Genomic DNA, 121896 nt, shown 5'->3' on the forward strand with positions numbered 1-121896 from the left:
ACTAACTATACCTGTAATCCTAACACTAACCATACCTGTAATCCTAACACTAACCATACATGTAATCCTAACACTAACCATACCTGTAACCCTAACACTAACCCTCCATGTAACCCTATCACTAACCATACCTGTAAACCTAATACTAACCATACATGTAATCCTAACACTAACCATACCTGTAACCCTAACACTAACCCTCCATGTAACCCTATCACTAACCATACCTGTAAACCTAATACTAACCATACATGTAATCCTAACACTAACCATACCTGTAACCCTAACACTAGTCATACCTGTAGCCCTAACACTAGTCATACATGTAATCCTAACACTATACATACCTGTAACCCTAACACTAGTCATACATGTAATCCTAACACTAGTCATACCTGTAACCCTAACACTAGTCATACCTGTATCCCTAACACTAGTCATACATGTAATCCTAACACTAGTCATACATGTAATCCTAACACTAATCATACCTGTAATCCTAACACTAATCATACCTATAATCCTAACACTAGTCATACCTATAATCCTAACCCCAGAAATCCCTATAACCCAATCTTCATCCTTACAACTTCAACACTAACCCTTTCTTTATCACTCACACTTAAACCCTCACACTAATAATTATTGTAATCCCAAGACTAAATCTCCCTGTAACCCTTATACTAATCATCCTTTTAATCCTAACACCAACCCTTCTTGTAACCCCAATACTAACATTAACTTTCCCTGTAACCCCAACAATAACCCCCCCCCCCCCACTTACATAAATTTTTTTCCAGTCTTAATGAATGTTAATGCTCGTTTTTGTTAATGTTAACCCTCATTTTATTCCTAACACTGAAGCTCCTTGTAACTCTCACACCAACTGTCCTTGTAGCATCAGCACTAATCTTCCTTACACCTCTCACACTAACCCTCCCTGTAACCCTAACACTAACCCTCCCTGTAACCAGGGCCGGACTGGGAATAAAAACCAGCCCTGGAAATAATTTAATACCAGCCCCATAGCATTATTGAGAAAATTCTGGTTATAAGTGGTAAAAGTGGAGCAATCATCAAGGGGGACCCCAGGAACTCTGGGAATGTGGGAGAGGGGGTTACTGATATAAGGGGGGCCTTTATATCAATGCCCTGTTACAACACTGTATTTATTCCCCCCTTACATCACTGACCCCCCCCCCCCCAGACTGGCCTGCGGGGCTGTCCCTGGCCTCCTCTCAGGTGTACTGTGCAGGGCTTAGTCAGTCGGCTCCAGCTTGGTGGCTCCGGTTTTATCCTATAGTCTCCTCTCCACAGTCCACATATGTCTGACTTCTCCTATGGCCCCCATCCTGGCGGCACTCCAACTCTTGACTCCTCTCCAGACTCCCCCTCAAAAAATGCAGACATTATTAAAGGCAAGAGATGGTCATAGACTGCAGACATGATCATAGACTGCAGACATGATACAAGAGAGGGTCATAGACTGCAGACCTGATACAAGAGATGGTCAGAGACTGCAGACATGATACAATAGATGGTCAGAGACTGCAGACATGATACAAGAGATGGACAGAGACTGTCTGCACACATGATACAAGAGATGGTCAGAGACTGCAGACATAATACAAGAGATGGTCAGAGACTGCAGACATGATACAAAGAGATGGTCAGAGACTGCAGACATGATACAAGAGATGGTCAGAGACCACAGACATACAGGAGATGGTCAGAGACTGCAGACATAAATACAAGAGATGGTCAGAGACTGCAGACATGATACAAGAGATGGTCAGAGACTGCAGACATGATACAAGAGATGGTCAGAGACTGCAGACATAAATACAAGCGATGGTCAGAGACTGCAGACATGATACAAGAGATGGTCAGAGACTGCGGACATAAATACAAGAGATGGTTAGAGACTCAGGACATGATAGAAGAGATGGTCAGAGACTGCAAACATGATACAAGAGATGGTCAGAGACTGCAGACATAAATACAAGAGAGGGTCAGAGACCAGTGCCCACCAAATGCAGCCTTATCAGTGTCCACCAAATGAAGCCTTACCAGTGCCTGGATCACACACATTAGCCATCTCCTGCAGGATCAGGGAGCTTGGATTTGAATTGCCTGGATCAGCCACTGTAACAAAGTCCTGCATCCTAGACCAGCCCCTATGATACACATTACACAGATTCAATTTCACAGCATTGGATCAGTAATCCATTTATCACAGGAGACGGTCTAGAAGGAGGGACTTTACAGTGGCCGCCGAACATTTTAGACCCAAGCCTTGTGTGCAGGGGCGGACTGACAGCTCATGGGGCCCCCTGGGCAATAGGAGATTGTGGGGCCCCTGTGTCTCTGCCCAAACTCAAGCCACACCCACACAAAGCCCCACCTACATATTGCAGCTCAGCTGCATAGAGGGGGCATTTAAATATCTACTGCTGCATAGCTTGCATTGAATATCCAGGCTAATATTCATAGAAGCTGCTGGGCACTTTCAGTTTAAAGATGGCTGCTGAAGAGAGGAGGGAGAGAGGGAGGAGAGATAGGAATAGGAGGGAGAGATGGGGGAGATAGGAAAGTAGGAGTATAATGGGGAAAGGGGAGAGAGGAAGATGGGAGTGAGAAACAAAGAGGGTGAGAGAGTAAATAAGGGGAGGCGGGGGAGAGAGAGGGGGTGAGAGAGAAGGGGGTAAGAGAGAGGTGGTGTGTGAAAGTTAGGGGGGTGAGAGAAAGAGGGGGTGGGGGGTATAGAGCGGGTGAGAGAGCGAGGGATAAGAGACAGAGAGAAAAGGGAAGGGGGAGAGAGAAGGGTGTAAGGGGGGGAGAGAGAGGGTGGTAAGAGAGAGAGGGAGATAGGGAGTGAGAGAAAAAGAGGGGGATAGAAGAGGGTGGGGAAGAAAGAGAGAGGGGTGTGTGGGAGAGAGGGGGGTTAAGAGAGGGGGATTAAGAGAGAGAAAAAGAGACCAGGGTGTGAGAGGGAGTGAGAGAAAAAGAGACCAGGGTGTGAGAGGGAGTGAGAGAAAAAGAGGGGGTAAGAGAGAGGGGGTGGGTGAGAGAGGGGGGAGGGAGAGAGGGGTGAGAGAGGGGGGTATGAGGAGGAGGTGGGAGAGAGGGTAGGTGAGAGAGAGAGGGTGGTAAAAGAGATGGTGGGGAAGATAGAGAGGGGTGAGAGAGAGGGTAGGTAAGAGAAAGATGGGGGGGGTGAGAGAGAGAGGGGGGATAAGAGGGGGGAGGTGAGAAAGAGAGAGGGGGTGAGAGAAAGGGAGGGAAATGAGAGAGTGGGGGGGTATGAGAGACAGTTGGTGAGAGAGAGAGGGGGGGGAGGTGAGAGAAAAATGGGGGTGAGAGAGAGAGGGGTGAGAGAGGGGGGGTAAGGGAGAGGTGGTGAGAGAAAGGGGGGTTGAGAAGAGAGGGGGTGTGAGAGAGAAAGGTCCACCCTCTGAAAACTTGGCTTTGTTCCAGAATTCCTTACAAATTCACCATCTGCCACAGTAATGCCTCTTACTGAATCAGGGACGTAAATAGAACTTACAGGGCCCTGGTGCAAGAAACATTGAAGGGCCCCCCTCCCCCATCAGTCCTTCCCACTGATCTGTTCTGCTGTGGGCCCCTTTCCTACTGTCTACGGTGGCAGAAAGCAAGTGATATGTCCCCAGCACACCAGGGAATTCCACATAAGGGTCCAGTGCAGTGGCAGAACTACCAAGATTGCAAAGGTGGCACTTGTGACCGGGACCTGGCGTTCCGCCACTGCCAGGTACCCAGCCTTCTCTTGCTGTTTGCCCCTGCTTTTGGCAATGCTGGTCTGGCTTCTGTCTCTACGCCAGTGGTGGCAGTCTATTAGGACCCAGGTGCTGGTTACATTATGGGGCTGATGGGTGCATGCGGGGGAGAGCTTGCACTATTGGTTGTAGACAACTGAGACCCCGCCTGTCATCTAGCAGCAGTAATGTTGCAAAGCCTTCTCTATTGACATGTCAATCGGGATGTGATCCAGGTGATTCTCCCAGTTGGATCTACTAAACACAGTATTTATTAGCATCAAGAGTACAATCACACATATCAACCATAAGTTCAGCAGCCATGTGTGCTGGCCCTCCTGCACATGCGCTCATCAGCCCCATAAAGTACCCAGCAGTGTGTCCAATTCTGCTGCTGCCGCAGCCATGGATTTAGAGACCAGCGCTGCTCAATAGCAGGGATAGGACAGCAAGAGGAGGCTGGGAACCCCAATGATAACGGAACACCAGTCGCATACGCGACTTTTGTTATCCTGGTAGTTCTGCCACTGGTCCACAGTGGGAGGATTCCCCCATCCACTTGGAATGTGTAGATGGGGGAATTTTTTATTTTCATTCAATCTAAGGCCCCCCTTTCAGATTGGGCAGACACCATCCAGCGGATCTGCCTGCTCAGCGGGGATCCCTCCACTGATCCTCACTGAGCAGGTGGATGACAGGTCCATGTCCACCCCACTATGCAGAGTGGACATAGACACAGCCTGCTATTCTCTGTGGGGCAGTCAGATGGAAATGGGCCGACTGTCCATTTCCATCTGTCTGACATCTGATCCGATCCGCTGGATGGATGGGGAATGGATCCCCATCCGTCTGTTTTTAGCAGATTGGACCAGATTGGATGCTGGTTGGTTTTAGCAGACACATTTCCACTGACATCTGCTGCTGGCTGCTGCATAAACAACAATGGATGGTACGGTCGGGTCTGCCTAGAAAAACTGACAGACAGACCGGATTTGTCATTATTGGCTGCCTAAGTGCTGAAAAGTGAAGTTTGGGAAGCTGCTGGAGGAACTGAGAAGGGGAGGGAGACAGATAGGGGAGAGAAGGGAGGGAGATAGGGACAGCTCACTTCAGTGATCACAGAGCAGAGATCGCTCACCTGGGAATCTGGTAGCTGATCATTGACACAGCTGGGAATGTGTAGCAGGCTATTTTTCATATTTCCCGCCCACACATCCTCCTTCCACACATCCTCCTTCTCTTTGGCAGGCACAGCTGCATGCCGACTGCCGAGCATAGGAGAGTGGGCGGGGCCGGCCAGGCTGAGACACGAGAAACAGGGGCGGGAGGAGGAGGAAGTTGTATTCCCCTCTGCTCTCCTGTCCCTAAAGGGGAGGAGGGAGTGTGCTCGCTGGGCTGTCACACACACTCAGCTCCAGCCTCCAGCCACCGGGCACTTTAGAGGAGGAGGTGGGAGGGGAGAACTTTGGCGTCCCTCCCCTCTGCCTCAGCTCGCGGCGCACCCACTGTGCACTCGCCCAGGATCGGTCTTGGGCACCGCTGCAGCCACAGCCCCAAGCGGCCCCAGGGCCGGCGGCCTAGCGGGAAATTTTCCGCTATCCCGCTAGGCCAGTCCGGCCCTGCCTGTAACCCTAACACTAACCCTCCCTGTAACCCTAACACTAACCCTCCCTGTAACCTCAACACTAACCCTCCCTGTAACCCCAACACTAACCCTCCCTGTAACCCCAACACTAACCCTCCCTGTAACCCCAACACTAACCCTCCCTGTAACCCCAACACTAACCCTCCCTGTAACCTCAACACTAACCCTCCCTGTAACCCCAACACTAACCCTCCCTGTAACCTCAACACTAACCCTCCCTGTAACCCCAACACTAACCCTCCCTGTAACCCCAACACTAACCCTCCCTGTAACCTCAACACTAACCCTCCCTGTAACCCCAACACTAACCCTCCCTGTAACCCCAACACTAACCCTCCCTGTAACCTCAACACTAACCCTCCCTGTAACCCCAACACTAACCCTCCCTGTAACCTCAACACTAACTCTCCCTGTAACCTCAACACTAACTCTCCCTGTAACCTCAACACTAACTCTCCCTGTAACCCTAACATTAATGATCCCTTTACCTCCCCTAAATCATCCTTGTAACTGTAACACTAACCCTCCCTTTAACCCCAACACCAACCCTCCCTGTAATCCTCACATTAACCCTCCCTGTACCCCAACATTAACCCTCCCTGTAATCCATACATTAACCCTCCCTGTAACCCCAATACCAATCATTCTTATCACTCTCACACTAATTATCCTTATAATCACAATACTAACTCTCCCTGTAACCCCAAAACTAACCTTCCTTATAACCCCAACAATAACCCCCCCCCCCTAAATAAACATTTTTCTAGTTTTTATGAAACTCCCTTTTGTAATGCTAACCCTCATTTTAATCCTAACACTGAATCTCCCTGTAACCCTCACACTAACCATCCCTGTAGCCCTAATTTTACCCCTCCCTATACATCTCACACTAACCATCCTTGTAGCCCTAATTTTACCCCTCCCTATACATCTCACAGTAACCATCCTTGTAGCCCTAATGTTACCCCTCCCTATACCTCTCACACTAACCATCCTTGTAGCCCTAATTTTACCCCTCCCTATACCTCTCACACTAACCATCCCTGTAGCCCTAATTTTACCACTCCCTATACCTCTCACACTAACCATCCTTGTAGCCCTAATTTTACCCCTCCCTATACCTCTCACACTAACCATCCTTGTAGCCCTAATTTTACCCCTCCCTATACCTCTCACACTAACCATCCCTGTAGCCCTAATTTTACCCCTCCCTATACCTCTCACACTAACCACCCCTGTAGCCCTAATTTTACCCCTCCCTATACCTCTCACACTAACCATCTCCATAGAAAGCGAGAAATATTGTTTTTTTTTTTCAGAATTGTCGCTCTTTTTTTGTTTATAACGCAAAAAATAAAAATGGCACACGTGATCAAATACCACCAAAAGAAAGCTCTATTTATGGGAAAAAAAGGATGTTAATTTTATTTGGGTACAGCGTCGCACGACCGCGCAATTGTCCCTCAAAATAACGCAGTGCCGTATTGCAAAAAATGACCTGGTCATTAAGGGGTTAAAATCTTCTGGTCCAAAAGCGGTTAAATAATCTTTGTGCTCTTCTAGGTAAACAACACAAAACAATGTTCTGCACCTACAGCTGTAACACAATGGGTTTTTAATGGGCAAAATAATAAAAATTCAGAGATTGTGATGTAAATTCTCAATAAATAAAAAAAAAAAAATACTGTATATATATATATATATATATATATATATATATATGTGTGTGTGTGTGTATATATATATATATATATATATATATATATATATTTTTTTTTTATTTTATTTATTTATTTATTGAGAATTTACATCACAATCCTTGAATTTTTATTATTTTGGCCATTAAAAAACCATTGTATATATATATATATATATATATATATATATATATATATATATATATATGTATGTGTGTGTGTGTGTGTGTGCGTGTGTAAATATATATATATATATAAACCCTGTGTCATGTGCTAAATGATCATTTTTCTGCTTGTACTGTTCCTAAAAACATTTTATGGGGAAAAAAAAATGAAGAATTAAACAAATGTTTGGGATAAAAGCTGAATTTTCAAGCACGATAAATCCAATTATTTGTAAACCATCTCACGGCTATTTGTCTTCTATCAACTGTTATTTTTCTTCTACATTAACAACAGTTATATCAGTTACCAAAGGAGAAAATCAGATACAGGAAAAGTGTGCAACAAATCACACGGGGATTAGTTCTACTCATTTACATACATCTAGGTGCGTTACAGCGTATTTGAGTCACGGATTAAATCAAAGCGTGTGTTTTTACAGATGCAATTTATGGTAATTTTTTTTCTTCAGTGAAATAGCACTTAACATTTTGATTAGAAGAAAAATATTCCACCTACCTGACATGCCACCAAATCCAAAGGAAAAAAAAAAAGCAAAAACAGCGTATAGATCTCAAGACAAAGCCAAAAAGCTACGAATGCAGAAAAAAAATAAAAATAGCTGGTAATATCAAAGCGATTCATGTAAAATCTGAAGAAAATAAATTAAAAAGGACATTATTAATTTAAAACATGAAATAAAATCAGCATTTTGCCCATTCTTGAACACAGTGGCTCCATTGTCTGGACTGTGGGGTTAAACTGTTTCTGCCGTATCAGGGATCAAACTAAATTTTTCAACTTCTCTTTTTTACATATATATGAAATATGTCTCATCTCAAAGCGGTGAAGGACCTGCTTAAAATCGCACAGCACAGCTGGGTGGCAACTCAAGAGAAAACTTGATTTCACGTCTCATATTTGTGGATCATGATTTAAATATTCTCTATAGTTCAGAATTCCTCTAAACGTGTGGACTTTTTTTTTTAGGACTTTAAAGTAGAGGATTACCATTGAGCTGAACACCTAAAATATTTTGATTTTTTTTTTTAATGTCTCCAAGAGTGATGATTTTTTTTTTTTTTTTTTTTTTTAGAAATACGAGAATTGAATATAAAAAAAAAAAAAAGCAAATCTGTTTTTTAAATGTTTCCTTATGTATAAATGTTAACCATTAGAGGTTAAACACAAGACACTGATCTAACAGAAAAAAAAAAATGTTTGCAGCGTGCGCAGTACATGCTGGTAAAATAAGTAATTTTGCTTAAGACTTTACATCTAAATCTGGTAAAATATTTAAATAGATAGCAATCTAAGTGCCGGCTCACACTATAGCAATGTCAGACATCGCATGTGATTCTCACCGCACTGCTCTGCAAATCACATGCAATGTCTGTGCGATCTGAATTTAGCCATATGGCCATATGGCTGCATTCGCATCTCATTCGGACCAAGGTCGTGCAGGACCCTTATTTTGGTCCGCACCAGAATCGGATCACATGGGTATGAACATAAATGCTATCTGATTCCTGTCCGAATTGACAGTTCGCACTGCAATATGTGAACTGATCTGGGGGTCTCATTAACTTTGTATTGACACCCCCAGCAGTTCGCGTATGGCAGTGTGAACTGCCTGCAAGTCGGGTGTGATGCGGGAACCCGCAGTGGATTCGCAGGGTTCCCGCATCGCACCAATGTGGGCCCTAAAAGCACTCATGAACAGGATTTATTAGATATAAAAAAAAAATAGAAAAGCTGCGCTAAATGTGACCAAAATACAAATAAATGTATCTATAAACTATATATAAAAACATAAGTGAAGTAATTAAGTGAATAATTCACTGTACCTCGAGCCACACCAGAGAGGCAGCGGGAGATTAGGGAAGTTAACGAGTGGCTGAGGAGCTGGTGTAGTAAGGAGGGTTTCGGGTTCCTGGAGAACTGGGCCGACTTCTCAGTCGGTCACCGGCTCTTTGGTAGGGACGGATTGCACCTAAATGGGGAGGGTGCAACCGTACTGGGTGAGAAGATGGCTGAAAAGTTAGAGGGGCTTTTAAACTAGGTGATGGGGGGGAGGGTACAGATGTAGAACTAGCCAGTGGAAAGCAAGATTCAGAGGGCAGAAATGGGGGCATTAGCGGTAGGGTGTTCGGAGCTCCTAAACCCAGGGTGGGTATGGGGAAAAATCAAGAGAGCAGCCTAAAAACATCAAATGAGGATATATGTAACCGGTCAAAATTAAGAGGTTTGTATACCAATGCCAGAAGCCTGGCCAACAAGATGGGAGAGCTGGAGCTGCTGATGTTTGAGGAGGACTTAGATTTTGTGGGGATAACAGAGACTTGGTTTGACAGCTCTCATGACTGGATGGCGACCATTCAGGGGTATTCCCTTTATCGCAGAGATAGAGAAGGTAAAAAAGGGGGAGGGGTATGTCTGTATATTAAGAACAGTGTACAGGTAAATATGAGGGATGACATTAATGGAGCTATGGACGAGGCAGAATCCCTATGGGTAGAGCTTCAAAGGGAAGGCATGGTGGGGAAGGTAATATTGGGCATATGCTATAGGCCCCCCAACCAGAGGGAGGAGGGGGAGGCGGACCTCATTTTACAGATAGGATTGGCAGCAAGGATGGGAAATGTCATTATAATGGGGGACTTTAATTATCCAGATATAGACTGGGCAGAAGGAACCGCACACTCAGCCAAGGCTCGGCAGTTCCTAAATGTTTTGCAGGACAATTTCATGGGTCAGATGGTGAATGCACCGACAAGAAACAATACGGTACTTGACCTACTGATTACCAACAATACAGACCTGCTCACGGATATAGAAATACGGAGCAACTTAGGAAACAGTGACCATAGGTCAATAAGTTTCAGTATTAATTACAGTAATAGGAAACACAAGGGTAATGTAAGGACACTGAATTTCAAAAGAGCCAATTTCCCAAAACTGCGCTCGCTGCTAGAAAATATCAAATGGGATAGAACCCTAGGAACAAAGAACACGGAGGAAAAATGGGAGTGCTTCAAGAGCATACTTAACAAGGGGATTAGCCAGTGCATTCCAAAGGGAAATACATTTAAAGAGCTAAACTAAACCCTGGGTGGCTAAACTTCAACATAAAAATGCATATTAGTGCTAAAGAAAAGGCCTTCAAAAAATACAAGACTGAGGGGTCATTGGCAGCATTCAAGCATTACAAAGAGTGCAATAAGAAATGTAAAGACGAAATCAGGGCAGCTAAAATAGAACACGAGAGACATATAGCGGAGGAGAGTAACAAGAACCCCAAGAAATTCTTTAAGTATATAAACAGTAAGAAAGCGGGGCCAGATCACATTGGCCCCATAAAAGATGACAAAGGAAATATGGCCACTGAGGACAGAGAAAAGGCGGTAGTGTTAAATAATTTCTTCTCTTCAGTCTTCACAAAAGAATCGGGGGGCTACACTAACCCAGCTTGTAAGGCCAAACTAAACAACACACCTCAGGAAATACCGCCATGGGTAACAGAAGATAGACTTAGAACTAAACTAGAGAAACTTAACATAAATAAATCACCGGGACCGGATGGCTTGCACCCGAGGGTTCTTAAAGAGCTCAGCCAGGTGATTGCCAGACCATTATTCTTGATCTTTAAGGATAGTTTACAGACGGGTATGGTGCCAGCTGATTGGAAAAAAGCCAATGTGGTACCAATATTTAAAAAGGGGCCGAGATATATCCCGGGTAACTATAGGCCGGTCAGCCTAACATCTGTAGTCTGCAAGATTTTGGAGGGGATGCTAAGGGACCACATACAAGACTTTAGTAATGAAAATGGTATTATTAGTAGTAATCAGCATGGATTCATGAAAAATCGTTCTTGCCAAACCAATCTATTAACCTTCTACGATGAAGTGAGCTGCCACCTAGATAAAGGTAAGCCTGTGGATGCGGTGTATCTGGACTTTGCAAAGGCCTTTGAAACCGTTCCCCACAAACGCTTACTGTACAAACTAAGGAAGGTAGGTATGGACCATAAGGCGAGTACCTGAATAGAGAACTGGCTCCAGGGGAGAGTCCAGAGGGTGGTGATTAATGGGGAGTACTCGGATTGGGCGGGTGTGGAAAGTGGGGTCCCCCAGGGTTCTGTCCTTGGACCAATCCTGTTTAATTTATTCATAAATGATCTAGAGGAGGGGATATCTCAGTATTTGCAGATGATACTAAACTAAGCATGCCAATATCTTCTATGCAGGATGTGGAAACCTTACAAGCTGACCTGAACAAAATAATGGGGTGGGCAACTACATGGCAGATGAGGTTTAATGTTGAAAAATGTAAAGTAATGCACTTGGGGGCCAGAAACCAGAAAGCAAGCTACTCACTAGGGGGGGAACCTCTGGGTGAGTCTAGGATGGAAAAGGACCTGGGGGTACTGGTAGACAACAGGCTTAACAGTGGCATGCAATGCCAAGCCGCTGCAAGCAAAGCCAACAGAATACTGGGATGCATAAAAAAGGGGATTCACTCCAGAAATAAAGAGATTATTCTCCCGCTCTACAAGACTCTGGTCCCGCCACATCTGGAGTATGCTGTCAAGTTCTGGGCACCGGTCCTCAGGAAGGATGTGCTGGAATTGGAAAGAGTCCAGAGAAGGGCAACAAAAATAATTAGGGGAATGGAGGACATCAGCTATGAGGAAAGACTACAAGCACTGAACCTATTCTCTCTGGAGAAGAGACGATTGAGGGGGGGATATGATATCAATGTACAAATACTGTACTGTGGCGACCCTAGCATAAGGAACAAACTATTCAGAGAAAGGAGATACAATAAGACACGTGGCCACTCACTAAAACTAGAGGAAAGGCGGTTTAACCTTAAAGTACGCAAGGGGTTCTTCACTGTAATAGCGGTAAGGATGTGGAATTCTCTTCCACAAGCAGTGGTATCAGCAGGGAGCATCAATAGTTTCAAAAAACTATTAGATGGGCACCTTAAAGACCACAACATACAGGGGTATACAATGTACGGTTAACAGCAAACACACACACATCATAGGTTGAACTGGATGGACTGATGTCTTTTTTCCATCTCACTAACTATGTAACTAATTCCAACTTAATAAATAGTCCCAAAGATAGTGATAAAAATATTCAGTGTATAAAAACTTATAATGATAGTCCCAAAGAATAAGTGACAAAAAATGATGAAAAATATATAATAAAAAATTCTGAAAGATATAAAGTGCAAAAGTGTCGTCCTCCACCACGGTGCATCGATCACCAAAGTATGCCAATATGCTTACCAGATGCTGGTAAGTAATGTGCCAACAAGCAACCACTACATATGGGACCGGATGGCGATTCCTGCAAAGGATCCAGGCAGCAGGGAGACACCAATAGGCAGGCACAGCACCACAGAGCAGCTAGCACACTCAAGGCACACTCAAAAGCACCGGTCCGGGATATCACCATAAAAGACATAAAGGTAGCTCCATAGTGAAATATGTTTTAAAATTGATTTATTAAATAAAAGAAAATAACTCACATGAAAGTAGAACAGTAACCGCTAAAATCACAAACAAAGCCGGCTGGCTTCCGTATTAGCCCGTCGCTCTGGGTTGGGTGGTGACGTAAGCACGCCGGTTCTGACGCGTTTCATAACAGCTGACGTCTTTCTGGGGGTACCAAAAAAAACTAAACTTTACAATCTCTTTAAGTTTTTGTATATCTTTTTTTACAGAAAATAGGTGCAGGTACTCCCCCTTTCTGAGTCACCCCTTGTCTCTGTCCCCTACCCATCTCTGAGCATCGTCCCTTGGTTCAACCCCCTACCCACCTCCCAGCGTTGTCCCTTGGTTCCACCCCCTACCCACCTCTGAGCATCATCCCTTGGTTCCTTTACCCTACCCACCTCCCAGTCTTTCCACTTTTAGAGAATACAGAACCAAGTATAATTTTGTGGTGCCAAATTTGTATAGAATTTAACCACTTCAAGCCCGCCCACTATCAAATGACAGTGGAGTGGTACAGCTTTCGTTCTGGGATGACGTCTTATGACGGCACCCCAGGACAGCCGCTCTTGCACGCCCGCGAGAGCAGGCAGCACGGTGATCGTGGCCACGTCATGTTCCTAGGACACCGTGCGACTCCGATCTCAATAAAGTGCCGATGACGCGGCTCTTTATCCATGTGATCGGCTGTGTCTAATCACAGCCGGTCACAAGTAAATGAGGAAGTGTCGTTTATTGGCGCTCCTCGCCTCACACTGTCAGAGTGTGTGGTGGGGAGAGCCGATCAGCGGCATCTTCTCGAAGGGATCATCAGTGCCCTGATTACAGTAAAGCTCCAGCAGTGCCCATCAGTGACACCAATCAGTGCCCATTAGTGATGCCAGTCAGTGTACATTAGTGATGCCAGTCAGTGCCCATCAGTGGATGCTCATCAGTGCTGCCCATCAGTGCTGCCCATCAGTGGTGCTCATCAGTGCCATCCACCAGTCCTGCTTATCAGTGCCCATCAGTGCCAACTATCAGTGCCACCTATCAGGGCTCATCAGTGCCGCATATTAGTGCTTCCTCATCAGTGCCACCTAAGCATTGCCCTTAAGTGCCGCCTCACCAGTGCCCATAAGTGCTGCCTCATCAGTGCCGCCAATCAGTGCCCAACAGTGCCACCTCATCAGTGCACATCAGTGAAGGAGAAAAAATCCTCCTGGGCAGGAGGGGGTTGAAAGTGCCTGGTAGACAAGTAGTTAATGATAATAGAAAAATAAGTAAAATATATCCCCTGCAGCCAGCAACAATAGCCCCACCCCCTCCCCCCAGAAACAACAGATCCCTATAAGCAAAAATAGATTCCCAAGCAACATTAGATGCTGCCAGCAACAATAGATCCCTCAGAAACAATAGACCACTGCTGCGGCAATAGACCTTGAGCATCAAAATACCCGCACAGTAACAATAGATCCACTACAGTAACAATAGATGCCCTCAGCTACAATAGACCCCCCTGCAACAATATGCAAAAAAATGCTCAAGGTCCATTGCTGCAGCAGTGGTCTATTGCTTCGGAGGGATCTATTGTTGCTGGCAGCATCTAATGTTGCTTGGGAATCTATTTTTGCTGATAGGGATCTGTTGTTGCTGGGGGGAGGGGGGGGGCTATTGTTGCTGGCTGCAGGGGATATATTTTACTTATTTTTCTATTAGACCCAGAGAAACAACCCCCCTGTAACAATAGACCCCCGCCAACAACAATAGATCTCCCAGGAGCCAGCATCAATAGACCCTTCACCTCTTTCCATTACATATACTCGGTGCTAGAGGTACCGGAACTGAGTACCCCCCGCGTTCCCGCCCTGTTTATGTATATGTCCTCTTTGTGACACATTTACAGTGCCATTTTTTTTCCTCTGTCTTATTGCCCATCTTTGGGATGGAAGAAACCTTTCTTGTTGTCAGTGATGGTGCACAAAGAGTGGGGATACACACTGATAGGAAGCTTCCACCACCATGTATTGTTTCGGAATGATTCATAAATTAGTTAAAGAAAACCTTTCACAATAGAGATATGGAGGACATCATTGTTGACCTCTTTCTAAAAATGCTTATTGCTTGGCTGCCTTACTGACCCATCCTCCAATTTTTTTCTGGCTCGTAGATGTAGAATAATTCTCACTTCAGACTTAATATTTACCAACATTCAGAACTGGGACTTTAAGAGCCCATTCACATTAGCGCGACTTGTCAGGCGACTTGTCACCCTGACAAGTCGCAGTATGTCGCGGTCCATTGAGTAGAACAGGACCGGTTCTAATAGGAGCGACACAAGTCGCTCCGACTTAGAAAAGGGTCCTGTACTACTTTGGGGTGACCTCGGAGCGACTTGCATAGACTTCCATTATGTGAAGTCTCTGCAAGTCGCGCCAAAGTCGCGGTGTACAGCGGTGCACCCGACTTCACAGGTCGCCCCCCAAATTCCTGTCGCCTCAATGTGAATGGGCTCTAATAATGCCTCCAAAGGTGGAAAATCTAAATCAACAAACAACTTTGTTAACAAAAAAAGTTCATATTATTTTATTACAACAACTCATATATAGAATGACCTAAAGGTATATATCCCCATCTTAGATAGTGGAATCTAGTGGTGTGGACTTTGATGGTACCGTACAAGACTTAATACGACAAAAATGTCATTAAAAAATAACAAACTTTATTCCTAATATACATATTAAAAACATGTCAGGACAGGCAGGACCCCCCCCCCCCTCACTCACCCTGCCTGGATGCAGCAGCAGGCAGGGGCAGCAGCTTCGGCTTCTTCCCCATCTTCTGCGTCTCCTCCCTCCTACTCCATGCCCAATGGCATGGCTTCTCCTTTCGTCCAATCGGGAAACGGGTCTCAAAACCCGCTTCCTGATTGGCCAGGAGGAGGATCCGTGTGATAATAGTGAATTTTCATTTGCTATTGTCACACAACTGGGTGGGCTCGGGGCGTGCCTCTGGCTCTAATCACATGGCTAAAAAAAAAAAAATCCCCATTGAACTCCATGCGTCCCGCGCCCCGCATGTAGATTAGGGGGCTGGACGCATGGATAGGGGGGTCGGCGCCCCTGCGCCCCGTATGACCAGCCACCACTGGTCAATAATAAGACATACATATATAATTACAGCAAGTCATTCTCTATTATGCTCAATAGGATTGATCATTCACAGATGGGGATAACTATATGAGTAATAGCTAGAATATCTCACACAAACCATCTGAACATGATGCTCAACATGTTTCGCGGAACTTAATGCCACTTCTTCAGGAGCTTGTTGCATCAAATAATGGAGCAGAGAAATTATTATTATTATTATTATTATTTCAAAGTCCACATATACCTCATCACTAGATTCCACTATCTTCAATGATTTGGACGTAGGTACTATTCCACGATTTTGTAACTGACATATCCATTTTCTTTAATATTCTCATCTTAAAATATAATACCGTGCAATGTATTTTCTCAGGAAATACAGAGAGGTCAACAGTTTACGTGTTTCCCAGAATTACTTGCTTCATCAGGACCTTTTCAGCCTCAAGGATGTTTTAGATGGTGAACCTTCTACTCCCCCATGGCATGAGCATGATTCAAAGGCCAGCCATTATGGGAGTAGTTTGTACACCTGCTTGCAGTTATGACCAGACTGATATCCTATTTTTGGGCTACTAGGATATAAGTGTTTTGTTTTTGTATTCCCAGTCTGATCATTGAGTTTTTGTGACACCTTTAAGGGTCCCCCCTATAGTACAGTGGAGGTTCACTCTTTGCTCCTCCCCCCCTTCCGATCATACTCATACAATAGGGGTGTAGAATGTTCACCATCTAAAACATCCTTGAGGCTGAAAAGGTCCTGATGAAATCATTCTGTGAAACATGTAGACCATTGACCTTTCTGTATTTCTGAGTATATACATTGCACTTGTGATCAACCGATATTGTTTTTTTTTATTGCCGATACCGATACGGATATTTTGGTCATTACATATCAATATCGGCCGATATTTTCGGACATTTAAAAAAAAATATTATTATTTTTTTTTTTTTTTACACAGGTACTCTTGAAGAGGGATCTGGGGGGTCTAAAAGTCCCCCAACCCATCCTCTGCACTTAAAAGCATTCAAAATGTCAAGTTTGGCAGTTTTGAATGCTGTAATTTTTTTGAATTTGGCGCCAAGTACCTGGAAGTGATGTCATGACATCACTTCCCGGTTTTTACATGGAGACCCGATCAGAGCTGAATGCGGCTTTGATCGGGTCTTCGGCAGCCGTGCAGGTAGGATGCCCGGGTCTCCCAGGGGAACGGGAGACCCGGGCGAGACGCGGAAGGCGGCGGGAGGGGGGGGCATCCCCTCCCGCTCCTTATAATGACAGCCGAGCTGCTTCTCAGCCACATCAGTTGTCATTACAAGACAGCCGACCGTCGGCTCTGGACGCCGGTACCGGGGTGCTACCTCTAGCTGCAGGCATCACTCCGATACAGCACTTTCCCAAAATATCGGCAATATTGGTAACCTTAGGAGCCGATTCCGATATATCGGGGAAAGTGCATATCGGCCCTCGATATATCGGATTTGCTGATATTCGGTTGATCCCTACATTGTACTGTATTGTATTTTAAGATAGGGATATTTATCTTTGGGGGATTTTATATATGAGTTTTTTTCAAAAAAATAATGTGAAGTTGTTGATTCAGATTTTTCACTCTTGGGTGTAATATTAGTTGACTCTCCACAAATTTATACCTTTTGAAACTAGCTTGTTGCATATTGAGTTCTCATTTCACTAGCTGCATACTTGATCCGGGTGAGTGACTCCCAGTGAGTCTAGGCAAGAGGATCTCAATAAAGCCTTCTTAAAGTGGATGTAAACTTTAACAATGAGGGTCTCCTATTTGCTAACTTTTAGCCTGCTAAATATACCATTGAAAGTGTTTTGTCATATATGGTAGATAAGGGAAAAAAAGACTTGTTGATTTTGCCAGAAGTCTTGTGAATCGATAACTTCCTGTGCTCTGCCTGTGCAGAAGGAGGGGTTATAGAGATCAGGAAGTAATTCATCATAAATGAAGTAGGCAGGGCTGACACCGCAAGCTTAGGAAATCAGAGCCAAAAACACACTGTGTTAACAAATTAAAAAGGAAGGTATGAGCGCACTACAGTGTACTTCTGGCACATCAATATTTTTTTGTTTTGTATGGGTCCTTTCACACGGGCTTTCCGCTGGCGGACTATGTTTTGCTCAGCGGGGATCGATCCGCTGATTCCTGCTGAGCCGGCGGATGACAGCTCCGTCTCCACTCTCAATGCAGAGATGGACCTGTCAGATCCCCGCTCTCCTCTATGGGAGATCGGATGAAGACGAACCACCTGTCCATTTTCATCTGATCCTATCCTATCCTCCAGATGGATGGAAAATTGGGCTTCCATCCGTCCGGATTTCACGGACAGGATCGGATCGGATAGCAGCGGGTGTCAGCGGACATGTCTGCTCTGACATCCGCTGCCCCATAGGGGAGCAATGAAGCATCCGATCAGATCCGCCTGAAAAACTTGACCAGAAAGCCGGTGTGAAAGGATCGTTAGTGCAGCATGTTTAACCGCTTCCGGGCGAACCGCCACAGGTTTACTGTGGCAGGGCGGCCCTCCCGCGCAAAACGATGTAGACCTGCAGCTAGGGGGCCCTCCCATTCCCACTCGGCAGCGGGGACCCCGATGCACAGGGCAGGCAGCTCTGATTGCCGCCTAACACCCGCAATGTTAACCCCTTCCCTGCTAGTGTCATTATTACAGTAACAGTGCATATTTTTAGCACTGATTACTGTAGTAATGTCACTGGTCCCCCCAAAAGTGTCAAAAATGTCAGTTAGGGGTCCGATCTGTCTGCCGCAATGTCGCACTCCCGCTAAAAATCGGAGATTGCCGCCATTGCTAGTAAAAAAAAAAACAATAAAATGATATAAATCTTTCCCGTAGTTAGTAAACGTGATAACTTTTGCGCAAACCAATCAAAATACGCTTATTGCGATTTTTTTTACCAAAAATATGTAGCAGAAAACAAATTGGCCAAAAATGTTAAAAAATTTTGATTCTTACAGTTTTTTTTGGGGAATGTTATATAGCAGAAAGTGAAAAATATTGGTTTCTTTTTTCAAAATTGAGGTGATCAAATCCCACCAAAAGAAAGCTCTATTTGTGGGAAAAAAAACCTTTAACTGCCCGTTAAAGTCACGCAGTGCCGAATCGCAAAATAGTGCCTGGTCAGGAAGGGGGTAAAATCTTCCAGGGCTGAAGTGCTTAATGTGGATAATGTAAAAGATGATATTACACCGAGAATCGTGATCTTTATTCTAAGCAAAAAAAAACGTGATTCTCATTTTATCCAGAATCGTGCAGCTCTATCCGAATGTACTCGGTTCATAATTCAACTCGTAGGTTGAATCGTGTTTTTTTGTTCTTTCTGATTTTTGTATTTTCGTTCTTTCGGGTTTTCGTTTTTTCAGATTTTCATTCTTTCTGACAATTCGTTTTCGTACGCATTCATCAAAAGAGTTGGTTATTCGGATGCTCCTGAAGGAACGAATATGCCGAATTTCATCCGAAAATGAATTCGGAACAAAACAAATTGCACATGTCTATTCCCTACCAATCACAGGCCAGGGCAGGGAGAAGACCTAGCTATGCTGCTTGACTGCTGCAGGGCTGGGACAAGGCGTGGGCAGGAGGGACGGTTGCCCTGGACGCAATGGTTTATTGCAGGGATGGGAGGCGGGGCCTAGACCCTAAACCTAAGGGAAGGGGGGGCGTAGTTTGGCATCCTTGCCCTGGGCGCTGGATGACCTTGTCCCGGCACTGGACTGCTGCATAGAAGACTCAGGTTATCTGTGTGGCCTGGCAGAGCTATCCAAATTTCAAAACTGGCTGGATGAAAACCCAAATCCTTTGGTATGTAAGCTGTTCTCATATATGCATTTAGCTATTTTCCTGGCGTTCAGCTTTGAACTAGGATATGTGTTGCGGCATGGTGTTCGCCTTACAACACAGCACATAAAAAAAGGTGCTCCGTTCCCCGCAAACTCTCAACTCCATGCCTCAAATCTCAAATTATTTTCCAGCGAGAGGAAATTTGACAAATTACCGCCCAGACAACCCTGTCAGTGCCCGTTTCCTTGGGAAAATGAATGAAAACACCTCTCCTCCAGCACCCCCCCCCTTTCCCCGTCCCAACGCTCTTTTTTTGCTTCGTTACATTTTTATTATGTATTATTTTTACTTAATGGCCCCTATCTAAGCTTTCCTAAACCTGGCAGTGTCTACCCCTTGCTACCCGAAGAGGGGAGGCGGGGAGAGGGCCAAGCCGAACTCCAACGTTAACCAGGGAGCCCTTAAACTAAACGGCGAGAAAAGAAACAAAATAAACATCTCGAGCCGACCACGAAACTAATCTGCAAACACTAAATAAATGTTAGCGTTGGGGGAATTTATTGTGCAAAAGTGCAGTCAAACAAAAAATATCTACATTTTATAGACTTGTAGCTTTTAGTGCTTCCAGATTCAGAAATGTTTCGGATGATTTTTTATTTTTTTTTTGGTGGGGGGGGGGGGGGGTCTACCGAATGTACATCCAAACACACATGAATCCGATTATATAGTCAAGTCTTAAAGTAACTGCGGTCTTCTGCTTTCCGACAGCAGACCGCATCCAACGCTAATTGAACATGTTAATCAAATGTTCGGTTATTAGATTTCATAAGTCTGACTTCAGGAGGTCACTGTAGGCCCAAGTCCTGTCTGTAGGAACACACGTGATGTATATGATTAGGTCCGTACAAACATATGGCGTTCGCATTCCACGGCTATCATCTGGATCCAAAGGAACAGGCTGGCTATATTTAAACACTTTCCCTCTGTAACTCTACACCGCGGCCTTGTATATGCATTCCAAATCTTTAATTTCATCAGTATAGGCTGTAATACAAACAAGACTGCCATTAAACATTTATTATGGACAGCAAATTAACGCAATGGGGCTGCCGAATAGGAAAACATGTGAGATGGGGCCACCTAGTGGCTTGGAGAAAACATGAAACATTGTTTCAAAGTGTATGGATGGACCTGACTTTTTTTAAATTTTGGATACACTAGAGAAGGGGACTATAAACTTTTTAAACAAAGGACTGGTTTACTGTCCTTCAGACTTAATGGGGGGCCAGCGGAAGTAAGTAGTGGAAGTAAAACAATGTTCCATCATTGCAAAAGTTGATTTTGGATAGGAGAGGGATATTAAAGGTGCTACATCAGTTAACCAGACATAAATAGCAGTGACGGCTGGTGGGGGGGGAGGCAGATGGACCACACCATACCCCCCCCCCCCCCCCGGACCACACCAGCTCCAGCCCGCACACCTAAACCACCCACCCCCCAGTGGCCGGCTCACTCAACCTGGGCAGGCAGCAGCGGCGGCAGCTTCCCCCTCAGTCTCCTCCGTGGGCTTCCCCTGCGTCTCCTCCCTCCTCCTCCTCCTCCTTGGCCAATAGCATGGCTTCTCATTTCGGCCAATCAGGAAACGGGTTTCAGGACCCGCTTCCTGATTGGCCAGGAGGAGAATCAGTGTGGCAATAGCAAATATTCCTTGTCACACAACTGTGTGGGCTCAGGGCGCAGTGCTCTGCGCCCCGAGCACATCCTTTTTTGAAGCCTATAAGAGCCTCTGGTTCTAATCACATGCTTAAAAAAAAACAAAAAAGCCCATTGGAATCCATGCGTCTGGTGCCCTGCATGTAGATTACGGGGCCGGACGCATGGATGGGGGGGGGGGGCGGCGCCCCTGCGCCCCCAATGGAAGATTCGTCACTGATGAATAGTTAAAATTCAATGACATTTATTGCAAATCCATGTTAAAATCCATAATGAGTTTCACAAAACTGTGTTTGTTAACATTCTCTGTAATTGTTGTGATGATATAAGGAAGATCTTCTATGCATTTTCTTCTACATGTTTCGCTGCATGGCTTCTTCAGGAAGTAGGCATATAGGATACTAACAAAAATACAAAGGTATGCATATAAGATAGAAAACATCATTACTTAGAGTAGATGCATCAAATGGAGATCGAAAACCCACCCACACATTGACCATCCACTCCACAACCTGATCCACACCAGAGGAGCGCCACTAGGATGGAATGTGCCTTCCCCATGAGACAGCCAGGAGTATGGGATAACTTGTGGACCATCGCAAAGGAGGTATATCAGCCAGGATAAAATCCTATAAACATAATTCACATTGATTTATTATTATCTATTCTAAAGACACAATTGAAACTGAAATGCCCCATCATTGTTTTCAGTGGGAGGAATGGTGCCCAATGGTTGGTATCAGTGGGAGGAATAGTGCCCCATCATTAGGGAGAAATAGTGTCCCAATGTTGATGTCTTTGGGGGAAATAATGCCCCATCATTGGTGTCTACCAGAGGAATAGTGCCCCATTATTGGTGTCCACCAGAGGAATAGTGCCCCATTATTGGTGTCAGTGGGAGGAATAGTGCCTCATCATTAGTATAGGTGGGAGAAATAGTGTTCCGATGGCGTCTTTGGGAGAAATAATGCCCCATCGTTGGCGTCGGTAGGAGGAGTAGTGCTCCATCATTGATGTCAGTGGGAGGAATAGTGCCGCATCATTGATGTCAGTGGGAGGAATGGTGTCCCGATGGTGTCTTTGGGAGAAATTGTGCTCCATCATTTGTGTCAGTGGGAGAAACAGTTCCCCATCATTGATGTCAGTGGGTGTAAAAGTGCCCCATCGTTGGTGTCAGTGGGAGAAATGGTGCCCCATCATTGATGTCAGTAGAAGGAATAGTGCCCCATCATTGGTGTCAGTGGGAAGAATAGTGCCCCATCATTGGTGTCAGTGGGAAGAATAGTGCCCCATCATTGGTGTCAGTGGGAAGAATAGTGCCCCATCATTGGTGTCAGTGGGAAGAATAGGGCCTTGTATCAGTGGCCGGATAAAGGCAATGCCTAGATAGAGGGAAAAAAAAGGGCCACATCTGGCACCAAAGGCCAAAGTTTGGAGGCCACTGCACTTGAAGATGTTTAGAATCCCTGTTGAATTTTTATTGTTGTCTTCACTCTGTCTGTCCTTTTGACCGTTGTCGCTGGGACCGAAAGTGATGGGAAATCCAAAATGTTACTGTTGTCACCAACACAGCCAAAGTGAAGGGAAACCTTCTAATGGGAACACTGGTTTCAATGACAACTGTAAAAGAGAGGATTTCCTTCACTTTGGAGAGATTTCCTCCCAACCCCAGTTGCATCTCCAGGACTGGACTAAACAGAAATCACCCCAGTGGTCAGGAGATACGGTCCTTTAGCATCCAAGGAAAAATAGCCAAAGTGTGCTCCTTCCCCTCCATGAACTCTACTATACTTTAGCAGCATAGGTTGCAGATCCAGCCCTGTTTTTGGCATGCAGGGAATCCAGGAAGTTGTGGAAAGAGAAGGCCAGCAGACAAGCCGAGATCACAACATGAAAGGAGATTTTCCAGTAAACTCACATTGGATTGTAAAGTCTAATTATTGTTTATATTGGTATTACAATGTTGATGTTATAAAATGAAAGTGTGTGCTGTGACCATACATTTCCTTTACTGCCCATTCACACTGAATGTGGCTTTAAAATCGTGCAACTTTAGCGCAATCTCAAAGCCCACCAGTCAGTGCGATTTCATGGGCAGCTTACTGAACTATGCACATCATGCACAGATGTCAATGCAAGTCGCACATGAAATCGCCAAAAATAGTGCAGGAACCTTTTTTTATAATCGGTGCTATTTAGAGTTGCATTGATTTGAGCGGTTCCATAGGCACAAATAGGGTGCAACTTGTCATGTGATTTTAAACTATCAAATCGCATGACAAGTTGCCCCGGTGTGAACAGGGGCTTAAAGCTGAACTTTAGGGAAAGTGAAAATCCTCCCATGCAGTGGGTTACCCCGGTACTGCAAGGATTAAATGCTTATTTCGTTCTTGTGGTCTTGGAAAAGCACTTTTACCTACCTGATCCTCCCTTTCTGCTTAGGCACTGATCCCCCACAGCCTCTTCTCCTCTATGCTGTAGAGTTGTGATGCCCTCTGTCACCATAAAGTACAATGCAGAGCCCATAGCCCTGCATTAGATGTGAAGATGCCAAGAAACAGACCACTGATGGTTAAAGAGGAAGTAAACCCTCCTCTGTAACTTGTACCTATAGGTAAGTCTATGATAAAGCTTACCTATAGGTACTGTAAATATCTCCTAAACATGTACCGTTTAGGAGATATTTACCTTACATGCAGCCAGTGACATCACTGGTGCATGCGCTCTGAAGGAATGGCCGCTGGTGCCGTTCCTTCAGAGTCCTGTGCCGTGACCGTCGGCTCCCGCGCGCGTGCGCGGGAGTGACGTCACTGCGGCTCCGGTCAATCAGATGGCCGGATGCCGCGATCCCGGAAGACGGGCGACTGAACATGTTGCCCGTCATAGAGGTAAGCGGACTGCGCGGCGGGGGCTCGTACTAAGGTAAGTATTGCATAATGAGCTAGTATGGGATGCATACTAGCTCATTATGTGTTTCTCTTTCAGGTCTAAAAAAAAAAAAAATGTTTGTATGGGTTTACAACCTCTTTAACCACTTTAGAACCGCTCACAGTAATACTACTGCGGCAGAGTGGTTCGTTATCGTCCAGCGACGTAGTATTAACGTCGTTGGACACTCCCCCTTCTGGGCGGCGCTTGCGCGCCGCCGGAGGCTCGCTCCCGCTGTTTTCATTCACCGCGGGAGTCGGGCCAGGGGAGGAGCAGCGGCGATCGCCGCTGCTCTTACCCGATCGTCGGGGATCGAGTCTGGAGATCCGCCCGCTGTGTGTAAACACAGCGGGCGGATCTCCATAGTGACAGGGAGTGACAGATCGGACTGTTCAGCATAGCTGGACATCCGATCTGTCCATGACTCACTCAGTCACCTCCCCCCCTACACGTCAGTAAGCACCAGGCATACATTAACCCCTCCCTCTCCAATAAAATTAACCCCTTCCCTGCCAGTGTCATTTTTACAGTAACAGTGCATATTTATAGCACTGATTACTGCAGTAATGTCACTGGTACCCCCAAAAGTGTCAAAAATGTCAGTCAAGGGTCCGATCTGTCTGCCGCAATGTCGCAGTCCCGCAAAAAAAATCGCAGATCGCCGCCATTACGCGTTAAAAAAAAAACACCAAAAATGACAGAAATCTTTCCCTTTGTTAGTAAACGCAATAACTTTTGCGCAAACCAATCAAAATACGCTTATTGCGATTTTTTTTACCAAACATAGGTAGCAGAAAACAAATTGGCCAAAAATTTTTTAAAAAATTGGTTTTTACATCTTTTTTGGGGGGAATTTCATATAAAAAAATGTTAAAAATATTGTTATTTTTTCAAAATAAACGCTCTTTTTTTGTTTATAGCGCAAAAAGTAAAAATCGCACAGGTGATCAAATACCACCAAAAGAAAGCTCTGTTTGTGGGAAAAAAAGGACGTAAATTTCGTTTGGGTACGGCGTCGCACGACCGCGCAATTGTCAGTTGAAGTCGCACAGCGCCGAATCGCAAAAAGTGGCCTGGACGGAAGACAGCAAAATCCTCCGGTGGTAAAGTGGTTAATGGTGGAGAAGAGGAGAGCGCCATCTGCTGGGGGATCGGGTAAGTAAGACTGCTTTTCCAGTCCTCTAGACCAGTGGTCCTCAACTCCGGTCCTCAGGGCCCACTAACAGGCCAGATTTTAAGTATTACCTTGGGGAGATGCAGACTAGAGTACTGCAATCACTGAGCAGCAAATGATATCACCTGGGACGTATTTCAGTTATCTTGCAAACCTGGCCTGTTAGTGTGCCCTGTAGGCCAGGGTTGAGGACCACTGCTCTAGACCTAAATGAGCATTTAATCCCTGCAGTACGGGGGGATTAGGGAACCCCATGGGGAGTTCTGCCAGCAGGGTGGCTGATAGAGGGGGGACCACCAGTCCTCCTGTAGGGGGCCCGGGCACACAGGGGTGCCCCGACAGCATTGTGAATTGGTGCGGTCAGGCGGCGGGGCAATTACAGAAGGTAGCTCTGTGCGGCTCTCTGCAGGCAGCAGCTGAAAGTCAGTTTCTCCCTCTCCTGCCAGCTTTCAGCTGCTGCAGAGAGAGACGCAGACACAGGGCATTGTTCTTGCAATTGCTTTTCTGACACTTCTCACTATTCCCGCTCCCTATTCTGCCTGCTTATGATTCCCCTCTCCGTGTTCCCCCTTTTCACTGTGCCCCCTCCCGCAGCACTGCAGGCTTCCCTGTCCTGTAAAAAATATAACAAATTGTAAACAAAAAAACAATAATAATAATAATTAAACTTTTGATTTTGAGACATATTCTGGACGTTGGTACCTCTTTTTTCTTTCTTCTGTACAACAGGCCTCCACAATTCAATAATTAAACATTGTAATAAATATTTTTTAAAAATTGTAAAATAAAATAAACGTAAACACTTTTAACTTTTAGGCTCGGTTCACATTTATGCAACGCGGGAAGGCTGCGAATCCGCAGCCTGTTCCCGCATCGCACACGCACCCCCGGCAGTTCACACTGCCATATGCGATACGCTGGGGGTGTCAATGTAATCTTAACGACACCCCCCAGTTTGATCGCATATCGCAGTGCGATCGTGCAGTTCGCACAGGAGCGGATCGCACAAGTGTGAACCGCTGTGCGATCCGATCCAGATGCGGCTTCCAAAAAGGGTCCTGTGCGTGTTTGCTGCGGCTGCGGTGCGAATTTAGCCATACAAACTGTATGGCTAAACTCGCACCGCACAGCCGATCGCATGTAATGAAGGAGCAGTGCGCTCCGACATTACATGCGAACCCGGCACACGCACAAGTGTGAACCGGGGCTTGAAAAAAATATAATTAAATGATTTATTTATTTCTCTTATTTTTGTGTCCGCTAATAATGATTTTAGTGGAAATATTGTCTTGATATATTTGGAGGAGCCCTGCCAAGTAGGCTGTATGGGGCCCCCCGTGATTTCTAACAGCAGCCCTGTCTGCAAGGGAAAATGTTTAAAGTAGGCTTGTTGTGAAATTATCATTGTTGTTGCCCCACGCTAGAAAATGCTAGTTGCCTGGCTTTTATGCAGGCCCTTCTGTTCAGTTCTCTGGGCCTGGATCTAGAACAAGTATGCAGATAAGGAGCTTTGATACCAACTTCCCGCAATACTTTTTTTTTTTTTTTTTTGGGTCATTGACTGTACCAAAGGCTTTAGTGTATTACAAATCATTTTATGTCACAAAAAAGTACTGGTTCTATATGTTTTATTTTCCATGTCAGAAGGCAAAGGATAAAAACTACAAGAATACAAGTGAACTAGAGAACTAGGGGGCCCCCTACTGGATTGTGGAGTGAAGTACAGTATTTATTCAAATGGAAAGATTTTAGAGCAGATTACAGCAAACATTGTATCTTTTCTTCTGAAAAATCTGTGAAAAAAAAAAAAGATTATGTAACTAAATGTATAAAATAACTAAACCAGAGCTAGGTTATTGTCGGTGTGTTTTAGGCAAGGTTCACAGCTTTGTTTCTGGAACGTGCACAAAATCGCACACTTTCCCGATTGGCACAAAACCGCACCGCCCTTTAGCTGATTTGCGGCAGTGCCACTAATTGTTAATTGTTAATGGCACCCCCATGCATCTTCTAACCATGCAGTTCAATGCGGTGCATTTTTGGAAAAGGATCAGGGACTTCTTTTCTTCACTTCCCCGTGTGTTCTCTACACCCGACATACAGGAATGCATGGAAAATACGCATGGCCTTGGTCAGACTTGTAGGTGTTAACCTAGCCTTAGGTAGGATTATTTTTTAACCACTTTACCACCGGAGGATTTTGCTGTCTTACGTCTGGGCCACTTTTTGCGATTCGGCACTGTGCGATTTTAATGGACGATTGCGCGGTCATGCAACTCTGTACCCAAACTAAATTTACGTCCTTTTTTCCCCACAAATAGAGCTTTCTTTTGGTGGTATTTGATCACCTGTGCGATTTTTACTTTTTGCAATATAAACAAAAAAAGAGCTACAATTTAGAAAAAATAATATTTTTCACATTTTTTTATATGAAATCCCCCCCAAAAAAATGTAAAAATCTAAATTTTTTATCATTTTAGGCCAATTTGTTTTCTGCTACATATTTTGGTAAAAAAAAAATTGCAATAACCGTATTTTGATTTGTTTGCGCAAAAGTTATTGCGTTTACTAACTAAGGGAAAGATTTCTGTCGTTTTTGGTGGGTTTTTTTTAACGAGTAATGGCGGCGATCTGCGATTTTTTCTGCGGGACTGCGACGTTGCGGCGGACAGATCGGACCCTTGACTGACATTTTTGACACTTTTGGGGGTACCAGTGACATTACTACAGTAATCAGTGCTATAAATATGCACTGTTACTGTAAAAATAACACTGGCAGGGAAGGGGTTAATTTTATTGGAGAGGGAGGGGTTAATGTATGCCTGGTGCTTACTGACGTGTGTGGGGGGAGGTGACTGAGTGACACAGGGACAGATCGCAGGTTCAGCTATGTTGAATCCTGTAATCTGTCCCTGCCTGTCACTTAGGAGATCCGCCCGCTCTGTTTACACAAGCGGGCGGATCTCCACACTCCATTCACTGAAGATTGGGAAAGAGCGGTGGTGATCACCACTGCTCCTCCCCCGGCCCGACTCCCGCTTTGACTGAATACAGCGGGAGTGAGCCTCCGGTGGCGCGCGCGCGCCGCCGAAAGAGGAGAGTGTCTGGCGACGTAGGTCTACGTCGCCAGACGTTATCGAGCCACTTTGCAGCAGTAGAGCTCTAGTGAGCAGTGCGGAAGTGGTTAAAGTTGTTTATTTAGTGTCAGCGCCCGTTGGGCCGGCCATAGACAGATCGAAATTTTGATCTGTCTACGGGGCAGGCTGGTTGTGCTGAAGTCGACCCATCGATTGACTTCAGTTCAACCAACCTTTTAGTTTTTTTTCACCCAGAGGGTCCTTTCATACAGGCTTTCCGATCAGGTCCACCTATGAAATAATAAAGACTGTGCTAACTCGGATGACGTCAGTTTTTCAGGGGGACCTGATTGGATGCCCCATGCTGGCTATCCGGGGCAAAAATATGGCAATATATATTCATTGTATGTGGTATGTGGCATTCATTAATTTAAGTTTTGCTATTGTTCTTTTAAAGTTTATGTAACGATCAACTAATTTTTATTTATGTGATATGTAGTAGATATCTTTGGCACCGATGTTTTGGAGTTGAGAAATATAAGGTATATGGTGCCTATGATCAGGGCCGCTGATAGGGGGGACCACCAGTCCTCCTGTAGGGGGCCCGGGCATACAGGGGGGCCCGAACAGCACAGAGAATAGGTGCGGTCGGGCGGAGGGGCAATTACAGAAGGAAACCCTGTGCAGCTCTCTGCAGGCAGCAGCTGAAAGCTAGCTTCTCCCCCTCCTGACAGCTTTCAGCTGCTGCAGGGGGAGTCACAGACATAGGGCATCTAGTTGTAATTGTTTCTCCAACACTGATCCCCCTCCCTATTCTGAAAGCTTCTGATCCCCGATCCCCCCCTCCCCGGGTGCACCCCTTTACACCGGCAGCGCTCTCCCGCCCCCGCTCGTCAGCGGGGAAGCCGATGCGTGTGTCAGGCAGCTCTGATTGCCACCTGACACCCGCGATCGTTCCCCACTGAGAGAGAAGGATGGTCGTCTTTTGTAAACACAGCTGACCGTTCTTCTCCCTGGAATGATCATAGAGCTCATGTGATCCTTCTATGTAGGAACACAGGTCTTTGTGATCATTTCACAAGCCATGCCCCCCAGTTAGAAACACGCCCCTAGGTACATATTTAACCCCTTGATCACTTACTGTGTTAACCCCTTCCCTGCCAGTGTCATTATTTCAGTAACAGTGTATATTTTTTAGCACCGATTACTGTAGTAATGTCACTGGTCCCCCCAAAAGTGTCAAAAATGTCAGTTAGGAGTCCGATCTGTCCGCTGCAATGTCGCAGTCCCGCAAAAAATCGCAGATCGCCGACATTACTAGTAAAAAAGCAAAAAAAAAAAACAATACAAATGACATAAATCTTTCCCGTAGTTAGTAGACGCAATAATTTTGGCGCAAACCAATCAAAATACGCTTATTGTGATTTTTTTTTTTTTTTACCAAAAAATATGTAGCAGAAAACAAATTGGCCTAAAGTGTTTACAAATTTTGATTATTAATTTTTTTTCTTTTTGGGGGGAACGTGATATAGCAGAAAGTGAAAAATATAGTTTTTTTTATTCAGAATTGTCGCTCTTTTTTTGTTTATAGTGCGCAAAAAATAAAAATCGCACAGGTGATCAAATACCACCAAAAGAAAGCTCTGTTATTGGGGAAAAAAAGGACTTTTAAAGAATTTTATTTAGGTACAGCGTCACACAACCGCGCAATTGTCCGTTAAAGTAACGCAAAATATGGCGTGGTCATTAAGGGGGCAAATCCTTCCGGTTCAGAAGTGGTTAAACATCGTAATAAATAATTTTTTAAAAATTATAAAATAAAATAATTGTAAACACGTTCAACATTTTATATATATATATATATATATTTTTTTTTTAATGTAAAAAACAATTAAAAGGGATAATTCGCGCAGGTTCTTTGTTATGTTTGTGGCCGCTAATAATGATTTTAGTGTATTTTTTGTAGAAATTTTGTCTTGATATATTCGGGGGAGGGGAGGGGGGGGGGTCCCTGCCAGGTAGGCTGTACGGCCCCGTGATTTCTAACAGCAGCCCTGCCTATAATCACCCATTGGTCTGATATACTACCAGCTGCATGTCTGTCACCATAATATTTAAGTAAAAGTCCTCAGGTTTATTTGCCCAAATCAAAGATGGTTGCCGTGCTCAGTGGTCACATGATGCTGACACACCCCCCCAGTATGGTAATGACAGGCAGACGGAATGTTAGAGAGCTGGGATCTGTCTGCTGGATAGGAAGGTGAGTAGACTATACAGATCACACTGGGGTGAGATGGGGGTGTTGTAGATTTTTGTGTTTTGTGGAACAACAATCACCAACATAACCTATTAACCTTGGGACTTCTGATTGCACTGCAGCTGCACAAACTTAAAGTGCACAGAATGAGAGCAATATGGGGGCGGCCACTGCTGATCCTCTGCCTTCCATTATATAGTTACATGCAGGGCTGGACTGGGAATAAAATTCAGCCCTGGAAATAATTCCATACCAGCCCCATAGCATTATTATACCGACCCAACAGCATAACCCATAACATCATTTATTTTCTTGTTCATAAAAGGGAAAACCATGCATTTTAAAGCACATTTGAAGAGTGTATTGTATATAGATAAGACAGATATGAAAGCACAGAGGGCTATATATATATATATATATATATATATATATATATATATATATATATATATATATATATATATATAGCAAATTCGGGTTAAAAGTGGTAAAAGTGCGGACTTGGTACTGGAGGTGGTCATAGGCTGTGCAGACATGGTACAGGAGCTGTGGGCATGGTGCAGGGACTGCAGACACAGTAGAGGAGATGCAGGGGCTGCGGGCATGGTGCAGGAGATGCAGGGGCTGCGGGCATGGTGCAGGAGATGCAGGGGCTGCGGGCATGGTGCAGGAGATGCAGGGGCTGTGGGCATGGTGCAGGAGATGCAGGGGCTGCGGGCATGGTGCAGGAGATGCAGGGGCTGTGGGCATGGTACAGGAGGTGCAGGGGCTGTGGGCATGGTACAGGAGATGCAGGGGCTGCGGGCATGGTGCAGGGGCTGCGGGTATGGTGCAGGCGATGCAGGGGCTGCGGACATGGTACAGGAGGTGCAGGGGCTGCGGGCATGGTGCAGGGGCTGCGGGTATGGTGCAGGCGATGCAGGGGCTGCGGACATGGTACAGGAGGTGCAGGGGCTGCGGGCATGGTACAGGAGATGCAGGGGCTGTGGGCATGGTACAGGAGGTGCAGGGGCTGCGGGCATGGTGCAGGGGCTGCGGGCATGGTGCAGGGGCTGCGGGTATGGTGCAGGAGATGCAGGGGCTGCGGACATGGTGCAGGGGCTGCGGATATGGTGCAGAAGATGCAGGGGCTGCAGGCATGGTGCAGGGGCTGCGGGCATGGTACAGGGGCTGCGGGCATGGTACATGAGATGCAGGGGCTGCAGACATGGTACAGGAGATGCAGGGCTGTGGGCATAGTACAGGAGATGCAGGGCTGTGGGCATAGTACAGGAGATGCAGGGCTGCAGGCATGGTACAGGAGATTATCCTGTACCATGCCCGCAGCACTGCATCTCCGGAGGAGAAGTTTTGCTTACCTTTTGAACCAAAGGAACCTTAAATTTAAACATGGTGACGCTCCCAGCGCCAACACGTCACCATGCATGCGCCGTCTGCACGGGAATAGCCGAACATGTACAGTGCGCATGTCGGGCCGGACGCGGCCATTTTTTTTTTTCAGGGGTTCGCAGCCCCAGGGCATGGGGGACTTGGCGGCCTACCGGGAAATTTCCAGCTAGGTGGTGGTAGCATCATGCTGTGAGGATGTTTTTTAGTGGCAGGAACTGGGAGACTAGTCAGGATTGAGGGAAAGATGAATACAGCAATGTACAGAGACATCCCTATTGAAAACCTGCTCCAGAGCATTCTGAACCTCCGACTGGGGTGAAGGTTCATCTTCCAACAGGACAACGACCCTAAGAACACAGCCAAGATAACAGAGGATTCGCTACGGAACAACTCTGTGAATGTCCTCAATAAACATCTCCTAGCACAATGTTCATGGCTATTTGTATGGTAGCACAACTGTATGAAGACTGATCATTTAGAGAATCATTTATGTTTATGGAGGATTGGTATTTATGTGCTAACAGTTGGACGTGGTTCACACAAGCATGGGCATGTTTTTCACATATCCCGTGTAGGGCAGCTCGTTCATTTTATTGGGCTGCCCTACACACAAGCAACTAGGAAAAGTCCTGAAAGTCCAGTTTCATATACACCTTTGCAGGTGCATGGGGGTTCCATTAACAATTAATAGAACTGTAAGAAAGAGGTAGGGGGTGGCGCTGTCTAATAGTCCAAGAAAAGGGGGTTATTTGTTAGTGCTATCACTAGTCACGTGTAACAGGTATAGACCCAATATATAAACGAGGTAGCTGTTGTGTCAAAGTGCCAAGTATGTGTAATTCACCCTTAAGGTGCCTAATGCTGTACATATAAAAATGGATGTAAATGACACTTGAATGTCAGGTAAAATATTGCACAAGTGTGATATAACCAATAAATAATCATAAACAATTATAACCGTGCATAAGTGATATATCTATATAAAGTGACAAGTGCTAAAGTGAATGCTGACAATAATAATACAGTATAAGTGTATAGAACTTAATACAACATAATACATATAGATCTATGTGCAATCGTGCTTGGAAAGTAACTCAAATAGTCCCCAATGATTAAAGTGACCTGTGTAAATTAAATAAAATAACGTGACTGGTAAATAAGGGGGAATAATTTAAATGGTGATAATAAAGTGACATGTGCTCAAGACACCCAACATGAGTATCCAATGTCCAAAAAAATAGATGAGTCTCTATTTAGTGAAGCAGTGATGGGTGCTCATATTCTAGGAAGCTGTAACAGATTTCTTCGTGTGTCTTGTGCACACCAATGGATAACCCCGTGGTGGGTAGTGAGGTGAACCGTGACCCCTATAGTAGGTAACACACTCACCAGAAATACCCACCCCACACAGGGGTATAAGGTGGGTATATGAGATGGATAATTCTCCCTCCTACTCCAGGTCCTGGGGGGGGGCAGCTGGGAAGGTCCCTGGTGGTCCAAGGGTTAAAGGATATCGACTGTGTACTGTATGGGTCTGGTGAAATTTCAGGGGTGTCCACTCCGGGGGTCCGCGGTGTGTATAAAGCAAGGGATCAAACGATAAAGAGGCACATAGTGTGAGACTGTAAATACAGTGCTTTATTCTGATAAGGCAGGGTAAAAGTACTCACAAACGTGGGTGATATATAGGCAGGGAAGTCGAGCGTCCGGAGCGCTATGCAATCCAAGCCTCGATGTGGGAACCGGAAGTGATGCGACTTGCCGTACCGGTTTCGTATTGGATACGTCCTCAGCAGCGTCGGGTCACTTCCGCTTGTCACTCCCATAAATACACTCATGGTGATTCCGGCAACATGTAATTGGCTAAACATCTAGTGGGCGGGGGGATCGGCCGGGGACTACAATAAAATGGAGATTTGGCTAATATTTTGGTATATTACAGCGGTAGCATCTTGCAAGGTTTGGCCGTCCTCTCATATATTCTTATGTGAATTTAAGGTGCTGGTATGAAGTTAGTTTTGAAAGCCAGCCAATTATGTGCCACATCTTGTAAGCTCCACATGATGCCATGTAAATCCCATGTGTGCACTTGTGAGAAGAGGGGATGTGCAATATAAATTAAAAACGTATCTGACCATAATATAATATACATAAAAAACATTAAAAACAATGAATAAAAACATTGGAGTAAATGATATTATAAGTTCGGTGTGGGACATCTAGTGGTGTTATATAGGAACTGCATATCCAGAAGAAGAAATATATATTGAATGAGAGAGGTGTTAAATATTGGACAAGGTGTGTAATAAAATCTACCAAAATACTAAAATTGATATAGTGGCGTATTCTCATGATATAATAAAATAAAAAAGGAGGATTTTAGTATAAAAAATAAAAAAATAGATAAAAATAGAAATAGATATCTTGGTGGTCTTCACAAATACGATCTGAATGGAGGTAGGTATATGTAAACTGTAATGACTAAAAATTAGATATAAAGCAGTTAAGATCAATGTCCAGGTTTAAACCCCTGGGTTGTATTGTGTTAAGCCTATATATCCAGGAGGTTTCGTTCTGGGAGATTTTTATCTTTTTATTTCCTCCTCTCCAGTGTCCAGATATTGAATCTATCCCGCAGAAAGTAAGGCCACTGGGGTCTTTGTTGTGTGCCTCCAGAAAATGTCTGGATAGGCTATGTTTGGGAAAGCCTTTTCTTATATTATTTATGTGTTCACGTATACGGACATGTAGTGGTCTGGTAGTCCTGCCCACGTATTGCAGTCGACAAGGGCATTCGATGAGGTAGGTGACGTGGGTGGTTTGGCAGGTGATCAGTCTGTTTATATTAAATTCCTTTCCACTCCATCTTGACTTTCTGTGTCTTCCTGGGTTGGCGTTTGTTAGTTTTGCAGGGAAGGCATCTATTGCACCTAATAAATCCCTTGATATCTTGAAACATTTTGACGGGTCTTGGGGGGTCTATTACATTATGTACCAGTCTATTACGTAGAGATGGTGCTTTTTTATATATGAATTTCGGCTTGTCAGGTATTAATTTGGACAGAGTTTTGTCAGATTTGAGTACTGGCCAATATTTTTTAATTATTTGTTCTGTCTGTTTGTAATTACGATGGAAGCCAGTGATAAAAGCTGTGTCATTTCGTTTGTTGTTGGTACGGTTCTTCTCTTGTAATAGATCATCTCTATTCATCTGTGCCACTGTGTGTCTGGTTTTAAGTAATATTTCTTTATTGTATCCCTTTTCTACAAATCTGTTAAGTAGTATGTCCGTTTGGTTTAAGAAATCTGATATGTTGTCGCAGTTTCTCCTGATTCTAATGAACTGTCCTTTTGGAATATTTCCCTTCCATACGGGGTGGTGGCAGCTTGTCGTAGGGATATAGCCGTTACGGTCTGTTGTCTTAAAGAAAGTTTTACTTTTAAGTTTATTTCCGTCTCTAAAGATTTGTAAATCTAGGTAATTAATGTTATCCTGATTCCAATCTCCTGTAAATTTAATACCGTATGGGTTATTATTCAATTTTTTAAAATATTCTTTTAAAGTGCTTTCAGTGCCTTCCCAAACGATAATGATATCATCTATGTATCGCCTGTAAAGTTTTAGCTGCGGGATGTTTTGTGTATAGATGGAGCCTTCTTCTAACATGTCCATAAGTAAATTCGCGACACTGGGCGCATAGCGGGCTCCCATGGCTACTCCTTTTGTTTGCAGATAGTAGTCATGGTTGTACCAGAAAAAATTACTGGACATGGCTAATTTTAAGCCTTCCATTATATATTGTATTTGAGCGTTTTTTAGTTCTGTTCTTTCATGTAATGCTTTATTAACTGCTTTGAGTCCATCCGGTTGGCTAATGCTAGTATAGAGTGAATTTGCGTCGATGGTGGCTAGTATGCAATGTTCCGGGATTTCTATAGTTTTTAAAATTTTTATTAGATCTGAACTGTCTTTGAGGTATGACTTTCCCTTTTTGACTATCGGTTGGAGGTACTTGTCCAGGTACTCCCCTAGTCTGGAGAATAATGAATCCACCCCGCTGACTATTGGGCGTCCCGGAGGTTTTTCCGGGTTTTTGTGGATTTTAGGGACATAATATATCACTGGTGTTTTGCTTGATTCCGGTATGAGGTATTGAGCCTCTTTTTTGTTCAGTATCCCTAATTCTTTGCCCTTTTTTACATATTCTTTCAGTTTTTTCTTATATGTTTTGGTAGGGTTACCCTTAAGTTTATCATAAGTATCTGGTATGTGTAAGACAGTTCAGATCTAATAAAAATTTTAAAAACTATAGAAATCCCGGAACATTGCATACTAGCCACCATCGACGCAAATTCACTCTATACTAGCATTAGCCAACCGGATGGACTCAAAGCAGTTAATAAGGCATTACATGAAAGAACAGAACTAAAAAACGCTCAAATACAATATATAATGGAAGGCTTAAAATTAGCCATGTCCAGTAATTTTTTCTGGTACAACCATGACTACTATCTGCAAACAAAAGGAGTAGCCATGGGAGCCCGCTATGCGCCCAGTGTCGCGAATTTACTTATGGACATGTTAGAAGAAGGCTCCATCTATACACAAAACATCCCGCAGCTAAAACTTTACAGGCGATACATAGATGATATCATTATCGTTTGGGAAGGCACTGAAAGCACTTTAAAAGAATATTTTAAAAAATTGAATAATAACCCATACGGTATTAAATTTACAGGAGATTGGAATCAGGATAACATTAATTACCTAGATTTACAAATCTTTAGAGACGGAAATAAACTTAAAAGTAAAACTTTCTTTAAGACAACAGACCGTAACGGCTATATCCCTACGACAAGCTGCCACCACCCCGTATGGAAGGGAAATATTCCAAAAGGACAGTTCATTAGAATCAGGAGAAACTGCGACAACATATCAGATTTCTTAAACCAAACGGACATACTACTTAACAGATTTGTAGAAAAGGGATACAATAAAGAAATATTACTTAAAACCAGACACACAGTGGCACAGATGAATAGAGATGATCTATTACAAGAGAAGAACCGTACCAACAACAAACGAAATGACACAGCTTTTATCACTGGCTTCCATCGTAATTACAAACAGACAGAACAAATAATTAAAAAATATTGGCCAGTACTCAAATCTGACAAAACTCTGTCCAAATTAATACCTGACAAGCCGAAATTCATATATAAAAAAGCACCATCTCTACGTAATAGACTGGTACATAATGTAATAGACCCCCCAAGACCCGTCAAAATGTTTCAAGATATCAAGGGATTTATTAGGTGCAATAGATGCCTTCCCTGCAAAACTAACAAACGCCAACCCAGGAAGACACAGAAAGTCAAGATGGAGTGGAAAGGAATTTAATATAAACAGACTGATCACCTGCCAAACCACCCACGTCACCTACCTCATCGAATGCCCTTGTCGACTGCAATACGTGGGCAGGACTACCAGACCACTACATGTCCGTATACGTGAACACATAAATAATATAAGAAAAGGCTTTCCCAAACATAGCCTATCCAGACATTTTCTGGAGGCACACAACAAAGACCCCAGTGGCCTTACTTTCTGCGGGATAGATTCAATATCTGGACACTGGAGAGGAGGAAATAAAAAGATAAAAATCTCCCAGAACGAAACCTCCTGGATATATAGGCTTAACACAATACAACCCAGGGGTTTAAACCTGGACATTGATCTTAACTGCTTTATATCTAATTTTTAGTCATTACAGTTTACATATACCTACCTCCATTCAGATCGTATTTGTGAAGACCACCAAGATATCTATTTCTATTTTTATCTATTTTTTTATTTTTTATACTAAAATCCTCCTTTTTTATTTTATTATATCATGAGAATACGCCACTATATCAATTTTAGTATTTTGGTAGATTTTATTACACACCTTGTCCAATATTTAACACCTCTCTCATTCAATATATATTTCTTCTTCTGGATATGCAGTTCCTATATAACACCACTAGATGTCCCACACCGAACTTATAATATCATTTACTCCAATGTTTTTATTCATTGTTTTTAATGTTTTTTATGTATATTATATTATGGTCAGATACGTTTTTAATTTATATTGCACATCCCCTCTTCTCACAAGTGCACACATGGGATTTACATGGCATCATGTGGAGCTTACAAGATGTGGCACATAATTGGCTGGCTTTCAAAACTAACTTCATACCAGCACCTTAAATTCACATAAGAATATATGAGAGGACGGCCAAACCTTGCAAGATGCTACCGCTGTAATATACCAAAATATTAGTCAAATCTCCATTTTATTGTAGTCCCCGGCCGATCCCCCCGCCCACTAGATGTTTAGCCAATTACATGTTGCCGGAATCACCATGAGTGTATTTATGGGAGTGACAAGCGGAAGTGACCCGACGCTGCTGAGGACGTATCCAATACGAAACCGGTACGGCAAGTCGCATCACTTCCGGTTCCCACATCGAGGCTTGGATTGCATAGCGCTCCGGACGCTCGACTTCCCTGCCTATATATCACCCACGTTTGTGAGTACTTTTACCCTGCCTTATCAGAATAAAGCACTGTATTTAGTCTCACACTATGTGCCTCTTTATCGTTTGATCCTTTGCTTTATACACACCGCGGACCCCCGGAGTGGACACCCCTGAAATTTCACCAGACCCATACAGTACACAGTCGATATCCTTTAACCCTTGGACCACCAGGGACCTTCCCAGCTGCCCCCCCCCAGGACCTGGAGTAGGAGGGAGAATTATCCATCTCATATACCCACCTTATACCCCTGTGTGGGGTGGGTATTTCTGGTGAGTGTGTTACCTACTATAGGGGTCACGGTTCACCTCACTACCCACCACGGGGTTATCCATTGGTGTGCACAAGACACACGAAGAAATCTGTTACAGCTTCCTAGAATATGAGCACCCATCACTGCTTCACTAAATAGAGACTCATCTATTTTTTTGGACATTGGATACTCATGTTGGGTGTCTTGAGCACATGTCACTTTATTATCACCATTTAAATTATTCCCCCTTATTTACCAGTCACGTTATTTTATTTAATTTACACAGGTCACTTTAATCATTGGGGACTATTTGAGTTACTTTCCAAGCACGATTGCACATAGATCTATATGTATTATGTTGTATTAAGTTCTATACACTTATACTGTATTATTATTGTCAGCATTCACTTTAGCACTTGTCACTTTATATAGATATATCACTTATGCACGGTTATAATTGTTTATGATTATTTATTGGTTATATCACACTTGTGCAATATTTTACCTGACATTCAAGTGTCATTTACATCCATTTTTATATGTACAGCATTAGGCACCTTAAGGGTGAATAACACATACTTGGCACTTTGACACAACAGCTACCTCGTTTATATATTGGGTCTATACCTGTTACACGTGACTAGTGATAGCACTAACAAATAACCCCCTTTTCTTGGACTATTAGACAGCGCCACCCCCTACCTCTTTCTTACACGCCATATAGTCTTCGGACTATATTATAGGGAGGCAGCAGTCTTTACTATATATCCAATTAAGCCCGAGGCGCGGAGTTTCCCAATTCAATTAATAGAACTGCTGTGCATCTGCTCATTTCTCTGTGCATGTTTGGAAAGCATACACTTTTTTTGAGTGTACAAAGTTTGGATAACACAGGGTTAAATAGAATGGTCATAAAATACCGTCATATTATCTGACTATACACAGAGTGTTTGGGGGTGGCATACTGCACTGTATTCATTCATAACTGAGCATAGTAAACTATTTTTACTATGCTTCAGTTTATAAACGGGCAGGAGCCTCTGTCTCCTGTTCATTCACCTTCAGTGCAACTGAGGCTGCAGAGAAAGGGACTGGGGAATCTGTCCTCAGTCCCTGTCTAATAAGTGAGACTTTGGGGGGGTCTGTTTAGACCTCTGATATCTCACCAAAGCCTCCCCCACCCCCCAACAGAGTTGTGAAAAAAAAAAAAACATTTAATAAAATAGAAAAAATAGAATAAAAAAAAGTGTAAAAAATTTAGACTTGCGTTTCTAATCAGACTAAAAAGCAAAACCCAATATCTGGCATTATTTAGCCACACCCACTGCGTACCGTGGCTAGACGTGTCACAGGTCACCTTCCTGGTAGGGGCCCCAGTGCATTAATTTCTCCAGGGGCCCATGGTGCTGTTAGGTGGCACTGCTAGAGAGGCTCCTGGTACCTTTTTTGGGTCGCCAGCTTTAAGTCTCCAGCCACTCTGCATGTCGCCAAGCAAGGTGCCCCTCCATGATGCCCTGCCACATTAATGTTGCATCAGAAATATGGCTGCTGTGTGGAGGCCAGGCTCGGACTGGCCATCGGGCAGACTGGGCATTTACCCGGTGAGTCAGGACCACCGGCTCCGTGGCCGATTGATGATCATGCCGCACAGCGGCAGGTGAACGGCGACCTCAGCCTGGACAGGGTTAACACCTACCGCTGTGCGGCCGCGCCTGTGTCTCCTCCGGCTGCAGGACTGAGCTGTGTATCTCTCACACAGCTAAGCCTCAGAGCCGCCGCTAACGGTTCCCTTTCCTCCTCCGCAGCCAGCTGGTAAGAGGCTATTGCCTTAGTCCATCCTCACTTTGGATGTCATCTGATATTGCACCTTTATTGCAGAATCTGTTAAAGACTGTTACAAAGTTTCATAAAGCCAGAGAGTCATTTTACAGGATCCATGTTATTTGTAGCAGTTTTTATTGACTTTAATGATTTTATCACATTCTACACCTTTGTGAATTCATGAATTGGTCCACGTTCATAGCTCTGTCAGGCCACTGTGGACTTTTTTTTATATATGCAGTGATTTTTGATAACATACAGAGAAGATGGCGCACTTTATTTATCTATATCACACTGTTCCCTGTACATTACAGTGTGGAGAACCAACTCTGAATATCCCGTCACCAGCTGCCCCCCACAAATCCTCCACTGCCCCCCCCCCCCCCCAGTCTTTGGAAAAATTGGCTGTTCAGTCCCGGGCCTATTTTTTGTCCCAGTCCGAGCCTGGTGGTGGCCATCTTTAAACCTGAGGGCCCCATGATCCCCTAGTGCCTGGGGGCCGCATGAGTTGTCAGTCCGCCCCTGGTCACCAGTAGGGTATTTGTACATTGATATCATATCCCCTCTCAAGCATCTCTTCTCCAGGGAGAATACGTTCAATGACTGTAGCCTTTCCTCCATAGCTGAGATTCTCCAGTCCCATTATTAGCTTTGTTGCCCTTCTCTGGACTCTCTCCAGTTCCAGTACCTCCTTCCTGAGGACCGGTGCTCAGAACTGGACGGCATTTTATTCCACCTGGAAGTATACAGATGAGGAAAGTAAGCCGCCCTTATCTCTGAGCATGTCTGGGTCAGTGACTCAGTGGTGAAGCCAGAGGATCAACATAACAGCCAGCTAAGTCCTCTTACCCCCCTACTCCACCTTTCCTAGAATCCTGATCTACATCATCTACTGTCAGTCAATGATCATTTATTTATTTATTTATTTATTTATTTTTGTGTTTCAGAGGGCGCCCGGCATGGCGTCAGCGGCAAGATTAATGCGCGCTATTCGGGTCCAGGAATTCGGGAAGCCAGAAGTCCTGAAACTTCTCAAGGATGTTCCTGTGCCTTCACCAAGCAAGGACCAGGTACACACATTGCCTCTGCATGTCCATGCATGCAGTCGGAAGTTTGACATGCGATTTGTGTCTGTAACAATGCTGCGTCCGCTTATATGGACTGCCTGCACAGAGCTGTGAGGTGGGTGCACACGTATCTGCCAGCAGTTCTACGTGAAGGATAGGCGTAATTGCCCATCGGAATGAGTCCTTATAAAATAGCAATTGGGGTCTCACAGTTTGAGAATTTTTTGAATTCCTTCAAGTTTAAAATTTTTTTCCATAAACATTGGAAATTGTGTAAAATCTACATAAAAACAGAATGCAACAATTAGAAAATTTCAAAATCCCATATTTAAAAAAATAAAAAAAATAAGGTCATTTTGAAATTGATGGCAGCAACACGTCTCCAAAAAGCTGGCAAAGTTATGCCTTGTACACACGATCAGATAATCAGACGACTTATTGTTAACATTTTGTTGCATGATCCTAGTATCCAATTCAACAATGCGTATGATTTTTTTATTTTTTTTCGTACGATCCTGGAAAAGCTTCCTGGTTGCGTAGCTACATATCGGATGGTGCAAAATAAAAACAATGGCAGCCAGGCTTTTTCTGGGTTATTTTCCTTTTCTGATCATACGGGATCTTTGTTTGTTGATTTTTTTTTTTTTTTTTTTAAGCGAACGCATACTGTACTGATTAAACGATTGTCGTTAGCTAGGCTATCGTATGACAAAAGTTTTTGTTTGTCCCTTCAGATTTTGTTGGATGAAATGTCGGGATCGGCTGTCGAAAGCTGTGTACTAACGGTCAGATTATCATGCAAAGATTCGAAAGCGTGTTTTTTTTCGTACAATTATCTGATCGTGTGTACGAGACATTAGCGGTAGGAAGAGCTGGAAGAACATTTTGCAACTAATTAGGTTAATTGGCAACAGGTCAGTAACCTGATTGGGTATAAAAAGAGCATCTTAGGCCCCTTTCACACAGGCGCACCACCCGATGGAGTCCATACTGCTCAGCGGGGGATCGATCCGCCGATCCCCGCTGAGCAGGCGGATGACCGCTCCGTCTCCACTCTGTGTGCAGAGACAGAGCTGGCAGATCCCCGCTCTCCTCTATGGGGAGATCGGATGAGAACGGACCGCCTGCCCGTTCTCATCCGATCCTCCAGACGGATGGAAAATAGGGTTTCCATCCGTCTGGATTTCATGGACCGGATCGGATAGCAGCGGGTGTTCCGCTGCCCCATAGGGTGCATGGAGCATCCGATCCGGTCCGCCTGAAAAACTGACAGGCAGATCGGATCGCTCCGTGTGAAAGGGGCCTTAGAGAGTCAGAGTGTCTCAGAAGTAAAGGTGGGCAGAGGTTCACCAATCTGTCAAACCATTATTGATCAATTTTAAAATAAAGTTGGAACAGGGCCGTGTTTACCACGGTGTAGCATCCCCTCTTCTTTCAACACTCTGAAATAATCCATGAAGGGCACCTCATCCATATAGTGAGTTCCCTTAAAGCGGAGTTCCAGCCATTTCACTCACCTGTCCAACGGTCCAGCGATGCGGCCGCCCGAAGCCTCGATCCTCTCCCTTGGCGCCGTCATCACTGCTGTGGGCACCCGGCTGTGACAGTTTGCGGCTTCACAGCCGGGTACCCACTGCGTATGCGCGAGTCGCGCTGCGTGTCTTGATTGGCCGGCAATCTTCTGGGACCTCTGACGTGTCCCAGAAGATTGCAGGGAGGGAGGGGGAGAGGAGAACTTCCGTTCAAGGCGCTGCGGCGCTCCGAGCGGAAGTGGGAGCGGGTACCTGTCAAAACTAGGTACCCGCTCCCCCCCCCCCCCCCAAAAAGAATGACATGCCAAATGTGGCATGTCAGGGGGTTAGAATACCTAAAGCGGAAGTTCCACTTTTGGGTGGAACTCCGCTTTAACTGCTGCCCCTTTAAGTGAAAAACACTAAAAACAAAAATAAACCATATAAAGCAGGCGCTATTAAGTGATGGCTCATGTAGATCTAATGGGTAATAACATACAAATGTGCCAATAGTGTGAACACAACAATACACTATTGCTATATAACCAACAGAAATGAATAAATGTGAAGCATTCACAGTCCATATACAAAGAAGTCTTCTTAAGTGGAATAAATTAGTGCTCAATAAATGCTGTCACCCACACCGTGCCTTCTTATTTTGATTCAAATGCTCCACCTCGTGATAAGACTCATAAATCTGCACACCAGAAGCCCCAGGTACCAGGGACCATACAATAAAACATCAAGAAATGGTGACTGCACACCGAAAGTTGAAATCAAATGCAGGAAAAATGTTATTCTTCATCACAGGCATCAATATAAGACTGGTAAGACATGGAACAGGTAAAAGGTTGATGCGTTTCACGACACAACAAGTCGCTTACTCATAACCATACATATTAGTATCAGAACACTTGGATGGGTCCGCACCTCCCTATTCTATCTCAGATGGCCGATGTTGATAATATGGAGGTAAAACAGAGACACCCATAATAGTGCAACACTGTTTTTATTATATAGGCAATTGAAATGCCACCACACACGCATCAATAGTTAGGATAACATAGAATGTGCCCTGACCATCACAAGCTCAGATGGCATATCAATTGCATCCTTTCCTCAACCATGTAATGGGCTCACCCCTCTCTAAACGCTCTGAGAAGCTGGCTGGCATGGTTGCCACATTATTAGGAACATTATTCTGAAATGTTCGACAATTTTTAGACACGGCTTTTCACATATTGGTGAACCTCTGTCCATTTTTACTTCTGAGACACTCTGACTCTCTAAGATGCTCTTTTTTTGTCTAGTAATGTTACTGAGCTGTTGCCAATTACCCTAATTAGTTGCAAAATGTTCTCCCAGCTCTTTCTTGTTCGCACTACTTATGCAGTCCATACGTCGGTCGAATTCCAAATGAAACTCGAAAATGTGTGCGTTTTGTAATCCAATGATGCCACCATAGATTTCAAAATTCATGTGGTGTTAAGGAAAAAAATATTTGTGGCGGGGGATCTTTTATTTCCAGGTCACAGCTCATGCTCATTTCTTTTTCAGTTAGATTTCTTGAACAATTCTCCCATCATTGATTAGAAATTAGTTAATTTTTCAAAAAAATTACCGATCACTCAAATTCAATTGCTGCACGAAAATCGGCCGTTGCTGCAGCCCCACTAATGGTCAAAAATCTAACGATTTTTCAAAGGTGTGATTTTTTTTTTTTTTTATCAAGAAATTATTTGGAATTCAACACGTGTATGGCTGGCCTTATTTTGCCAGCTTTTTGTTGCCCTATTCCAACTTCTTTGAGACACGCTGCCATCAATTTCAAAATTACCCTATTTTTTTTTCTTTAAAAAGTACATTTTCTCAGTTTAAAGTTGTCAGAAGGTTTTTTTTTTTTTTTGTCTTAATGCATGCATGCATTAAGATGAAAAACCTTCTGTGTGAAGCAGCCCCCCTAATACTTACCTGAGCCCAATCTCAATCCAGCGATGTTGCACAAGAGCTTCGGCTACCTTGGACTCTCCCTCTTGCTTGGCTGCGACACAGTAGTGGGTACCATTGGCTCCCACTACTGTCAAAGTCAGGGAGCCAACGAGGAGAGAGAGGGTGCTGGGCAGATTTACAGCTCAGTGTGTGAATGAACACACAGAGCAGTGGTTTAGCTCAAATGCCCCCATATTAAGCTGCTTGATGTGGGGGCACTCGGCAGGAGGGAGGGGCCAGGAGAGATGGCGGGGGGGTCCCGAGAAGAGGAGGATCTGGGCTGCTCTGTGCCAAACCTACTGCACAGAGCAGGTAAGTATAACATGTTTGTTATTTTTAAACAAAAAAAAAACTTTAATATCACTTTAAACATTTCATATTGTTTCTATTGTGAAAAAAAAATATGGGTGTATGAGATTGGAAAATTATTGCATTCTGTTTTTATGCCAATTGTACACAGTGTCCCCGCTTTTTTGGAATTGGTTGTTGTATTTTTTGTTTTGCTGTTATTTGTTCTTTTTTATCTTTCAAAGATTTTGATCCGTGTTCACGCATGTGGAATTAATCCCATTGAGACTTATATTCGAGCTGGCGTTCACTCCCTGAAACCGCAACTACCGTACACCCCGGGCACTGATACTGCTGGGGTGGTGGAAGACGTAGGAAAGAATGTAAACTCGTTTAAGGTAAGTGACTGATCTGAAAACCATGCATTCTTTACTAGCAATGGCTGATGGCATGATCGCAGGGGATTTGAGACATGAAGAATATGATTTACTGATATTGTCCATGCTGTCACGCCGTCCTTAAATGTGCTCTCAATTATTGATGTATGAGCAAGGCATAAGAGGGTGTTTGGTTTCCTCCCTAAAGTGGACTGGAACTCAAAGTGAAGATTTGCTGTTAGACAGAACATAGGGCGGAAAAAAATGGATTTTTGACTTGCCGTAAAGTTCATTGACAGACGCAGCTTCATGACCATTGGGTTATGCTTCTCCCTACAGGAGTAGGACACTAGGCAGGGGAAAAACGCTACCACGCCTATGGGGCAGTTCCTGCAGGCATACACACACACTCACACTCTGCTATAGCCTTTAGTTTTGTTGCAAGCAGTGTTTATAAGAAAAAAACCCCATCCCACTCATAATAGAGAGGCGGGTGCTGCGTCTGTCAATGAACTTCTGAGAAAAGGATTTTACGGTAAGTCAAAAATCCAGTTTTCTCTATCGTTCATTAACAGACGCAGCTCCATATTTTGTATTACTATTGGGACATCCCAAAGCCCTATTTGCATGAGGGGTGGGAAAAACGCAGAAAAGAACGTAATTCCCTAAAGGCTAAACTTAGCCAACTAGTGAACATGGAGCTCAACCAGGAACAACTGGAGCTCCCCTAGAAAACGTACACCCTCAAAGAGAATATCTTCTCTTTTAAACAGCAGCCTGCAAAACCTTGCAGGCCAAAAGAAGCATCCGAAGATGCCAACACATCTACTTTGTAGAATTTTGTGAACGCGTGCACAGACGACCGACTTGCCTCCTTGCAAACTTGCATCACTGATGCCTGATGGCGAAAAGCCCAAGAGGCACTCAGCGCCCTAGTAGAATGCACCTTCACAGGGAAAGGAGGAACCTGACCCTTCAGTGAATAAGCCTGTTCCACTGTCTGTCTGATCCACCTGGATATGGTCAGAGCAGACGCAGCCAATCCCTTTCGAGGTCCTTCGGTGAGGACAAAAAGAGTCTGATTTCCTGAAAGATTCAGTAGCCGCCAGGTAAACTCTAATTGTCCGAACCACATCGAAAGAATGCAAAGCAATTTCCTTCGGATGCTTGGGCCTAGGACAGTGTGAAGGCAGCACAATGTCTTCATTCAGATGGAAATCAGAAACCACCTTAGAAAGAAACGACTGGTTAGGTCGAAGAACCACTTTATCTCTGTGGACCATCGGATAAGTTGAGCAGCAGGACAGCGCCGCCAATTCAGATACTCTGCAGGCAGAATTAATAGCCACCAAAAAGGCAACGTTCTGAGATGGTGTAAGCAGAGGAATCTCCCTAATGTTCTCAAAAGGAGGTTTTTGAAGAACCAACAATACCAAATCAAGATCCCACGGAGGTAACGGGGATCGCCTTGGAGTCATATGGCGAATGCCTTGTATGAAAGTGCGAATCAAGGCATGCGTAGCCAAAGGCCGTTGGAAAAACACAGCCAAAGCTGACACTTGGCCTTTAATGGTGCCCAAAGCCAACCGCTGTTCTACTCCTTTTTGAAGAAAGGTTAAAATCCTAGCCACCGAAAAAGGCGAGGATGCACCTTCAGCAATTCGCACCATGAGATGTACGATTTTCATGTACATTAATATATCTTCCTAGAATTTGCTTTCTGGCCTTCAACAGTCAAAAAAACCTCTATCCTTCAACACCTGGCTTTAAACAGCCAAGCCTTTAAAGCCAGCGACTGTAAAGCAGGGTGGAAGATCGGCCCTTCAGACAGCAGATCTTCCCTGAGAGGAAGTCTTCAAGTAGCATCGGCAAACAACCTCACCAGATCTACGTACCAAGACTGGTGAAGCCTGTCTGGGGCCACCAGAATGACTGGAATCCCTTCCACCTCTATTCTGCGCAGGCTTTTCAGCAGAGGGAATGCATAGATCAGCCGATATTGACCCCAAGGAGCCACCAATGTGTCTGTGGCATCGGCCAGAGGATCTCTCGACCTGGCTACAAACCTCTGAACCTTCTTTTTGAGTTAAGAAGCTAACAGGTCGACGTTGGGAGTCCCCTACCAGACACACAGGAGGTGAAACGCCTCTGGGTGCAGAGACCATTCCCCCTGATTCAACACCTCAACGAATTTGCCTGCCAGTTTTCCACACCTGGGATGTACACTGCAGAAAGGGCTGGAACAAACTTTTCTGCCCATTTCAGGATCTCGGCCACCAAGACACTATTGGGTGAGCACCACTCTGGACAAACAGCCTCTCCACTCTGGGTGGGGGTGCTGACAGCCAAGGGGTACACTGAAACTCAGGCCGAACCGGGTCGTGTGCGTCCCCACGAGGTGTTTCACTCGCGGGCTAGCCCCCGTCCATTGGGGCTCTATCATAACGAGGCCTAGCGCTGGGCTATAACCGGCGCACCCTCGCTGGTCTGGTTGGGAAACCTTAAGGATCTAGGATATCCAGTCCGAAACCCAGGCCGGCTGTTGATTGCAGTTCTCTCAGGAACTTAACTAGCTAACAAAAAAAATTACATTTTTGAACAAAGGTTCCCTTTAAAAACAAAAGAACAAGCTAAGACCGAAGTCCCAGCCAGGAACTAGGTCCTACTCCTAAACTAGGCAGAAACAAACTGAAGGCTGTAGCAGAGTGTGTTGGTGTATGCCTGCAGGGACTGCCCCATAGGCGTGGTAAAAACACATACTCCTTTACCTTCAGCCTCATAACTATTTGCAGTGTGAGATCATCTAAGGCCCTGCTGCCTCTGAATGCTAGTCTCACCAGTTTTCGAGTGGAATATAGTAATGTAGCTACCGTGTGGCTCACTCTTCTCCTTGCTTGGAGTGGAAGTTGTACCTGAGAGCTTGTAGAGCAAGGATCTCCCTGCTCCCGCTTCATCCATTCTGTGGATCTGTGCTTTCTGCATCTTTCCTGCTGCTGCTTGATTATTCCATCAGTCATTTAAGATCACCAGTCGTTGGGGAAGGGGAACTCTGACATGAGGAAGCAATGCCCTGCCTCTACCAAGATGGTCACCTTCACACCGAGAGCTAGTTATGGTAACTTAGTCCTGGGGAACAGCTTTGCTGGCCTTTTTTTTATTTTATTTTTTTTTTTTTCGGTGTTGACTTAGGGTTGCAAAAGGGTGACTTTTTCAGCATGGAAGAAGCTCTGCCCTCTGATTGGTTGAAGCCATGTAGTAGATGCAGAATGCATGTTATACAAGGCTGGCAGTTGGGCTAAAGTGGTGCTAGTGTGCATAGCATTTGTTGAGCAGAGAACCATATACTGTATGAACTTGGGCCCCTAGGAGGAAGATCTCCATGGTGGTGGAGTGAGTTCGGACCCCAAAGCTGCAGTGCTTCATGAAAAACGAGGCTGTGGGAAACTGCAATCCTATCCTGTTTGTTCCAGGCTTTCCTCTTCAAAGAAAAGTGGAACTGGCATGTGTTTCTTATTTTCTTTGCATGTGGTTGGGTACTCTTTGCAAAGTGATACTTCACCTTATTCAATAAGCTCTGGAGAAAATTTCCTTGCACAATGTAACCTCTCTTGCAAAGTGAACAGCCTATTTGCCTTTAGTAAATCAACCGCTCTGATGTAGTGATCAGGCCTGAGCTGCCAATCAACAGGCTTGAACACTGGCATGTAATGGAGGAGCTGACCCTCATCAACCCTATGTAAGCTCCAACACAGAGCTTACACTCTGGACACTTCAGGACTGCTTAGGAACAGAGCTGCTGGGAAGGGGTGTAAGTGGGTTGGTGGGGGCTCTTTAAGTCTTTAACCACTTTAAGATCGGAAGGATTTTCTCCCTTAATGACCAGACCCTATTTTGCGACTTGGCACTGCGTTAGTTTAATGGACAATTGCGCGGTCGTGCGACGCTGTACCCAAATAAAATTGATGTCCTTTTTTTCCCACAAATAGAGCTTTCTTTTGGTGGTATTTGATCACCTGTGCGATTTTTGATTTTTTGTGCTATAAACGAAAAAAGAGCGACAATTTTGAAAAAAAAAAAATATTTTTCACATTCTGCTATATAACATTCTCAAAAAAAAAATTTAAAAATCAAACTTTAACATTTTAGGCCAATTTGTAATCTGCTACATACTTTTGGTAAAAAAAAATTGCAATAAGCTTATTTTGATTGGTTTGCGCAAACGTTAGCGCGTCTACAAACTACGGGAAAGATTCATGTCATTTTTATTTTTGTGGGACTGCGGCGGACAGATCGGACCCCCTAACTGACCTTTTTCACACTTTTGGGGGTGCCAGTGACATTACTACAGTAATCAGTGCTGGAAATATGCACTGTTACTGTAATAATGGCACTGGCAGGGAAGGGGGTTAACAGTATAGGTGATCAAGGGGTTAAATGTGACCCGGGGGAGTGATTCTAACTGGGGGGCGTGGCTTCTGAGATGACCATAGAGACATGTGATCCTATATAGAAGGATCACATGAGCTCTGTGATCATTCCAGGGAGAAGGACGGTCCGCTTTGGTTTACAACAGCCGACCGTCCTTCTCTCTGTGCGGGGAGCAATCACGGGTGTCAATCGGAGCCACCTGACACACGCATCGGCTTCCCCGCTGACGTGCTCGCCCCCTAGCTGTCACCAGGCAAGCAACGTACCGATACGTGCTTTGGCCTGTAGGAGCCACCTTGCCGCCGTATATATACAGTAAGCGGTCGGCAAGTGGTCATCAGTCTAGTAGACCACGGCAGAATAAAGTGAATAAACACCATGATTTGGTTTGCTTAGGGGGAGTCACGTTTGTGGGGGGCTGTCTTTCCATTACAAGTAAATTAACTCTTCAAAATTTGAAAATAAATGCTCATAATTATAGGTCTTTTTCTATACCTGAAACTTTTAATGAAAAAATTATACTTCCAAATAATTTTTATGATTGTTTGTATCCCATATTTTTTCAGAAAGGTGATCGTGTGTTTACCAGGGCCACCATTACTGGGGGTTATGCGGAGTACACACTGGCCTCTGAAGATACGGTTTATCCCCTTTCAGAAAAGCTTACCTTTAAGCAAGGAGCCGCCTTATCCATCCCCTACTTCACCGCCTACAGAGCACTCTTCAAGAAGTAAGGTGATAGGGACAGTATCATTTCTCCAGCTCTGGAATTTGTAATGCTTATTTTATATCTGTTCAGTAAAGTCTTTCTTGAGATAAAAAAATTTAATTTTTCCAAACCAGAAGTGTAACTACAACAAAGGTGTAGTCACACTTTAAATCTGCTGTACTTCAAGGCTTTCTTCGGGTTGACTGCCAGAGCATGCCATTTAATTCAGTGCTACTTGTTTTATTCAATGTCTTCAGTGACAGAAGCCATAAATGATGATTTTTATACAGAACTGCACTCATGTGGTCACTTGAGATCACAAACTGCTGGAAGAATAAGGCTCCTGTATATGTTTATCCAAACCCTGCCTATTCCTCCTATCCTATTTGATCCTAGGATCAAAACCAGGAACACATTACAGTCGGAATCAAACTATTGTCTAAATGTTTTTGTCAGCTCCTTGTATGGACCACAGCTTTTCAAGAGGGCTGATGGAGAGTTAAAATCAGGTTCTCGGGCATAAATTAAATAAATGTAAGGATTTTAAATACATATTTTAAACACCTGCCTGGATTCAGTAAAATGAAAGTATTTCAGTATTTTTTAATTATTTTTGTATAGAGCGCATGGCAAACCTGGAGAGCTGGTCCTCATACATGGTGCAAGTGGAGGGGTAAGTAGCACACACAGTGAATATGACTGTAACCATAAGAATACACATCATGATGGTGCTCCAGACAACATTTTTTGGTATAGGGGGGAAGGGTTAGATTTTTATTTTATTACTGTCCATAAAGCATCAGAACAGTAAAGATGCCAACGTCTCCTAATCTTTTTCTCAACGAACTAAAACTAAAATAAGCATTTGTATTGGAATGTCCCCAAAGAAAAAGGTTTCTCTTCACTCCTTGTCCCCATGACACCCAGGGCATCTATGTGACCTGAAGTGAGGGGAAATTGGGCCAATGGAACTGCCCACAGTCAATAAAATCTAGTGGAACTTTTGGAAGTTTTCCAATTTATTCCAAATCAAAGTTTTGGCTGGTAATCTACTTGCTATCCCAATTTCAGGTCTAGGAAAACTCATGGGCATACAACCTTAATGCTCTTGTTTCAATGAACAAACATACAATATAAGAGACCCTGTCCATTCAGGGCAAAGAGACAATAGGGTTGATTTAATAAAACTGGAGAGTGCAAAATCTGGTGTGGCTCTGCATAGAAACCAATCGGCTTCAAGTTTTTTTCGTCAAAGCCTAATTGAACAAACTGAAATTAATAGCAGCTGCACCAGATTTTGAACTCTCTAGTTTTAGAAAATCAACCCCCATGTCTTCTGATTAGAGATCGACTGATTATTGGCAACACCGATCTATCGGGGGCCGATATGCACTTTCCCCGATATATCGATATGCACTTTCCCCGATATATCGGAATCGGCCCCTGAGGTTGCCGATATTTAGGGAAAGTGCATGTCCTGGGGTGATGCCTGCAGCTAGAGGCATCACCCTTGTACCAGTGTCCATACCTGACGGTCAGCTGACTTGTAATGACAACCAATGCGGCTGAGAAGCCACCCCCCCCCCAACTCTCCCACCACCTTCCACTGCTCACCCGGGTCTCCCGTCCCACTGGGAGACCCGGGCATCCTACCTCCACCGCTGCCGAAGAGAAGACCCGGTGTAGCATGAAGATGTGTCCCCGTGAAAGCCGGTATCCCTGCCGCATGTGCCGGTCTCAATGTAAAAAACCCGGGAGTGATGTCATGACATCACTTCCGGGTACTAGGCGCCGAATTTAAAAAACTGACAGCATTCAAAACAGCCAAACTTGGCGTTGTGAATGCTTTTCGGTGCCGAGGAGGGGTTTGGGGTCTTCTAGACCACCAGATCCCTCCACAAGGAGTACCTTTTTAGAAAAAAAAATAAAACATTTTTTACATGTCCGAAAATCGGCCGATACCGATATCCGATGACCAAAATATCGGTATTAGCATTAAAAAAACTATATCGGTCGATCACTACTTCTGATAGCCCGCCTCCTCCCAACAAGGCATGCTTACCTATCCATGCACCCTTGCCAACTCCTAACTGTAGAAGTGCACCTGGAGTAAACTCCAGAACTTCATTGGTACTTGTTTATTCAGTGTCTTCAGTGACAGAAGTCATAAATGGTGATTTTTCATACTGCGCTGCACGCTAGTCGCTGGAGATCACAAACTGCTGGGAGAATACAGCCCAATGTCTAAGTTTACCTGCTTTAAGTCACTGCTCCCCCCATGTGACAGTGTTCGGGGCTGCCACTCCAGCCCAAGCACTGTCATACTGGGAAAGTCTCCTGCTCTTTCATACCCAGAGCCTCACTCCATCAGAGCAAGGTGGTGAAGGCTGTGATGGAGCAGGGAGTTTGGAGGGTTGAGGATACCTTGCAGGGAGTGGGGGGGTGAAGCTCTCAGCGACGCTATCACTTTGCCTTGAAAAGTAAGGTTCTCTAATTAAGCTAACGGAATGGCTGATTTACCATGTGCCTGTTGCAGGTGAAATTATTGGGTTTGTCTTCTGTATTTCATTCCCTAACAGACAGGGATAGCTTGTTGCCAAGTTGCCAGAGCCTACGGGTTTCGAGTTTTCGGAACTGCTGGAAGCCCAGAGGGATTGAACTTAGTTTTACAAAATGGTGCTCACCAAGTCTTCAACCATAGTGACAAGGATTATATAGAGAAGATTCAGGTAAGGATATGTGAAGTTTTGATTTGCTTTAAAATAAATCTATCTGATATTAATAGGGAGAATAGATAGTTGAAATGGGTTTGAAAGGAGAATTTACAGTCTGATCCAAAACAGTCAGCTATGATAAAGAGGTTGATGGACACCTAGCATGCTTGTTCGTTACATGGGTCCAATTACAGTCTTATGTCAGAAGAAAAATGGATAAAAAGTTAAAGAAACACCAAGTATGAATAAATGTAAGCATCATCAACAAACAGCCAACACACTTTATGGATAAAGTGCTTCCTTCCTTAGGCCTAGAAGAATAATAAAATCATATACACGTGTATTTCAAATAAAATTTATACATACTGCCCTATACAGGAATATGGGGCTATAGTCCCTATAAAGTAAAGACCCAGATTTATAGGGTCAAAAGACTGTTCCTACCCACTCTACCTGTTTTTCCATTCAGATTCCAATATTATGAAATTAAGAATACTCTGCTCAAAAAAAATGAAAGGAACACTTTGAAAATCCTTCAGATCTCAATGGGGAAAAATATCTTGCTGGATATCTATACTGGTACGGACTGGGTAATGTGTTAGGAAGGAAAGGATGACACATTGTTTGCTAGAAATGAAAATTATAAGAAGGACATAGGGAAAAAGGGGGAGGAAAGGGGATGTGGATTAAAGGGAAAGAAAGGGGAATTTGGGACTTTATATGAAACTCGTGCCATTGAGTCTCCATCCCTATGTATATGAAAAAAATTTGAGAACACATAGTGTTCAAGAAAAAATGTGGGACTTTGCATGAGGTGTAACCAGAATAGACATAATGATAACACTATCACATATACATCTGCTGGTAAGCATAGAGAAGCATAGGATTGGTCATTATGTGTTTATTAAACTGTACATGGCAGATAATATTAGGTACAATGGATACGAGACAAATAAAAGGGGACATACACAAAGTACATATTTATAAATAACATACTAAGACCATAACAAATGTTTGAAAATGATAACAGGATAAACCAAAACTTATGGAGTAGCAATGAATGTTGATGTTGGGATGCATGTTGAGTATGGTGAAAAAATTGGAATGGCCTCCATGGCTCGACGCGTTTCGTGAATTATTTTCACTTCCTCAGGAGCAGGCACATTTCTAATTTCTAAAAAATATAATATATATGTAAGGTGGAACCAATCACGCATCCAAAGCAGTATTTGGGAACGACTAAAGTATAAATAGCTTACAGTGGAATGGTGGTTGTCAATGAGATGGAGGATCTCCCAGAGAAACGTCCCCATTGGGAACTGAGGGGGCGCTGTCTCCGCACAAAGCCACACCGCATGTCCAGTAAAGTGATGTGAATGGCCAAGGGTAGGTCTTGGGCTGGATAATAGGTAACAATCTGATAAAAGGGTACCAAAGGAATATATATTGGAAATAGGACCATAAATATATAATTAGAGTCATTAAGCCCAAGACCGAAGTGAGCAAGGAAATATCTGTGTGGAAGTTGGGACCAGAAGGCACCAATAGGTCAAAAAAAGTGAAAGGTAATCAGTGAAAAGGATGAAATAACCATAGATAGGTGCATAAGTTATGATACCAAAAGTGATGCTAGAACAAATAGATGAAAGAGACACCTGGTGCATAAAGGTGAAAAGAGTAAAACCCCATTAACAAAATAGTGAGCCAATATAGAGATTAAAGTGCCAAAAGTGATAATAAAACAAAATAAAGGGAAAAGGCATCAGGTGCAAAGAAAATGGAACCCAAGTGGCAGAGATAGTGCACATAAGTTATGAAACAGGAGACAAAAGGTAGACCTGCATTGTGGCATCGGCAGGGATGGCTCCCAGCGTCACGAACTGTTCAACGAGAGGACAGCCACCGGGCAGACTGAGCTGGCCGGTTGGCGTCCCAGTAATGAACAGTGATGGAAATCACGTGCAGGGACGCCGACGCCAGGAAATGACGTCGTGCTCCGGACGGAAAATCGTGGCGCCGATTCGCCGTGGCCACACCTACATCCCTCACACCAGTCCCGCCTACCAGGCCGGGGCGGGGGAGGGGGAGCAGAAGCGGCCAGGGAGAATCGCAGTTCCCATGAAGGAACGGTCTGGGGATAACAACCAGCCCCGATAACAACAACCAACCATCGATTGAATGAGAAAGTAAAATACAAGGGTGACCACCTGGGGGTCATCCCAATATTAAAAGTAAGAAATATAACTAGCAATTGTTAATAATGAATAATAGGAAATGGGGGAATAAAAATGGGATATCTTGTATATAATTGGGTATATAAAGTTAAGGTATAATAGTTAGAAACACTGGTAAACACCTCCATCCCTAAATCAATATAATAAGAAGGACATAGGGAAAAAGGGGGAGGAAAGGGGATGTGGATTAAAGGGAAAGAAAGGGGAATTTGGGACTTTATATGAAACTCGTGCCATTGAGTCTCCATCCCTATGTATATGAAAAAAATTTGAGAACACATAGTGTTCAAGAAAAAATGTGGGACTTTGCATGAGGTGTAACCAGAATAGACATAATGATAACACTATCACATATACATCTGCTGGTAAGCATAGAGAAGCATAGGATTGGTCATTATGTGTTTATTAAACTGTACATGGCAGATAATATTAGGTACAATGGATACGAGACAAATAAAAGGGGACATACACAAAGTACATATTTATAAATAACATACTAAGACCATAACAAATGTTTGAAAATGATAACAGGATAAACCAAAACTTATGGAGTAGCAATGAATGTTGATGTTGGGATGCATGTTGAGTATGGTGAAAAAATTGGAATGGCCTCCATGGCTCGACGCGTTTCGTGAATTATTTTCACTTCCTCAGGAGCAGGCACATTTCTAATTTCTAAAAAATATAATATATATGTAAGGTGGAACCAATCACGCATCCAAAGCAGTATTTGGGAACGACTAAAGTATAAATAGCTTACAGTGGAATGGTGGTTGTCAATGAGATGGAGGATCTCCCAGAGAAACGTCCCCATTGGGAACTGAGGGGGCGCTGTCTCCGCACAAAGCCACACCGCATGTCCAGTAAAGTGATGTGAATGGCCAAGGGTAGGTCTTGGGCTGGATAATAGGTAACAATCTGATAAAAGGGTACCAAAGGAATATATATTGGAAATAGGACCATAAATATATAATTAGAGTCATTAAGCCCAAGACCGAAGTGAGCAAGGAAATATCTGTGTGGAAGTTGGGACCAGAAGGCTCCAATAGGTCAAAAAAAGTGAAAGGTAATCAGTTATATTATTAAAAAGTTAAAAGTTAAAATTATATACAAGATATCCCATTTTTATTCCCCCATTTCCTATTATTCATTATTAACAATTGCTAGTTATATTTCTTACTTTTAATATTGGGATGACCCCCAGGTGGTCACCCTTGTATTTTACTTTCTCATTCAATCGATGGTTGGTTGTTGTTATCGGGGCTGGTTGTTATCCCCAGACCGTTCCTTCATGGGAACTGCGATTCTCCCTGGCCGCTTCTGCTCCCCCTCCCCCGCCCCGGCCTGGTAGGCGGGACTGGTGTGAGGGATGTAGGTGTGGCCACGGCGAATCGGCGCCACGATTTTCCGTCCGGAGCGCGACGTCATTTCCTGGCGTCGGCGTCCCTGCACGTGATTTCCATCACTGGTCATTACTGGGACGCCAACCGGCCAGCTCAGTCTGCCCGGTGGCTGTCCTCTCGTTGAACAGTTCGTGACGCTGGGAGCCATCCCTGCCGATGCCACAATGCAGGTCTACCTTTTGTCTCCTGTTTCATAACTTATGTGCACTATCTCTGCCACTTGGGTTCCATTTTCTTTGCACCTGATGCCTTTTCCCTTTATTTTGTTTTATTATCACTTTTGGCACTTTAATCTCTATATTGGCTCACTATTTTGTTAATGGGGTTTTACTCTTTTCACCTTTATGCACCAGGTGTCTCTTTCATCTATTTGTTCTAGCATCACTTTTGGTATCATAACTTATGCACCTATCTATGGTTATTTCATCCTTTTCACTGATTACCTTTCACTTTTTTTGACCTATTGGTGCCTTCTGGTCCCAACTTCCACACAGATATTTCCTTGCTCACTTCGGTCTTGGGCTTAATGACTCTAATTATATATTTATGGTCCTATTTCCAATATATATTCCTTTGGTACCCTTTTATCAGATTGTTACCTATTATCCAGCCCAAGACCTACCCTTGGCCATTCACATCACTTTACTGGACATGCGGTGTGGCTTTGTGCGGAGACAGCGCCCCCTCAGTTCCCAATGGGGACGTTTCTCTGGGAGATCCTCCATCTCATTGACAACCACCATTCCACTGTAAGCTATTTATACTTTAGTCGTTCCCAAATACTGCTTTGGATGCGTGATTGGTTCCACCTTACATATATATTATATTTTTTAGAAATTAGAAATGTGCCTGCTCCTGAGGAAGTGAAAATAATTCACGAAACGCGTCGAGCCATGGAGGCCATTCCAATTTTTTCACCATACTCAACATGCATCCCAACATCAACATTCATTGCTACTCCATAAGTTTTGGTTTATCCTGTTATCATTTTCAAACATTTGTTATGGTCTTAGTATGTTATTTATAAATATGTACTTTGTGTATGTCCCCTTTTATTTGTCTCGTATCCATTGTACCTAATATTATCTGCCATGTACAGTTTAATAAACACATAATGACCAATCCTATGCTTCTCTATGCTTACCAGCAGATGTATATGTGATAGTGTTATCATTATGTCTATTCTGGTTACACCTCATGCAAAGTCCCACATTTTTTCTTGAACACTATGTGTTCTCAAATTTTTTTCATAGAAATGAAAATTATCAACCTACAGAGGGCTGAACTCAAAGACCCCCCCGAAATTCAAACTGAAAAAATGATGCAGCAGGCTAGTCTATTTTGCTGAAATTTAATTGCAGCTACTCAAAATGGTCCTCAGTAGTTTGTATGCCAGCCCCCCCCCCCCCCCCCCACGTGCTTGTATGCATGCCTGACAATGCCGGGGCATGCTCCTAATGAGATGACGGATGGTGTCCTGGGGTATTTCCTCCCAGATCTGGACCAGGGCATCACTGAGCTCCTGAACAGACTGAGGTGCAACCTGGCAGCGTCGGATGGAGCGAAACATAATGTCCCAGAGGTGTTCTGTTGGATTTAGGTCAGGAAAGTGTGGGGGCCATTTAATGGTATCAATTTCTTAATTCTCCAGGAACTGGCTGCATACTCTCTCCACAAGAGGCCGGGCATTGTTGTGTACCAGGAGGAACCCAGGACCCACTGCATCAGCGTAGGGTCTGACAATGGGTCCAAGGATTTTATCCAGATTCCTAATGGCTGTCAGTGTGCCATTGTCTAGCCTGTAGAGGTCTGTGCGTCCCTCCATGGATATACCTCCCCAGACCATCACTGACCCACCACCAAACTGGTCATGCTGAGCGATGTTACAGGCACCAAAACCTTCTCTGCGGCTTCTCCAGACCCTTTCCCTTCTCTCACATGTGCTCAGGGTGAACCTGCTCTCATCTGTGAAAAGCACAGGGCGCCAGTGGTGGACCTGCCAATTCTGGTGTTAAGTGGCAAATGCCAATCGACCTCCACGGTGCCGGGCAGTGAGCACAGGGCCCACTAGAGGACATTGGGCCCTCAGGCCACCCTCATGAAGACTATTTGGTCAGAGACATTCGCACCAGTGGCCTGCTGGAGGTCATTCTGTAGGGCTCTGGCAGTGCTCATCCTGTTCCTCCTTGCACAAAGGAGCAGATACTGCTGATGGGTTAAAGACCTTCTACAGCCCTGTCCAGCTCTCCTAGAGTAACTGCCTGTCTCCTGGAATCTCCTCAATGCTCTTGTGCTGGGAGACACAGCAAACCTTTCTGGCAATGGCACGTATTGATGTGCCATCCTGGAGGAGTTGGACTGCCTGTGCAACCTCTATAGGGTCCAGGTATCGCCTAATGCTACCAGTAGTGACACTGACCCTATCCAAATGCAAGACTAGTGAAAACCGTCAGGGAAAAAATGAGTAGGGGAAACAAAATTTCAGTGGCCTCCACCTGTAAAACCATTCCTGTTTTGGAGGTTGTCTCATCGTTGCCCATCCAGTGCACCTGTTAATACCAAAGCAGCTGAAACTGAATAACAACCCCCTCTGCCACTTAACTGACGAGATCAATATCCCAGGAGATTGACTTGATGCTGTACTCTGAATAAAAAGTGTTCTTTTTAATTTTTTTTTTTTAACAGTGTAAGTTGCCTATTAAAAAAAAAAAAAAAATTAAACAATTACATTTGTGGTATGCAATATATACAAATATAGAATTTCTGATAAAATAGTTCTATTTTATTGTATTCTACTGTATTTTCCTTTTTATATAAAACATGCTTGTCTAAAATATTCAAAATATAAATGATCCAACATTAATATACTCTGAAATAATCTTCGTATAATGTCCAGGGTTCTTGAACCAACTCATTTCAGATGAGCACTTATGGAAAAAAAAAAAAAAAATATATATATATATATATATATATATATATATATATATATATATATATATATATATATATATATATATAAAATCTCACACCATCTTATACTGTAAAGTCCTTCAATTATTTGTATGCATTGCATAGACACTTTTTTTTTTTTTTTTTTTTTTTGGGGGGGGGGGGGGGTCATTTTCTTTTTTTTTTTTTTAATAGCGGATATGGTATTCAAGAGTGTCGGATATTAATATAGGTTTACTGGGAGACAGGGAGGTTGACTTATTAAACACAAATATACTGTGCACAGTAAGTGCGTTATGTTCTAGATCTGAGGGGAAGCTGTAAAATGAGGGGAAGCTCTGCTGATCTCCATAATCCAATCCTCTTTTTTTTTTCTCTTGCACGTGATTGGGTATTCTTTGCAAAGTGAAGTATTTTTGCCTTTAGTAAATCAATCTCCATGTCTTATTAATCCATCCTGTTACATAGGAAGCAACTGGAGGAGAAGGAATTAATATCGTATTGGAAATGCTCGCCAACAAAAACCTGAGTAATGATCTTAAACTCCTGTCGGTTGGAGGAAGAGTAATAGTAAGTAATACAACTGCATCTCCCATGCTTTCTTCATTTTTTTTTTTTTTTTTTTTGGGGGGGGGGGACCCTAAACTTACTCCCCACAACTTAAAAACATGACCTAACTCCTAAAAAAAAAAAAAAAAAAAAAAAAATAATAAAAAAAAAAATGTACAAGTACACATATTGTATGGCCTTCAGCATGCCTCGCAGTTTGATATTCATCTGTCCTTGATTCACCCAGATATCTGTGGCTGGTCATTGCCATATAACTGCCAGAATTCTGCCACCTAGACCCCCCCATGCACTGTACATTCTCCAAGTTGGAATATTGTCACAATTCAAAAACAAACAAAAATCCAATACATTTCAAAGATAAAATGCCCTTTCAAAGAGCCTGAGATTAAAGTAGAACTAATGGCAAAACTTATTTTATTTTGGATGGAGTAAAACCCCTGACAGATTTTTATTTATTTTTATTTTTTTTGCCATCTGTGTCTCCTTGCAGTCATTTGACTTCCTGTCCTATAGCCAGACAGGAAGTGATAGAAAATCCCTGCAAATCAAGGAAATTCCCTGGGGACCAGAACTAGTGTCCCCATTGGGGGATTTCCCCTCTATTGCTTTTCTGGCAATAACCCAAAATTTGGGATTTTCTTTTTCTTTCACTTTTAATGATATGATGTGACTCTCCCTATTGGGGACACTGGCAGGTGCTTTAATCCCTCTCCACATCCAAAATTAAAACAAAAAAAAAAATGTTTCCTTTAGTTATACTTTAAAGTGGATCTTCACTCACCTAATCAATATTGGTTATTTTTAATTTTTCATGCTGCTAGCATTAGTAAATAGATAGTAAAGTATATTATTATAATTACTTGTTTTCAACTTTTTTTTTTTTTTTTTTACATTTCTTCAGTAACTTCCTGGTTTCCTGCCTAGGCAAATGATGTCACACATCCCAGGAGGCTTCATGAGGGGAGGGGAGGGGAGGGGAGGGGAGGGGAGGGGAGGAGGAGAGGTTTTCTCAGCTAAGCACACTCTCCTGTATGCATACTTGCGCTAAGGGCAGGAAGTAAATGCTACATGAATCGTTTTCCCTTACTCAAAGATGGCCACACTCAGAAATGCTAGGGGGTGATTTTCAAAGCGATTTCTCAGCAAAATAAAACATGGATGGATGGACGGGAGAGTTTACTTTGAATAATAAAAATGAATTAAAGTGTTTTTGGTTTGTGGTGCTCAGATGCAGTGAAGATCCTCTTTAACATAACCGCTTGCCGACCGCCCACCGTAATATTACTGCAGAGCAGGGCGGCTCGGCTGCGTCCAGTCACGTAGCGGAGCCGCGCTCCCGCTGTGTTTAGACACAGCGGGAGGCGGGCCATGGGAGGAGAGGCGGCGATCTCCGCCTTCCTCCCACGATCGTCCGGGAAACGGAGAGAAGATCCGCCTGTTATGTGAACAAAGCAGGCGGATCTTCTCTCAGACAGGCAGGGACAGATGAGCAGTTTCAGCTAAGCTGTCTGTGCCTGTCACAGAACCCCCTCCCCCACACAGTCAGTGAGCACACAGGCATACATTTAACCCCTTTGATCACCCCAGTATTAACCCCTTCCCTGCCAGTGTCATTTATACAGTAACAGGGCATATTATTTAGCGCTGATTACTGTATTAGTGTCACTGGTCCCCAAAAAATGTCTGTTAGGGGACTGATCTGTCTGGCAATGTCGCAGTCCCGCTAAAAATTGCAGATCGCAGCCATTGCTAATAAAAATAAATAAAGTCCAAAAATCTATCCCGTAGTTTGTAAACGCTCTAACGTTTACGCAAACCAGTGCTTTTTGGGATTTTTTTTTTTTTACCAAAAATATGTAGCAGAATACAAATTGGCCTAAACTAAAAATGTAATTTTTTTATATGTTTTATTGGGAATGTTTTATAGCAGAAAGTAAAAAATTTATTTATTTTTTTCAAAATTGTTGCTGTTTTTTTTATTTATAGCACACAATCTAAAAACCGCGAGGTGATCAAATACCACCAAAAGAAAGCTCTGTGGGGAAAAAAAGGACATCAATTTTGTTTGGGTACAGCGTCGCACGACCTCGCAATTTTCCTTTAAAGTAACGCAGTGCCGAATCACAAAATATGGCCTGGTCGTTAGGGGGGCAAATCCTTCCGGGACTGAAGTGGTTAAAGGAATGGGCATTCTAACCGTATTCTGTTCCTTCACAATAGGTTATTGGCTGCAGAGGACCTATTGAAATAAACCCCAGAGATACAATGTTCAAGGAGTCCAGCGTCACCGGGGTGTACGTCTTTAACGCATCCAAGGTAATTAACAACAAGGAAGGAGCATAAACCTGACCTTGTATGAAAATACAATATCTGAGCTCATCGTACAAATAGTTTGCAGTATGTGTGTATTTTTATTTGCTTTAACCTAGGCACTATTTCTATTTAAGAGCCGGTTCACACTGCCGCGACCTCTAAGTCGCCTCATAAGGGGCGACTTGTTAGCGCAACTTTGCGCGTATTCAGCGCGACTTGTATGATAGACGACTTTGTATTTGGCCAATCAAAATATGATGGTTCTGGGTCATGCTCAATCACACAAAAAAAAGTTCTTAAATTGTCGTTTTTGATAGAGAGCCAATTATTAAAAAAAAAAAAATTAGATTTCTTTGGATTTAGTATCTGGGGGGTCTAAAAAATGTACCTGTGAAGTTTCAGCTCTGTAGCATGTCCAGAACCAGAAAAAAAGATAAGTTTTCTTATAATTTTTAGTAGCACAGGGATGGGGCTCCTCTCCACCTGGGCGTTTTTGTTGCAGGCATTTATCGGGCATTTTTGGAGGCAGGCATGACTTTTTTTGGATTTAGTGTCTGGGGGGGTCTAAAAAGTGTACCTGTGAAGTTTCAGCTCTGTGGCATGCCCAGAACCAGAAAAAAAGATAATTTCTTATAATTTTTAGTAGCACAGGGATATGGCTCCGCTCCACCTGGGCGTTTTTTGTTGCAGGCATTTTTTGGGCGTCTTTGGAGTAAATGCCTGCAACAAAAACGCCCAGGTGGAGCGGAGCCATATCCCTGTGCTACTAAAAATTATAAGAAATTATCTTTTTTTCTGGTTCTGGGCATGCCACAGAGCTGAAACTTCACAGGTACACTTTTTAGACCCCCCAGACACTAAATCCAAAAAAAGTCATGCCTGCCTCCAAAAATGCCCGATAAATGCCTGCAACAAAAACGCCCAGGTGGAGAGGAGCCCCATCCCTGTGCTACTAAAAATTCTACGAAAAATTATCTTTTTTTCTGGTTCAGGAACATTTTAATGGAAAGTCGGATCACAAGTCGCTTCAAATAAGATAAGGAGGCGACTCCTATTGAAGTCTATGGGACAAGTCGGATACAAGTCACCTCAAAGTAGTACAGGACCCTTTTCTGAAGTCGGAGCGACTTCAGTAGTGCCAATTAAGACGGCACTCATTGATTAACATTGCTTTTGTTATGTCAAGCGACTTGGGGCGACTTGAGGGCACACAAGTCGCTGCAGTGTTTATGGACTCTGAATGTTCCAAAATTCTGTATCACAACACATTTTTAATACCATTAAATTTATTTTTTGGGTATTTAGGAAGAGTGGAAGGAGACTGGAGCAGCCCTTGTTGGAGGGATGGAAGCCGGCTGGGTGAAGCCCCTCATTGGACCTGAATACCCCCTGGAGAAAGCCCCTCAAGCTCACGAAGACCTCATACAGAGTGGCGGAGCCACCGGAAAGATGGTCTTTGTCATCTAAGTGGAACTTTCACCTTAAGAACAATAAATGGCAATCATTTTGTAAACCGATTTACCTCAAAAGTAATGCGAAGAAAGAAAATCAAGTGCTTATATTTTAAAAATCACAACAGTTAAATAACTTTGTTCTGCTTAATGGAAACTTTTATAAGTAAATGAAAATGGTAGAGCATGGACTTTTTTTGGAGGGATGTTAGTAAAGTAATTGTACAGCCAAGGTTCCATGGCAAAGGGCCCATTGTATGCACAGTCTGTAGATGAATGTTCTCAGGTGACAGTCTCCATGTTGGGTGAACTAGAATGGTTCCCTGATTGTGTTCACCATGACCGCAAATCCTGGTGATTACGGGAACCGGTGTCCTCTGTGCACATGCAATATCACGATCATTACAGTGTGTACAAAAAAAAAAGTGATTACAATGGTTAAGAATTAATTAAAATGCACTTATTTTATTGTCTCATAATATTAATAAAAAAACATGCAGAGAAAATCAGACTATTTGTGCTGGAAAAAGGACATTACAGTAATTAAAGAACAGAAAGGGTGCTCCTGCTCTAACCATCCTGCCTAGTTTTACTTATAGTGCTTTTCCTCTGCACGGTTCGGCTCGCTTTGGCGCTTTTCCACTGCATGGTACGTGTTTGAACAGTTCTGTACAGCGGCGCTTTTCCACTACATGGTACGGTTTGGTACGGCTCGCTTAAACAGTACCACCTCAGTTGTGGTTCCAAGCGGGCCGTACCTATACCATATCCCACAATCCTTCGGGTGCAGCCTTGATTGTTTGTCACTACTAGCCACTGATTGGTCAGAGAATCGTTGTAATCCCACCCACTTACTACTTTAGTGGAAAAGCAAACCGAGCCGAGTAGAGCCTATACAGTGCTGAAAGGTGCCGACTCTTACCACGCAGTGGAAAAGAAAACCGAGCCGAGCTGGGCCAAGCAGTGCCGAGTGGAGCCGAGCCGGTACTCGCAGTGGAAAATCGCCATTCGTGTCCTCAAGGTAAATGGACATCTTTTTAGGCTCAATTTGTAGTTTGGTTGAGCTCTATTCTCTGTTTTTGTTTGGTTTTTACTACATCCAGGCAGAGGTTATGGTTGCTTTTGGTTAACATTGAGTTTTAGCCTAGGGTCCAATGCTTCCAAAAGGCATTCATACAACCCATGGTTTATAAATGATATTAAAACAGAGGAGTTGGTTTTCTAAAACTGGAGAGTGTAAAATCTGGTGCAGCTGTGCATGGTAGCCAATCAGCTTTTAACTTTAGATTGTTCAATTAAGCTGGAAACTGGTTTCTACGGAGAGCTGCGCCAGATTTTGCACACTCCAATTTTAGTAAATCCACCCCCTCTGTGTCCGTCAATGGCCTCCAAGGCAGGGTTTTTACAGTAAGTTAAAGTGGAATTCCAGGCTCTAAGCTTAAAACTGCTTGCATCTCCTTCTAGCTCCTATACTAACTACCCTGTAGAACAGAGGTCTCCAAACTGCCACCAAAGATGGAGGAATATTCCTCCCACTGACACCAAAGGTGGAGAACTACTCCTCCCGCTGCCGTCAAAGATGGAGCACTATTCCTCCAACTAACACCAAAGGTGGAGAACTACTCTTCCAACTGACCTCAAAAGGTGAACTACTCCTCCGACTGAAACCAAAGGTGGATAACTACTCTTCCAACTGATATCAACGATTGGGCACCATTCCTCCCACTAACGCCAACGATGGAGAACTATTCTTCCCACTAATATCAATACAGGCGTCGCTGGGTTACAAACATCTCACTTACACATGGAGGGAGACAACAGAAGTGAGAGGAAATCTCCCCCTAGGAAGGGAAATTCTCTCCTGTAAGAGTTATCATGGGAAAAAGGTGTCTCCACTGAAGCTTTATCACCAATCCTTGTTTCCACAACAATCCACAATTTTCAAAATCCAATTGTCACAGGGACAGAAAGTGAGGTGAGATCTTCAGAACAGGGGCACAGACAGCAAAACAAAGGTTATGGGAGTGTTAACCCTTCCCTATGCTATCCAAAAAACTAAATATTTTTTGGCTGGAGCTATACACTTGAAAAAAAATGTACCTGTTCCAACTTGCAAACAAATTCAAATTCAGAACAAACCTTCAGAACCTATCTTGTTTGTAACCCGGGGACTGCCTGTACCTCCTAGTGCCCACAGGTGTTATGTAATTATTTTACCCTCACTGACCACCAAGTCTGGGGCATTTTCTACCTCCACTGGCCACAGGCTGAAGGACAGTAAACTGGCCCTTTGTTTAGGAAGTTTGAAGACCCCTGCTGTAGAAGGAAAATGTCTATACTTAGCTATCCTCGGAGCACTGTACTCCGGTCATGAGATCGCCCCAGCAACTGGCTTCAGGGGAGAGGAGAGATTGACAACAGCTGGAATGCCTGTGCAGTGATGTCACCCATAGGCTTACTGTGGTGCATCCACTTTTGGCTTTCCCTCCATTACACTGAAGCCGGCTGCTGGGAGCGGATCATGTGACCAGACCAGAGAGCCCTGAGAATAGGTATAAGCATCTTCTTTCTACAGGGTAGTTAGTATAGGAGTTAGGCGAGGGTGGGATTCGTTTTAAGCTTAGTTAGATCTAGCCTGGAATTCCACTTTAAAGGTAACAATCCAGGTTTTAGTACACTTTAACGCCGGTGCCAGGAGGTGGGGCGAGGTTTATGATCATGTGACCAACGTGATTGGCTACCACATGATCGGAAAGTTCCTGAACGCAAGTAGCGATTGGTAGCTTTCCGTTAGCCGCCAGTAACTGTTCCGGGGGCACGCGCTCTCAGCGGTTCTCGCAATATTGCATGCAAATATGCAGCTGCTCAGCGCCAAAGCCCACCAGCTGAGAGGCTGCATTTTTGCATGCTGCTGGCGCCAACAGGTTAAATAGTTAATTTGGGCCAAGAAGACAAAAGGCACCATAAACAGTCCTCCAACAGCCAAACCTTTTCTAACAGATCTATGAGTTAAAGATTGCACAAACCAGGAAAGAAATTTCGAAGATCATAGACACTCCCCTCAAACTACCGCAGGGATCCTGAAGATGTACAAAGAAAGGAAGATTCAGGAAAAGGTAAGAATATAATTATTAGTCTCAAGATTTATCCAGAGCCAAAACCTTCTGTATAAAACATCATTGATCAGTGTGTGTGGGATCAGAGGCATTAAAGAATATGCTGTACCATGCACTTGTATGAAAAAGTCTCCTGTTCTCTTTTTATTGCTTCCTTTGTGTGAAATCCCTGGTGTTCCTACTAGTCCCTTTGATTTCCAATAAAAACTGATCACACTAGGCATGAGAGCACAGCATGGCCAGTTTTATGGCTGTACTGGGAGCTAACCCAATGATTAGGCTTGTGCTGACACACTTTCCCCTGCACAGCCATTCACTGGGAAGATTAGCGTGCCGCTGTTTCTCCTCCTCCAGCTCCTGCTCCAGCTAAGAACAGTTCTAACACTTATTAAAAAAAAAAAAAGAGGGGGGGGGGGGGTGGAGGTATTTATAATGTTTTTTTATATGTATATACAAATGGTTTGCTTTTCATTTCTATTTTTTAAAGTGAATGAGTTGTTTTACAAGGTGAGGGTTTACATATACTTTACGGCAGCGGTCCCCAACCTTTTTGCTCCAGACTAGGGACCGGTTTCATGGCAGCCAATTTTCCCAGGTACTGGAGGATAGGATAGGATACTCAGAGTCTGTCCTCAGCCCCACTTCACACCGCAGTCCCCGCTCCCCTGCCTGCCTGGCGATGTCATCCTATCAGCAGGGCAGGGGGTGCGAGGAGCTCTCTATTCAGATCTGCAGCTCCACCCACCCCCTACTCCTCTAATGACTTAGTCGGTTGAGTAGGCAGAGGAGCCGGGAGAGGACACACGAGCCTGGTTGCACAGCAGGGGGTGAGTGGTGATCGCGGTTTGTGATAGCCCTGTGAGAACCACAGTCTCTCCTTGTGCGGCCCGATCATCAACAGTCCGCAGACCGGCACCGGTCAGCGGCCCGAGGGCTGGGGACCCCTGCTTTAAGGCACTTCTATCCTGTGATGGGGCTGTTGGAGCATCTGAAGCAGATGAGTTTGTCCATATAAGTATCTTAGGTACAGCAGCGCATATATCCATGGCTTACACATATCTATGTTTTTCTTTATCAGAAGTTTGTAAAAAAGTTTGGATGATTAGGTGAAATCTTTATTCAGAAATATTCTCCAGTAGTTGTCTCTCCAGTCCATTGCCTTAGTCTGTATCATGTAGGAAGGAAATGCAAGTCTCTGGGTCACCTGGGGATTCACAAGGACTGCCATCGGTTATCTCCGTCACCTCCTGCCTTCTCCTCCGCCGAGTGTACACCGAGCTGTCAGTCTTTTCCCTGTGGTCCCTCTCACTCTTTCCATCCCTTTTCTGTAGAGCCGTCTGGAGGCAGCTAAAGAATCTGCAGAAATAGAAAGAACAAACCAAAGTAAAAATATGGCCCTTAAAGTCAACATTTCAAACTGTTCAAAATAAACTCAGGAAATGTGGAAGGAAGTTGTCCTTGCAGTAAACCCCCACACTGCAAGAGTTAAATTATTTTTTGTCTAGGGCACCATTAAAAAACAGAGCCAGTGCTGCCCCATTCCGGAGAACTTACCTTATCCCTCGCTACCCTAGCAGCCAGCACTCTATTATAATTTCCTCCACAGCATTCTCATTTACAATGCAATGTGATCTCTAGCATTCTCGTGTAATTTGTCTCAAGTCTAGGACAAATTCCTGAACATGTCCCCAGTTTTCTGCTCAGTCTCCAACAAGTTCTTTACCTAGCATGTCTGCAGTCTCTGACCGTCTCCTGTTGCATGCCTGCAGTCTCTGACCTTCTTTTGCTGCATGCCTGCGGGCTCTGTCCGTCTCCTGCTGCATGCCTGCGGGCTCTGGCCGTCTCCTGCTGCATGCCTGCGGGCTCTGGCCGTCTCCTGCTGCATGCCTGCAGGCTCTGGCCGTCTCCTGTTGCATATCTGCAGTTTCTGATTGTCCCCCGTTGCATATCTGCAGTCTCTGATTGTCCCCCGTTGCATATCTGCAGTCTCAGATTGTCCCCCGTTGCATATCTGCAGTCTCTGATCGTCCCCCGTTGCATATCTGCAGTCTCTGACAGCTCTTTGTAGCACTACATTATTTCATGCCTGTGCCTGCAGTCTCTGACTGTCTCCTGCTGCATGCCTGCGGGCTCTGGCCGTCTCCTGCTGCATGCCTGCGGGCTCTGGCCGTCTCCTGCTGCATGCCTGCGGGCTCTGGCCGTCTCCTGCTGCATGCCTGCGGGCTCTGGCCGTCTCCTGCTGCATGCCTGCGGGCTCTGGCCGTCTCCTGCTGCATGCCTGCGGGCTCTGGCCGTCTCCTGCTGCATGCCTGCGGGCTCTGGCCGTCTCCTGCTGCATGCCTGCGGGCTCTGGCCGTCTCCTGCTGCATGCCTGCGGGCTCTGGCCGTCTCCTGCTGCATGCCTGCGGGCTCTGGCCGTCTCCTGCTGCATGCCTGCGGGCTCTGGCCGTCTCCTGCTGCATGCCTGCGGGCTCTGGCCGTCTCCTGCTGCATGCCTGCGGGCTCTGGCCGTCTCCTGCTGCATGCCTGCGGGCTCTGGCCGTCTCCTGCTGCAGGCTCTGGCCGTCTCCTGCTGCATGCCTGCAGGCTCTGGCCGTCTCCTGTTGCATATCTGCAGTCTCTGATTGTCCCCCGTTGCATATCTGCAGTCTCTGATTGTCCCCCGTTGCATATCTGCAGTCTCTGATTGTCCCCCGTTGCATATCTGCAGTCTCTGATTGTCCCCCGTTGCATATCTGCAGTCTCAGATTGTCCCCCGTTGCATATCTGCAGTCTCTGAGAGCTCTTTGTAGCACTACATTATTGAATATTGCGTGCGGTCCTTCAGGGACGTTGGGGCTGCAATTGAGGCCCCCTATATCAAGAAGTTGAACACCGATGCTCCAGACAAAAACAGCATTTAACTCTTGCAGTGCAGAAGGAGGCATGCTGCAGAGGTAACTTTGGACTTTCCCCAGAATTCAGTTTTAAATCTAAACACCTGAAGCTAAAATCATTCTAGATATCAATAAGAGGACTGTAAAATCTCTATGGGGTAAAAGTCACATTGCTTTCATGCTCATTATCAGATAAAATGTTGTTTCTCTGTCGCTCATTGACAGACGCAGGACTGATATCTTGATATCCGTAGGGTTATACTGCCCCCTACAGGAGTAGGACACTAGGCAGGAAAAAAGTTCTGGCCACACCCATGGGCAGTCCCAGGGGGTATATCCTCTCTCTCCCTGCATAGGAAGTCAGTTTTTTTTCTGCCTAGTCAGGAGTAAGGACCTAAGTTCCTTGCTGGGATCTCTGGTCCTGGCAAGCTTTTTTAGATAAATCTTTTTTTAGTTAGCTTTTTTCTCCAGTTGTTCCTGTGAGATCTTCAAGCAATTATGCCGAATCTGGGCGACGGGCTGGATGTTGAGATCCAGTGGTCACCCCAGCCGGCCTACGAGCGCGTGCAGGCCCTAGCTCCGCGCTGGGTCGGCCACAACATAGTCACGCTGGACGGGGACTGGTCCGCAGGTTAAACGTCCCGCCGAGTCGCATACGACCGGTCGACGGCCGAGTCGCATCGTCTCCTTTGACCGACACCCCCCCCCCCAAGGCTGAGAGCAGTCCTGTTGGACTCTGGTGCATCGTGTGGTGAGTCTTTTGGGGGTCTCTCTCTCATTGAGGGGCGCTGTAGCGCTAGGTGACATTTCTAAAAAAAAAAAAAAAAAAAATTTTTTTTTTTTTTTTCTATTTTGTCATACTTTGCTGACGGGTTCTCCTGGTGTTACCATGGACCCTGCTGCACATGTGTCCCCACCTGATCCCCTTCGAGGTGGCCGCAGGGCCCTCTGATTCTCCGCTCACCATTGATGCGCTTCGGCGTTCCTGGAGTCATTTGTGTCCCGGGTGGAGGTGGCCTGTCAGGGACGGGGGGCTAAAAAGTGACCCCCGCCTACCCCTGTCTTGTCTGATGCCTCAGATTCTGATCCTGAGCCAGTCGCTGCTGCTGCGGGTTCCTCCTCTGGGGCTGCTGTCTCGCGCCCCGTCTCCTCTGATAGTGAGGATGACCTCTCTGCCTCCGCCATAGCGCAAGACAAGGCACTAGTGGACGCACTGATTGTGTCTGTCCAGGAGACCCTAAAACTGGAGGTTGCACCTGCGGATGCAGCTCATACGGAAGTTGCCTTTGGCACTCGCAAGCCCTCCGGGGTGGCAAAGGTGTTACCCTTTCCCAAATGCTTTGACGATATCATTAAGAAGGAGTGAGTCCGTCCAAAACGACCCCCAGGGATGCCCAAACGTATTGCTTGGCGCTATCCGTTTGAAGAGTCCCTCCTTAAAAAATGGACGGTGCCACCTTCGGTTTATCCGCTGGTTTCCTACCATTGCTCTGGTTTCACAGACGTTGACGGAATGGGCCAAGCTGTTACGCCATGATCTGGAGGGGAGAAGTCTCCCCCCTGCCGTGGCGGAGTTGCTGGAGAAAATGGTGCAGGGGCTACAGTTTGTTTGTGACGCCGCACTGGACGCTGCTCCATTGCTGGGGCGTGTGTCGATCTCGACGGTGGTCCTCCAGCGCATGCTATGGTTGAAGTGCTGGTCGGAGGATCAGGCTTCCAAAAAAGCCTTGACTGATCTCCCTTTTCAGGGGGATCGCCTGTTTGGTGCTACCTTGGATGAGATTATCAAGGATCTCACTGGGGGCAATAGCACCTTTCTACCACAGGCTAATAAGGGTAAGGAACCTCGTCACAGACAGGGACCTTCCTTTTCAGCTCACAAGAAGTTTTTTCGCTCTTCCGGGGCCGGCGACAAGGCGAAGCCCTCCAAAGCCCCCCCGGGGGGTTTCAAGAGACCCTGGTCTGGTGAGCAAAAATATGGTCCTTCCAGACCTGAGAATAAGACCGCTTCAGCCTGAAGGTGCGCCCCCTCCCCTATCAGGGGTGGGGGGGGGGGGTGTCTTCGCCGGTTCCCAAACCCGTGGCTCTCCAGGATTCAAGACAAACGCGTTCACGAGGTCCTACGGTCGGGATACAAGATCGAGTTTCGATCACTTCCACCTGTGCGGTTCTTCCCTTCCAATATGCGACTGTCCCCGAATCGCCTAGCGGCTCTGTTGGGGGCAGTGCAGGACTTGATGCAATAAGGAGTGGAGGCCATTCGCACAGTGGTGGCCTCCCTGCATCAGGGGGATTTTCTGGCGTCCATAGACATCAAGGATGCCTATCTTCATGTTCCCATTTACGCAGGACACCAGCGGTTTCTGCGCTTTGCTGTGGGAGAGGACCATTATCAGTTTGTGGCATTACCCTTTGGTCTCGCTTCTGCTCCCCGGGTTTTCACAAAGGTTTTGGCCCCAGTTCTGGTGCTGTTGTGGCTGCAGGGCATATCGGTCCTGGGCTACCTGGACGACCTCCTCCTTGGTACGGAGTCTCCGCAGGCTCAGTTTCATACGCGGGCTCTCCAAATAGAGATTCTTCTCAAATGGAACCGGAATCCAGATTCCCTGGACAATCGGATCCGGCTGAGCGAGCGGACCAGGGAGTCTCTGGCTGCTCAGGGGCTCTGGTCCCTGGAAGAATCCAGGTGGCCGATAAACGTGTTGGAACTGAGAGCGATCAGGTTTTGCTTGGTTCACTGGATCGAGCATCTTCGGGGCTACCCGGTTCGGATTCAGTCAGATAATGCCACGGCCGTGGCTTATGTCCATCACCAGGGGGGCACCAAGAGTGTTCTGGCGGCCGTAGAAGTGGCCGGCATTCTTCATTGGGCGGAACGGTTTGTTCAGGCTCTTTCCGCAGTTCACATTCCGGGCATGGAAAATTGGCAGGCGGACTTTCTCAGCCGTCAGACCTTGGATCAAGGGGAATGGTCTCTTCATCCAGAGGCGTTTCACCAGTTGTGCCTTCATTGGGGCACCCCGGACGTGGATCTGTTGGCATCTCGGCTCAACAGGAAGGTGCAAAGGTTTGCAGCCCGCTCCCGCGATCCTCGGGCGGACGCCGCAGACGCGCTGGTTGCTCCGTGGAGGCAGTATCAGCTGTTGTATGCCTTTCCTCCTCTCAAGTTGCTGCCGAAACTTCTTCACAGGACAGAGGCGGAGGGAATTCCAGTCATCCTTGTAGCTCCGGACTGGCCTTGTTGGGCCTGGTACGCCGACTTGGTTAGGCTGGTCGTGGACGCTCCTTGGCGACTTCCTCTCAGGGAGGATCTGCTGTCTCAGAGACCGATCTTCCATCCTGCTTTACGATCGCTGGCTTTGACGGCTTGGCTGTTGAGAGCCAGGTGCTGAAGGATAGAGGTTTGTCTGCTTCAGTTATTCCTACTCTGATTAAAGAGAGGAAAGCGACTTCCAGAAAGATCTATCATCGCACATGGAAGTCTTATATCGCGTGGTGTGAGTCCCTTGGGGTTCCTCCACGTTCTTACTCGGTGGCTCGGATATTGGCCTTCCTGCAACGGGGGGTTGAGCAGAAGCTGGCCTTGAGCACTATCAAGGGTCAGGTCTCAGCATTGGCGATCTTCTTCCAGAGGCCACTGGCTACTCATTCTCTGGTGCGGAATTTCATCCAGGGGGTGCGGCACCTGGCTCCTCCGATGCGCGCGCCCTTGCCGCCCTGGGATCTTAATTTGGTGTTGTCGGTTCTCCAGAAACCTCCCTTTGAAAATATTAGGGAGATTCTCTTGCTCACCTTATCCCAGAAGGTGGCCTTTTTGGTGGCTATCACTTCTGCACGCAGGGTGACGGAACTGGCCGCGTTGTCCTGTCGTTCCCCATATCTGGTGGTTCATAGGGATAAGGTGGTTCTTCGTCCGAATCCATCCTTCCTTCCTTCCTAAGGTGGTTTCCGACTTTCACTTGAATGAGGATATTGTGTTACCTTCCCTGTGCCCTAAGCCCAGTCATCCTTCGGGAGTTTGCGTTACACTCCTTGGATGTGGTTCGGGCGATCAGGGTGTACTTGGTTACTACTGACTCTTTTCGTAAGGCTGATTCACTTTTTGTGATCACGGATGGCCTTAGAAAGGGGTTGCCTGCGTCTGCCGCGACTATCTCCAGATGGATCAGACAGACGGTGGTACAGGCTTATTCTATTAAGGGTCGGGTTCCTCCGTTCCCTGTTAAGGCGCACTCTACTCTGGCTCTTAGTGCTTCCTGGGCCTTCCGCCATCAGGCGTCGGTGCTTCAGGTTTGCAAGGCGGCTACCTGGTCGTCGGTTCATAGCTTTACAAAATTTTATAAGGTTGATGTGCTGGCATCGGCGGATGCCTCTTTCGGCTGCAAGGTTTTGCAGGCCGCTGTTTGAGGGGACCTTTGGTCTACCTTGGGGGTTTTGTTTTTTTCAGGTGGGTCTCATCTGCTTGGTTCAATGAGTCCTCTGTTCTTCTGGTTGGCTCTGTTTTGGCCTTCTGGATTGGATTTTATTTCTATTATCCCACCCCTCATTTATGGCACTGCTTTGGGACATCCCTACGGATATCAAGATATCAGTCCTGCGTCTGTCAATGAGCGACAGAGAAAACTGGATTTTTGACTTACCGTAAAATCCTTTTCTCTTAAGCTCATTGACTGACGCAGTACCCGCCCCTCTATTTTGAGTTGGGTTGGTATGAGTCTCTGACACTGCTTTGTTACATAACTGACATCCTATGCAGGGAGAGAGAGGATATACCCCCTGGGACTGCCCATGGGTGTGGCCAGAACTTTTTTCCTGCCTAGTGTCCTACTCCTGTAGGGGGCAGTATAACCCTACGGATATCAATATATCAGTCCTGCGTCTGTCAATGAGCTTAAGAGAAAAGGATTTTACGGTAAGTCAAAAATCCAGTTTTTGTCAGAAAGGTTTTTAATGTTTAATTTATAGCACTTGTAACAGTTTCTGGAGATCCAATAATTCTTCCTTCTAACAGTTGCAATACTAAAGACAGAGAAGTAACCAGTATGATCTGAGCTTGTGTGACCTACAAAAGAAAAAGCAGAATATTTCTATCTAAAATATGTCTTCCTGATCATGCACTAAAAGAGCCAGCGCTGCCCCCTTCAGGAGAACAAAGGCTGGTGCATGACAACCTAATTGGATAATTTTAAAAATCAAACATTCCTGAAGTGATTAGTGCGTCGGTTGAACACTAAATGTATGCGATACACAACAAATTTACTATGCTAGAAACATTAAAGGAACTGGCTTTTCCCCGTCCAGCATGGCAATATCCTACTAAAATCTGAAGTATGGGGATTTAACATACCGGGTGATTCTTGTCTTGTTCTCTTCCATTTTTCGGTTTGCCGTCTGTACCAAGTATTCAATATATTCATTGCTTACTAAACACTTCCCCTTGTGACTCAATGGCACCTCCAAACAATGAGTACTCCGTACCGCCTAGAAATACAGCAACACACTATCGGGTCATTATCATAGGGAGCACTTCAAACAAGTATATGTGACTAAGGAACAAAAGATCCAATGCCAACCTACAGTGATACTAAAGTCTCTTTTTTTTTCGTTAAAAATAACATACTTACCTGCTCTGTGTAATGGTTTTGCACAGAGCAGCCCTGATCCTCCTCTTCTTGGGTCCCTTTTGAAAATGCTAGCTGCCTGGCTCTTATGTTAATTCTTTGGCTTCAATACTCTGAGTTACTGACATGGTACAAGGACTTTAGATTAGGGTGAATAAGGGTCATCAACAGTTTCTCCCCTTTTTTCTCTTTTGGTAGGCTTACTGTTTAATAGGCGATTCTCTTATGGTAGGCTTAAAGCGGAGTTCCAGCCATTTACTCACCTGTCCAACGGTCCAGTGATGCGGCCGCCCGAAGCCTCGATCCTCTCCCTCGGCGCCGGCATCACTGCTGTGGGCACCCGGCTGTTACAGTTTGCGGCTTCACAGCCGGGTACCCACTGCGCATGCGCGAGTCGCGCTGCGCGCCGCGATTGGCCGGCAATCTTCTGGGACCTCTGACATGTCCCAGAAGATTGCAGGGAGGGAGGGGGAGAGGAGAACTTCCGCTCAGGGCGCCGCGGCGCTCCGAGCGGAAGTAGGAGCGGGTACCTGTCAAAACTAGGTACCCGCTCCCCCCCCCCCAAAAAATGACATGCCAAATGTGGCATGTTGGGGGGGTCAGGACTCCCTAAAGCGGAAGTTCCACTTTTGGGTGTAACTCCGCTTTAAGTGGGTTATGTCCTTTTTTACTGCTGTGAAGCAGTCTGAGGCAGTCTGGTAAATAAAAGCCAGACAAATTTCCTCATTGCTCCAGCTGAATCTTATTTCTCATGATAGATGCCTCTACAAACGCAACACAGTCTGAGGTCCATTGAAATTTAAGGTATTCATAAGGCCTCTGCATACCTTGCACATAGATGCAGTGCGGCCGGGGAAGCCTTCCTTCCGCAGTGCGGCCGGGGAAGCCTTCCCTCCGCAGTGCCCCCGGGGAAGCCTTCTTTCCGCAGTGCCCCCGGGGAAGCCTTCCCTCCGCAGTTAACCTCTGATTTACTCCACTCAAAGTACACGCTGCTTAGAAATGATCATTTTATGTGTCCTGGTACTGGAACAACCAGGTATGAAGAGCACCTCAAAGTAAAACTAAGGCCATTTTTTTTAAATTTTCAACCGAATATTAGGTACAGTTATAGCCTCTGTCCGTTTTTTTCTGCCATCTGTGTCCCACTGGGGTGATTTACCTTCACTTCCTGTCCCATAGCCACAACAGCAGGTCAGAGGAGATCCCTCCATAGTCACCAGAACTAGTGTCCCCATCAGAGGATTTCTCTTCTATTCCTGTTCTGGTGACAACCCAAAATTTGGGGTTTTCCCTTTCACTCTTAATAATAAAGGTCATGAGGACATATAAAAAGAGGGTGAACCTCCCTGACGGGGCACAGACAGCAATAAAAACCTGAAAGAAGTTCTAATCCTTCTCTCCTCTCTTCAAAATAAAAAAAACTGGCTTTAGTACTACTTTAATAATTTAATTGTATGTCAAAAGTACAATTATCTTTTTATTGACATGAATGTCTTAATTTATTACTCAAGCCAGGAAGACCTATATACGGGTACAAACAGATCAAACAAAGACATAAACCTACTTTTACATACAAATATGCACCTTTTTCCACAGCATAGAGAAATACTCACCATTATGATTTTCCCCTTCTTTCCTACCGTGATGCCAGAATTTCGGAATGCCGAGTTTATGGCGACACTATGCTTGAAGGAGACAGGAAACAAAGTGTTAAAGAGAACCTGTCAGACATTTTTAAGTTTAAAAGTAAAAGTCCTGCATAGTAGCACACACCACAAGATGTCCCCTGTCACCTTTGTTGGGGGCCTAACTTCTTCTCTACTAAACTAGTCAATGAAAAAGCAGCTTAGAAGGAGATCTGCTACAGGTCGGAAGGTAAACGCACCTTAATGAACTGTGAATCATCTCAGGAGCATCTAAAACTGATCTCATACAGTGCATCCGAAAAGTATTCACAGGGCTTCACTTTTTCCACATTTTGTTAAGTTATATTAAAAATAAAAAACAAAAAAAATCCCATGTACATAGGTATTTTCAGCCTTTGCTCAATACTTTGTTGAAGCCCCTTTGGCACCAATTACAGCCTCAAGTCTTTTTGAGTATGATGCTACAAGCTTGGCACACCTATTGTTGGGCAGTTTCTCCCATTCTTCTTTGCAGGACCTCTCAAGCTCCATCAGGTTGGATGGGGAGCGCCGGTGCACAGCCGTTTTCAGATCTCTCCAGAGATGTTCAAGTCCGGGCTCTGGCTGGGTCACTTAAGGACATTCAGAGTTGTCCCGTAGCCACTCCTTTGTTATCTTGGCTGTGTGCTTAGAGTTGTTGTCCTGTTGGAAGATGAACCTTCACCCCAGTCTGCGGTCCAGAGCGCTCTGGAGCAGGTTTTCAACAAGGATGTCTCTGTACATTGCTGGATTCATCTTTCCCTCAACCCTGACTAGTCTCCCAGTTCCTGCTGCTGAAAAACACCCCCACAGCATAATGCTGCCACCACCATGCTTCACTGTAGGGATGGTATTGGTCAGGTGATGAGCGGTGCCTGGTTTCCTCCAGACATGACGCTTGCCATTCAGACCAAAGAGTTCAATCTTTGTTTCATCAGACCAAATAATTTTGTTTCTCATGGTCTGAGAGACCTTCAGGTGCCTTTTGGTAAACTCCAGGCAGTCTGTCATGTGCCTTTTACTGAGGAGTGGCTTCCGTCTGGCCACTCTACCATACAAACGTGATTGGTGGAGTGCTGCAGAGATGGTTGTTCTCCTGGAAGGTTCTCTCTGCATAGAGAAAAGCTGGAGCTCTGTCAGAGTGACCATCAGGTTCTTAGTCACCTCCCTGACTAAGGCACTTCTCCCCCAAAAAATTCAAATACATTAGTCTAATGTGTTTTTAATGTACATTTAATCTAATCTATTTGTTGAAATTGTATACTCTGTACTGAACTTAGCTTACATTATATATGTTTCCACCCTTAGAATGTGCATACAGTAGAATCCTTCTGAGGAAGTGGATTTTAGAGGCGAAACATGTAGAGGAATAGATATCCCAATGGATTCAGCACATTCTATTTCAAGTGTATTGACCAATGCCTGGTCTAACTCAGCCTTTGTATCATCATGAATTCTATATGTCTGTAAATCTAAGTTTTGTATGTTTTTCTGAGTTTTCCATAAATTTTAACTACATTGTATGTTCAATAAATTTTGTATATTTTATCATTTTTTTTGATTTGTACATGTCTATTATACTTGAGGTACTGAGAAAGTCCTTACCATATACGGTTTCCTTCTCCCCTATTTTTGGAGTCCATGTCCTGGGGAACATGATCTCTATATTTCCATTTGATCTTGATTCCAATCTGGATGCTGGTACCTATTAATTTATTAAAGCGGTAGTATACAACTTTTTGTGAGTTTTAACTACAGGTAAGCCTATAATAAGGCCTATAATAAGGCTTACCTGTAGGTACAATTAATATCTCCTAAACCTGCACGGTTTAGGAGATATTTGCATTGAATGCAGCCGCTGACGCGAGTGGCGCATGCGCTCTAATGGTCCGGGGGGACCTTCAGAGTTCCTTGCTGGGAAGTGCTGGAAAATGACTCCCGCGCACATGCACGGGAGTGACGTAATCGCGGCTCCGGCCACTCACATCGCCGGAGCCGCCGAACCCGGAAGAGACGCCGAGGGATCATGTCAGCTCCCACAGCGGTGTCCGGGGGTCCGTGTCAGGGCTTCGTTCTAAGGTAAGTATTTCATAATGAGCTGCGATGCATACTAGCTCATTATGCCTTTGTCTTGCAGGGTTTTTTTTTTTTTTTTTTTAGTACACTACTGTTTTAACTTTATTCAGGCTGATTTTTTGAACTCCCTGGATGTGTGACGTTCGTATCCCAGGAGCCTGCGGGTGACTGGGACCTCATTCTCGCCTAAGACAAGATTTAACATTTTTAGAAAAAAAAAAATTTAATTCCTGATTGTGAGAGGAGGGGGCTAGGAGTGCAGTGAGGTTAAGTGGCTGGGTGGAAGTTTAAAAGTCCACTTGAAGCAATCTTTTACTAGGAAGCAGAACCAAAATGCCCACAAATGGGCAAAGAAAGGGGTCCTTTTAAAGAGGAACTTCACCCTACCGAGCTATAATCACAACCCTGCGTAAAAAAAAAAAAAAGAAAAAACTGATTCTAGTCCATGTGGCTCAGAGTTATCTTCTTGGCAGCCAGATGTGTTCTGTGCTGCTCTGCTCCTGCACTGCCATCTTCACACAATATCATATTCATGGGCAGACACACTGCGGGTCTGCGCATGCCCGAAATTCCACATGCACAAACACGTCATGTGTCTCTGCCAGATCCCACCAGATCCCATAGTCTGGCAGCAACTTGCTGCTTCCTTGGCATGTGCAGGGGCAACTCCAAGACATGCCATGGGTCTCTACTAAGTCCTACAAAACCATGGCGTATGCACAGATATTGTGCTAAAACTCTGGATAGGTCATCCTTTCCTAGGCGAGGATTCAGGAAGTAAAAAGGTTTGTCTTCAGCTGCAAAGATTTTATTTTGCGATCACATACAGTAGAGGAGCTTGACTATGTGATCTTACAATAAAAGAAGACAAGCCTGTGGGTGTGCTGGTGACATCTCTTATACACTATGGGAAGGTGTCGCGCTAATCCAAAATACACAAGAAATGCTAATAAACAAGAAAAAAGCAAGTCCCAAGTGTACTAGCAGAGTCCACATAAACTGTAGATATGGAGGGGTGCAAAACAGGAGAGTCCACCACCGAGCAGTGTAATAAGGTACTCTTACCAGCTTGATAGACCCCACAGTTTTCCTGCCACAAGATGGAGCCGCTTCCCAGTCTGGGCTCTATTGCTATTCTCATATGAATTTGGGGATAAGTTTATGTTATTTAGGGACCCGGTATTTGCTTTATCGCCTGTATCGAGTTCCGCTCATTTATCGTTCTTGTTTATCTGCTTTTGGAGTTGCCATCAATTGCAGATAGTTAAGAGCGACTTCCGGTGTTTGTAGCGCCTGTGATGGGCGTTCGCTTCCGGATTACGTCTAGTTGTTCCGCTTCCCTCCGCTATTTATTGGCCTGCGTCTAGGGCCAAGCCACACCCCTGACGATGTCACTCTGACGAAACGCGTCGGGATTGGCTGGCGCCTGGACGCATGCACAGACGAGGGACGCTGCGGCCATTTTGATGGTGGGATATCCACACAACTCTACAGCTGTTTGCTGATCTTGAACAACTCAAATGTAAGCTGCTTTTTGTTTGTGCCCTAATAAATTATTTGATATGCTACACCATGAGGGGATTCTCTCTTTATATTTCCCGAGTGTCTGAAGGAGAATTTGGGGGAACCCAATCTGGTCGCTAATGAGAGGAAGTGCTTGGATGTCATCAGTCTTTTCCTGCCTCTGTCTTCAATATACTTTGGGCAGTTTTTGAGCCTGTGGGGTCTATCAAGTTGGTAAGAGTACCTTATTACACTGCTCGGTGGTGGACTCTCCTGTTTTGCACCCCTCCATATCTACAGTTTATGTGGACTCTGCTAGTACACTTGGGGCTTTTTTTCTCGTTTATTAGCATTTCTTGTGTATTTTGGATTAGCGCGACACCTTCCCATACCAATTTACTGAAGATATAGTTCTCTTGTCTTTTTGTGTCAGCTGCTTTCCTTTAATAGAGTTACTGGTATTGATTATACTGGTTTTATATACGTTTTATGTCATTACCTATGATCATAGCGCAGCAAATTTACCATATTTCTTATACACTATGGCAAGTCTGGAGTCGATACAGCACCGTGTTAACCATAGCATTGATTCCAGCATAGCGTGCAAGAAGGGAATATACATCTCATGTTTTGTATATCCTTTTTATACACAGTTACTGGTCTTTTCCTAAAGCCTACAGGAGTGCATAAATAAGGTGATTGTAAACCTCTGAAATGAAAAATAAACATATCCTTGTATAGTGTGTATCTGCCTCTCTCTTTCCCCTGCATAAGTCACTTTTGACAGTCTATGCTGACACCAGACAACTCTGGAAGATGGCCGCACACCCTCCTCCAGCACACAGCAGGTGATTGACAGCCTCAGCGGTGCACGTTTCCCTATGAGTCTGTGTAGAGGGAGGTGTGTCCATTCCCTCCATTCAAGTCTCAGATAACAGTCAGCTCCCTGCTGTATGCTGTGCAGCATCAGATCCCTGCTCCCTGCCTTCTGAGGCTCATAAATTCTGTGTAAATTCTGCTGTTAGAATGGCTCTAAAGCAGAGCGGCTGCGCATAAAAAAGTACAACTATATGTAGGAGGATTGGTTTCATCTCTTTGTTTCAACTGAGGCCAGTCACTTCATGGGTAAATGTGAGGATTTACAACCACTTTAACCCCTTCCCACTGCCACCTCCAAGCCCTTTTCGAGGTTCTAAATGCCGGGAGGCAGGCATTCCGATCATGCGAGGATAACTGTGCCGGGTGCGCACACTCAGTACAGTAACATGTTTACATAGGGTCGCATATATGCGGCCTCCCAGCGTTAAAGAGCAAGAAAGAGGCGCAAATCAAAGCCCAAAGGCTGTCAGCTGAACAAAGGATCCAGAGTAGGCTGTGGTAATCCTGAATTACTGGGTGCTCGCCGAAGGACCGCAACCTTGAAAGTCCATGTGTAGAAAGAAAAGCGGCACTTCCAGTAATAGGAAAACGATTTATTGCAAAATCAAAGGTCCAACATCAAAGCATACAGGACAAACTGGATCAGCAGACGCGTTTCACATCATGTGCTTAATCATTGGTAATCAACTCATTGGTAACTGTGCCAGGTGCGCACACTCAGTACAGTAACAGGTTTACATAGGGTCGCATATATGCGGCCTCCCAGCGTTAAAGCCCATCCACTACTGAGTGGCCGCATATATGCATACGGCTGGCAAAAAGAGGTTAATATACTTATTTAGTGTGTGTATAATAACTTTCTCACTCTGGAAAATGAAACAAGGAATCTGATGGTCAATATGAGTTAAACAGGCCCTAAAAATCTTACCAGAAGTTGTGCGTCCTCTATGGTGCGACACTGGACGTGCATAACGAAGGGTTCGAATTTCAGTACTGCCTCTCCCGAAGCTTTCTGGACAGCTGTAACCTAGAGACATCAATGAACACAAAACAGTATTATAGGAAAGGATGATTGAGAAAGTTAGATTTGTTTCTTTGGACTAATCTTGGGGGTTTCAGTTTATTAACCAAATTAAATTATTTTCCTAAGATAAGGCCAAAGTCAAAGTGATAGATCTGTCTGGATTCATTTTCAGTCTGTGTGCCTGGTTAGATTTTCTCTCACATCCTAGCTTGTGGTCACTGGGGCAAAATAGGAATACAAACAGAACTAAAACAGGTTTATTAATAGAGTAGGAAAGGTCAGCTATCCTTAGCCAATGTTCCTTCAGAAATTGCTAGGGGTTCCTCAGAAATTAAGTAATGTAACATGGCATTCATTTCACGGACAACCAAGGTAAAGGAGCACATCTCCCACTGTGAACCAATCTAAAGGGGCACATCTTTGACTGACCACCAATGTATGGAGACATATCTTCAACTGGCCACCAATGCAAACGGCACACCTTCTACTGTCCGTCAATGTATGAAAGTATATAATCCATTAACCAGCAATGTATGGAGGCACATCTCCCAATGAGTCATAGAAAAAAAGATGACCGCACTCCGGTATAATTGAAATCAGAATTGGAGTATTTTTATTCCTCATCACAGACATCAATACAGGACTGGTAAGACATGGGACAGGTAATAGGTTGACGCGTTTCACGACAAATCCAGTCGCTTACTCATAACCATACAAATGGTGTCTGTAGGATGACCACAGATAAAGAGAGAGCAACAGCTTTGCAACAACCATTGGTTTTGGATATTCTTCATTATGTATTTGTATATGTGTATGCTCTGATTGTCCTTTGATGATTTTTTATTGGAAGTGTTTGTCTGGTTTTCCCCTCTTCCTTTCTATGCATAAAATTTGTGATAGATTGTTGTTTTTAAGTGTCTGAGTATGTATACCGCAGGTGATGGGACCGGCTTCTTTTATATTGCACAATCATCATGCATTCGCTTCAGCTGTTGCTCTCTCTTTATCTGTGGTCATCCTACAGACACCATTTGTATGGTTATGAGTAAGCCACTGGATTTGTCGTGAAACACGTCAACCTATTACCTGTCCCATGTCTTACCAGTCCTGTATTGATGTCTGTGATGAGGAATAAAAATATTCCAATTTTGATTTCAATTATACTGGAGTGCAGTCATGTCTTTTCTATGATTGATTGACTGTCTGGATGGCGGATCCGACCTGCACCTGAGTTCTACCTCACCTGAGTGGTCTACCTGCATTGGATTCCTGCACATCTCCCAATGGTCCACCAATGTATGGAGACACATCTTTCATTGACCATCAATGTATGGAGACACATCCTATATTGACCATCAATGTATGGAGACACATCCCCCACCGATTATCAATGTATGGAGACACATCTTAAATTGACCATCAATGTATGGAGACACATCCTATATTGACCATCAATGTATGGAGACACATCCCCCACCGATTATCAATGTATGGAGACACATCTTTCATTGACCATCAATGTATGTAGGCACATCCCCCACTGACCATCAATGTATTAGGACATCTTTCATTGATCATCATATGTATAAAGGCACATCTCTCAATCAGCATCAATGTATGGAGGCACATCTCTCAATGACCACCAATGAACATCTGAATTATTTAGAGAAGGATTGGGAGAAAGTGCTGTGGTCAGAGAAGACCAAATTTGAGCTCTTTGGCATTAACTCGACTAACTGTGTTTGGAGGAAGAAAAATGCTGACTATGACCCTAAGAACACATCCCTACAGTCAAGCATGGAGGTGGAAACATTATGCTTTGGGGCTGTTTCTCTGCTAAAACAGGCTGACTTTGCCGCATTGAGGGGCCAATGGACAGAGCCATGTATTGTAAAATCTTGGATGGGAACCTTCTTACCTCAGCCAGAACACTGAACATAGGTCATGGATGGGTCTTCCAGCATGACAATGACCCAAAACATACCGCCAAGGCAACAAAGGAGTGGCTGAAGAAGAAGCACATTAAGGTCATGGATTGGCCTAGTCAGTCTCCAGACTTTAATCCTATAGAAAATATATAGAGAGAGCTAAAACTTTGAGTTGTCAAGCGATAACCAAGAAACCCTAAGGATTTAGAGAAGATCTGTAAAGAAGAATAGACCAAAATCCCTCCTGAGATATGTGCAAACCTGGTCACCAGCTACAAGAAACGTCTGACTGCTGTGATGGCCAATAAGGGTTTCTCCACCAAGTACTAATTAATAATTTGCAACTCAATTTATAACATTTATATCATGTGTTTTTTCTGGATTTGTGGTTGATATTCTGTCTCTATCATGATGATGCAGATACAAACTATAGACCCTTAATTTCTTTGTAAGTGGGCCCCACTGTATGTCATGGACAGCCGCAGTCCGTTTTTCGGAAGAGCCTTGTACAATTATAGGTCCAATTCAAATGTCATACACCTAAATTTGCACCTGAATGGCACTTGAACTGGTAAACAAAACTGCACCGAACACCTTTGAAAAATCACACTGAAATCGTGCCCTGAAAAATGTGAACCAAGCCGTGGGGATATTCATTAGGCTGGCAGGTATCTGCCACAGCTGAGATGCCCAAACAAAACATGGATCTCAGCAGCGCTACCAGGTCAAGGACAGAGGACAACCTGCACATAATAACATGCCCGACCAGGAATTAGGACTGCTATTAGGACCTGGGAAACATTAGCTTTTAGCAATGTATGGAAACCATTAACCGCGACAGATATCAGACAACCTGAAAAGATCTTGAGGATCTACCAAGAACTAAAATATCAGTTTTGGACACGTTTATCTTTGCTCTGGTAAACTTGAAAATTAGGTCTAGAAAGCTTAGAAATTAATGTTTGTGTATCCAATCATCCATGCTGGTAAACCAGTCCCTGCGATGTATTCTCCCCCATGCTCTGGTGGTCTAAGGTTCTGATATTATCAAGACCAGTGCAGGTGTTAAGATGAGCCTTGAAATAAAGGACATCTACGCCAATCAGGTTTGCATTCGTCTCTATATGTTTACTTCAGAGTATAACACCATATAGCCATACAGCGGACCACATATCCTCCAACAGATATGTGACCCAGATTACATTGGCTACAGAGCTTTTATAGTACATAAACGGGCACAAGCCCAAGTTACCAGTCAATAGCCCTCCACTGGACGTAATACCCTGAGGAATAGTCCACTGTCGCAGCATAGGGAAATGCCATTTGCCAGTGGAGTGGAGGATCGGGTCAGTAAAATTATTTTTACTCTCCCCTAGAATAATCGAGCTGCTAACCCATGTAGTGCATGCGCACTACAAGGGATCATTTTCAGATTTCCTGGAATTGGGCTATATGCTGCATTTAAAGTGATACTAAAGTTAAAAACAATTTTTACCTTAATGCATTCCTTGCAGTCCAACCCCCCCCCCCCCCCCCTCCCATGTGAAGAAGAGAGGGCATGACTGCATCTATTCTCCCCTCTTTTCCTCCTTTGGCTCCTGCTGCTGTCAATAAAATGCAGTGAGGAGTAAGCGGGGGGGCAGGGCTATGTCCCGCTGTGTAAGTCTGAGGAGTGCGACTCCATAGACACACAGATTGGAAGCGCGCAGACACTGTGTGCCTCCATAGCAAGCTGTTTGATATGGGGACACACGAAGAGGAGGAGGAGTCAGGATCGCCACCAGGGGGCATGAGAAGAAGAGGGTCGGGGCCACTCTGTGCAATACCACTGCACAGAGCATGCGAGTATAACATGTTTGTTATTCTAAACATTTTTTTTTTTTTTACTTTAACACATTTTCTCTTCTGATCAGCAATAAATAGCCGTGCCTTACATGTACTCACCACATCATCTATGCTACAGAGGTCATGGGTCACAAAAAGCCAAGAGCAGTTCTCCTTCTGCACTATGGAGAGATCAGAATTCTGAGGAGAAAGAGAAGATAGATCTGTAAAAAACTTATTAAGAAAACAGAAATGTTAGGCAAACACAGGATCTGCAGACTGCCAAGGCACCATGAAAGTCTGACTGCCATTTTTATTCTAGAGTACATCTACAATTTCAATGGCAGCAGCAGAAAAATCAACATTCCCCATGAATAAGCTCCTTTATCCTGGACTTCACCTTTAACCTGGGTGGCACCTATATTTTGCGTTTGGGCATAACAAAAATCAATATCATGCGAAATTTAGACCATCTCACAAATTGGTCCTCTGTTGGCTTGGTCCTTGAGGACAACGTAATAAAGCATTATCAACAACTGAGTCTGATTAATTGTATAATTGTGAAGTACGATTTAATAAATGGAATATTATAGTATACGGAGCTGGTGTTTGCAAAATAAATAATTTGAAAGAGATGCACCCTGAGGGTCACCTGGGTAAGGATCTCTGGGTCTGGCAGATCAGAAAAGTAGTGGATTTCTGGGCCTATGGGTCACCAGATAGAGGTGATCTCTGGGTCCATAGCCTCAACAGAACAGGGATCTTTAGGTCTCTAAGGTATGGTAATGGTCTGGGTCCAGAGGTTCCCTGAGCTGTAGGATCTCTGAATCTAAGAATCTAGCAGACCACTAGAGTTTAGGATTCTTGGATCTACGGGTCACAAGACAGGGGTGTTGATTGGGTTTGTGAGTCACCAGGGAAAGGTCAAAGGGTCTTTGTTTTGGGTTTTCTAGGTTGTAGGATCTCTGGATCTGGCAGATCAAAAGAGTAGGTAGATTTCTGGGCCTATGGGTAACCAGAGGTGGCCTCTGGGTCCATTGCCTCACCAGAACAGGAATCTTTAGGTCTCTAAAGGTAAGGTAATGGTCTGGGTCTAGAGCAGGGATCCTCAAACTACGGCCCTCCAGCTGTTGCGGAACTTCACATCCCATGAGGCGTTGTAAAACTCTGACATTCACAGACATGACTAGGCATGATGGGAATTGTAGTTCCTGAACAGCTGGAGGGCCATAGTTTGAAGACCCCTGGTCTAGAGGTTCCTCAGGCTGTAGGCTCGGTAAATCTAAGGATGTAGCAGATCAGTAAAGTTGAGGATTTCTGGGTCTAAGGGTCACCAGACAGGGGTGTTTATTGGGTTTATGGGTCACCAGGGTAAGGTCAAAAAGTTCTCTGTTTAGGGTTTTATTAGGTTGTAGGATCTCTGGGTCTGCCAGATCAGTAGACTAGTAGATTTCTGGGCCTATGGGTCACCAGAGGTGGTCTCTGGGTTCATAGCCTCACTATAATGGGGATCTTTATGTCTGAAGATCTCTAGGGTAAGGTAACGGTCTGGGTCTAGAGGTTCCTCAGCCTGTAGGATCTCCATATGCAAAGAGATAATTTTGTTGTAAAGTTTCTTCTTGCAATGTCAATAGGGGCCTTCTAATTCTAATATCATAGCCTTCATATTTTTAAATGAATCCTAAAGTGATCCCATGTCGCCCATGCAGTTTTATACCAGCCCCAGTATCCGCTTACACTCGGTTTGCCGACGGAAGTGAAAATGTATCCTGTATAAGTTCCAAGTGAAGGGAGGAAGGGAGTGAGCCATATGCTCCCCCATACTTGGAGATGCCCCATAGGAATCTTTACTGCCCCATGGAAACAAAGGAAAGGTAAGGGTAAGAGCCTGGTCGGGCCAGCCAGGTTAAATCAAACCTGTGGCTTTACTCTGCAAGGGTAAAGCCATAGCTCCCAACTGTTCCTGATTTCAAGGGACTATCCCTCATTTGGAATGAAGTCCCTCTGTCGCTCCCTCCCTCCTCATTTGTCCCTAATTTTGGTCTAATAAAATGCATTATCAAAAAGTATTTTATGGGGCTAAACCTTTCACCCAATTTCTAAGTTGCTGCATTTGCAAAATTCAAGAGCCCAAAAAAAAAAAAAAAAAACAAAAAACACTTGTGGGTTTAACCAATATTTTTTTTTGTATAATTCTCCTTTAGCTACTTAAGCCCCGGAAGATTTTACCCCCTTCCTGACCAGGGCCTATTTTGTGATTCGGCACTGCGTGACTTTAACGGACAATTGCGCGGTCGTGCGACGCTGTACCTAAACGAATTTGACGTCCTTTTTTTCCCACAAACAGAGCTTTCTTTTGGTCGTATTTGATCACCTGTGCGATTTTTGATCATGCGCTATAAACAAAAAAAAGAGCGTAAATTTTGCAAAAATAACAATATTTTTCACATTTTTTATATGAAATTCCCCCCCAAAAAAATGTAAAAATCAAAATTTAACATTTTAGGCCAATTTGTTTTATGCTACCTATGTTTGGTAAAAAAAAAAAAAAAAAAAAAATCGCAACAAGCGTATTTTGATTGGTTTGCGCAAAAGGTATTGCGTTTACTAAGGGAAAGATTTTTGTCATTTTTGTTGTTGTTTTTTTTTTTTTTTAACGAGTAATAATGGCGGGGATCTGCGATTTTTTTTTACGTGACTGCGACATTGCGGCGGACAGATTGGACCCTTGACTGACATTTTTGACACTTTTGGGGTTACCAGTGACATTACTGCAGTAATCAGTGCTATACATATGCACGGTTACTGTAAAAATGACACTGGCAGTGAAGGAGTTAACTTTATTGGAGAGGGAGGGGTTAAGTGTGTCCTAGGGCTAACTGTGATTGGCTGTGGCTACTAGTGTAAGAACAGTGATCAACGGTCCTACATAGCAGAACCGTGTGATCGCCATTCTTACACAGGGAAGAATGACAGGCGGCTTTGTTTACATTACCGCCTGCCTTTCTTCTGGTGTAACGGACGATCGCAAGTGCCCGGTGGACATCGGGTCTGCCGGGCACACGCGGGGGGGGGGGGTCCATGACCGCACGGGAGCGCGCCTCCGGCGGCGCGTGCTCGCTCCCTAGAGCCTCACAGGCTAGCGACGTAGCCCTACATGGTTTTGCCTGTGAGGGGCTGACCGCAGCCGTAAATAGTCGTGCGGCGGTCGGCAAGCGGTAAAGGGGGTGTGGCGGGGGTGTGTCAATTGCCAACATACTTCTGCTAAAAGGTGTGCCTCATTCCCATTTTAGTACGTTTGGAGGTTTGGTAAAGCACAGGTTCATTTTAAAGAGAATGCACAGCATACGGAAATCTATTCAGGTATGTTTTACATGTAAACATAAAACAATATTCAAGCAAAAACAGAGGTGCATATATTGAGACGTATAGGAGGCTGCAGTAACTTTGTTGCATTGCATTTATGATAAACCGGAATTGATTCACCACAGATATCCCTCAAGGCCATGTCAATGAACCCTTACCTCATCGATGATAATAATCCTGCCTGAGCAGGAGCTGGTGGTGAAGTAACAGTCCTGGAGGTTAACATGCCACACAATCTCTTCAATGTCTTTGTCCACACTGCCTTTCTTACTGAGGTCCGTTTTGAGGGAAGCTTGGAGTTTCCAGTGGGAAAAAGGCCCAATGGAGGGCAGAGTTTGTTGTTTGTGTGAATCTGAAGGAGTCTTTTGGTTCACTAGGCTTCCGTGGCCATTCTGGCTCTGTTGACTGCTTGTAGAAGATTCTGTTTCCATGTTGCTGCAACCAAAGTGGATTTTCAGAAACTTAATTATGGACCTCCATGTATAAAACTTCTCCAAGTTGAAGACAGCTCCTGGGGTCGGGGTTCTCAAGACTTTGACTCTGCCAAAATGGAGTTCCCTCTGGGAGTTCACCAGGCTTAGGACACCTGGGTCTGAAGGGTTATTACAATAAATAAAGCCCCTCGAGTCAGGAGCTCCTCACATCTAAAAAAAGACCTACGTCTAAGGGGTCACCAGACTGAAAATTTTCTCAGGGTCCAGAGTTCACCAGAATCAAGAGGGATTCTGGTTCTGATTAAACCGCTATCTGAAGAGGGCCTCTGTCTGAGACATCACCAGATTAAGAGGGATCTGTAGATCTAACAGTCAACGGAGATGAATAGGGTTCCTAGAAGATTCAGCAAACTTCAATATCTCTGGGTCTGGCAGACCAGCAGAGTAGAGGCTCCATCGGTTTGTGGGTCACCACATGGGGTGGTCTCTGGGTGCGTAGTCTCAACAGAATGGGGATCCCTAGGTCTGAAGGTAACCAAGGTAAGGTATCGGTCTGGGTTTAGAGGTGGGCTGTAGGATCTCTGGATTTGGATCAATAGAGTAGAGTATTTCTGGATCTGCAGGTCACTAGACAGGGGTGGTCTCTGGGTCAGGGTAAGATCAAAGGGTCTCTGTTTTGGGTTTTCTAGGTTGTAGGATTCCTGGATCTAGCAGAGCAGTAGATCTCTGGGTCACCAGGGTAAGGTTGAGGGGGTCTCTGTTTCGGGTTTCCTAGGTTGAAGGATCCCTGGATCTAGCAGATCAGTAGAGCTGTGGATTTCTGTGTCACCAGGATGAGGTCAAAGGGTTTCAGGTTCCTTAGGTTGGAGGATTCCTGGGTCTGGTAGACCAGTGGATCCCTGGGTTACCAGAGTAAGGTCAAGGGGGCTCGGTTTCAGGTTTCCTAGGTTCTAGGATCTCTGCATTTAGCAGATCAGTTGAGTAATGAATCTATGGGTCACCAGGATAAGATCGAGGGGGTCTCTTTTTTGGGTTTCCTAGGTTGCAGGATCTCTGGATTTAGCAGATCAGTCGATCTCTGGGTCACCAGGTCTCTGTTTTGGGTTCTTTAGGCTGGATGATTGCTGGGTTCGGTAGATCACTAGATCACTGGATCCCTGGGTTACCAAGATAAGGACAAGGGGGCTCCGTTTTGGGTTTTCGTTCTAGGATCTCTGGATCTAGCAGATCAGTAGAGTAGTGAGTAGTGAATCTATGGGTCTGCAGATCACCAGGATAGGGTCAAGGGGTCTCGATTTCGGGTTTCCTAGGTTGAAGGATCCCTGGATCTAGCAGATCAGTAGAGTAGTGGATCCATGGGTCTGCGGGTCACCAGGATAAGGTTGAGGGATCTCTGTTTTGGGCTTCCTAGGTTGTAGGATTTCTGGATCTAGCAGAGGAGTAGGGTGGTTAATCCCTCGGTCACCAGGTTAAGGTTGAGGAGTCTCTATTTTAGGTTTCCTAGGTTGTAGGATCTCTGTATCTAGCAGATCAGTAGAGTAGTGGATCCATGGGTCTGCGGATCACCAGGATAAGGTTGAGGGATCTCTGCTTTGGGCTTCCTAGGTTGTAGGATCTCTGTATCTAGCAGATCAGTAGAGTAGTGGATCTACGGGTCTGCAGGTCACCAGGATAGGGTCAAGGGGTCTTGATTTCAGGTTTCCTAGGTTGAAGGATCTCTGTATCTAGCAGATCAGTAGAGTAGTGGATCCATGGGTCTGCAGATCACCAGGATAAGGTTGAGGGATCTCTGCTTTGGGCTTCCTAGGTTGTAGGATCTCTGTATCTAGCAGATCAGTAGAGTAGTGGATCTACGGGTCTGCAGGTCACCAGGATAGGGTCAAGGGGTCTCGATATCAGGTTTCCTAGGTTGAAGGATCTCTGTATCTAGCAGATCAGTAAAGTAGTGGATACATGGGTCTGCGGATCACCAGGATAAGGTTAAGGGATCTCTGCTTTGGGTTTCCTAGGTTGTAGGATCTCTGTATCTAGCAGATCAGTAGAGTAGTGAATCTATGGGTCTGCAGGTCACCAGGATAGGGTCAAGGGGTCTCGATTTTGGGTTTCCTAGGTTGAAGGATCCCTGGATCTAGCAGATCAGTAAAGTAGTGGATCCATGGGTCTGCGGATCACCAGGATAAGGTTGGGAAGTCTCTGTTTTAGGTTTCCTAGGTTGAAGGATCCCTGGATCTAGCAGATCAGTAGAGTAGTGGATCCATGGGTCTGCGGATCACCAGGATAAGGTTGAGGGATCTCTGCTTTGGGCTTCCTAGGTTGTAGGATTTCTGGATCTAGCAGAGGAGTAGAGTGGTTAATCCCTCAGTCACCAGGATAAGGTTGGGGAGTCTCTGTTTTAGGTTTCCTAGGTTGTAGGATCTCTGTATCTAGCAGATCAGTTATCAGGGTAAGGTAATGGTCAGGATCTGGAGGATCCTCAGGTTGTAGGATCTCTATGGCTCTGACAGTCCAGCAGAATAGAGGATCTCTGGGTCTCCAGCCTGTAGAGGAGATTGATATGGAAATATAGAATGCATTTATAAATGGTGTCCCTCAGCTGCTCTATGATCCATAATGGAAGCCCTGATCTCCTCCACCCTGTTGTACACACCTGTTCTCTCCCCTTCCTATCCCATGTATACAGACTCCTCTCTGCACGCTGTCAGGAAGCAGCCTTGCTTTGTACGGCGGAAGAAAAGGGACAAACATCCTCCTATCAGTTCACTAACCAGCCGCCATTTTTACTTCTGGCAAGCCCAGTGATACTCAAAGCATTATAAAGCGACCTTACAGTTGAGGGGTAACTACAAGTACCAGTATGCTCTATTAAGCGCCAGATACAGGTATCCTAACACAACTTCAAACTACATAATAGTCCCTTACGCTTTCCCACACTAAAGATGGCGGTTGCTGTATTTGTTGGGTAGTGACACGCCCCCCCGTGTGCAACAGGTGACGGGTCAGACAGAGCAGTGCTTCTGCTGGGACTGATCAGTGCTGAGTGTGGAGGTAAGAGAGAGATGTGTGAGTTCTCTGTATAGAAGATCTCTGAGCTGAATGTTCTACAGACATTACTGTTATAGAACTACAAGTCTCAGCATGGCTTCCTTGTCTGTGCTGGTTGTGGGATTGTAGAGATCCTGCCTGATAAATGTATTCTGTTCTATTATATTATTTATTGTATAATTATATTTTGCATTTAAATCACTGCAAAGCATGCATTACCATTGTACATGTATGATGTGTATTACATGTATGATGTGTATTACATGTATGATGTGTATTTTAGTGAGTTTTTAGCTATAGAGGTTTCTCTGGGATCTGCAATCTGCTGACTGCAGTGTTAGTGCCAGCTATAGGTCAGCGAGTTTACCCGACTCATACAGGGGGTGGATTAGAAGTGGGCGTCCCAGGGGCAGAACAAAGGTCATATGTACTAAATGCTGATCATTCCACATGCCAGGATAGAGGAGCTCCGAACATTCCATCTACACACCAGGTATAACAGACCGCCGATTATTTCACCTACACAGCCAGGTATAGAGGAGCTCCGATCCTTCTACACGCCAGGTATAGAGGAGCTCCGATCATTCTACACAGCCAGGTATAGAGGAGCTCCGATCATTCTACACAGCCAGGTATAGAGGAGCTCCGATCATTCTACACAGCCAGGTATAGAGGAGCTCCGATCATTCTACACAGCCAGGTATAGAGGAGCTCCGATCCTTCTACACAGCCAGGTATAGAGGAGCTCCGATCATTCTACACAACCAGGTATAGAGGAGCTCCGATCCTTCTACACAGCCAGGTATAGAGGAGCTCCGATCATTCTACACAGCCAGGTATAGAGGAGCTCCGATCATTCTACACAGCCAGGTATAGAGGAGCTCCCATCATTCAACACAACCAGGTATAGAGGAGCTCCGATCCTTCTACACAGCCAGGTATAGAGGAGCTCCGATCCTTCTACACGCCAGGTATAGAGGAGCTCCGATCATTCAACACAGCCAGGTATAGAGGAGCTCCCATCATTCAACACAGCCAGGTATAGAGGAGCTCCCATCGTTCAACACAGCCAGGCATAGAGGAGCTCCGATCCTTCTACAGAGCCAGGCATAGAGGAGCTCCGATCCTTCTACAGAGCCAGGCATAGAGGAGCTCCGATCCTTCTACAGAGCCAGGCATAGAGGAGCTCCGATCCTTCTACACAGCCAGGCATAGAGGAGCTCCGATCCTTCTACACAGCCAGGCATAGAGGAGCTCCGATCCTTCTACACAGCCAGGCATAGAGGAGCTCCGATCCTTCTACACAGCCAGGCATAGAGGAGCTCCGATCCTTCTACACAGCCAGGCATAGAGGAGCTCCGATCCTTCTACACAGCCAGGCATAGAGGAGCTCCGATCCTTCTACACAGCCAGGCATAGAGGAGCTCCGATCCTTCTACACAGCCAGGCATAGAGGAGCTCCGATCCTTCTACACAGCCAGGCATAGAGGAGCTCCGATCCTTCTACACGCCACATATAGAGGAGCTCCGATCGTTCTACATGCCAGGTATAGAGGAGCTCCCATCATTCTGCATGCCAGATATGGAGGCCACCCTAAGGACTAGTATTCTGCACTATACTGTATATATCAGTTCTCTTCTTGGGTTGATACAATTTAGGATTACATCTGTGTTTCTCTAGAAAGCATTTCTCCTATACTCCTATGGAGAGTGCACTAGGAGACTTATGGCACAAGCCGGTCCCAATACAAATGTGCATAAATTCAGTGCAGCGCTCACTAGTATTGAAACCATACAGTAATATATAATCAATAAACATATAATCTCCTTAGTCAAAAATATACATGTATGTTTTTCACTAAGATAATTCTTTTTTTATTGAGTATATATTATGTTTTCAATGCTAGTAAGTGCTGCACCTAATTATTTATGTGTTTGCTTAATTTATTTAATGTTAAATTAGTGCATAAAGTGCTGGCCCAGCTCACACTTATTAAGTTCATATATTTAGGTTTTTTAAAGCAGGAGAATATTTTTTTTATATAATTTTTATCTAATACAAGATGACTTTTTGTTATGACATTTAGGCCTCTTTCACACAGGGCGGATCGGTTCTGATGGACTCTGCTTGCTCAGCGGGGGATCGCTCCGTTGATCCCCATTGAGCAGGCGGATGACTGGTCCGTCTCCAATCACTGTGCAGCGATAGACCTGTCAGATTCCTGCATTCCTCTATGGGGAGATCAAATGAAAATGGACAGCCTATTCGTTTTCATCCGACCCCCTGGACGGATGGCGAACGTATCCCCATACGTCTGTTTTCAGTGGATCTTGTTGGATTACACTCCAGACGGGTGTCATCCGCCTCCCCCACAGAGGACAATGGGTGGCCTGATCGGGTCTGCCTGAAAAACGGATAGGCGGACCCGATCGGGCCGATCGTGTGAAAGGGGCCTTAGGAATTCTCATCCTTTCTTATGTCCGGATGGATCTCCATCATCCATGATGTCTCTCTGCAGGTTCTTTGAGCACACAGACACACGTCAACTCATGAATATTATTTATTTTTGTGTTTCAGAGAGAGCCCAGGATGGCGTCAGTGGGGAGATTAATGCGTGCTATTCGGGTCCATGAATTCGGGAAGCCAGAAGTACTAAAACTCCTAACAGATGCCGCTGTACCATCACCAGGCGAGGACCAGGTACACCCGCCCTGTATGTACAATCCCCTGCACCTCAAATACTTACAGGTTGGCCCCCTGCTGAGTATTCAGAGGCAACGCTGCCCCCAAACCTCCTTTGGCGCTCCCACACCCTCCCTGGTTATGGTGAAGTGCTGATAACGCAAATTGTGTTACTCCCTATCTGTGTCAATGTCAGCCTGATGTGCCTGATGTTTTGGTCTTGAGCACGATAAAGTGGATAGGTATAGAGGAGCTCCGATCGCTCTACACGCCAGGTATAGAGGAGCTCCGATCGCTCTACACGCCAGGTATAGAGGAGCTCCGATCGCTCTACACGCCAGGTATAGAGGAGCTCTGATCGCTCTACACGCCAGGTATAGAGGAGCTCCGATCGCTCTACACGCCAGGTATAGAGGAGCTCCGATCGCTCTACACGCCAGGTATAGAGGAGCTCCGATCGCTCTACACGCCAGGTATAGAGGAGCTCCGATCGCTCTACACGCCAGGTATAGAGGAGCTCCGATCGCTCTACACGCCAGGTATAGAGGAGCTCCGATCGCTCTACACGCCAGGTATAGAGGAGCTCCGATCGCTCTACACGCCAGGTATAGAGGAGCTCCGATCTCTCTACACGCCAGGTATAGAGGAGCTCCGATCGTTCTACACGCCAGGTATGGAGGAGCTCCGATCGCTCTACACGCCAGGTATAGAGGAGCTCCGATCGCTCTACACGCCAGGTATAGAGGAGCTCCGATCGCTCTACACGCCAGGTATAGAGGAGCTCCGATCGTTCTACACGCCAGGTATGGAGGAGCTCCGATCGTTCTAAACCCCAGGTATAGAGGAGCTCCTATCGTTCTACACACCAGGTATAGAGGAGCTCCGATCATTCTACACAGCCAGGTATAGAGGAGCTCCGATCCTTCTACACAGCCAGGTATAGAGGAGCTCCGATCATTCTACACGCCAGGTATAGAGGAGCTCCCATCATTCTACACAGCCAGGTATAGAGGAGCTCCAATCATTCTACACAGCCAGGTATAGAAGAGCTCCGATCATTCTACACAGCCAGGCATAGAGGAGCTCCGATCATTCTACACACCTAGGTATAGAGGAGCTCCGATCGCTCTACACGCCAGGTATAGAGGAGCTCCGATCATTCTACACAGCCAGGTATAGAGGAGCTCCGATCATTCTACACAGCCAGGTATAGAGGAGCTCCGATCATTCTACACAGCCAGGTATAGAGGAGCTCCGATCATTCTACACAGCCAGGTATAGAGGAGCTCCGATCATTCTACACAGCCAGGTATAGAGGAGCTCCAATCATTCTACACAGCCAGGTATAGAGGAGCTCCAATCATTCTACACAGCCAGGTATAGAGGAGCTCCGATCATTCTACACAGCCAGGTATAGAGGAGCTCCGATCCTTCTACACAGCCAGGTATAGAGGAGCTCCGATCATTCTACACGCCAGGTATAGAGGAGCTCCTATGTGCCTGATGTTTTGGTCTTGAGCACGATAAAGTGGATAGAATTGGAGTACGGATGTCTTCTATTGCTCTCCCACATACTTGGGGTGTCGGCTTCTCTTCTACATCTTGTAGTAAACCAATACCGGCACCGCATGCCGATCTAAGCTTAGTGGTCCTTTTATTAAAATACAATTGGAGAACACTTCCTGTCTGTGTCCATGGTGCTGACACATTTCACCACAATTCTGTGACTAAGCCCTGCTCAGGGTGAAACGCAGGGCTTAGGATCAGGTGCCCCCATAGCAAGCTGCTCGCTGTGGGGGCACTCAATAGGAGGGAGGGGCCAGGAGCAGTGAAGGACCTGAGAAGAGGAGGATCTTGGCTGCCCTGTGCAAAACCAACTGCACAGAGGAGGTAAGTATAACATGTTTGTTATTTAAAAAAAAAAAAAAACTTAAGACTTTACAATCACTTTTAAGATCATGGTAAAATAAATGGACTACTAAAACAAATATCGGTGTGCAGTGGCTGTATTTGTTTAACCCCCCCCCGCTGAGTGCTGTGGATTCATCTGCTGGCCTCCAGACACAGAAGTGTCCAATGTGTCCCACTGGCAGTGGTCACCAGGACAAATAGGGAGGGTGAGTCTCCCTTTCCTAGTCTGAGTGCTGCTGCACAGCGGTTTTACAGGAGGCCCATTCAGACAGTGTGTGTGTGTGTATGTAAGGGGTTCAAAACCTCATCCAGTCTCCATTGCTGAGCATCCAGCACTAAACATATATATACGTTTAGGTTTTTTTAAATTCTAGCTAGTGTCTGAATTGTCCTTCTATGATTTCCTATCGGCAGCAGACTGAGAACACGAGAGTCAGTGAAAAAACGACAAGTGTAGCACACATACATGCAAATGGTAAAAAAAAAAGAGCAGAATGATAATTCTTTAAAGTGCTTCAGTTTCTCTATTGTCCAATCAGCAGGCTGGGAGTCTGTTTTGGACCAATTTTTGCAGCTGCTGAAGTTGAGGTCAAGGATCTGGCAATGCTGTCTGGATCACAAGACTGGCTGCACAGAATAACACATATTTTGCAGGTAAAACACGAATACCATTTCTGTACCTTGCCTGTGTGTCTAGCTGGTTCTTTGGAGTTCAGCTTTATTGATTTTGCTATGCATTTGGAACCTTTTTGTACCCAACTGAGAAAAAAACTTCCTGTCAGTACCTCTTTGCTTGTATTTCAGAACATCTATACATAGACTAAAAGTTCCACAAAAAAAAAAAAAATCAGCTTTCAAATGTAAAAAAAGATTACATTTTTTTGCTAATGTTTGAAAAAAATTGTTGTATTTATTTTTCACTGTTGTCATTTATTATTTGCAGATTCTAATCCGAGTTCGTGCGTGTGGTATAAATCCGGTGGAGACTTATATCAGGGCTGGGGCTTACGCTCGGAAGCCAAATTTGCCGTACACCCCAGGCTCAGACGTTTCTGGAATAGTGGAAGAAGTAGGAAAAAGTGTAAGATTATTTAAGGTAAGAGTCATGGCACTACAGAAATTATACTTTTAATTTGATTTTATTGGATTTTAAGTTTAAGCAATTCCCTGAAATATTTACCTTCTGCCTTAAATTCCTTTTGAAATATACTGGTGTACCCTCTCGCTTAACCCCCCCCCCCCCATCTCTCTTCTGTGTCATGGAATCCTAGAGACATTAGGGGTTTATTATATGATGTTGCCTCGATAGTCCGAAAACTGTTCCCCACGTTTTTGGCATCGGCTTGTGCATATATGTTTCTACAGCCCTTGCAGTTTTACTTTCACAAATTCATATCCTAAGAGTTTTTAACCTCTTATATTTTATTTCAGTATCAGACTGTTGTCTCTTCCACTTAGCGCTTGGGTAGAAAACCAAGTACAACCTCTATTATACTAAATGCACTCATTGTTACTGTACTGCTCTGTTTTCTCTGTCATACTGGAAAATTGTAATAAAAATTCAGTAAAAGAAATATACCTGTGTACTTCCTGTGCCTTCAGGCATATACCTGTATATCTTACATAGTTACGTAGTCGGTGAGGTTGAATAAAGACAATAGTCCATCCAGTTCAACCTGTGTAGGTGTGTTTGGCTGTAATCATCTCACATAGCCCTGAATGTTCTGATCCTTGAGATGTACATCTAAGAGTCTTTTGAAAGCCACCATACTTCCCGCAGAAACCACCTCTTGTGGTAGAGAATTCCACAATCTGTTAGCTCTAACAGTAAAGAACCCCCCACGTTGCCTGAGGTTAAAACGCTTCTCCTCTAATCGCATTGTATGCCTTTGACTGAATAGCTTTTTTTCTATGCTGAGATCACCATTGAGATATTTATAAATTGCTATCGCGTCTCTTCTCCAGGGAGAATAAATCAAGCGATTGCAGACGCTCTTCATAATTAAGGTCCTCCAATCCCCTAATTAGTTTAGTTGCCCTTCTCTGGACTCTCTCCAGCTCCAACACATCCCTCCTGAGGACTGGCGACCAGAACTGGACAGAATACTCCAGATGCGGTCGGACCAGAGTTTTATAAAGTGGAAGGATTATAGTCTTATCTCTGGAATATCTGCAGGGCAAGACCATAAGGCCATTGCTGCCTCAGACTGCTAGTCTTAAATTTGGAGTGATATTTGGTGATGTCGCTGCTGTGCTGCTCACTGTTCTCCTTGCTGGAGAGAAAGCTGTACCTGAGGACCTGCAGTGCAAGGATCAACCTACTGCTGCTTCATCCATTCTGTGGAACAGTGCTTTCTCTACCTCTCTAGCTGCTTCTTGATTATTCCCCCATCAGTTGTCAAGTTACCAGTAGTGAGACATGAGGAAGCAGAGCTCTGCTTCTCTACCAATATGACCGCTTCTTCTAAGAGACACAATAATGTGCTGCTCACTGTTCCCTTTGCTGGAGAGGAAACTGTACCTGAGGACCTGCAGTGCAAGGATCTCCTTGCTTCTGCTTCTTTCATTCTGTAAAAATGTTATTGTTCTTCCTCTCGTATGGCTTCTTGATCATTACCCCACCAGTCATCAAGGCATCAGTCATAAGGGAACAGCTCTAACATGAGGAAGCAAAGCCCTACTTCTCTACCACTATGGTCATTTCCTCAAAGAGACACAATACTGTGCTTCTCCCTGTTCTCCTTGCTGGAGAGGAAGCTGTACCTTGAGGACCTGCAGTGCAATGATCTATCTACTGCTGCTTCATTCAATCTATGGAACTGTGCTTCCTCCACCTCTCATGCTTCTTCATGATTATTCCTCCAGCAGTCATCAAGTTACCATCCATGAGAGGGCAGCTCTAACATGAAGAAGCAAAGCCCTGCTTCTCTACCAATATGGCCACTTTTCCTAAGAGAGACAGCAATGTACTGCTCACTGTTCTCTTTGCTGGAGAGGAAGCTGTACCTGAGGACCCACAGTGCAAGGATCTTCTTGCTTCTGCTGCATTCATTCTGTGGAATAGTTCTTGTTCTTCCTCTCCTGTGGCTTCTTGATCATTACCCCACCATCAAGGTACCGGCCATAATGGAAAAACTAACACGAGGCAGCAAAGCCCTACTTCTTTACCACTATGGTCATTTCCTCATAGAGACACAATACTGTGCTGCTCCCTGTTCTCCTTGCTGTAAAGGAAACTGTACCTGAGAACCTGCAGTGCAAGCATAGCCATACATATCCTTCCTCCATTCTGTGAACTTGTTCTTCCTCCACCTCTCCAGCTGCTTCTCCACCAGTCATCAGGGAGCAGCTCTAACATGAGAAAGCAAAGCCCTGCTCCTCTACAAAGATGGCCACACTCCGATGCAGTGCAGATCCCAAGTCAGTCAGTGGGATCCACTGCCTATAGACCATACTGGTGACTCGTCTGCTGTCCTCTGCTTGACTTTTTTGAGACGCAGCTTCCACAGTTCCAATTCCAACCAAAATGTTTTCATTGCACCCTAGGAAGAAAATTAAATCTGGAAGGGAGAGCGTGTTAGTGGTAACATTTTCAAAGCATTATCATTCAGAATTTTTTACAGCAGCAACTGTTTGCGCAGTGCTTTACAATATGAAAGGGGACAGTACAATTATAATACATTTCAATACAGAAGGAATAGATGGGCCTTGCTCATGGATCTTACAATCTAAAGGGAGGGGGAGGTTATACAAAAGGTAATAGCTGCAGGGGATTATCTGATTGAGGTGACTCAAGTACAGTTTTTAGGTGGAGGTGGAGTAGGCTTCCCAGAATAAATGAGTTTTCAAGGATCGCCTAAAGGCAGACGGGGTGGGAGATGACTGGACATACTAATCTGAGCCATTCTTATAGTAAAACAAATGTATTCTTATATCCCTTGATTCAGAAAGGCGATCGTGTGTTCACCAGGTCAACCATTACAGGGGGTTACGCAGAGTACACACTGGCCTCTGAAGATACCGTCTACCACCTTCCAGAAAACCTCAACTTTAATCAAGGAGCCGCCATATCTGTCCCCTACTTCACCGCCTACAGAGCACTCTTCCAGAAGTAAGTAAGGTGAAAGGCACAGTCTAATGTATTCTGTGAGGGTTTGAATCCCTGATGCTCAAAGTGGAACTACACTGCATCTCCACCCTACAAACCAAAAAGGCTATTTAATTTGTTTTTAATGTTCAAAGCAAACTCGGCCATCCTTGTCTCCATGCTTTATATTGCTGAGAAACCACATGGAAAAACACCCCCTAGCATTTTTGACCGTGGCCATCTTGAGTAAGGGCAGATGATTCCTGTAGCATTTACTTCCTGGAATCCATCTGCCCTTAGTTCAGGCATGCAGGTGTTCTGTCAGAATAGCAAACCCGTCAGATTAGGTAACGGAAGTGATGTTTTGTCAGCTGCACATACGTTCCCCCACTAACGCCTTCAGTCAGAAGGCAGCAGCGGACATCTTACTACACCCAGCTACCTCTTGAATTTTAGAATAATTTTAGCAATAACGTGAGCGTATATAAATAAATATTGTATATTGACATCTGTGATGCTGTTTGGATGTTTACATTTGAAAGCCTAAAGGTTTAGCGCTGAGCAGTGCGGGGTGTACCAACATGGCCTCTGCCGCTTTCCTACTGCTGGCGTCCTGCTTCTTTCAAAATGTAACATCGAAACAGCATCTCAGATGTCAATATACTATATTTATTTATATCCGCTCACTTTTTTGCTAAAATTACTCTCAAATTCAAGACGTAGCTGGGTGTAGTAAGATGTCCGCTGCAGGTGTTCTGTCACATTAGCAAATCTGATAACGTCACTTCCGTTACCCAATCTGGTTTGATATTCTGACTGAACACTCAGTCACAGGATGGTTTGCTTAGCTGGGGAAAAAACCCTCCTCCCCCCTCCCTGAAGACTCCTGGGATGTATGACATAATTTACCTAGGCAAAATACCTGGAAGTAGGGGGGGAGAAATTGGCGCAATCAGAATGTCAGAACTGCTGCAGTAGTCTATATATTGGCAAGTGGGAAATGTTAGTTCCAAGTGACAAAGTCCGGTGGAGTTGCTAGATCACCTCGATGGCTGCTGGCGGTAAAGGGTGAAGTAACCCTGTATGAATCCAAGAAGAGAAGAGAAAACTGAGCGCCAATCTAAGTGTAGCAATACAAGTTCTTTAATAGCAATTAAAAGAGTGTTACTCACAAAGGTACGGTAAAAACAGGCATCACAAAGTAATGGAGAATCTGGGCGATGTTCATCCAGGGGGTCCTTCCAAATTCCTAGCTGAGCTGGCGCTGTGGAGGATGAGCAAACGGCCGTTTGATCCACAATGTGTCTCCAGGAAGTGATGTCATGACCCTCCTACCTGCGGACCCACGCTACCCAACCACCACCGAGTGATCAGCACATCCCCTGCCATTCCACAGGAGATCGCAGCTCATCCTCCACGGCGCCAGCTCCGCAAGGAATTTGGAAGGACCCCCTGGATGAACATCGCCCAGATTCTCCATTACTTTGTGATGCCTGTTTTTACCGCACCTTTGTGAGTAACACTCTTTTAATTGCTATTAAAGAACTTGTATTGCTACACTTAGATTGGCGCTCGGTTTTCTCTTCTCTCTTCTAAGATACCTGTAAGTAACTGAGGAAATGTAAAAAATAACTTTAAACCAAGTAAATACACTAAACTTGCCTTTCCATTAACTAATGTTATCAGCATGAGAATTAAAAATAGTCAATGTTGATTGAGAGACTGAAGTTCCGCTTAAACCTGTTGCCCGGGGTCCGCAAGTGGCCCTTGGGCACATATGTGGTCAGTGTTTTCCCTACCTAGGTGCTTGCATCAGTAAGGAGAATATTCTTTAGACTGCGTACTAGTAAATAAATTGTTTATTTTCTTTCATGTTATCTTACCTTTTCACTGCTGTCCATTCCCTTTACTCTTTTTATGTTTTTTTTCCCCTCTGATCTTTTAGAATGGATCCTGCTAAGAGTAATATGCAATAATAACACAAATAATTAAAGCTGAACTTAAAGTGATTGTAAAGTCTTGTTTAAAAAAATAAACATGTTATATTTCCCTCCTCTGTGCAGTTGATTTTGCACAGAGCAGCTCAGATCCTCTTCTTGGGTCCCTATTCGCAGCTCCTGGCCCCTCCCTTTTGTCGAGTGCCCCCACAACAAGCAGCTTGCTATGGGGGCACCTGAGCCAAGCTGCAGCTCTGTGTGTCTATTCAGACATGGAACTGCCGTTCAGCCCCGTCCCCTCTCTCTCCTGATTGACTAACTGACCTTGATTGTCAGCCGCGGGAGCCAATGGCAACATGGCTGTGTCTCAGCCAGTCAGGTGAGAGAGTCCCGGATGTGTGGACATCACTGGACAGAGCTGGGGTTCAGGTAAGTATTAGGGGGTGCTGGGGCAGCTGCTACACCCAGAAGGATTTTTATCTTAATGCATAGAATGCATTAAGATAAAATAAACCTTCTGACTTTACAACTCCTTTAGGGGTCAATACTCCCCTGTCAAACGGTATCCTGCTGATGCTGGTATTTTGAGCCTCTTCATTGGCCAGTGTGGGATGACATCACTCGAGTGCATGCACTGCAAGTAGTCATCCTGGCTCTCAGAGACTGGCCCAGCATTGTAAGCATGTGCAGCTCGATTTACAGCACCGGAGAAGACAGCAAGCACCCAGGTTGGACCACCTATTGTTCTCTATTGGGCTGCGGATGTCAGCGGACATATTTCCGCTGTCACCCACCGGCATTCTGATTCGATCTGGTCCACTAAAAACAGACAGATGTTGAATAGATACAGGCAGCCTTTTTCCATCCAACCACCCCATAGAGAACAGCAGGCTGTGTCCATGTCCACTCTGCATAGCGGAGCGGACACGGACCTGTCATCCGCCTGCTCAGTTGGGATTCCACGCTGAGCACGCGGATCTGCTTTGACGGATTCCACCCCGTATGAAAGGGGCCTGAGTCTACCTTCACCAGAGAAAAGGTGAACTAACACCCTACCTCCTCCCTTCCCCCTTCTCCTTGCTGTACTTACCTTTGTGGGTGATGAGCTGTCAGTGCCTGCGCAGCCAGTGTAGCGGTCCGGTGATGTGAAATATGCACTCTTCTCCCCCTTCTTTCTGCAGGGCTTCCGGGATTGATTAGAGCGATTCTGATTGGTCAGCACTGGCACAAAGCATCACTCTGATCTGTCCCAGAAGTCTCAGAAGTCCTGCAGAAAGAAGGGGTTAAAGAGCAGGGGTTTCTAATCCCCAGGTCAGTGCACCAACTCTATGGGCACTGACAACTCATCACCCAGGAAGGTAAGTACAGCGGGAACTGGGGGTCAGGGAGGGTGTTGGATCACCTTTTCTGAAAGGTGAACTAACCCTTTAAAGCGGAGTTCCACTCAAAAGAGGAGCCTCCACTTATCTGTTTCCTCCCCACCCTCCGGTGCCACATTTGGCACTTTTCAGGGGAGAGGGGGGAGTGGGTACCTGTTTTTGACAGGTACCCTATCCCCACTTCCGTCGGACCTTGCCGCGGTGAGGTACGTCAGAGGTTCGGCCCCCTACTCCTCACTCTGCTTCCAGGCCAATTATCGAGCGTAGCGCAATTCGTGCAGTAGGTACCCGGTGTTTTGCCGAAAACTCCAACTTGCCGAATTCTCCAACGACATTGCTTCCAGTGAATGTACACCAGGAATAATTGGAGATTTCGACCACTTAGTGTTTTCACACAACACCGGTAGCCTTTACACTCCGGTAGATGCCATTATAAGTGCAGATTGTTAGTCCGCCTGCTAGTTGTCGCCACCTTGGAGGCGGCCATGTTTTTGGTTACTAGCGGGCGGACTAACAATCTACACTAAATATAGCATCTACAGAGTGTAAAGGCTGTCGGTGTTCTGTGATAACACCAAGTGGTCAGAATCGCCAAATATTCCTGGTGTACACTCACTGGAAGTAACGTCGGAGTTTTCAGCAGAACACCGGCCGTGAAGCCGCAAGGCTTCACTGCCGGATTCCCTTACCTGCAATGTGGGTGGCAGCACCCGGCAGCCAATGGAAGCATCGGTCGCGTTTCCAACATCGCTGCATTCCAGGACAGGTAAGTGTCCTAATATTAAAAGTCAGCAGCTACAGTATGTGTAGCTGCTGACTTTTCATTTCTGGAGGGGGGGGGGCGGAACTCCGCTTTAAGTTAAAGCAAAACTGCTAAATACACAGAAGAAACACACATATAAGACCTGTTTTTAATCTGTCAAAAGGATCTGTATTTCTGTTACTCCAATCCTGAGATTTACTCAGCACTGCCAGACAGTAGTCAGCCTATGACTTGACTTTTCACCTTTGCAGTTAAGTAATACGATTGGGTCTTATCTTCACTCCCAGCTTGTGATTGGACAGTGAAGAAGAAGCTTTGGACTGATGAGCTCACCTGTCTGATTTTGATTTTGTAGTAGTTTTTTTTTTAAATCATCTGTTTTTCATTATGGTATTTTTTTCCCTGTAGAGCACATGGAAGATCTGGAGAGCTGGTTTTAGTACATGGTGCAAGTGGAGGGGTAAGTAGAAGAATGAATATATATATCATGGTAGCCATACACAATAATATCAATGCACCCTTCTTGGATTGGGTGACGTAAACCTGTCATGGCCTAAAATGTTTCTAAGAGAGCAACAGTGCTGAAGTTGAGGTAGCGTGTTGGGGTTTGCAAACATGATTATTTATTCAAACTGTTCTCAGTTTTCTGCATGGAACCCCCTTAGATAGTTGGCCCAGATTGTAGGGACCCTGACTTCTGCCCGAGTCAAGGTTATGCCTGCCCTGTCCTGGGACTAAGACCCACCCGTGGTCTCTAAACTTGTACTGCCCACTGATGATCTGGAATGTTAGTTAAATAAAAGGGGTGGGGCTAAATGTTAGGAAGGGGTGGGATTATTCTTGACTTTGGCAGAAGTCAAGGCCCCATGAACAGTCTAAACCAGCGATGGCGAACCTTGGCACCCCAGATGTTCTGGAACTACATTTCCCATGATGCTCATGCACTCTGCAGTGTAGCTGAGCATTATGGGCAATGTACTTCCAAAACTTCTGGGGTGCCAAGGTTCACCATCACTGGTCTAAACCTAGGACCCCAGAGGCTTTATAGGGACACAGGGAGTATGTACAGGAAGAGGCATAACTAGAACCTTCAGGGCCCCGGTGCAAGAAACCATGAAGGGCCCCCCAGACCCCTGGCCGGGTCCCTTCCTTTCAAGCCTGGGGCTCTTCCCACTGATCCTGGGGCCCTTTACTCTTGTTGTGTGGCCCCTTATTAAGGCCCCGCAGCAGGACCCCCTTCCGGCCATCTTGGGGCCTCCCCACAGTGGTGGAATGCCAGGACCCGGTCGCAAGTGTGACCTTTGCGATCCTGGAAGTTCATCCACTGGTGTCAGTAGTTTTTATTTTTTGATATTTTAATTGTATTATTTTTTATCATTTTTATTTTAATTTTTTTACAATGTCACTGACTATGACTCTGTCCATTCAGAAAAGGAAGAAGCTGATAAATTACATATTTACCGACCCCCTTCCTGGTTCTCTATTATGACACATCCCCTGCAGCAGCTGGCAGCAGAGGGAAGGGAGCACAGTAGGGGGGAGGGGAGCCAGGGGAGCACACACGGGATGAACTGGATAGTAGGAGTGGCGGGGCAGCATACAGAAGAACCAATGTCCTCCATTTTCCTCCTGCAGCTAAAAAGGAGGACAGTGATTTCTCTACATGCTGCCTCCGCCACCCCTCCCATCCAGGTGCACAGGGGAGATGCACAGGCCCCCTGGAGCATGGGGTCTGGTTGCAATTGCAACCCCTGTAGTTACGCCCCTGTGTACAGGCATCACAAGGTCCCTGTGCTGCACCACTGTTGTTGCTTTAGAAAAGTTTTGAGCCCAAAGTGGTTGTAAACCCTCACATATACGCCTGTGGAGTGACCTCAGGTGATACACAGAGATGAAACAAGTTTTCCTACCTAAGTTATACCTGTTTATCTGCTGCTTTCTTTCTCCACATCTGTTAAAAATGCTCAATTATAAAGGGGGTGGAGAGCTGGAGTTACTCTGCGGAGCTCAGTGAGGAGAGCTCTGAGAACTGATTAGAGGAAAGGGACCCCCCCCCCCCCTTTTACACAGCACATGGGGACAGAGCTGAGGCTGTCAATCAGCTGGAGTTCCCACCCGTCACTATTTTTCTCTTGGTGTCAGGAAAACTTGTCAGAAGTGATTCATGCTGATATCGGAGGAATAAAGCAGCAGGCAAAAGTGGAATTTAGTACTCTGAACTGAGGCAAGTACACACTATAGAGGAATAAGCGTTGTTCATATTTCATGTCTGAGATTTACAACCACTGTAAAGCGGAAGTAAACCTCTGGGCATTTTATTTTACCTATAGGTAAAAATTGGAGATGGGAGTTTACTCGCACTTTAAGTTTACCTTAGCAGGTTTGTCAGTATAAACATTATGGTCTGATATCTAATCTGCTCTTTATTGCTGAAGTAGATGTGTAAGTTGTTTAGCAATGTTTCTCACTGCTAGGCCATGCAAAGCTTCAGCTAACATTATGGCTGAATTTATTTTGTGCCACCAGCATTTGATCTTCAGAAAAATATTGGACTCATCGTGTGTATTCTATTATCTGACAGGTGGGAATAGCTGCTTGTCAGATTGCCAGAGCCTACGGGTTCCGGGTATTTGGGACAGCCGGCAGCCCGGAGGGATTAAATTTAGTCCTGCAAAATGGTGCTCACCAAGTCTTCAACCACAGAGACTCGGATTATATAGAGAAGATCCAGGTAAGGTCCTATAACACTTTTATTTGTATATTCATATACAGGAGTTGTCTTTTTCTTATGTCCTCGCGGCAGCATGTATTTAGGAACGTGTGCAGATCTCCGTTTTTGGCTTCCATATGTTAGTCTGTTATCTATCAAACCAAAATACAATGCCACTCTATTGGAGATAGAGTCCAGAGTAGTTCTTTATTATTGAAAGATCAACAAGATGATTAAAGTAACTTGTTTCGGGGATTCACTTAGTCCCCCTTCATCAGGGCTTGTATGTTTTGTCACTTTAGAAATACTTAGACTAGGAAAGGTTTGAAAGAGTTTGTAGACTCCACATGCAATATTAGCAGCAGCTGGTAATGCAACATGAGGATTCACACTGCATTACCTGCTGATGTTGGGTGTGAAGTTTACAAATTCTTTCCAACCTTACGGAGTCCAGTTATTCCTGATGTGATATGACATACAAGCCCTGATGAAGGGGGAGTTTGTGAACCCCAGTAATGTATTGTCTTGTTGATTTTCAGTATTACAAAAACTACTCTGGACTCTATCCTCATTGGAATGATGCCCCTGCTGCTATCTACTAGAATTCCCTCAGCATTTGCCCTTCATTTGGGGGTTCTTTGCTGCAGGGGAGCAGCCTCACCAAAGCGATTCAGTAAAACCACTTGCCAACTCCCTAATGTACACTTACTTCGTCAAAGTGGCTCTATTGCATGAAATTGCATACCTGTACATCATTTCGTGCAATAGCCGCTAGATGGCGCGCTGATTGGACAGAGGGGGAGCCAAACAGCAGGTCAAGCAGACCCGATATCCGCCGGCCACCCGCTATTGTTCCAGAGAGTGGCAGAAAGGCAGTCTGCCTATGTAAATAAGGCAGATCGCCAATCTGACAGGGGAGAAGATGGAGATCTTGTGTTCCTGTTGAGCAAAAACATGGATCTCTGTCTTCCCCCAGTCAGAGCAACCCCCACACAGTTAGCAAGCACCCCCTAGGGACACATTTAACCCTTTGATCGCCTCTGATGTTAACCCCTTTCCTGCCAGTGTCAGTACAGTAACAGTGCATATTTTTTAGCACTGATCACTGTATTAGTGTCACTGGTCCTCAAAAAAGTGTCAGGTGTCCGATTTGTCCACCACAATGTCGCAGTCCCACTAAAAATCGCTGATTGCCGCCGTTACTAGTAAAAAAATAACAGCAGATCGGCGTTCTCTCTCCACAGAGAGCGATCGCGACTGCCCAGGAGCAATCGCGGCCACCGGGCTCATAAATCAGCTTCACCGCTGGCGAATGGGGGTGCGCGCTCCCCCAGGGTCGCTCCCGCGGATCGCCATACAGGTACGGCGATTCGCACAGCGGAGCCAGCCTGCCGTAGTATATCTGCGGCGGGCGGTCGGCAAGTGCTTAAAGTGGTGCTGGGAGCCGATCATCTGACCAGACCTAAGCGCCTTCAGAATAGGTAAGTATACACATCTTTTCTTTACAGGGTAGTTAGAATAGGCTTCAAACGGGGGTGGGAGCAGGTTTTGGCTTAGTTAATATTTGACCGGACTTCTACTATTAAGATGGTCATACAAATTGGACATTAACCCTTTCGGTGCCAGGTCATACGTATATCGTACAGACCTGATTGGGGGGGGGGGTTCACTCACAATCTGTTGGTTGCAGCTACCAGGAGATTGTGAAAAACTGACAGGCAGACTCCTGAAAGCGTTTGGCGCGGCTGCGCTATCGCCCGATTGCTCACACACACCCCCCGGTACTGGCACCCCGCCATGTTTTCTGGTCTCCGCTTGCCCATCTGTAGGCCGGGGGACCAACATGGCTGGTGGGAGAAGGGAAGGGAGAAGAACAGACACACGTCCGCTCTCCTCCCCTTCTTACTGTGACCTGGAAAGCGACCTGTATGACATCACATCTGGGTCAGTCTCTCAGCGTACCATAGCCGGGAAGGGATGTGTTGCAAAGGGATCTGCATTGCAAAACATTCAGTAGAGCCCAGAGGAGACATGTACGGTCTTTTAGATCCTGCATGTCTCATTAAAGAGAACCTGTCACCTAAAAATCATCACATAGGGGACTTTGCAAAAAAAATAAATCCGATCCCCCAGTGCCAATTGTAACAGCCCCCCTGTGCAGTTGTAACTCCCCCCCCAGTGCCAGTTGTAACCCCCCCCGTGCCAGTTGTAGCCCCTCCCTCCCCAGTGCCAGGTGTAACTCCTCCCCCCAGTGCCAGTTGTAACTTCTCTTCCCCAGGCTGTACAGAAGGACTGCTGTGTGAAAGCAGTGATCTCCCTGAAGCAGTCTGTCCAACCCTCCGCTGAATGACGGGCAGTTTTGATTGGAGGGAAGTCTCCAGCAGACCGCAACAAGCTGGAAATGTCTTCATTTGTATTTAGTATCAGAAGACTTTAGAATTCCTTGAGTTGATATGCAATATGTTAGAAACCTGGCCATTAGCCTTATTTTCAGAGTCCACAAAAAAAAGCTAAAGATAGTTAGTTAGTTATAATTTGAAATAATAAGCATTTATTGATGGATGGTGCCTCTAATTATTCTGTGTTTTGTTACATAGGAAGCAGCTGGAGGAGAAGGAATTAATGTCATCCTGGAAATGCTCTCTAATGTAAATCTGAGTAATGACCTGAAACTTCTGTCTGTTGGAGGCAGAGTCATTGTAAGTACCTTCGCCCTTCACTCATTATAAATTTTGTTCTAAGGTAAGTTTAGATTATTATAAGTATACAAATACCATACCTGTGTGACTGTTTTAGAAGCAGAGGATCGCTACAGAAGTGGTTGCTATACAGTCATGGCTGCTGCAGCTGTCATGCTGCATAGTAACCGTAAGGGGTTGCTCACTTGGCACTGGCGCCATTAACATTTTTTTCAATGAATGCAAGGCATTTTCTGATTTCATGAGATGGAGACTGTGTCCAACTTATCCAACCTGAGAACACTGAGAGCATTCAATGAAAAAAATGCAAAGCGTTCTGTAAATTGCGCCTGGATGACAGGTGGTGATCACTGTAGCAGGGGCAAAGGGTCCCACGGGTATGGCATATACATACTTATTTTGGTCCAGGCTAGCCCAATGTAACTATGCAATACAATTCATACCTGGAGTTCAGCTTTAAATCAATTTTTTTCAGTATTTTTGTCAACATTGCTACAAATAATTTTTTTGAAAATCTTTTACAACAGGGGCACCCAACCGCTGGCCTGTGGCGCCCTCTGATGCAGTCCGCCATCTCCTGCTCTGAGATGGCGGGTCGGCAGGCCCAGATCATGGGTTCCTGACCCGCCATCCTAGAGCATTAGTGTTGAGAATGGAGCCAGCGGTAGGGGGAAGCATGCGGCTGCAGTGGAGAGCAGAGTCAATTCTTTCTGTATAGCGCCGGCTCCTGTCACAGGCGGATTGACACCAATCTGTTTTTAATACTTTGAAGTGCAGAGGAGGGGTTTGGTGTCTTTTAGACCCCAGATCCCTCCATAAAGAGTACCTGTCATTGCCTATTACTGTCACAAGGGATGTTTTAATTTCCTTGTAACAGCAAAAAATGGACAGTATAAAAAATAAATAATAAAAAAGTGGCCCCATCCCCATATGCTCGCGTGCCAAAGGAAACGCATATGTAAGTCGCGCCCTAAAATGTAAACTGTGTTCAAATCAGACGTGAGGTATCACCGCGATCATTAGAGTGAGAAGAATAATTCTAGCACTAGACCTCCTCTGTAACTCTAAACTGGTAACCGTTAAAATTGTTTAACCTTCCTAGCGGTATTTCCGAGTGTGGCTCGGGGTTAAATTTCAGTGCCAAAAGCGGTAACCCAGAGCCACACTCGGGGTACCGCTAGGAAGATCGCTGGATCCTGGTAGAGAGGGTACTCCCCTTGTCCCTGGGATCCATCTATTTATCCCGGCGGTGTGCGGCGGCGGATCTTCCTCCCGATGCTCTGTGTTTCCCCCGGCTTCCGTCTCCTGCGACGTGACGCTCGCAGGGGGGTGGAACCGGCGGAAAATTCAAAAGTAAAACACACCAAACACACTGATACATTACAAAATAAAATAAATTCACATTAGTTTGCCCCCCCAGTGCCCTTTCCTGCAATTTTACTGTACTTTTTATTTATGTATGTATATGTGTGTGTGTGTGTGTGTGTGTGTGTATGTGTATATGTATATATATATATATATATGTGTGTGTGTGTATATGTATACATACATACATACATACATACATACATACATACATACATACATACTTTAACTTATTTGTAGTCATTTATTATAATTCATCATTTTGTGTTTCAAACTTTATCATACCCGAGATGTTATAAAGAAGAACGCACAGTAAAAAAAATCATATGTAAATAGTTGGGCTGCTCGTTATGCAAAATAATGGTACCGCTTTCAGCACCTAAAATCGGAAAGAATCATACCGCCAGGGAGGTTAAAGCGTTGCCTATGGAGATTTTTAAGTACGTTAGTTTTTCGCCATTCCACAAGTGCGTGCATTTTTAAAGCGTAACATGATAGATATCTTTTTACTCAGCGTAACATCATCTTTCACAATATATAAAAAATTGGGCTAACTTTACTGTTTAGTTTTTTAAATTCAGTAAAGTGTATTTTTTTCCCCCAAAAATTGCGTTTGAAAGATCATTGCGCAAATATCGTGTGACATAAAATATTGCAAGGACCGCCATTTTATTCTCCAGAGTCTCTGCTAAAAAATAATATATATTTTATACATGTCAGAAATAGGGTTGGCCTTTAAGTGGTTAAGGTAACAAGTCTAAGGGTCACCATACATGTTACGAGATGCCCATACAATCTTTGTACAATATACCGTATTTATCGGCGTATAACACGCCCTGGCCTATAACACACACCTCAATTTTAGGAGGGAAATTTCAGGAAAAAGGCCTAAATTGGAAAAAAACAGCTTTTGAACTCAGAACATTTTTTTTTTAAATCAAATGCAGCCTTCCCGGTGCCCATGAATGCAGTTTCCATAAATGCAGCCGTGCAAGCGCAGTGTCCTGTATTGCAGCCTCGCCAGCGCCATTGATCCCCAGGATTAATCATGAGTGGTAAATCATCCATACAGCAGGGACACCCAGGGACAATTCAAGCAGGATTGTCCTGCATTTCTATTTATTCAGCAAGGCAGTAAATCAACATGGTTAAATGCAGAAGGGCTTCTTCTGTGCTGGAAGTCTAGAGAGAACTATACTATCCGGCATCAATTTAAAAAAAAAAGGCCAGGCAGCGCCGAGAGGCAGAGGGGGGGTGGGCCGGGCAGAGGAGAAAGAAGGACGAGCTGTCGCTGTCATCTGAAGTCCTGGTGACACCGGCGCCTATGATAGACGTCACACGTCACACCAGGCTGTCTATCATAGGAGGCGGGACTTCCTCTGACAGCGTCCGCTCGTCCTTCCTTCTGCTCGGCCCAGCCCACCCCCGCCTCTCGGCGCTGCCTGGCCTTTTTTTTTTTTTTTAATATATCGGCGTATAACACACACTGCGGTTTTGCCCTCCGCTTTTAGGAGAAAGTGCGTGTTATACGCCAAAAAATACGGTACTTTAGATTTTCCATAAACGGTGTAATCTAAGCAATTAATGTATTTTCTATCAGATAGGCCCTTGCACTACATAGTTGTTGGTGGATCTAAAGGAGATTGTGCAATTAGATTGTAATCTTTGTGGGGAGCTATTAGCAAGCCATAAATGATTGTTCAATTCCCTACCAACAAAGTCAGTGTTGATGGTGGAATCCCTCTTGTAGCGCTATTGTGTTCTACCAGCGGTGAGCCTTCCCTGCAGGCAGATCGCAATGATCACTGCTGGCAGCTAAAGCTGGCAGCAGTGATCGTAATAGAAAAAAATCTGATAGGCTGGTTGTACTTAAGTAGATCGATGGATCAACTTCAGTACAACCAGCCTGCCCATGGATGAATCACATCTTGCCCAGCCGAGATTCGATCCATCTATGGTTGACTTTAGTTAAAATCAATACAAGGAGTGTTGATACCCTACTATTAGAGTACTAGAATGGAATAATAAAACAATACACAGTATATATACATAAATGAGACTTATGCTGTACTATGTTCTTTCATACCAGATTATCGGCTGCAGAGGATCTATTGAAATAAACCCCAGAGACACCATGGCCAAGGAGTCCAGCATCATCGGAGTGTCACTCTTCAGCTCCACTAAGGTAACTGATTAAGATGGACACAATGGCTATGATTCTAAATATATCCAAAGGGAATGTAAAAAAACACTGCAAACTCAACTTATTGCTATGGATCCAACACAGCAGCATTCATAAGGGATGAAAGAAGACTGTAAAGTGGAACCTAGCTGTAAGAGTTTTGAAGAAGACATCGGCAAATTTAAGCGTGCCGCACTACAAAGATTTCAGGTGCATGGGAACACCTAAGTATGAGACTTGGAAGGGGTACCGGGGATGGCATTGGAGCATGAACTGGATAACTGTTTTAAATGACCGAAAAAGCTATTCAATACATTTTTAACATTAAGGTTTCAATACAACCAAGTACGGGTCCTGCAGTGGCACCACCTGCACAGATGTAAACCTAGCCATGGACTGACTCTGCGTGTAGATAAGAGGAGCAAGTTCTTCCAGTAAGGATAGGAGTGAACTGTTGTAGACAGAGATGGCCAGGTTAGGACAGGACAGGGGAGAAATTTTGGCATAGAGGTGGTCCGTAGCACAACAGGGAATTGAAGTGTTAAAGTGGCGAAGATTTCTACAACTAATCATTTGTTGCTTGGAAGGATAGGTGTTTAAGGACAGGGGTACTGTGAAAGTGATGAGGTTGTGATCAGAGAGAGGAAAGGGGTTGTTGATGAGGTTTTCAGGAGGGCAGAGATGGGAGAATACAAGGCCGAGGGTATTGCTATTGAAGTGAGTTCAAGCGTGTGTCCATTGTGTTAGGTCAAAAGATGAGATTAGGTTGAGAAGTAGCCAGACTGTTAACATTAACAGAGATGCTGAAGTTGCCAAGAATGAGAGAGGGTATTTCAGAGGAAAGAAGGTAGGAAAAACCAGGCAGAGAAGTCATCAAAAAAGTATGATACTGGTCAAGGAGACTGATAAAAACTGCAATCCTTTAGAGAAAACAGCAGAATAGAATGGGTCTCAAAAGATGAGAGATATAGAGAGGGAGGGGTAGGAAAGACTTGAAAGGTGTTCATGGGGAATAAAAGGAATCCAACTCCACCTCTCTTCTGTCCACTGGGTCTGGGTGAGGGAGGCCACTATGGGAGAGAGCAGCAGGAGAAGCAGAGTCAGAATCTTAAAGCCAGGTTGCAGTAATGGCGAGTATGGAAATGGAAAGTGAAGAAATTCAATGAAGCGCTGGTAAATGGCGGGAGTAACTATAACTCTCTTAAGGTAGCCTTATCTTTGTGGGGAGCTATTAGCAAGCCATAAATGATTGCTCAATTCCCTACCAACAAAGTCAGTGTTGATGACTTGACGCGCATGAATGGATGAACGAGATTCCCACTGTCCTTACCTACTATCTAGCAAACGGAAACGGGCTTGGCGAAATAGGTCATGTACCAATGTGAGCTTGTTACAGAGAGAGCAGTCATTCCAGAGGGCACATGAGATAAGGGGCTGGTTTTTGGAAGCAGGATGATAGAAATTAAGTGGATTGCGGCTGCTGCCAGAGAAGGAAGGGAGCCGGATGTGGGGTTTGCTGAAGATGGGTCGTGGATGGGTCTTTCTGCATTACAATGACCCAAAACATACTGCCAAGGCAACAAAGGAGTGGCTCAAGAAGAAGCACATGGAGTGGCCTAGCCAGTCTCCAGACCTTAATCCTATGGAAAATTTAGGGAGCTGAAACTTCAAGTTGCCAGGTGACAACCAAGCAACCTTAAGGATTTGGAGAAGATCTGTAAAAAAGAGTAACCAAAATCCCTCCTTAGATATGTGGAACCCTGGTCACCAACTACAAGAAATGTTTATTTACTTCTGTGCTTGCCAACAAGGGTTTCTCCACCATGTACTATGTCATGTTTTGCTTGGAGATCAAATATTTACAGTATTTTACTCACTGAACTGCAACACCATTTGTAATATTTGTATTGTGTTTTTTCAGGATTGATTTTTGGTTGATATTTTGTCTCGATCATTTAAAATACACCTATGATAAAAATTAAAGGCCCTTAATTTCTTTGTAAGAGGGCAAACATACAAAGTCTACAGGGGATCAAAAGATGATTTTCCCCACTGTATAAGCTGTGGGGTGGAGAGGAGAGGAGTAAAGGACAATCTGAGGACAGAAAACATTGAGTGAAGGAGAGTAGAGGGAGGATATTACAGGGAAGATGGCCTGGGAATCAGACTTCATAAGAAATGATTTACAAAATGTTGGTTTGCTTGCAGTCTTTCGAGAGTGGAGCAAAGTTCTTCTTGTATCTTCATACTGATTTAGTTAAACAGCGACACGATTCCTTACTACTTCGGGGGGCGACTTGTGCATTGCCATGCACCACGACTTCGGAGCGACTTGCATTGACTTCACATAATGGAAGTCTATGCAAGTCGCCTCCAGGTCGCCCCGAAGTAGTACAGGACCCTTTTTCTAAGTCGGAGCGACTTGTGTCGCTCCTATTGGAATGGGTCCTGTAGCGGTCAATGGACCGCGAGGGAGCGTGACTTGTCAGGCGACCTGACAAGTCGCCTGACAAGTCGCGCTAGTGTGGACCGGCTCTTATAGTTTTTCATAGAGAGAAGGAAACAATACAAAAAAAAAAAATCTCTGAGATTTTTTTGTTGTCTGTGTTCCATTGGTGAGATTTGCTGTCACTTCCTGTTTTGAAAACATAACAGGAATTAATGTGGAATAAGAGTTTTTTTTTTTTTTTTTTTTGTATGTGAATAAGGTTTTTTTATTGGCTTCCAACCTTCCTGTTTGCATCTTTCATAATTTTTGTGTACGCTATGCAGCGCATGTGCAACACTCTGTACAATCCAGCATCTGCTGTGATGAATGAACTCCTGTGGGGTTGCACGGGAACTCTGTCATCCCAGAATGGCTAATCAGGATCTGTCATTACTGGATGAAGCATCACTGGAGCAAAGGTGAGTATTCTTCTGGTTTTACCACTTGCTATAAAATTACTCAGAATCCCCAAACTACATATATATATATATATATATATATATATATATATATATATATATATATATATATATATATATATATATATATATATATATATAATATTTTTTTTTTTTTTAGCAAAAGACCATAGAGAATAAAATGGCAATCGTTGCATTATTTTATGTCACATTGTATTTACGCAGCAGTCCTTTAAATGCAATTTTTTTGTAAAAAAATACACTTTAATGAATTAAAAGATAAAAACAAAACTCAATATTTTCCACAATTTTTTTGTATAATGTGAAAGTTGATGTTACGGCAAGTAAATAGATACCTAACATGCAAAAAATTTGGGAGAGCATACCCATGTATTTCTAAAGCTGCTGCAGCTATGAACCAAAAGACATGTATATTAAAAAAGAATAGCGCGCAAATGCAAAAGAAATTACTACCAAATCTGAAGACAATCCATAAATAAAAATGGGGATTTGGTCCCACCATATGGCCATATCGTGCTCAAGCCCACTACTGCGTCAAAGTACCCCATTATCAGTGGGTCCTACACTATCCATGAAAAAGAGATGAATCCAGCCTTTCTAACCCTTGGAGATAATACTCCTTGCTGGGAAAGATGTGCAAATGCACTACAGGGGACTCCTCCTATATCCACTTGATGGTGGACACTGATTGAGTACAGGTGTGTGTGGGGGGAGGGGACGTTTGCTCAACCTCGATAGTCTGGTCAAACCGAATACATAATAAACAGGCAAAAAATTTGGGGGAGCATCTTTTTCATGGATAGTGTAGGACCCACTGATAATGGGGTACTTTGACGCAGTAGTGGGCTTGAGCACGATATGGCCATATGGTGGGACCAAATCCCCATTTTTATTTATGGATTGTCTTCAGATTTGGTAGTAATTTCTTTTGCATTTGCGCACTATTCTTTTTTATTATAGATACCTAACATGGCATGCTTTAAAATTGCTCGCGCTCGTGGATTGGGGACAAAGTACGGTACTTGAAAATCTCCAGAAGGCGCCGCTTTAAACATTTTTTACAGGTTACCTTTTTAGAGTTACATAGGAGTTCTAGCTCTGGAATTATTGCTCTTGCTGTAACGATAGCGGTGATACCTCACATGTGTGGTTTGAACACCGGTTACATATGCTTGTGCAACTTGCGTATGTGCTTGCTTCTGTGCGTGAGCAGGGAGGGATGGGGCACTTTAATTTTTTCTTTTCCTTATTTATTTTACTTTTTATTTTTACACTGTCCCTTTTTTTTTTTTTTTTTTTTTATCACTTTTATTGTAAGGGAATGTAAAAATCCCTTGTAATAGAAATAAGAATGAAAAGTCCTCTTCTTTTAAAGATCTGGGGTCAAAAAGACCCCAAATCTCATTTACCTTTTTAAAAGCAAAAGGTAAAAAAAAAAAAAAAACCTTTCAACTTTTCCTTTATAGAAAAAAAAAAAAAAGACGTCGCTCCGGTCTTCCAAGGGCATAGAGTGGGGGCCATCTTGCCCTCACTTGTCTCCATACCCAGCTAACAACCGTATTGTTCCCGGGCTTCACAAATCCGTTTGGTAAGCCCAGGAAGCAGCGAGGGGGTAAAAAAAAAAAAGTGATCCCGCGGCAAATCCGCCCTTACGACCACTTTTATGTGAAAGCGAATCGGCCTTGGAAAAGAAATAGAAAAGAAAAATACCAGGGTTATGGCAGCTAGCTGCCGCCATAAGCCCGGTGTTTAACGTCATTTGAAGTATTTTTATTAAAGGTTAGTCATCAAATGGGTAGATGTCATCATTACTGGATGTCATCACTGGAGCGAAGGTGAGTATTGTTCTGCTTTAAGTAGAAGTCCCTCCAGTTAGATTTTATAGTATTTATTTAAAAAATTTTCTTAACCAAAATGGACATTTCATAGAAGGCTTCCAAATTGGTTGCACAAAACCTTTATTTTATTTTTCTTAATTTTCGGGGGATTTAGGAAGACTGGAAGGAGGCTGGCGCAGCTCTCTTTGGAGGAATGGAGTCTGGTTGGGTGAAGCCCCTCATCGGACCTGAATACCCCCTGGAGAAAGCCGTCCAAGCTCATGAAGACATCATACAGAGCAGCGGAGCCACTGGAAAGATGGTCTTTGTCATCTAAGTGGAATTTTCACCCTCAGACCAAAGAACACCAATTATTTTGTAAATTGATTAATCTGTATCAAAATAAGGACAATGAGCACTTATGTATTAAAGTTAATCTTGTTTGAATATTTGAACATTTTGGGGATCATTTGTTCAATTGAAAAGATAGAAAGAAATAAATGGAATTTTGCTGTAAACCGAAGTGGCTTATTATACAGGTTCTCATTATAAGGAGTGTCGATACTGCAGGCACAGCGGAGATCAGGCTCTGCTCACATATATGCGAACTGGATTGTTTTGTGAACCGCATCTGATTCAGATAACATGTGAACCATCAGCCTTTTCTATAGAGCCGGTTCACATATGTGCGTTGCAGCAGGAGTGCAAATTCGCTGCAAATTTAAAGAGTCCTGTCAGTTTTTTGAGCACTGTGGGGCAGTCCAGATGCAAATTTCAGGATATTGCCTTCCAGTGGCGGCCCGTCCAGCCCCCCCATCCATGCGTTCGCCCCCCTAATCTACATGCAGGGCGCCGGACGCATGGATTCCATCTGGGTTTTTTTTTTTTTTAAGCACGTGATTAGAGCCAGAGGCTCTAATAGGCTCCAAAAAAGGGTGGGCTCGGGGCGCAGAACACTTCGCCCTGAGCCCACCCAGTTGAGTGACAATACCGAATTAATATTCGCTATTGTCACACGGATTCTTCTCCTGGCTACTCAGGAAGTCCTGAGACCCGTTTCCCGATTGGCCGAAAGGAGAAGCCGTGCCACTGGCCAAGGAGGAGGAGGGAGGAGACTGGTGGGTGGGGTGGGGGCT

At 44.7% G+C, this 121896-nt stretch overlaps 2 protein-coding genes across 2 annotated transcripts; one reads left to right on the forward strand and one right to left on the reverse strand.

Moving 5' to 3' along the window:
- Nucleotides 1-30879: 30879 nt before the first annotated feature.
- Nucleotides 30880-121257, forward strand: CRYZ (crystallin zeta). The gene is made up of 20 exons (XM_082266363.1): nt 30880-30900; nt 41891-42013; nt 46044-46196; nt 51170-51333; nt 51934-51985; nt 53892-54041; nt 61081-61182; nt 63403-63498; nt 64801-64953; nt 67976-68062; nt 69394-69445; nt 94289-94302; nt 96878-97000; nt 99837-99989; nt 102841-103004; nt 107468-107519; nt 109641-109790; nt 112367-112468; nt 115923-116018; nt 120936-121257. The coding sequence occupies exons 2-20, from the start codon at nt 41903-41905 to the stop codon at nt 121095-121097; spliced, it is 2136 nt and encodes a 711-aa protein (XP_082122489.1). The 5' UTR covers nt 30880-30900; nt 41891-41902; the 3' UTR covers nt 121098-121257.
- On the reverse strand, nt 69213-91359 carry TYW3 (tRNA-yW synthesizing protein 3 homolog). The gene is made up of 6 exons (XM_082265335.1): nt 90982-91359; nt 87578-87658; nt 83610-83708; nt 78173-78244; nt 76286-76419; nt 69213-69418 (listed from the first exon to the last, which is right to left on the reverse strand). Exons 1-6 carry the CDS (start codon nt 91252-91254, stop codon nt 69223-69225), a joined length of 855 nt encoding a protein of 284 aa, XP_082121461.1. The 5' UTR covers nt 91255-91359; the 3' UTR covers nt 69213-69222.
- Nucleotides 121258-121896: the final 639 nt, after the last annotated feature.

The sequence above is a fragment of the Pelophylax lessonae genome, assembly GCF_965119305.1.
Source record: "Pelophylax lessonae genome assembly, chromosome: 8".
NCBI classification, from domain to species: Eukaryota; Metazoa; Chordata; class Amphibia; order Anura; family Ranidae; genus Pelophylax; species Pelophylax lessonae.

Coding starts and splice junctions, on each gene's coding strand:
- CRYZ (XM_082266363.1), top strand. CDS start 41,903: ATGGCGTCAGCGGCAAGATTAATGCGCGCTATTCGGGTCCAGGAATTC. Junction 42,014..46,043: donor CTTCACCAAGCAAGGACCAG/GTACACACATTG, acceptor TATCTTTCAAAG/ATTTTGATCCGTGTTCACGC. Junction 112,469..115,922: donor CTGTTGGAGGCAGAGTCATT/GTAAGTACCTTC, acceptor CTTTCATACCAG/ATTATCGGCTGCAGAGGATC.
- TYW3 (XM_082265335.1), bottom strand. CDS start 91,254: ATGGAAACAGAATCTTCTACAAGCAGTCAACAGAGCCAGAATGGCCAC. Junction 76,420..78,172: donor AGAAGGGGAAAATCATAATG/GTGAGTATTTCT, acceptor CTGTATTTCTAG/GCGGTACGGAGTACTCATTG. Junction 69,419..76,285: donor AACAAGACAAGAATCACCCG/GTATGTTAAATC, acceptor CTATTTCTGCAG/ATTCTTTAGCTGCCTCCAGA.